Here is a 123,421-nt window from a genome sequence, read left to right as displayed (position 1 = left end):
GTAGGATGTAAGGATCGTGCTATGGTCTGGCACCGTGCCCGCTACGCTCACAAAGTTAGCGAGTCAGTGTCAAAAGTCCACGCGGTCCTTTCTCACCGATCCTGGTACCCCGAGAGGCACCTTAATCCGGCTTACCACGCTATTGACACCGGACTAAAGGGTGGTTTTCGAAGATAAACCGTAGATTATCTGACATATTCCTCTTAATCCCTACCAAAATCTCCACCCCAGGTAGTAGGCTTATAGTAGTAATCCTTGAAGTGGTACTAGAATTATTAACTAATATTATAAGAATAAAAAGATTAATACCTAGTTAAATAAAGAAAATATAAATATAAAAATAATTTATAAGAACTAGTTAAGAACCTTTAATATTCTTAGTAGCTTTTATAAGTATACTAAAGTTAAAACTTACTAAGTCTAAATTACCTTATATAGTACTTTAGTAAACTATACTAAAAGAACTATTAGACTATACCTCTTATATAACTACTAATAGTTTAAAAAAACCTTTAGAATTCTTAAGAAACTTTTCTAACACTTTCTAACTTTTTTTAAATACTATTTCTTTCTAAAAATAAAGCTACTTTAGCTAGGTAAGTAACTTATTTAACTTAGCCTAAGCTTTTTAAAAAGCCTTAGCTTTATTATATAATAATATAGCTCTCTCTTAAAACTATAACTCCTTAGCCTCCTCTTTATAATTAAGATAATTAGATCTTACTACTAAATAATTTACTAAAAAGATATTAGTAAAAAAACTAAAAAAAAAAAAATTTCTACTTATAAGTATAAATAGTATATATAAATATATTATAAAGAATACCTAGATAATAATAAGTTTTATAAATCTTAAAATTAAGTAAAATTAAATACTATATAGTATAAAATTAATAGTTTAAACATAGTATTATGTTAATACTTTTATTAGAAAATTAAATAATATAAAGTAAGTAATAAAAAAAACACCTTATAATTTGACTTTCTTTATATAACTTAATATAGTATTAGTATTATAAAAAATAAGAAAGTATAATTAATAACTTCTTAACCTAAGAGATATAATCTACTTATATAGGTCTTAAAGATAAAACCTTTTAGAGAGAAGACTTAATATTATAACCTATTAAGTTATAAGCTATTATTATAGTAGTAATACTACGTTAGTTAGATATATAACTATATTTCCTATTATAAGAATTTAAAAGTAAAAAAGAAAGGAAAAGAATCTACCCTAGGGGGCTAGTAGTCCTACTAGCTATAATATAGCTATTTATTCTATTTATAAGTTACTTAATAGTTCTTATAACTAGGGGTTCTTATTTCTTACCCTTTAGTAAGTCCTTTAGTACTATAAGGTTTACTAGCTACTAAGGTATAAGTATACTAACTACTAAGGCTTAAGGCCTTAGCTACTAAGGTGTAGTATATACTAGCTACTAAACTACACTATAACCTTATTTCTATCTATATATCCCCTATATAACCCCTCTAGCTATAATATTACCTCCCCTTTTAAAAGCTATATTATCTATAATATATATTTAGGCTTAAGTTCTTAAAGTATATAAAATTAAATAAGGTTTTAGTAGCTATAAGTTAACTTTTTTAATTTTTTATATAAATTCTTTTTTTAAGAAATATTTTTTTAGACTAAAACCTAGTAGAATAAGGTAAAGGCTTAAGAAGTGTTAGTAGGTCTATAAGAGGGAGAGGCTAATTAATATAGTAAGCTAGTACTATACTTATAGTAAATATATATAGTTACCTAAATACTACTTAGGCTTCTAATAGACTTTTTAATTAATATCTTTTTAGGTTCTTTAAGGCGTTATTATAAGACTATACTAGTAACTTAGTGTTTATAGCTATATTCTTAAGCTATAGGTATAAGTTCTAAAGTAGGCTGTTAGTATTAAGGTGTTTCTTATAAAACTCCTTTAATACTATTAGTAAATAGTAAAAGCTTTTAGCGTTATACTAAGTAAGGTCTTTATTATAACTAACTTAATTTATATAGTATTATAATTTTTTATAGTTAATTCTAGACTATAATAAGTATACTACTTTATATTTTAGTTTTTTATCTCTAGCTATAGTTAGTAGTAAGAGGTCTTAGTGCTAGCCTAAAAGTAGGTCTACTAAGGCCTTCTAAAGCTTACTAAAATAAAATACTAAGTAAGTATTAATACTCTTAGGGAGCTAAACCTACTAAGTACTACTTAAGCTTATACTAATTATAGGCTAAGGACCTAACTAAGGGTTCTAAAGCTTATTAAGGTTATCTTTTTTTTAGTAAGAAGTATTAATAAAAATATTATCTCTTACCTAAATATTATTTAGCTTTTAATATTTATTTATATATTATTATTAGTGTTTTTAAGTAGTTTCTATATTTTTTTAAGTAATCTTTTAGCACTTATAAATATATTTAGCTATCTTTTAGGCCTTAGTCTAGTTAAGTCCTCATTTAGTAGGCTCAGGAACTGATTTGTATGGACCTCTGCCATCGTTAATCTGCGCAAACAGTAAATCAGTCGGGACCACCCATGTATTCATTTTTTTCTCACTGTATCACGGCCAACTAGTTGGTCGGGCTGGGAGGATTCCCGGCTTCTGAGATCCCTAGGGCCTTTTGGATAGGTATATTCCTTAGCTTAAGCTAATCTTTTTATAAGTTCTTTAAGAGATACTTTCTTATAGCTTTTAGCTTCTTTAAGGATTGTTTATATAATAAGTAATAAGTAAGCTTTTTTTTTCTCTCTTTATAAGCTTAATCTTATAGTTATAGAGGTAATAAGGGGTAAGCTAGTTACTTATTATTTTACTAAAAATATTTTTATAAGTATAAAGTAAGATAAAAAGGTTAGTTTTAACTAAATTATATTTAGCCTAGTTACTAGCCTATAGGGGGTTATTGGCTAGCTTTTTTTTTAGGTAATTATTTAATCTAGCTTATAAAAGGAGATAAAACTAAGCTTAATATCTTATCTTTTTAGATTTATCTTAAAATATACTATATTAATAAATATAAAATAGTTATACTTTTATAGCGTTACTAACTATATAGACCTAGCCTTATAGTAAGGCTGTTTAGTAGTATATATAAGTAAAAAAGAACTATTAAGTGCCTTACTTATCTTATAAAGGTTCTTTTTTAAATCTTCTTTATAAGTATATTAAAGAATTTATTAAGCTTTTTACTTCTTTATTTTTTACTAGTATTACTAGTAGTTAACCTTAAAGACCTTTTATTAATATTTAGTATTAATTTAGTGCTAAATATTAATAGTCTTAAGGGTATATAAGTCCTTTATCTCTTTAATAATTATTAGAGAATAAGGCTATTATAAGGACTTAGCTAGCTAGACTAGCTACTTATAGTATACGTCTAGGTTTACTTTATAGTAAGTAAACTAAATATAACTAAGGATTAAATTATAGTAACTAGTATTAAGTTATAATAGTAAGGTTTATTAAATAACTTAATAGTTAATATATAGGTTTATAATCTAAGTATACTAAATATTATTTAATTATTTTTTATTAAACCTTATAGCTAGTATTAGTTTAAGTAGAGTTTAGTAAGAGGTATTATAGAATTTTTTTAGTAAGAGAATTACTTAGTTACTTATAAAGGTGTAGCTATTTACTTCTATATTAAGGAACGCTTAAAGTTAAATACTATATCTATTAAAAGCTATAGTTAACTTTATTTTTAGGGGGTTACCCCTAATAAGATTTTATAAATTAATTAAATATATAGATAACCTTAAATTATTTTTATACTAGTTCTTAGTAAGGAGTTAGAATTTACTAAAGAACTTAATTTTTTAGCTTCTTTTTATCTTTAGCCTTAGTAACGTCCTTTATATATTACTATAGGTTAATCTTATTAATAAAGGTCTTAGGCTTATAAAAGTAATTATAGGCTATATAGTTAGTAGCTTTATATTTAAAGTAAGTATTAAAATTATAAAAGTATTAGTATAAAGTAGTAAGGATTTTATCTTAGTTATTAGTTTATTTACTAGTAAGAGTAGACTTAGTAGTGTTTAAAGTACTAAGTAATACTAAGGTGTTAGTAGTATAACTAGTAGTAGACCTATAGGCCTTACTAAACTAGTTAGTAGTAGTAATAGCTAAAGGCTTTATAGTATAAGTAATCTTAATAGTATATTTAGTATACTACTAGAAATTAATCTAGATATCTATATACTATTAAATAAAGTTATTATAAAAAGTAATAAAAAGTTTATTATAAAAATATTACTTTTACTATAACTAAAAGAAACTAAAGACCTAAGTATATTTAGTAAATTTAGATTTTTTTTAGTAAATATTCTTAAAAGATATTATAAAGGTATTAAGTTTACTTTTAGCTTTATTTACTTTAGTAAGGCTAGTATATATAAATATAAGTTTTATAATAATATCTTTAGTAGTAGTAATAGTAAGGTTTACTTTACTAATTAGAAAAAACACTAAGTTTATAAAATCTTTACTAATATAGCTATAAATATACTTAAAGTAATAGTTCTAACTTTACTAAAAGTAATTCTTTAAGTAATAAGTAATATATAGTATCTAATAGTTAAACTTTAGATTTTTTTATCTTTACTATTTTTAATTTTAGTAAAAATAAAAATCTTTAGTAGTTTAGCTTTACTTTTATAATAGTAAGTATTTTTACTAACTAATAAGAAAATAAGAGAGTTTTTTTATAAGAACTAAGTTTTTAAGTAAGTAATTTATTATTTAAAGACCTTATTTATAAAGCTACTAGTCTTACTAAAGGTATTATAATTCTTAAGAACCTTAATTTAATTTATTAAAGTAAAATTAGTAGTATAGGCTTTATAAAGCTTTTACTTTAAGGCGTTAACTATATCTTTTTACTTTTTTTAAACTATAAATATATCTTATATATAAATATAAAGTTATTTAAAGTTATTAGTATAGTAGCTTATAATAAAGCTTAATTTAAGCTTTAGGTTTTACTATATATAATATAAGGTAAGTTAGTAATATACTTAACTATATAAATTAGCTAGATTTTTTTTATATAAGGCCTTAAATACTTCTTTAGTAAACTTTTTTTTTCTTATTACTAAATAAAGACTAGTTAGTAACTTAAATAAGTATAAGTAAGCTATTAATATAACGCTATAAGTATTAACTATAAGTAGTTTAGTTAGTATTAGTAAAAAATTATTTAAGGCTTAATTCTTAAAGGTAAAGTATAAAGTTAAATTCCTATAGGTCTTTAGCTTTATTATTTAAAAAGAAAGTACTTTATTAATTAGAGGTAAGGTTTTAAGTAGGGGTTATTATTTTAGTGTTAAATACTAAAGGGCTACCTTTACTAGTAGATTAGGCTATCTTAGTAATAAGGGGAAAGTGTAGAGGAGTTTAGAGGTAGCGTTAGCTAATATATAACTAAGCCTAAAATAAAATAATAAGGGGGAGAGGCTAGGCTAGGGTCTAGTAAGGAAAAAAAAAGTTTAAGATATTATACTTTTATCTCTAAAGAAAGTAAAAGTAACCTTTAAATAGCATTATAGTAGTAATACTATATTAGTTAAATATATAACTATATTTCTTATAATAAGAATTTAAAAGTAAAAAAAAAAAAAAAAATCTACCTTAAGGGGCTAATAGTCCTACTAGCTATTATATAGCTATTTATTTTATTTATAAGTTACCTAATAGTTCTTATAACTAGGGGTTCTTTTTCCCTACCTTTTAGTAGGTCCTTTAGTGCTATAGGGTTTACTAGCCACTAGGGTATAAGTGCACTAACTACTAAGGCTTAGGGCCTTAGCTACTAAGGCGTAGTACATACTAGCTACTAAACTACGCTATAACCCTATTCCTATCTATATACCCCCTATATAACCTCTCTAGCTATAACACTATATTACTTTACCTAATAAATAAATAATAAGTAGTAGTAGTATTTATATAAATAAGAAATAAGAAATAAATAAATAACTTCTTAAAATAAAAGAACTATAGTATAAGTTATATAACTATAAGTATAAAATAAGATAAAGAATAAGCACTTATTTATAAGTAAGATAAGTACTTAGTAAATACCTAAGTAAGTGCTTATTTTACCTTATAACTATTACTTAAGGAAACTATTTAGGAAATAGTTAGGACTTATATATAAGATAGACTTAGACACACTTAAAGATAGACTCTTATAGCTCTTTAGTAATTAACTTATAATATATTCTCTAAATACCTTTTAGTATCTAACCTTAGTAATTTAAATTAATAAGAAGCTATATAAGCTACCTTATAACCTTAACCTTAACTAATTACTAGGTAATTAATAAGATAATAAGAAAGATAAATACTTTTAACTAATTACTAACCTTCACCTACTATTAGTAGAAACCTTACTATCTAGAAACTAGCTAGAATATATATGTCTACCTGTTTTAGACTTATAGTTATATATGCTTACTATCTTTTAGACCTATAGTTATAAAGCGTAAATTAAATATATAGCACTTTAACTTATATAAGATATTAAATATTAAATTAGGTGGCCTAACTTCTAAGGCAGCTAGGGTTATAACCTCTAAGTAACCTAAAAAGCAGGCCCACTACTTAGTTATAACAGAATTAGCCTTAAGTATAAATATTACTAAAGTAACATACTAATATTAATAAACTTATAAGAAAGGTAGAAAGGTAGGAGGATGTAGGCTACTTGCTATAAATATATATTATTAAATCTTTATATTTTATCTTTATTATTAAGAAAATATTCCTAATACTTAAGTACTTTTAGACTTAGATCTAGTTTTTAAAAATATTTATTTTATAAGTTTATTGTAAATTCAGTGTAAACTTAGCCAGCCTGACTTTAGGGGTCTAAGCTATAGGCTCTTACTCTGTATACCCTTGCTTTGTAGAGTGCCTTACCTAATACTATAGGTAATGCACCTCCGGTGGTTCTCTTTTTTTATTTCCCCCCCTGCAGCGTTCCTCGTGCCCATCCCAACCCCAAGTCGCCCCGCCCACCTGCAGCTTAAGAGAGGGAAAAAAAAATTCCCAATCGCTCGCGTCCATTCTTCTGGCTTCCGTCTTGGCTGCCTCTACCCAACCTCGAGTTTCCCTTCAATTTCCACGGTTCAGTCGTACTTCACCGCTATGCCAGAGCTGTGCGATGGGCATCTCGATGAACTCTTGAAAGAAGCGGCAAGCCGCCTAGCGACTAAACAGTCGTCGCGGCCGAAGGATTGCAGCTTGATCGCCGTCGCGGCCTTGCCTGTCGATCCGACTACTGAATCAAAGGCACAGCCCAAAGCACAAGACCCAAGAAGCATTTCGCTTCGTGATCCTAGGCCAGCGGAGGAAAAAGTACGTTTGCGCTCATTCTTTTCTCCCCTCTCTGTCTCCTGATGAGAAGCAAATCCCTGCTTAATCTCCTTGATGTGATGACAGCGCCCGTATTGGGTTGCTGCACCACGCCAAAATGATCTTTTATTTTCATAGTTACTCTGACTGAGAACTCCTCACTTAGTTCTTTTCAATCCACACTGTGGTTGGAAACGCTCGCTAATAACAAGATATAGTCACACGGTGATGCTGGCCCTGGCTGGTTTGGGATTCCTAAGACGGACCCTAACGACCCCGACCTGAAGCGAGATCTGCAGATTCTTCACATGAGAGGAACTGCGATTGATCCCAAGCGGCACTACAAGAAGGAGTCGCTCAAGGCCAGGATACCGCGGTACGCCCATGTTGGACGTATCATTGAGGGCCCTACCGAATTCCATAGCGCTCGTTTGACGCGAAAGGAACGGAAACAGACGCTGGTAGATGAACTGTTGAGTGCCGAAAAGGCGTCGGGCAAGTTCAGATCCAAGTACGAGGACATCCAAGTGAAGAAGGCGAGCGGCAGAAAGGCACACTACAAAAAGTTGATAGAGCGACGCCGGCGCAACCGTCATTAGGCAACGATTAGACAATTCACTATTCTCTAATGCGCCGCATGGTTGCAGTGCCGCGTAATTTTAGTCATGTAGGTTTTCCTATGTGAAACCGTTGCTAGCCATAATATTGCGCCTACTTGCTGGGGAGAAAACCGGACAAGCTCGATCTTGCGGCCCACTTTTCATTTGTAGTTCTTCGGGAGAGAGAAGAAAAGGTAGAGAAGTAGAGCCAGACCTTCATGCGGAATGACAAACTTACTGCTTATACAGAGTGGAAAGGACATCGGTAGCTTCGGAAATGCAATGAATAGAGATGAAATCTGCGATATATACATAAATCTTATCTTTTGTGAATATACCCTTTTACTTGAATTATTTATGGAGACCTCTAGATTCTACGGACTTAGGTGCCATTCTCAACCTCTGTGCATGAATTGTTACTTCAACGGTAACGCCGCCCTGCCACCATTCGAGAACGATGCGCGTAACATTTTTACTACGACCGACGTCCGGCTTCCTTGCGCGGCCAGCGCCACGGGTATGTTGGTGTTTTTTTCTTTTCTTTTCTTTTCTTTCAGACAAGAAGTGGTGGGCAAGACGAATGGGTTCGCAAGCTAACCGTCCAATTTTATTCCTTGCAGGTCATTACCCAGAGACAGCCATGGATCCGTTGCCTCGCCACAGAGACGAAGCTGGCCACCCTGGATAGACATGGGGCCGTGTAAGGACCAAGCCCGATATTTTGCAGAAATCTCGCGCGTAGTGTGTATGTTTTTCTAACTATCGGAATTGCAGGGGACATGTTCTTGCCAAAAGCAAGGAAGGCGGTCCGCGATACCCTCGAAGTGTACAAGCCCTCTACCTCCAGCCACTCCGGCGCGAGGCTGAGTACGGTATTCCGTCGTGCGATCTTCAGCTACGCTCATACAGCTTGAGGAACCTCGAATTCTTCGCCGACTTTGCCCTCCGGGCAGCGTATTACTTGAAGCTCCCAGCCTTCGGTCCCGTGCCGCTGCCCCGAATCACCGAGCGATGGACAGTTCCCCGGAGTAGTTTCATCTTCAAGAAGTCACAGGAGAACTTCGAGCGTATCACGCTGCGTCGTCTCGTTCAGATCCGCGACGGGAACCCGGAGACGGTACAACTGTGGCTGGCATTTCTGCAGAAACACGCATATTATGGGATCGGCATGAAGGCCAATGTGTGGGATTTTGACAAATTGGGTATGTGCTATTTTGATTCGCGCATAGCTTGGTATCTGAACAAACCAGGCGCTGACATTGCATCTCGTAGGTGTTGGCAAGACAATGGACACCACGGATGAAGGCACGGCCAAAGCTATCGAAACCAAATGGGGCCACCTTGGTCAGAACCGGGACCTGAATACAGTTGAGAAGGTGGAAGAATTTCTAGCCAAGGTGAGGTTCGATGTCGACAGCGGCAAGCTGGCCGAAGGTGAGCGGCGGTTCGTCGAGAGGCAGTGGAAACAGGAGGAGGCCCTGAAGAGGAAGGCGGCGACAACGGTAGAGACGGCGTCTTCCTAAGGAATTGGAAGGATTCAGAGTGATGAATGCTTCCTCCGCGATTGTCGACCTATCGGGAGGGAGATGGAGCTGTAGAAAACGACATGAGATCGGTACTCAGTCAACCTTGTATTACGTATCTAGAATGGGCTTCATGCGCTCTATGTAAATCTTAGCAGAGGGAGAGGGCTACCCGAGTGGAAGGGCGATACAGAAGCAATGCCTATGTACCAGTGTTACCCGATTTCCGCTTGAGACCCTTTAGGCTGTGGCCTGTGAGACGGGGGGGGATATTTTCTGCGCCCCGCTATAGCAATACGTTGCAGTAAGTCAATTGTGCACTCGCTACTATTTTTTTTTTTTGGCCATTGGCAAGGTCGATCCATTTGCGTCGTCGACGACATCGGGTCATGCAGCCTCGTGGAGCTATAAAGAGCATCTTCCGAGCTTCATATAGTCTTCAGAGTTGACGGGATTTCTCTTAGACGGCATTGTCGCAATCAGGGTCAGATCCGTCACCGGCCACTAAAGGTAAGCACACTGGCAGAGCTTTTCTGGAGACATCAGCTCACCACATGGTCAGATCTTTGGCCCAGACAACACCGGTCTGTGACTACCACGGCGAGTGTCTTTCACCATGTGGCGGCACGCGAGACCGGTAGCTCGCCAACTCCGAACCTTGGATGGGCGGCGTGCCGCATCGACTGAAAAGCAAAAGGTCATTTTCTCGGGTATCCAGCCTACAGGAACACCGCATTTGGGCAACTATGCTGGCGCTATCCGGCAATGGGTGCAGCTCCAAAGCGAGCCGGCCGATTATTGCAGGCTTATCTATTCCGTCGTTGACCTGCATGCCATCACTGTGCCCCAACAAGCGAAGCAATTAAGCCAGTGGAAGAGGGAGACACTGGCTGCATTGTTGGCAACTGGTATCAATCCCGAACGCTCGACCTTGTTTTACCAATCTTCTGTATGATACGGCCCCAACCTTGCTATAGGCGGTATTTCTCTTTCATTGCACCCCCCAAGGAATCCTACGCATGCAATCAGAAGTCGCTTGATTGTTATTTCATCACTTTTATCTTGGTCGTTGAAAAGCTCCATGCTTACAACTCGACTGCAGGTTCCGTCACACTCAGAACTCATGTGGATCCTGAGCTGCACAGCCTCTATGGGTTACTTGTCTCGTATGACGCAGTGGAAGGTTAGTTCAGTTATCACATAGCGCTTGCCCACCTGTTCCCCCGCTAACTAAAGCTCCAAACTCTGCAGAGCAAGTTGTCGCTCTCTTCTGACGCCACCATTCTCGATGAAAGTGCCAAGGCTTCATTGAAGCTCGGCTTGTTTTCGTATCCGGTTTTACAGGCCGCAGATATCCTCGTTCATCGGTTTGTGACCCTTTATCCGACTATCAACACTTCCCTTTGTTTATATTCGAGTGCTGCGGTAGACATTAGTAGCTTGGTCTTCTGACGCTTTCCCCAGTGCTACACACGTTCCCGTGGGTGATGACCAGAGGCAACACCTTGAGTTTGCTCGCGAATGTGTAACAAACTTCAACCATCACTTCGGCCCGCACCTCGTACTACCAAAAACCATCACATGTTAGTCAGTCCTCCTATATTTTGCTGCCAAGAATCGATTGCCTGACCAGACGCAGCTACTGCCCGACGAGTTATGTCACTTCAGCAACCCAATCAGAAGATGTCCAAATCAGCCAATGATCCAAGGTCACGCATCCTCATAATTGACACGCCCGAGGAGATTCACAACAAAATCATGAGTGCGCGGACGGACTCTTCGAACTATGTTTCTTATGATCCGACCAACCGGCCAGGGGTATCGAATTTGGTGGAAATTCTATCCATCTTCGATAGCCAGGGAAGGACCCCATGCCAGCTTGCTGAAACCCTCTCTCAGACATCTCTTAAAGACCTCAAGCAGATCGTCTCTGCAGCTGTCGTCCAAGGGCTTGATGGAATTCGTGCGCGCTACTTCGATTTTTTGTCGGCGGACGAGGGGAAATATCTCGACGCCGTCGAGGCACAAGGGGCAAAAAGGGCCCGTCTTAGCGCAGAGGAAACTATGACCATTGTACGAGAAGCAACTGGGCTATAAAGGCCAATTCCTGCGGACTTTTCAGTGTTTTTTTACCGGTGTGTTCTGGAAGACGAATGTTAACACAGCTACTTCCTGGTATAGAATAACGGTGAAACATCATATAAGATAGATAGTGTAGAAAAGTATCCCATGCCAGTAGGACCCCCCCCCCCCCCCCCCCCCCCCCCTTTAAAAAAAAAAAAAAAAAAAAATAAACATTATCACTTAGCCGTTGCTCTTGAACCACGCCCCAGCCCACTCGCCCTGAAGTGGTTTTCCAGTCGCGTTTAGAGACTTATAGGGACGAATCCCAGTGCGCAGTAATGTTGGTAACACTACGGGTGCGAGACGGCGGAAAAAAAAAAAAACCCCCGACGTCGGCAAGTCATCGATGATGGTACATCATGGAACTTCCGTTGCATTGTGCGACGCTCCGAGCCTCAAGGTCCTTCTATAGACTTAAGCACACTTTTCCTAGACTCAAGCACCGGCCTCAGGAAGCATAAGCAAACTTAGACCCTCGTGCAGCAAGCCAGAAATCTCGTACGACCTGGTTGGTTCCTCTTGAACCCCTGAGGCTACATGCCAGAATCAGCATTGGCGTTACATGCTCTACATATGGCTGTCTCAACTCACTTGATAATCTTCCAGACAAAAAGAGCCTTCTCGTCATCAGATAGTTGTTGCCCGGGGAATGACGAATCATACAGAGCTTGCTCGAGCCATATACGAGCTTTGGCATGATGGTTAACCATCTTCTTTAGAGGCTCGCTGAGTCTATCTAACTCGCTCCTCGAGGCATTACCGCCAATATTTCGGACGATCGACCGAGCGAGTAATGGGCCAAGCTGAGTGATGGCATGATCTATCGTTTCTCGTACCCCTTGATCCGTGGGCTTCAGCGTCATGAATGTTGCCTGCGCACTGTATTAGCAAGTTAACAAGCACGCTACTCCGGGTCGAGTAACAGACCCAGAAATCAGCGGCTGCCGCTTTCGGTAGTGGTTCGCGCCCATCTAATACTCTCAACGCATACATGAAGAAGAACTCGGCGAGCGGAAGGTACTCGGAATGAAAGAGGACAGCGGGCTCCCGTGACGTTAAACGATTTGTGAATTCGATGCCATTCTGTGCGAGTTCTGTATCATTGTCCGGTTCTGGAAAGCCAAGTCAACTGAGTCAGCAGTGCAGCTAGGTGCAAAAAGAATGATCTTACCAGGTAGTTGCTGAAGTAGACCTATGACCCATCCAAGAAGCTTAGCCCTAGTTTCGTCGACTTCGCCTCGTTTTATGTTTCTCAGAGAGCTGAGGAGAGAGCAAGCTGTGCTCACGAATAAGCCGATTCGAGGTGTTTGAGACGTCTGTTGGATGAGATAGTCACAGACAAGTCGGGGAGGAAAGACAAATGGGCCAGCCTCATATTCGGAAAATCCTGTTCGGAAGATGTTGCAAATACTCTCAGCCACTTCGCCGCTCTGTGGGAATGAGCTTTGCAGCTGGGCAATCAGGGACAGAATCCCTGATTGTAACTGATCAAGCCTTGAATCATGGTTGATCGACGAGAAGTCTTTTTCTTTCTCCAGGTCGCATGGCACATCGCCCGGTACCTGGAAGCCTTTGCCGATGCTAATCAGACATCTCAACGCCTTCAAGGCTATGTGAAGAGGGAGCTCGGACGGTTCGGTCAACGTTGAGCAACGGTGAATGTCCAGAGAATCTGACGTTGCATCAGGCGGGAGCCTGGGCAAAGACAGTAACTGCACAGACTTGCGAGCATCATGCTGAACGAAGGAAAGGAGAGCCTCAAGGTGCTCAAATTTTGAGTTTCCGTCCTGGACAGCCTGTATGACAGCGGCAATAGCCCCCATGATTCTTTCACAGGCTAAGCAATCAAGCTGGCTCTGCGTGGCGATGGTCTGATACTGACTCAGAAATGCACTTACCTCGGATGCCAAAATAGTCCGAGATGAGAAACAAAGTCGTTGAATCGATCTTGCCGCAGGCCCAGCCAATACAGGGTCGGCTAGGACAGAAAAGAGCAAGTTAAGCGCGGATGGAAGGCTTTGCGTCTCGCGCTCAAAGTAGTCCGCATATTTTTCAATCAAAGATATGCACGTCTGACGTGTGCGGCCAGGTATCGAGTCACTCGATGTCTGTAATAGATTGAACAGAGGTGAAGAGAACAGAGCGCTGAGTGTCTCGTCGCACCTCGGATCGCCTGTCACACAATCGGCCAGGGATCCCAAGCAGAAGGCTGCAGCTTCAAGATTTGACCATGAATTGGATGATACCGACTGAAGAGTTAGGTTTCCGAATGTCGAAACTAATGATGGCCCCGTCACGGTGAATGTCGATTGGAGAAGGTCAGCAACGTCCTTTCTTGCATCGCCAAATCCTGCACGTTCGGCCGAGTCCCAGCTAGCAATAACACTCGGAGGTGGATAAGCGATCCGTTGCCAGACTGTCGATATAACCTCCAAGACGTGAGATGTAGCCGTTGGTACCCAGGTCTTGGACTCTTCGTCCTCTGAATAGATACTATCCGTCAATGTCTCCACATAGGTGGACCAAAACTCGAGAGCAGGGACGAATATCTTGTCGTCACTGACGGGGTATCCTCGAGCAGAGAGCAGACCACGCAGGTATCCAAGAAAGCGTGAGGACCGGCCATCGACACCATGGATGAGAGCCTCGACCTTGGAATCGCCAAGAGCAATCATGAGCTGCCCGAACTGAACAGAATCGAAGTCAAAGTCTCCCTCAACAAGGCGTTGATAGCGTTCGCGAGACCACTGAGTCTCGAAGAGAGAAAAGAGAGACTCGTAGTGGTCTTCCGTCAGAAACCCGGAGTAATTGGACAAGATATCTGAAAGCAGCTCCACGGCTGGTTCGTACAGTTCGTCCTCGGCCAAGGACGCGATGGTAGGTTGTATTAGTGCACGGAGAGAACCAATGAGCTCGTCGCTATGAGTCGACATTCTCTGAGAAAACCATATCCACGACTAAGTCAAGTGAACAAATGCTCCTGGTGAAAGATTCAATTGTTGCAAGGAGGCCTTACCTGCAAGCAAGTTATGGAGTCTTTCTGCGTGTCATAGCTTGTTGAATTCACAGGCACTTGACGTGAGAAACCATGAGACATCAATGCCAAAGCGTCTGGAACGTTGCGCGTAAGGGTCTCGTATAAGCCCATGCTGCAAGCTAGTCAGTAGGAACGAAGACTGTTAAGAGTATCGCATGTTTCAAGCACACGTACTGCTTTGCTGAGTTCATTTCTATCTTGGCTGCTTCGTCTACCAGTGACCCTGAGAACCACAGTGCGGCCTGGAGCTTTCGAGAATGAAGTGTTTCTAGAACAGAAGACATGTCAATGGATCCGTCGACCCTTTCCTGAGGTAAAGCACTCCCCTCTGACAGAGAACAGCAAAGATGGCGAATACAGAACTCCCACTGTGTAGGGAAGCACAGAAAAAAGGTGACCAAAGCCGAGGATAGCTTTCTGATGACCATGGCCCCAGAGCCGTCATCCAGCGATTTGACAAACCAGCCGACCAGATTCTGTCGAAGTTCTGAAGCATCGCCACTTGACAGAGATGAGCTGTGTTCAACGTCAGCCTATGGGAGGTGGACATACGACAGGAAAAGCCGCACCTCTCGGTATTCAACTTGACGATCAATGTGAGGGCACCAAAGAACTTAACCTTGTCATCTGCATGGCTCAGGAGATCTCGGGCAATCCACCAGCCGGATGGGGCTCTTTGCATGCGATGGAGTGTGTCTTGAATTCGGGCGATAGTCTCAGGCGGTGCCGGTTGATAAAGGGCCAAGACCAACTATACGCTGTCAGCCAGAGTGCCGGTAAGAGCCGTAGACGAGCTGAGTGACTTACGGCCTCAGCCTCTTGGATGGTCGATGGCAGTGGGTTATCCATCGTAGTAGATATATGTGCTCGTACTCAGCCTGCCAAGGCTGCTGGCATGATAAGCCTGTGGAAGATAAAACTACGCGGACGAAGGCCTGCTATCGTGAGGGCTCCTGGGCAGGTTCAAGCGAGCTTGAGCGTAGAAGGTGACCCTAAGTCAGGAAAATGCGATATGGAGAAGTAAGGCACACAGAAACTGGAGAACAGATACCAAAAGGAGAGAGGCCGGTCTGTTGGGAAACAGAACGAAAACAAGGAGCAGTAATTGCAACTTTGTCGTGCCTGACGGTTGCTTGGAGACTCAACCTGTCGTTTGTTGAAAATGATGAGTGACGGGAGGACCATAGGTGAAAATGCAGTTATGCAACAAAAGGATCGAGAGCATGGGGCTTGAGAGCTTGAGAGGGCACAGTTGCTTGCTGACGATGCATGGAGGCGAATGGAGATTCCAGAGAAGGAAGAGGGGCAATATTCTACCTAGGTACCTAGCTACAGTATACCTACCTAGGTACCCTATGTACCTACGTTTACCTGCACTACCTGTCAATGCCATGCGAAACAGTGGGTGCGGGGCCTGCAGGCACTGGATCCAATTGGGAAGGAGCAGTCGTTTGTCTTGATTTGCAGCAGATAGGTTGAGTCGAGCAGGTGCAAAGTGCCGGTTGCAATTGCTATGCTGCTGTCAAATGTGCAAAAGAAGTGGAGCTCCTGCCGGCTGTTACACATCTGTGAGAATTCAGGCCATATATACCATTTTTAACAGCTGCTTTTTTGGTACAGTGAGGTGTCGCAAGTCTGAGATCACTTTACGGAGTACAGTGCACCACATTAAATCCACTAACCTACTACCTTAATAATACCTAATAACTTACTACCCTAAGGAAAAAAACTAGTTATTTTTCTTATAAAATATATTTATAACTATTTATTATTCTACTTCATTTCTTAGATACTAAGTTTTAAAGTTATAGTATAATGGTACTAGGCTGAAGTTAAATACCTTGGTTAGGTAACTAACGTCTACCCCCCTACTGCAGAACTTCACTTTTGGTGAATATTCCCCCTCTATTATGATGTCAGTTATAAAGAGTAACATTATAGAGGTATTTTACTTACCCCTGTCACCCTGTAGATTAGAAGAAAGCCTTATCAAGATAGTTTTTGCTCTTAGGAAATACAGTACCATCTATTCTATATTTCTACTATAGTCTACTATAACTAAAGCTCTCTTTAAGACTATTACTTAACTTTTTTTTTACTCTTAAACTAAGCCTTTAAAACTATAAGTATATTAGTAAACTAATATTTAAAATACTTAAACAATTTATCTATATTCTTATACTTACTTTTAGACAAATAGGGCTTTAGCTACATAGTATAAGTTTATAGTGCTCAAGGTGTATACTGTGTGATTGATCTTAGACTCATGACCTGCCACTGTAAATTCAGCTGATATTCCCGCAGTTTCCCAGCCTTGGCAGAAGAGGTTTCACTTGTGAACTCTTGTCGAAAGAGACGTCTAGTTTGCTGTCAAGATACAAAAAGCGCACACTGAATGACTGGCTGACTGGTGTACATACCTAGATACGTTGGTCACGTTCCTACCTACCAACGTACCGAACTTCGAGTGGGCTGAGGTGAGGCCTTTTGCAGGCAGCTCCTTGTAGGTAGGTAGGTAGTGCACACTACAGAGTACCTCTGCAGGGTACCTGCGACAGCACGATGGCAGGAGCTACCCCACCAGCAGTCGCCCACATACCTAACTTGTTGTTCATCTTGTGTTCTGTCACTGCCCCGTTGCTGCCTGTTAGGTCACCCCCGCCAAAGGCAACTTAAGCCACCTGTGGTATTTAGTTGGCCTTTCCCATTGCAACGTGATCGCGCTCCGATTACCTTTCGCCGCCATCTCCTTCCGCCTCTCTCATGCTCTGGAGCAGTATTCGTCCTGCCTTCAGCATCGCCTGCCGGCCCGGTTTTGTATATCCAGCTACAAAAACCCCGTTATCATCAGCTCTGCCATTCGTCAGATTTCAGATTTTGTCACCCATTGGCTTAGGCCGTCGAGCAGTTCACCAAATCCCAGCCCTCGATATGGAGCGAATTGATACAACCGGCCGCCTCTCCAGGCTCAGAGAGTTAATGAAGGAGCGCAATGTTGACGTCTACGGTATGAACGCACCACATTCAATCTGAGGTGCGAGGATGCAGCACAGGTACTGATTCTTCGGGTCTCTCTTACACAGTCATCCCATCCGAAGACTCCCACGCCTCCGAATACATTGCTGGCTGTGATGCCCGGCGCGAATTTATTTCTGGCTTCAGTGGCTCCGCTGGATGCGCTGTCGTCACTCTGGACAAGGCAGCTCTGGCCACTGACGGCAGATACTTCAATCAGGCCTCCAAACAGCTCGACCAGAACTGGCTATTGCTGAAGCAGGGTTTACAGGACGTTCCTACCTGGCAAGAGTGGTCTGCCGAACAATCCGCCGGTGGCAAGGTAGTTGGTGTGGACCCTGAGCTCATCACGGGCTCAATTGCAAAGAAGCTCACGGAGAAGGTAAAACGATCTGGAGGGTCTGATCTGGTACCTCTGGACGAGAACTTGGTAGACCTTGTGTGGGCCGAAGCCCGCCCGGCTCGTCCCAAGAACCCCATCAAGGTGTTGCCGGAGAAATTCAGCGGCAAGGATGTCAAGACGAAGCTCAAGGAGCTGAGACAAGAGTTGGACAGGAAGAACTCACGGGCTTTTGTTGTCTCCATGCTAGACGAGATTGCCTGGCTTTTCAACCTTCGCGGCGATGATATCCCTTACAACCCCGTTTTCTTTTCGTATGCCATCATTACATCCGATTCAGCAACCTTGTACGTGGACGCCTCGAAGTTGGGTGAGGAAACACGCGCCTACCTCGCAGACAATGATGTCTGTGTGAAGCCTTACGATATCGTATTCGACTCCATCAACACTCTGCGGTCTTCTGACACATCGTGCCAGACGACTTCCGGGGTGTCTTCTAAGAGATTCATGATCTCAACCAAGGCTTCATGGGCCTTGAAGCGCTCCCTTGGCGGAGATAGCCAGGTTGATGAGGTTCGCAGTCCCATCGGAGACTCTAAGGCTGTCAAAAACAAGAGCGAAATGGCTGGCATGAGGGCTTGTCACATCCGAGACGGAGCTGCCTTGATCGAATACTTTGCCTGGCTGGAAGATCAGTTGGTTGCGAAAAAGGTAAAGTTGGACGAAGTCCAGGCGGCCGACAAGTTGGAGCAGCTTCGGTCGAAACAAAAGGACTATGTGGGGTTGTCCTTCGATACAATCTCTTCAACTGGTGCAAAGTAAGCAGACTTTCCATGGCCTAAATCCCTCATTTCTTTCGTCCCTTGGATACTTACACGGGTGCAACGGTTACTGACCTTTCCCAAGTGCTGCTGTGATTCATTATAAGCCTGAACGTGGGGCATGCTCGATTATTGATCCTACCGCCATCTATTTATGTGACTCCGGAGCTCAGTACCTCGATGGAACTACTGACACAACGAGAACGCTCCACTTTGGACAACCGACCGAGGCCGAGAAGCTGGCCTACACTCTGGTTCTCAAGGGTAACATCGCATTGGATACTGCCATTTTCCCAAAGGGTACGACAGGCTTCGCAATCGACTGTTTGGCTCGTCAGCATCTATGGGTAAGTGGCGATGCCCAAGGTTGATTCACTCAAATGGCTAACATGGCTTGCTTTGCAGAAAGAAGGTCTGGACTACCGGCACGGAACAGGCCACGGCGTTGGATCGTACCTCAACGTACACGAAGGCCCTATTGGCATCGGTACCCGCGTCCAATTCGCCGAAGTCGCCCTAGCGCCAGGCAATGTTCTGTCGATCGAGCCGGGCTTCTATGAGGATGGATCATACGGCATTCGGATCGAGAATGTTGCCATGGTGACTGAAGTCAAAACAAAGCATTCGTTTGGCGACAAGCCCTACCTAGGATTCGAGCACGTCACTATGGTCCCATACTGCCGAAACCTAATCGAACCCAATCTGTTAACGGCTGAAGAGAAGGCATGGCTTAATGCCCACCACGCAGATATTCTCCAGAAGACCAAAGGATACTTTCAGGATGATCCCCTGACTATGACGTGGCTAGCCCGGGAAACTCAGCCTTTATAGGAGAATAAGCTCAGAACCGGACGAAGGCGGCAAGAGTGAAGGTGGCAGCAAAAGATAAACGGAACACAACATTGTGAAATGGTCTTGTCAAAACGGCCTTATTCAGTCGTTCCTTAGCACCCAAAAGACGCGGTAAATCCAAGCCATGTCGGTGTGCGAGCTGCGAGTTAGAGGTCAGCATCTAATGCGACGTGCAATATCAACAGGGTGGGCTTCGAAGGAGGTAGCAAATACATAAAAAATAAACATGGCCAAGCCAGTGAGTAGGACCAGCGTGTGCGACAAAAAGCCTACCAGAAGGCCAGCGCTGAATCCTGCATCTCTGTTAGCAAAGCATCCTACGTCGGCTGGGCAATTGCGTGATGGTCAATATACCAGACAAGGTGCCGCTTGAGAGCTGCCTCATAGCATCGGGGCTCAAACCACCAAAGGAGCGACTCTGGGCGCGAGGTGTTGGTGACGCAGACGCGGTGAGATGTGAGTTGAAATAGTTGGAAGTTTGTCGGCAATGCAGCGAGTAAGCGACACAGATGCCACTTCCAACGGGCCACACCAAACGCCGGCCAACCAGACGAGCAGAGAGGAGCCCGCTCATGATGTCTAGGAGTCGATGTGATGTGATCGTCTTAAGAAATTCGAGTGAGTGATTTGCCACCCGAGCTCTGGAGTTGCTGTTCCTATACACAAGCAGAGGCGCCGACTGTGCACATAGGAGGCGGATTAATTTGAGGTTGATCCACGTTTGAACGATGCGTTGTGCAGAACGTGCCCGATATATCTTGTCCTGAGGGTGGATAGGTATTAATTAGTACAACCTGGGAGGTAGGTAGGTATATATGTGTACCTTGCGTCCCACTGCCCACTGACGTAAGGGGCACAGTTACTTACACAATCGAGCCCAACTTGAGCTGGGTACGTACATCACACAAGATGCAGCAGGTACAGAGGTGTTTAGAACAGGTACCCATTCAATGATATACACTATCCCCAAGTGAGCCATATAATTAGTGGATATCCAATATGCCATGTCTTGGAGCTCGACTGCCTTCCTGAAAGGAAACACTGCTGCTACCTACTACTTGATGCTACACTACAGGGTAACAATACGCATCCTTCCTTGGCGATATGGTAGCGAGGGTATACGGCGGGACATCCCATCCACGTATCCAGTTAGCTAGCATGCTCTATTTTTCATCGTACACAGGTCTTGTGAATATCTAGCCGTGTCATAGGCGCCTCTCCCAATTGAACTTGAACACAAAAAGGCAAAGAAATGGGGGAGGAATATTAAGAACAACAAACCCCAGACTCCCGACAAAACCACTGCCGCAAATGACTTGGGTATTCGTACAATAATAAAAGGAGAGGTGTTGGCAATCACGCGGATCGTCTTGCCGGGTTGTTATGCCATATCTAGTGACCTCAGCCTAGCCCACCCCAGACGCCCCGAATGCGCCTTGCGAGCTGAATATCTTTTTGCATTATGGTTACTCTCTTGGCATGGATAGCGCAGAGGTTGGTGTCTTCGAAGAGGTGTACTAAGAAGGCCTCCGCAGCTTCTTGGAGTGCCTGTATCGCTTGCGATTGCCATCGCATTGCTTCGCCTCGGGGTCTCACCGACTCGGCAATTTCGCGTACCTGTAAGCAAGTTGGTATGGTTGGTCAATTGGTCGATAAGAAGAGATATTACGGGTAACGTACAAGACGAGAGAATGGAAGTTGACGCAGCAGAAGCTGAGTGCCACTTTGATACTTTCGGATCTCCCTGAGAGCGACTGTACCAGGCTTGTAGCGTCGCTTTCCTCGGTTGGGAATAGGGTCACCGGCTATAAAGTAGTCAGAGGCCATGCCTTGGCAATTTGGAGTTGAGGGCACCAGAAGTCTTGCGTTGCACGTCGCTCTGACGGGATTTCCGATGCGAAGCGTCTGAATGTCTCTTTTTGGGGGCCATTATGCGAAGAAGAGAGGAAAAGAGAGCTTTCGGCGTCGTGACCTCTAGTCGCGATGGAAAGAGGCTTGCGCTGGCTTGAGGGCGGCGAAGGAGCGGAAATGCTATGCTGCGATAACGGGATGTAGGAGAAGCGGAAGAAAATAAGGAAGACGATGGCGGTAGAGACAGAATAGGATATTGCGATTGAGCTTCGTCTTTGCAACAACGCCGTATAGTCAGATGCCGACTTGAACGTTGGTTGCCGACAGTGTTGGTGACATGAGTGCAGTGTCAAACTGCATGCGCGAGGATGAAGGGGGCGTGTCTCAAAACGAATTGGCGATTTGCCAGCCCCGCGATTTTTCTGGTTACGACAGGGTTATGCGTAGCGGACGCGTTTTCGCGCGTCCTGCACACGAAATGTACTAATCTAGCAGACAGTGTCAGAAATGATGGGTCCATCAGAAGCACCGTGTGGCTGATGGAGTATGGCGGGTGTGCGCCAACGATGTCTCACTCCTGTATATGTACGTAACCTAGGTATGTACCGACCAAAAGCACGGTACCTTATCGATTGTGGTGACACGAGGGTGTTCCAACCGTCATCTGCAGATGGCACTTTCAAGCCGGCAGCGCAAGTCCATCGTACACTGGGGCCACCTCTCACCATACATACCTCATCCGACAACTCATTTTCCATCAGTCTGTTCTCGTCCGTCTTTTGGGAATTCCTACCAAAATCTGGCACCAGCAGCACGTTTACGCACCTTCACCGTCCGACTCCCATCCGTTGGCGTCATAATCCGCCGGCTGGCTGTCTTTCGAGCTACCCTGTCCAGAAGCCCACATCACGGACGTCTTGTCCCCATATCTCGCAATATCCATTTTTGCGTAGCAATACCTCTTCTGCACGCCGCGGACCTATTCTGCTTCTCCGTGTCACGATTGCTGGGTGATGAGCGCAACTGCCTCGCCTTCTGCTTTTTACCTCTGAACACCAGTCAGACCAACCCGCCGCACAGCATGGATCAGATGATGGGTGACGGGGGCCGGTTCCCCCTTGAGACGTGGTTTTGGGAAATGCCCATATGCACTCGATGGTGGACGACAGCCACCGTCCTCACCAGCGCACTCGTCCAGTGTCAAATGGTCACCCCCTTCCAGCTATTCTACAGCTTTCGTGCTGTCTTTGCAAAGTCACAAGTTCGTCCTTCACTTCGTACTCCAGGCCCCCCCGCTTCCCCTCTCCTACCAAACGACAGCCATTTTACAATCACCTCCGTTGGAAGAGAGATTGAGACTAATAATTCTTGATGTCTACTGTAGTACTGGCGTCTTCTGACCACCTTTCTGTACTTCGGCCCCTTTTCGCTCGACCTGTTGTTCCACGTATATTTTCTCCAACGCTATGCCCGTCTCCTCGAAGAGTCCTCCGGCCGCTCTCCAGCCCATTTCTCGTGGTTGCTTGTCTACTCTATGACGAGTCTTCTGCTCCTCTCGCCATTGGTATCGATGCCTTTTCTCGGCCATCCTCTGTCATCTACTCTTGTCTACATCTGGTCGCGACGCAACCCCGACACGAGACTGAGCTTTCTAGGCCTGCTAGTCTTCACCGCTCCTTACCTACCTTGGGTTCTCATGGCTTTCAGCCTTATTCTGCATGGCTCTATTCCTAAAGATGAGATTATGGGTGTTGTCATCGGGCACATCTGGTATTTCTTCTCCGACGTGTATCCACCCTTACACAATGGCTCACGTCCATTCGATCCCCCAACTTGGTGGAGACGGCTTTTCGAGCGGCGACCGACGGAGGAAACGACAGATGGGATTAACAACGATATTGTTGTCGCTGGTGGTCCAGAACTCGCGGCCGACGTCCGATGAGAGAGTCTTACCATTCGGGCCTTTTGAGGGGTATATGTACGCACGAAAACCGGTGGGGGAATCAACATTGGCATGGTTTCGGCGTTTAGGTCACCAATGTCGCGATTCTGTGGCTCTTTCATTTACATCAATATCATCTTCAACAAAGCGCTTAGCCTAGATGTGCCTTGAAACGTAGGTAGAATGGACTAGGAGTGTGTTGCACTTAACAGTTCCGATAGAATGTTGCTAAGCTCAATCTACTATGCACGCGCTCAATCGTCTTTGCAGAAATGTGTGCGTGGCTCACTTTTGCCCCTCCAAATGGTAGTCTCTCAAGGCTACTGCAAGCCTTTCTGATTCTAACAGGGGCTGGCTACCTATGTAGATACCTATACCAGCGGGCCATACCGCACTCTGAATAGTACTAAGATCTTTGGCGCCGCGATCGGCAGGTGTAAAGGGTAATCGGTGCGCAGCCGACACGGCTAAGCGCACGTGCTGATGAGCAAGCCGCTGAAGATTGGACGGCGCGACAGCCTGGGTATTTAGTATGACCGACCCCCACATAGAGCCAATTGCGTCATCTCAAAAACTATCCGACAGTAGCCCCTCAATCACACTTTCGATATTCTCATCAATTACGCATCAGGGCAAGAACAAGCATAGTTGCACCGTTTTATCAAACGAGTTTAACCCCGTGAAAAGGTTCAGCTGGCCGGTTGTCGCAATTTTTCTTTCCTTCGGGGGAGGGCGCTGCAACAACTGACGAATCACGCTCTTTCAGCCATATACCCTCTAGCGCTTGCAAAAGACAGCCACAATTCAATATGAAGGCCTATTGGTATGACAACCTCGATGTAAGTAACGATAAGAGAGGCTGATGGAACATCCGCTCGACCGTATTTTTCAGTCCCCGATGATACCTCCTTTGCTGACTTCTCGTGAAACAACAGGGCGACCAGCGCCTGGCTCACGACTCAGGCAAGGAAGTCACCGTCGACCAGTTGAAGAAACTTGGTGTCGTTTACCACCGAATCTCCGATATTAATGGCGTGAATCAACTTGCAGCTGAACGTGGGTACAGGAACAGGGATGAGATCATCGTTTCACCGGAGAAGATGGGCGACGTCTATGAGGAGAAGGTCAAGTCGTTCTTCCACGAGCACCTCCACGAGGACGAGGAGATTCGCTTTGTCCGCGATGGGAATGGTTACTTCGACGTAAGGAGCGTTGATGACGCATGGGTTCGCATCCGCGTTGAAAAGGCAAGTGTCGCCCATCAGAATCTGGCACAGGTGGTCTAACTATAGATAGGACGATCTGATTATCTTGCCCGCTGGCATTTACCACCGGTTCACCACCGATGAATCCAACGTGAGGCAGCACCTAGAAAGTCTTATTTCCAAGGTGTCCTGCTGACTGCAAACAGTACATTAAAGCCATGAGGCTCTTCAAAGACGAGCCCAAGTGGACCCCCTTAAACAGAACTACGGATTTGGATGTGAACCCGCACAGAAAGGAATACGTGCAGGAGTACCTCCAAGGCGAATTCTCTGCTTGATTAAGGCTACGCACGAGAGGCTTACTTGCAGGAGATGGAATGTAGTGGTCAAATGCTTGGAATTTCAATGCTCTACACCTATGTCACTGTTCATTTTCCCAGTCGTTCATGATGCACCTTATGTAACTGAGATGATTCTGGGGCACATATCGTGGGGGGAAAAAAAGGGAAACCCAAATTTGCTGTATATAAGAAGGTTACCAGAATTACTAATTAGTTTTGGTACTCACATCATGGCATTCAGTCAGATATATCGAGAGTACCATGCGGGTCGACCACGATGCGAATGTTATCAAGCATGTCCTATATAAGAGTCTGCAGCGAAACCCATGAGCCTCGACGCAGTTTCTATGTAACTACCAAGCATCCTGCTGGGACTGCTGCCATACAGTAGTACTTCTTCTCCGTCAAATTCCATTGCGCGTCGCCAACACCATAGCTGAGTTTTGGGGACTTAGTATGGACATCAATAGAAACAAGCTCAGTCCAACTCGCTTTACTCCTCTTCAAACAGTTCATGCTGATATGCTATTATCCGTATGCCGAGTGCTACCTAGGTAATACCCCGTTTTACGTGGGTTGTGGGTATACAACTAGTTACTGTATCCGTACTAGCGGCAAGCATGGAAAGGTACGGTACGTATACACGCTGCCAGCTGAGGGTTCATGGCACAGGTTATTTCAAACCCATACCGTTATTACTTGCGTCTTCGACAACCACAGAGCCACTTTATGGTACAACTTCAACAACCGCAAACATATGCCGTAACACGACGTCAATTTGTCATTAAGCCATTCGATCTTGTAGCTTCGCGCTTCACGCTGCCGACCTGCAACATGAGCGACTACATACAGTCTTTGGCAGCTTAACACAATCAGCTTCTCGTCTATTTCCCCAGAGGCGACGGTCCCTGTCCGTCTTGCTATTGCAGATAGTACCGGGAGCCACCCGGTCACCCAGACTTCCAACGCACATTCCGGTTCCTGTGCTTTCATCGGTTACTTTCGCGGGTTGCGCAGAAGCTGTCCGAAAGCACCACGCACATGAGGGCAGTTACCAGATATTCTAAACCGCTAGCCAGGCATTGTTACCCAGCCCCATGGATGTATCCAGTGAGCATAGCGCAGCTCAGTCTGCAACGGAAGGGGCCGGCAAAGTAAAGTTGCAGCTTCCGTCTAGCTGCGATCCGCCTCCAGTTGATGGTGAGAGAAAGCAGTTGGTGTGGGTGGTGAGTGATGAGGACAAAATCCTTTCACCTGCTATGAGGCACACACGTTGACTTCTTGTTGCAGGTTTTCGGTGGGACAGGCCACATGGGCAGGTCCCTTGTGAAGTCCGCCTTATCCAAGGGGGATCTTGTTACGTCCGTAGGGCGGGTCTTCGAGACGAACCCCGAAGATATGGCGGTGCATCAAGACAAGGACAGTTGCCTCGGACTACTATGTGACGTACGCTCAAGAGACTCAGTCGCGCGCGTGGTTGATCGGACATTGGAGCGATTTCAGCGCGTCGACGTCGTCGCCAACTGTTCTGGATACGGCGTCATAGGTGCGTGTGAGGACCAGGACGAGCACGAGATTCGGAACCAGTTCGAGACAAATTTCATGGGGACCCTGAATATCATCCAGGCCACTTTACCCTACTTTCGCCAGCAGAACGGCGGTCGCTACCTCATTTTCAGCTCGACGTCTGGGGCACTGGGTGTCCCCGGCCTCGGTCCGTATTGTGCCACTAAATACGCCGTCGAAGGACTGATAGAAGCCATGCTCTATGAAACGGACTCGTTCAACGTCAAGGCAACCCTCGTGGAGCCGGGATTTGTACGCAGGGATGAGCCCGATGCCCTAGCGACCCCGCTGCCCACCTGGGGCCACTTCCTTATTAAGCCGGCGAGCGAGGCATATGCACAAGCAACATCACCAGCATTACATGCCAAGAGAATGGTTCAGTGGCTCGGTGACCGGCAACCGACGAGTGCTGTGAAGTGTGCTGAGCTTGTCTGGCAACTGGCCCACTGTTCTTACCCTCCGCTGCGGTTGCTCTTGGGAAGCTATGCAATTGAGAGTATTCGCGACAGATTACGGTCCGTCACGGAAGAACTGGAGGACTGGAAGCATTTGAATTTCCCTGTTGGGCCTGACTTAGGCAGTGAGAGCGAAGCGAAGGATGGTAAGCAGGATCAAGACCAGAGCATTGCAGATTCGGGGCAAGATCTGCCTGGTCAAGTGACGCGAGAAGTGTAGATTTAAGCATCGTTGGATGGGACGATGTACACGTTTTACGGTACGTTAGTCGCGCCGTGTATGGACTCAATGGCACTCGATTGGTGGTATTGGATTCAATGACCGAGAATATTGCGTAACTGCATACATGCTAGATGTACCGGATATGCAATTGTTCGAGATGTCTTTTCGCCGCTTTGATACCTAATTTCTATTCAGAGCAATACAGGGTAGCCATACAAGCTGTTACCTTTAACACATACCGCGTAAGCCCCCTTGCATTGCATCCCTTCCGTGCGTGGCTGGACCGACTGGTCCATTGGAGCTTACGTGCCAAGATTTCTCCACCTGGCCTGTAAAATACCTGGAACAAGGCAAATCTGGCATGAAATTCCATGACCCTTGATAGGTGCACGCGTTTTCCCCTGCGTTCCTGTTCAGCGCTCGTGAACATACCTATACATCTCTCCTGTTTGATTCTGTACCCCCTTTACCTCAAGTTCTTTCCATTCACCCTCCGACTTTCCCAACACCAACTGATTCTGCCACCTCTGTTGTCATCAAACGTGCAAAGGGGAGCGGCCTGTCGAGGACATCAACGGAACCGACCTGCCCATCATCTCTCTTTCTTCGACAAGAGACCAACTGAACTCCTTCAATCGAGCCTGGCGCATTCGCATCCTCGTTCCCGAACCAGACCGATTTGAAGCCAACGTCACTAGAGCCGGCTTGCTTCCCCGCCGAGGTCCGGCACCATCAAGACAGCGATTGCGTGCCAATAATCAACATCATGTCAGACAAAAAGAATGAGGACTACGAGCTCAACAGCTCAGAGTCATTTGGTGAGAAGGATGGCTTCCTGTCTCGGCCTCCCCCAAGGACGAGGCCTGCGCTTGCTTCGCCAATCAGCAAGATCGACAATAGCCCTGGCATAGCCATTCTTGCCTACTGCTTCTCCTCCATCAGTATGACGGTCGTCAATAAGTACGTCGTCTCGGGCCAGTTCTGGAACTTGAACTTCTTGTACCTCGCTGTCCAGGTGCGTTCTCACCACGTCTATAGCCTGTCAGAAGCCCTCTTCTAATAACTGAGTCTTCGCAGTCTATCGTTTGTATTCTTACCATCGTCGTCTGCAAAAACCTTGGAATGATTACAAACCTGGCACCGTTCGATACTGATAAGGCGAAGAAATGTTGGTCATAAACATCACGCAACTTCTAGCATTCCCCGACGCTTACATCTTCTCGCAGGGTTTCCCATCGCGCTGCTCCTGGTTGGCATGATTTATACCGGCACCAAGGCGTTGCAGTTTCTCTCTGTGCCCGTTTACACCATTTTCAAGAACCTTACCATCATCGTTATCGCCTATGGCGAAGTTTTGTGGTTTGGCGGTAGCGTTAGCCCCCTTTCTCTGCTCTCTTTCGGCTTAATGGTTCTCAGCTCGGTCGTAGCTGCGTGGGCCGACGTGGCGCATGCGCTGGGGGGTAGCTCTCATACCGCCGAAGCTTCGGCTGCGGTTTCGACTTTGAACGCTGGATATGCTTGGATGGGCATGAACGTATGCTGCACAGCGGCGTATGTACTGGGCATGCGCAAAGTTATTAAGAAGATGAACTTCAAAGACTGGGACAGTGAGTGTCCATCGGCTTTCCGCCGCTGCGTCGTGGTTTGAAAACCGATTGCTGACAGAAGAATGATGCAGCCATGTTCTATAACAATCTTCTGACCATCCCCGTTCTTATCGTCTGCACCCTTCTGACGGAGGACTGGTCCTCAGCCAACGTACAAAAGAACTTCCCAGTCGAGACCCGTAACAGCCTCTTCGTCGGCATGGTCTACTCGGGCTTGTGCGCCATTTTCATCTCGTACTGTTCAGCATGGTGCATCCGCGTCACATCATCGACAACGTACTCGGTTGTTGGTGCGCTCAACAAGCTTCCTATCGCCATCAGTGGACTCGTTTTCTTTGACGCGCCGGTCACGTTTGGCAGCGTGTCAGCCATTATCATTGGATTCGTCAGTGGTATCGTATATGCATGGGCGAGGATTCGACAGACGGAGGCTTCCAAGATGTCTTTGCCGACAACGCAGCCTATGAGCGCGAGCGCGCAGAGCAACAGGGATGCCAATAAATAAGAAACTTAGTGTCAGGCCTCTTGGAAGAGACTCAAGACAAGAGGCTGATTGTGGCTTGTACAGCTGTGTGCGAGACCGTTGCGGCATAGCAAGCATGACGATGATGGCCGTTTTCTACCCGACCTTGGACCACAGCGCAGGGGCTGATTAAATACGGCTAATCAACCTGCGTGGCTGGTATTGTATGGCCAGCCTTTGTCTACATGGGCAAGATATAGACCAGTTCGTTGTACAGTAATGCAAACCCTAGTCTGGGGCATGCACAGGGAGAGGCACAAAAGGACATAGCATGAAACTTGGCGTTGAGATAGTGCACGGGGTCTCATTTGCGTGTTGTGCAATACAGGGTGACAGTGAGGGTGATCAATGTAGCTTTCTCCAATGCCACCACTTTGATGTACGTATATTGCAGCAGCTATGACGTAAGTTTGTCAGGAGAGGGATGGGGAACGATTGTTGAATTGAGATATGACTCCTTACATGGAGCTGTCCAAAACGATTCGATTCAACAAGAGAAAGCGGTGGGGTTGGTTGAGATGAGCTGCCTTTGCAGAACTCCCAAGTGCTCAGTTTCTTACACTAAAAAGTACGAGCGATAGGAGAAGAAACGCCGCAGTCGCAGCTAGCCAAGGAGAACCTTTTGTATTTCAATATTTCGTAATTTTGCGGTGTGTTTGCTTAACTGGAAGTACTGCGTTATGTTGACGTTTTCGGCGACGTAGATTTTTGTGGGATGGGAATCATGGCCCAACGAAGGCAAGCTGTTCTGTTTTTCTTTTCTTTTTCTTTTATATGCGTTCAGCCTTCGACAAGAGGTACTTTCAACGTACGGCAGCCTTGGGAAATCAAGCAAGATGGGTTGATACCCTACGTGGGTAGGTATGGAAAGGTGGCACGGCAGCCGAGGCAGGCATGTCACGCACCGCTGGGCAGGGCGGCGTGGGCGGATCAAATTTGGGTGGGGGCCCACCACTTGGAGCTCCCACCACGCGGTTGAAATTCCGCCCTGTCCCATCACCAACCATCGCCACGTGCATTGTCACACGCACAACTTTCCTCTGCCTGAGACTCTTTATTAGCACTCCTATTGTGGTCATCTGAGGTCAAGTCGAGCCACATGAAAGTCAGTCACCTCAAGCAAGACAAGAACAAGTCCATCCCACTGCTCACGGCGCAACTCAACGTTCCGAGTCTCCATTTCTCAGCCGTTTCCCTAGTTCTTCTTGTCTATCGCCGTTTTACAAGAGCTATGGCTTGAGCGAAACCAGAACCTTTCTTCTGTTATAGACCAGTCTCACGCTCTATTCTCTTCCAAGCAACTTCGCAGTAGTCGCGGTGGAAGTGGCAATTGACCAACATGTTGCCCTTCATCAACAAGCGTATGTAATGCTGCCCCTCGGGCAGAACTCTTGCTCGGGATTCTGTTGTCTGCTCCACTGCTCGCCGTACGCTATGCTAACTACTGTCTCTCAACTTCGTAGCTTTCGAGCTTCTCGCCTCACGCCTCGGCGCATCTTCCGACGAACGTCAGTCTTCCCTGCTGCGAGTCTAGTCACCGAGCAAGAGCCAAATTCAGCTCCACGGGCGACCCTATTGATAGCGCACCATCGCTGATTCTGTTATCCCTACAGTCAAGCTTATCTTCTCGTTCCTCATATCGTATCCTCTGGCTGGTCTACTAAAACGAGTTCCTGATGCCAGGCCCGACCAGAAGAACCTTTTTATTATATGGTATGTCCGTCGCTTTTGGCTACCTGCTTCGCTTCTAGCTTCTCATTGGCTAATACGCTACACCTTTCCATTAGTACATCCACATTCTATCTAGTTGGCCTCTTTGACCTCTGGGACGGTGTGCGGACCCTTGCCATCGCCTCTATTGGCGTCTACAGTATCGCCAAGTACCTTCGTACTAGTTCCTTCATGCCATGGATTGGCTTCGGTTTTCTCATGGGCCACATGTCCATCAACCATATCTCACGTCAGACTGCTAATAACCCGTCCTCGGTCGACATCACAGGGGCTCAAATGGTCCTTCTTATGAAACTTAGCGCGTTCTGTTGGAATGTGGCAGATGGCCAGCTCCCAGAGGACCAGCTATCTGACTACCAAAGGGAGAGGAGGCTGGTTGACCTTCCAGATATACTGGACTATGCCGGTTACGTTCTCTTCTTCCCCTCTCTTTTTGCTGGGCCTGCCTTCGACTACATCGACTATCGCAAGTGGATAGACACGACGATGTTCGACCTGCCTGCTCAGGTTGATCCCTCCAAAGCACCTCCCGTGAGGAAGAAGAGAAAGATACCTCGCAGTGGCACGCCCGCCACCCTGAAGGCTGCCAGTGGCTTGGGATGGATCGGCCTCTTTATGCTTCTTTCCAACTACTATCCAACTACCTATTTGACGAGTCCTTCATACATGGATCATGGTTTCCTTCACCGGGTATGGATTCTTCACATGTCTGGTTTCACGGCCCGGTTGAAGTACTACGGTGTCTGGTGCTTGACAGAGGGAGCCTGCATTCTTGCTGGTTTAGGCTACAATGGTGTGGATCCTGTCACCGGCAAGGTATCATGGAACAGGTTACAAAACATCAATCCCTGGGGCGTCGAGACGGCTCAGAATACCCGCGCCTATCTCGGCAACTGGAATATGAACACCAATAACTGGCTGAGGAACTACATTTATCTTAGGGTCACGCCGAGGGGAAAGAAGCCCGGTTTCCGTGCAAGCCTTGCTACATTCGGCACCAGTGCCTTGTGGCATGGTTTCTATCCTGGCTACTACCTGAGCTTCATCCTCGCTAGCTTCATCCAGACAGTAGCCAAAAGTAGGACAGCCTCCGCGGTGCCGTTGGATTGCATAATGGACTAACAAATATAACAGATTACCGCCGCTACTTCCGTCCCTTCTTCATCGATCCCAGCAGTGGTGCGCCCACCTCCAGTAAGATCTACTACGACATTCTTTCTTGGTTCGTTACTCAGTTGGGTATGTCGTTTGTCGTTGCTCCCTTCAACATTCTCGAGTTTTCCGGGTCGGTCCAGGTGTGGGCTCGCGTCTATTTCTACGTTATCGTGGGCACCGTACTGTCCATGGCCTTTTTTGCCTCGCCCGCGAAGCAGATGTTGAGGAAGCAGCTTGAGCAACGACAAGGCAAGGCTGGTGCCAAACTCACGCGCACACTCAGTCAAGACAGTCTCTCTGGCCGGGAACCCGTCTTGGGCGTAGCGGCGGATCCTCAGCGAGAGATCAACGAAGCCATGGAAGAAATCAAGGCTGGGGTGGAGGCCCGGCAGAAGAAGGCGGCCTAAAATGAGCACCGGCGGGTTGTCAGTGACATCGTCCGAATTCGAGCCAGGGAATCCGGCATGCCTCTTGTACAAGCAGCCGTTGCTTCCATTTCAAACAACGGTCTATGAGCCAACTGCATGCGATTGCTGCTGCAAATCGTTATAGAAGACATGGTATAAGTAGTGGCAGAAGTGTCCCTAGAGGGACGCGTCATTAGAGATTGAGGGCTATATGGTTCTAAAACTAAAGCATTAAGATATGTCTATTTCCCACAGATGATATGCATCGTCGAGATCCGTCATTCCGAACTCTACTAAACACCGAGTCCGGTAGGTTGACACCTGTGTAGGACCGGGAGGGTATCGTCAAGCAGGTCCCGGTAGCCTATCGAAAATGCAGAAAACCAAACAGAACTCTGCCACTTCATTGCCAAGTGTGAGCCAACTCGGCCTGATGTACAAATACAATAGTCGTGTACAGCACCCAGTACACATCGCAAGCGCCTTCCGTGCTCGCATCAGAGGGGGTTTACAAGGAAAAACAAAGGATGGCAACACATGGTCTATTGAGCGAGCCATGATGCTGGTATAAGGAGAATCGCGCTGTCGGCGATGAATGATAAAAGGTCGTATGTGCGTGCATGCGTCTATGTTAATGAAGGAAATTGTAGTCGTAGATTCGTTAGGGCCGTTGTCGGGCATTCATAGCCCATTCGTAATTTCGATATGTTGAAATGCCAGCGAAGATGTCGTTCCCCAGAGCTTTCAAAGATGCCAGAGGCCGTTGAGCTGCTACGCCATTTGGCCCCAACCCTGTTTGACGCCCACAACGACGAGGGCAGCGATAGCGCCAACGACCAGCAGCCCAACGACTGACATGTACCTATTCAGTGCGCGCCACCACCGGGCACTTTGGAAGAGCGTCTCGTCGATTGCCAGTACTCTTCGAGGAAGATTACGTCCGTCGTCCCGTAAGCTCGATCGGTCGTCGTGCTCTGCCATCTCGGCATGAGGGTCGGGGGGAAGCGGGAGGAAGGCAGCGATCATCCATGCTGTCTTGTGTTAGTTCGCGCTCACATAGACCCGAGAAACGAGGCCCACTTACCGAACGGCAGGATGAACCCGATGGCAAACAATGTGACTTGCATGTTTCGCTTGCCAAGAATGCTGCTCTCTGCAGACCATGCCATCGAGGGAGGTTCCCAAATACTGTAACGGCCAGCCCGTTGATCACGCCGCAAGTGAGGCGACCATATGCTCGACGTCTTCTTCCGCAATCCGGTGCGCACTTGGTGGTTCTGCAGCGGCGCCTGGCCGATCTCCAAGGACCCTACGTCGGATAGTGGGCGGGGATTGGCGGGGTCGACTTCCCTTGGTCGTCGCCGTTGGCTGTAGATGTTCATGGGGAGATGTTCGACGCTGGGCGAATGGCTCTGGAACGAGCTTGGCGGTCGGCTATCGTTGGGGTCCGACATCATTGAATCGCCAGAGTTAGCGAGAAATCTGCGTTCGCCACTTCCATAGTAAAACCTACGATGGGCAGTCGGGTCAGTAAAGGGTACAGACACTAGCTAATCGATGGTTTTCATTTTGTGAGACAGTAGTTACTTACTTGGCCCAGGTTGGGATGGACGTCGAGTTCAGGCTGTTAGCGCGAGAACTCCCCGAGGAGTGAAGATTTCGATCAGAAGATGAACTTGAAAGGAAACTAGAAAGACGGGTTCGCGACGGGCGTTGATGAAGTTGGTGCAATTCTGTCAAACCATCGCCGTGCTCGTCTTGATCGCTCACCATGCGAAGAGTATTTCCACGACTGTGTGTTGCTCGAGGGCGTTCAAGAGAGTCGGTGAAAGAACGTGAGTGTGACAGTGAGAGCTCTTCGTTGGCAGCGAGGGATGATGAAATACTGAGCATCTGCCGGCTATGACTGCTCAGGGGTATGCTGCCCCTTCTCCCAGACGCCGACCATGGAGAAACAGAACGGGAAGGAGGCTCGCTGCCTCCTTCACTCTCCGAGATAACGGTGGACAGTTGTGAGCTCCATTGATGCGGGTGAGCGTTCATGTGGGATGCAACAGGGACAACGCCAACAGCAGGAGCAGACACGCTTGTTGTCTCTGGCTGCCGTTCGGGCTGGCCGGTCAAGCCGCGAGATCGATAGAATGCTGCAGGGGACGCAAGGAAACTTTGAGCAGCTTCGAGGGTAAGGTTACCGGAAATTGATTTGGCCGACGCTGCGCGTCGCAAGGAATCTCTTGACTTCGATTTGTAGTAACCGAATCTTTCGTTATGTCTCTTCTTTTTCTTCTTGTTGGGTTTTAGTGGTGCCACCAAAAGACTTTCTTGCGAATATTCTGGCCGAACTCGGGAACGACGGCTGGAAGCTAGAGATGATGGCGCCGGAGACGATGCGCCATGCAAGACGTAATTCTGTTCGCTGTCTGCAGTCTTTGGAGGGCTTCTCTCGGCCGATGATGGCTCGGGGGGGGAGGATCGACCCAGGACTACGTAGTTGGAATGACTTGATAATGGCGGCTGAGAGGACTCGTCTCTCTCAGGCGAAGGGGGTGAGCTGGAACCGTACAACTGGTAATTTGTTGTCTCGGAAGTCGTCGACGGTGCATGAATCACGCTCTCGGTATCGGTCGCCGGGGGGGAATTAGAGGCGTAGAGTTTGTAATTTGTCTTTTCTGAAGACGTTGATGCAGCGGCTGATGACTGGAAAGAGGTCTTGGTCTGCAAATCGTGGGTGTCCGAGGATAGAGGGGGATTGATAGTAGGCGCTTCGGGGAGCGGCGCGAGGCGAGGGCCAAACAGGGACGACGGAGAGGACGCGACCGGTTCAGGTTCAGGGTAGAGGAGGGTTGGCTTTTGCTCCTGCTTGAGATCGGGGGTATTAGGAACCTTGCGAAGCCCGCCGACCATTCGATAATTCCAAGGAGACGACGAGGAGTCTGCTGCGGTGGTGATATGATCACCGGCTAATTGCGTGGTTGAGGATGCCGGGGTGAGAGTGGATGAGAAGCTTCGGTCCGGAATGGAAGTCACTGTCGAGCTGGGACGATTTTCACTGAAGGCGTCGGAAACACGCCCATGCGAAGTAGTGGTGGACAACGATAAGGTGGGGGCTTTGGAAGAAGAGCCGTGGTTTTCTTGGGTTCCGGCCCGTTGCCCCTGTGGCAGGAGGGAGAATGTCTTACCATCAGCGTTCAGGGCGATGAGATTGTGGCGACGGGACAAGGGGCGCTTCGCTGAGGGTGTGACAGACTCGTCGTCGTCACTGCGCTGGGAGGACCGGGATCGCGCATTAATGGTAGTAATATCAGTCTGATGAGGTGGAGTGGTAGGGACAGGGGTGGTGGGGGACGACTGTTCGCCGGGCAAGGAGTCGGATCGCAGTTTCGAGCCTGAAACACCACTCTCCTTGGCTGCAACCAACGGGAAGGTAGACGAAGCTGACGAAAAGACCGACGTTCGGTTGCTGGAGGAATAAGAGCGCCGATGAGAATAGCGATCACTCGTACGACTGGCGGAGCGGTCGTCAGCCCATGACGAGCTAGTGCGGTCGTGTCCTGATGGGTTGGGAGACAGTAGGACTGTCGTGGACGTCGGTGTGCGTGATGACGAGGCTGACGCGGTGGAGTCACGGCTTTTGTCGCTCGGGCGAGGGGGGCTGTAGGGAACGATGCGGATGGCAAGGGAGTTGGACTGTGATCCTGAACGCCCGTGAAGCGGCCTTCGTTGGGACCGGGAGGGGCTCCCGGACCCGGACCCGGACATGCTCAGCCGGACACGGGGAGGGTTTGATCGGAGTGGAGCGTCTGTTGAACTTTGGAGAAGGGGAATGGGCGAGTGGAGGCGGGCTGTCTGGTTCGGCGTAGGTTGTCTGGGCCATGGAGTGCTGGAGGTGCCCGGGGTAGACGGGTGTAAGCAAGGCCGGGACAATAGACGGGGGCCGAGCGCGAGGAAGAGCTGCCCGGCGTTGCCGGCTTGCCGGGACCTGCACGGCTACAGTGATAGAGGGTTAAGACGGCACTTGGGCGGCCTGTGCTTTAGCTGTCTTGATTCAAGTACAATGAAGAGCAAGAACTGTCTCGTTGAAGCTTTCTAAGAGCAAAGCTGGTGCGCAAGTGGAGGTAGGACGAAAGGGAATGAAGGGGCCGGAGGTAGAGGACTGCAGCTTGCGGCGAGGTGCAAGATAAGTTGGCCGGATTTAAGGTTGGGCTGGAAATGTCGACAAGCCGTCGGAAGCGTGGCGCCCCAAGATACTCAGTGTCGTCGACCAAGAGGATTCGATTGATTGAAACGTAGGCGATGAATAAGCATGAGGATGGCTTTTTTTCTTCATCAAAAACGTGGGCCAACTGGGCAACTGTGGCACGTCTGTCTTGTCGGAAGGGGGTTTCTCTCTTGGTGGTGAGTTTCTTTCTTGATTTTTTTTTTTCACTCCCTGAATTCTTTCTGGTTGAAGATCCGTGCCTATGTGTGGAGCGATAGCAGCCAAACTGTGAGAGCCAGCAGAGTGAGTGACTGAGAGGAGCTGAGCCGTGAGAGAGAGACTAAAACGATTAGATATCGACAACAATCATGAGGGAATGAAATGAGTTGGGCAAATGAATGCGAGGCCACGGTGGTGCCAAAAGAGGGTGGAAAGATTATTACAGGCGGAAGCACCTCGATATTGGAAAAAGCAGACGATAGATAGAAATAAAGAAAAAGAAAAAGGTCGCCGAGGACACGCCAAACTTGAGAGGCGGGAGGCACAAGCACAAGTCGAAGGTGGAAGGGAGAAGCAGAAGAAAAGGGAGGGGGAAGGGGAAAGGAGACGAGAGAAAAGGGCCAAAGCAGCACTTTTCCAGGTTTGCTCGCTCCCAATCTTCCCACCCAGCTATCTCACATCAAGGTACCTCGAGAGGTGGAGAGAGTGATGTGAGCCAGGCCCGCATTAGAAAGCACCGACGGGGGTGGGCGAGAGTGGAAGCGGACCAGGGCAGGAAGCGAAAAACGAGGCAGGGGATGGGTATGTGGTGTGGTAAAGAAGGAATGGGCAGTACTCTGCACAGAGTACAGGCACAGACAAATACAGAGACGGTGCGCAAGTCACATACCTTTCTTCGCCGTCCCGAGGCGACCTTACATGCGCAGACTAATGCTCTGCGAAGACGAGTATGTCCTGGCGTCAATGCCTCAACCTCCCAGTTTCGTCTTGCTTGCCCAATAGCCGGCCAGTCTCGGCGGCTCCTCTACCACCTGTCGCAAGACAACCGCCGTGCTGTCCTGAGAAAACGAACCGCCTGGGCTCATGCAGGTCCCGGATCCTGGCAGCGCGACAAGACCAGTTGCTCGCCGAAGTAGCTATGTATGGATCTATACTATACCTGGTGTGGACCGCTGCACTTTTTGGCTACACACTGGGCTACGCCAGGAAGCCACTGTCTTCTTCGCGACTGGTGCTGATTGGATAATGTAGCCTTGACTCCCTGTCCCCTTGATTCATTCTTCTCCTATCCGGTAGCTGCGCCAGCGGTTGGTGTGGTCGAATGAGCAGGCAGGGGCACTCAACACCGTTGGGTTGCGTTGCAGGCGACAAGGGCTCGCGAACCGGTGCGGGATACAAGTTCCAGGCACGCACCAAACGATGAACAGCCAGAACTGGACACAATACCGGGGGCGGTGCGGTGCGGCGGGGATTGCGGCTTTCCTTGGTGCTCCAGCAGCTGAACCTGATCTGATTCTGCAGCAGCCGGATTGTGTGGAAATGGGGCGAAGACCTACTACACCTGGAACTGATTGGGCGATATGGCAGGGTGATCAAATCAAGCTGCTGCCAGAAATGGATAGCAAGGATGAAGACAAGGGCTATCCGTTTCACTGAGTGAGTAGCCTTTGGAGAGGAGAAGGTCAACGCAGAATGGCAGTGACGATGGGGTCGAGGCCTTTTTGACACCCGGGTGTTGATTGGACTGGAATAGCTGCATCGCTTGCACTTTGGCTACCGACGTGGTTCAGAAGGCGAGTATCCGTAGGAAACAACAAAACAACCGGCAGCTCGCGTCCAAGTGTTCCCACCGCCGTGAGGGGTCTGATCTTAAGGGCCAGGCGGCGACCAAGGAGACCCACGGCCGCAGACGAAGACGAGGCCTGGACAACCTGGTCGTCAACGCTCGACGGCGCTACCAAGGAAGACGACTAGAAGGGTGACGGGCTGGCTGGGCTGAGGTGCGGCGCGGAAAGAAGGCCACCATCACCTATAGGACCGCGCATATCCGTACATAGGTAGTACATATACATATCCGTACTAATTAGCGGACAGGGCAAGGTAAGGCAAGGCAGGGCAGGGGTTATCGAGTGCGGTGAGCAGAGTAATAACACGATGCCTAAGGTAACAAGGTATAATCTTAGCGGCAGATGAATCCGATCATGGAGCATTTTGCTTGCGAACCCGGGAAAAGGGAACGGACCCCAGATCAGATCGAACTTGGCTTCCCAAGGGAGAGGAGAGAGGGAGAGATGCAAATGTGAGTGTTTTGGACGATTGCAATCTCGGGCATGGGCCAGAAACGGATGGCAGGAACGTCTCGAAACGTCTGCACGTTTAACGCGCCCCCGTCGCCTTCGATACTAACGTAGTGCGCACGGCAAATGAGGAGGAAGAGCCTCCAACAACTCCTGCTGCTACTACTACTACTACTACTACTGGCAGTGTGGGCAGTGAAGTCGGATACATCGACAGCATTGCGCTAAATACCTACTACGTGTGGCTGTGCATTTCCATTTCCATCTCCACCTCATCCCCGTCATTCTTGCCTCTCGGTGTTTTGCAAAGCCCTTGTCCTTGCTTACACGCCCGGTATCTTGGGTCCCCGATGATCATGACGGATTTGAACACAACAACAGAAAGAAAGTTTTGTTCATTACAACCGGCAGGCGGCTGGCCACAGGTAGTGGGACGGAGGCCCTGCGATGCTGTCATCCCATGTCCACGCACGTCGTGGCACCTCAGGGCAGGTAGGTCCCTTGGTTGATCTCGGTCGGCGAAGCAGGGTCACTAGATGCAGAACCAAGATGGCTATGTGGCCCGGGCGAGTTTGGCTCAACCACCCAATACTTGCATCATCTACAATCCATCTTGTAGTTGTGTACTCGGTAGAGATGCAACTCGGTGGTGACCTGACCGCTGCTGCTGCTGTAGCTGTAGAGACGGCGGATACAATATGGGTGTGAGCCCAGGGAAGACACCCACAGTGACAAGATGCACAAGTAGTTAGTGGGTATCCCATAGGTGGTTGCTCCTCCAAGGCCCTTGCGAAGGGTTCTCCTAAGAGGTTGGTGCAACCTAAACTAGGTACATACCTAACCTGGGTAGGTACCTACATCGCACCACCTACCTCAGGTAGGTTGATGGAAGATGGCCCGTAAACCCAGCTGACCAATCCCCCTCCTCCTGTCGTCCACGTACGTCTGGTCCCAGCAGCAGCAAAACTGCACTTGTCACCACCATTGTCAAGGCTTAAGCTGTGGCCTTCGAACCATGGGCAGTTCATTGAGAACGGCTATCTCCCTGTTGAGCAGGGTGTCTGAGTGGGTAGGTACCAGGCAGGTCCCCCGCTGTACCCGTAAAACGTTTCTCAAGTATACCCAAGGCCCACCAGATTCATCTAGTGGGGTGCGGAGTCTTGATTGACTGCAGCAGCATTTTGCATTTGCACTGCGAAGCTGCCCGGTACTTCCTAAACGCGCCACAAAAAGCCCCCCAACGGCTGGCTCGGACTCGACTCGACGGTGTCGCATCAGTTCTCGGTGCTCGGTGGCCCCTTGCCGTGATGATACACCCCAGATACAAAACGTCGGCCAGCTTCACGTTAGCCCCCAAGGGCCACGGCTCTAAGCCTTCGATAGGCCTCATGTCTGACCGCCATTGTTTATCGTCTCATTGCCAGGCGCGGGCTGGCCGGCAACCCCGAGTTGGTGGTGCAGTGTTACCGTATTCCAGGAACATTGGCTTGGCCGGAGAGGAGGCGGGAACTTGCTAGGCGGATGGAAACGCCATGGGGCATTGTCTGTCATCCCTCTATCCGTTGTTCTGGTTATGCAAGAGGAATTAATTTCAATGATGGATAGGAGAAAAGCAGGTTCCAGGGGGTGACTGACGGCGGACCGAGCATGGAGAAGGCCTTGATTTACGTTTTCTTGAATTGGTCATTCTGATTGGCAGACAAATCGAAAAGCCCAGGTCACGGACCAATGCCGATAGGTTGCGTATTCTACCACTTGTCCTTCTCTCCCTAGTCCAGCCGCCCAAGGATCATGCAGTTCGCGCCTTCGCTGTCCTTGCATGCAGAGGTAGGTAGTACTACCGCGTTGCAGCAATACCAACATACGGATACACTAAATGGAAAGGTGGGACATTACAGTCTGCAGGTTCTGACAACTCAGCAGCCAATTTCCCCTGAGGCGAAGGTATAAAACACAGGGGGTGTCTTCCCCTCGACGCGCTTCCCGTTTTCAGGGCTGTCGTCTTCAGACCGAAAGAGAGTCATGGTTAAAATAAAATAAAAGAGATGGAGGGAGGGGGGAAAATTGTAGGAGCAGCTGCTGTACACGGACCGTGGACCTACGTGCTTCGGACACAGGCAGGCAGGAGCGCCGGTCCTGTCAGCCCGGCACCTCCGTCGGGCAGTGAGGCGCAAACAGTCAGATTCTCAAAATGCCAGACTTCAGATGATACGGGTGTGGGTAAGTAGCCTTAAGAGCCGCCAATATAAGTAACTTGAGACATGCCCGGCTCTGCTCTTACACCAACAAATTGATGTCCACGGGGCGTTCCGCTTCCTACACGTGAGACCAGAGAGTGTATCTTGGTGATGGCGGTCATTAATTATGCTGCCCCTGTTCATCTTCAGCCAAGCCCAGCAGCTCGGGTAGGACAAGCGCCTGAGGCCATGTCTGCAGCACGGTTTGAGGATAGGCTCAGCTCATGGCAAGCTACTGGTTGAGGGTAAGTCTGCTCCTGGAGCGTCTATGCACGCGATAGGCCGCAGATGGTTTCGCTTCACTGAACGGTCCATCAAGTTGGGCCGCATACGTCTTGAGGACAAGTGTTTGTACAGGCTAAACATATTTGTGCGCTTGTTGGGCCGAACCGAGACACTCATCAATCTGCTGTTGGCGCTTCGCGCGCGGCAGCTTCGCGCTGGCTGGGAAAGAGGACTGCTGATTTGCATCGTCGGTAATACAGGGAGTGAGTGAGGATTGACGCTGATAACCGCCGTTGCTAGGCTACTGTAGGTATGTCCCTACAGGTTTCACCCATCCGAACCTGGCACAGATGCCGATACCCGATACCCCCCCCCCCCCAAGGGACGACGTATGATTATGTAAGTCGACAACCTCAGCAACTCTGACGGGGCCCGCAAGGAAAGTCAATGAATGAATGTGTCTTGGTACCTGGTGCCTGGTATGTGTGGGTGCTAAACTGCCTATGTACCCACCCGCCGTGCTTCACAGAGTGCGGCCAGCTGACCAGTATTTTTCTCATTCAAGAGGTTTCGTTCTTGATGTTCAAGTCAATTCTGGCCTCCCCGAAATAGCCGCAGCATACACACCTAGGCTGTTGTCTTGCACTCAAGCCACCAGAGTCTGCGCCTGTCAAGGGATCATTAACTTTCCCTTCAGCCGTTCACGGCGCGAACCCAGTTGCACATCGCCCGGATACTACCGACTTGACCCGGCCGCTTCCATGTCTACTGATAGCAAGTTCGGCTTTGGGCCCGGCGCCGGCTCTGCCGACATACAACCGGCGTCACTGCAGCCTCTGACGGCATGCGCAATGCTGGTATGTACAGAGTCCTCTCCGAATCTGTCCCAACCTTTCCTTGCCGGCCCGCTACACAGCCACTAACCCATGCTTTCAAGGTTGTCTATACTGCCATCTACGTGCTACCACTCTACATCTCACCCGCCAGCAGACCCTCACCGACGCTTTCTCGAGATGACCCTGCCGTCATCCGTACCCGCATCACTTCTGTCCTGTTCTCCACCGGGGTGTGCTCTGCCTTGACCTATGTTATCCTGGCTCGCCTACCTGACGGTGCTCTGCCCTTTGGTCCCCTTCATGCCATGGGATACTGGCCGCTGGGTATAGTTGAGTCTGCCGCATGCCTGGCTCTCACCGTAACCCTATTCGCTGCTCCCTTGTACGAGACTCTCCTCATTGACGGCGTCTGGGAAGACTGGCGGGCCTTCGATCCCCTGGTTCGCGTCTGGACTCAGTGGACGACGTGGCGTAATATCGTCATGGTATGTTGTAGTTCTTTCGTGCCACTCAGTTCGTCTTACCAGGAATCTAACCCGAACCTCCAAGGGGCCTCTGACCGAAGAGATGTTGTTCCGATCGGCTTCGGTGCCGTTACTCCTCTGCGCCCGCATGTCCCTGACCCAGACCATCTTCATGTCCCCCTTCATCTTTGGTCTCGCACATGTTCACCATTTCTACGAATTCCGCATCAACCACCCCAAGGTGCCTCTTGTAGCCGCCGTTGCCCGCTCTGTCATTCAATTTGGTTACACGTCGCTTTTTGGTGCGTATGCTACCTTTTTGTTCCTGCGGTCGGGGAGCTTGCTAGCCATCGTATTGGTACATGCTTTCTGCAACGCAATGGGCCTTCCTCGCTTTTGGGGAGCCGTTGAACCCTACTGGCACGCCCATGGACACTACACGCAAGCTGATAGTCGGAAATGGACATTTGTTTACTATGTATTTTTGCTTGCTGGTGCCTTTTTTTGGTGGAGGGGCCTGTTACCCCTGACTGAGAGCTCGGCGGCCCTGGTGTCGCAAGGTGCTTGAGGGGCGCCTTGTATATATAGTTACGGTAGATGGTATCCGAAGAGGTATGTTACATCCTCATGTCAACATCCATACCTGGTAACGAGCCTGGCATAGCAAAGTCATCCTCATTCCGCATCCTCCGGCGACGAAGAGAGTCATGTTCGCGGCCTGTGCGAGTCCCTGCTTCAGCCTCAACTTCTCTTCGGGCCTCTGCTCGGAGATCTTGGTTGATGTCCTTCCCCTTCGCTCTTCCCACTGACACATTGGTCTCGGCCAGGCCGTCTTCGGGCCCTCTGGTGTTCTTCTTGCGTGGCCAGAGATTTGGTAATGCAATCTCCTGGAACCGAGGCTCTACGCATCGCTCGTCGAACCAACGGTGAAGACGTGCCTCGATCAGCTGGGCGATCTTGGGGACATCTTGCAGCCTTGACCGACTGCCAAGCAGACTCCGGATTGATAGGTCGAGGCGGTAATCATCCATAAAACTGAAGGTCATCATGGTGGGGGTTGACTGTGAGGGATTGCTGGGGATGAAGGAGATGGACAGGGTGCCGCTAAATCTGACCACCGAGACGGAGAGAGCCACAGGCAACACCGCACTCAACTTCTTTGGATAGTTCAGGAGAAGCTTGGTCTCGAGAGCGAGAGTCAACATGTCGCTAAGGTCAACATCCATCCGTGCCTGTAGCTTCGTCCCCTCCCTCGTGGCTGCGCTGGCATCGAGTGTCCTGCCATTGCCTAGGCTCAGCCCATCTTCGTCAACGGGAATGATACGGCAGTTGCTGAAAATGGGGAAGTCTTCTCCCAGACTCAGTTCCGTTACGCGAATCTCGTCGACGAAATCGGGCCTTGAGCCTCCGTTGAGTGCCTTGGTCAGGGAGCTGAGGATGGCGTCGTCATGCTGTGCATCGCTCCGAAATTGTGCGATGGTCTGCGCGACGAGGACGTTAAACCAGTCCAGGCTTTCCGGCTGGTGGCCGTCGACGTTGTAGTAGGTTTTACTGAGAATGGACCCAATGGTCAGGTTGGGAGGGTTGCGGAGAACACTTGACTTCTTGCGATTGAGCGTCTGCTGGCCCTGCTTCGCGTTGACAGTCCGCAGGCTTAACAAAGAGCGCTTATGAGCTAAAGTTCTAGACCGGCGCTCCGTTGCTCTTAGAGAGGCTGTCACCTCGGGTGAGGGAGGATCGCCAAAGATGAAGAATTTGATGAAGGCGGCAAGGACCAGAACCACCGACAGCTGGCCCAGAATGAGGCCTTGTGTGAACGAGAGCCTAATCCAACGGATATTAGCACGTGACACTCCGTCAAGAAGAGGTGGCATATCTATGGATATACAACTCACGTCGGTTCTGCCTTTGCTGGGCAAGTGTCCGTGGACAGACTCTCCATGCTCTTCGTAGTTAAAGGCAGGCTGGTCAGCGACAAGAAGAATCGTTACTATCTTGATACAAAGCCATGAGGCAGACCAATGCAGATTTACAGGTTGAGCTTAGACGTTGAAGAAGGCCCCGGTCAAGCTGTCAAAGAAGAGCGCTGTTGAGATAACTGACCAGGTGGAAAACCAGAGAAAAGGTGCCCGTTTGGTCGGGTTAGCACTGTGAAGAAGCTAAACGTCACTACTGGGCGGAGATCCACCATCCCCCAGTGTTTCACTCGCGTCTTTGCCAGGCACCATTACTGGCACTGTACCCGACGTACCTGCCTTGCGGTACCAACCCAACGTGGGGCACGTCCAGGGAGCTCAGGCGAGCTGTCACGGCGAGCTACGTATCCCATCCAACGACAGCGAGGGATGCGCCGACAATTTCGTGGATAACAACAACCACGACCTTGCATCTTACCCATCGACCCGGCTTGCTCTACGACCGACACATCCGGGGCATCCAAAATTTGTGCATTCGCGTCTTCTTTCTTAAAAAGTGATCGGCAACACCCTCCTCCCAACGAATCTGGACACAGCTTAGGACCACCTGACCTTCCCCCCCGTGCCTACGGCTTAATTCATCGGACATTTGTTCTCTGCGCTGGGCGCCCGTCGGCCAGGATGGATGTGGCACAAGCAGTAGCCGGCTATGTCTCTCGCATGATATCTTCGGCCGATTCTTCATCCCAGTCGGCGAAGATGAAGGTCCTTTTGCTGGATCGCGAAACGGTGCCCATTGTGTCCACAGCCATCACTCAGTCAGCGTTGTTGAACCATGAGGTCTACCTCATCGATCGAATCGACAACGTGAACAGGGAGAAGATGCGCCATCTTCGTTGTCTTTGTCTTGTTCGGCCGTCCCCTGAATCGATCCAACTCCTAATCGATGAATTACGAGAACCCAAGTATGGCGAGTATCACTTGTACTTCACCAACGTGGTCAAGAAGTCTTCGCTCGAGAGGCTTGCCGAAGCCGACGACCACGAAGTCGTTAAGCTTGTCCAGGAGCACTTTGCAGACTTCATTGTCATCAACCCCGATCTATTTTCACTTGGTCTCGGCCTTCCCCATCAGCGTGTCTGGGCGAGCAGCCCAGACACTTGGAACTCCGACGCTCTTCAGAGAAGTGCCGACGGGCTCATTGCCGTACTTCTCGCTCTGAAAAAGAAGCCTTTGATAAGGTATGCCAAGAACAGCCCACTTACAAAAAAGCTGGCAACAGAGGTGCGATATCGCATCACACAAGAGGAACAGCTTTTCGACTTTAGAAAGGTGGACACGCCTCCTATTCTTCTCATTATCGACCGGCGTGAGGATCCTGCAACACCACTGCTTACCCAGTGGACCTATCAAGCCATGGTACATCATCTACTCGGCATCACCAACGGCCGGGTTGATCTTAGTGATGTGCCGGATATTCGTCCAGAGCTCAAAGAAATTGTCTTGTCCCAGGATCAGGACCCTTTCTTCAAGAAGAACATGTATCTCAACTTTGGCGACTTGGGCGGGAACATCAAGGACTACGTCGAGCAGTATCAGTCCAAGACTCAGAACAGCGCAAACATCGAGTCGATTTCGGATATGAAGCGCTTCATCGAGGAGTATCCCGAGTTCCGTAAGCTCTCCGGGAATGTTAGCAAACACGTCACTCTGGTGTCGGAGCTAAGCAGGCGCGTTGGGGCGGAAAACCTGCTTGAGGTGAGCGAGCTTGAGCAGAGCCTTGCGTGTAACGACAACCACGCAACCGATGTAAAGGTATGTATCGCCAAATACAGAAATGCCGGGCCTGCGCACGATGACTAACGCATGCGACTCTCCCATAGAACATCCAAAAGCTCATACAGTCTCCCAGGGTTACAAGTGATAGCAAGGTTGGCCTCGTTGCTCTCTATGCATTGAGATATGAGCGAAACCCCTCGAATGCACTTCCCATGCTTGTCGACCTCTTAGTGGCAGCTGGCGGCGTTTCGGTACGGCGAGCAGATCTTGTGTCGAAGCTGGTGACATATCGTTCCACGCTACAACAGTCTCAGACCCAAACAGGCATCACGGATATCTTTGAGGGAGCCGGCATTTTCGGAGGGGCTGGCAACCGATTTAAGGGACTCAAGGGCGTCGAGAATGTGTACACCCAGCACAGTCCTATGCTGGAGAGCACACTCCAGAACCTGATTCGTGGAAGGCTCAAGGAGCAACAGTATCCCTTTGTCGAGGGTGGAGGCACCACTCGGGACAAGCCTCAAGATATCATTGTTTTCATTGTCGGCGGCGCTACGTATGAGGAGGCCAAGACGGTTGCAACAATCAACGCAAGTACGCCTGGCGTGCGCCTAGTTCTTGGGGGTACAACGATCCACAACTCAGCAACGTTTCTAGAGGAAGTTGAAGACGCCGTATCATTGTGGCCTGAGACTCAGAAACCAGCGGCGCGGCGATAGAGTACTGGCCTTAACAATTTCAGTGCTAATTTGGACGAGGAGGATTTAGGTATAATAGGGCTATGTCCATGAAGACCTAATCCAAGCGTATTTTGCAACCCAATCCAGCAAAGCTGAATGTCTTGCAATGCGAAGGAACAGAACATTGGAAAGCACGGGGAGATTGAAGGAGGAAAAAAGTCATTTCTATCGATCAAGCACACACACACACACACACGAGACTCAGCAAAAAGTAAAACATACAACACCAGGTATTCGCTGGTCGTCACCGACCCAACTACTAATCCGGCCCTCACTGGCTTATCTATGGGAGAGCGGACGGGATCCCGAGTTCTCCAGTGGGTATGGTCGTATGTGTCAATTCGACAAGCAGCATAGTATATAAAGGATGATGCACAGCGTAGCCGTCCAGATTCAGAAACACCTTGGTAGTTAGCGCGGAAAATAGGAGCTTATTGGTCTCTAAAAGGGCCGCTGGCAGATATTGCCATTGAATGCCGCATAGGGGAATCGCTTTTATGGAACGTCTTAACATTTGCCTGTGTCACCACTCTCAAACCAAGCTATTGAGTCTAGCGTGAGCCTGATCCTTGATTTAGTCGGGTGTGGTTTGATTTAAGAATTCAAGCTAGCACACGTATTGGTCTTGAAGGGGGCTATCCGTACACCTCCCTCAAGAGATGAGATAAGATAGGTGTGCACTCAGGCCTGTGGTCGGTGGTCATAGGCGCCGTGCACCGACAATGTCACTGTGCTACACTGTGACACTAGGGGCGAAATCTTATCGGATTCGCAGGCCAACATTAGAACCCCTAGAAAGCGCATTTTTTACCTCAAGGTTCTTCTAGCACACCAGATATAGACCGCGCACCAAATTGAACGGATTGTTGGGTTTCCAACGGGGACGAACGATGCGATCTGTCTCCACGGCGTTGAAGCTGCGGCCGCGCAGTGCTGCTAGAAAGCTGCAGCATCTTCGTTCTCCACAGACCATCAGCAGGCGTGGGTTTGCAGCCGTTGCAGAAGGCGCCAGGTTTGCAGCCAAGCACCTAGGCCACCCGAAGAATTGCTGACGCTTAGCAAAGGACGTTCGATGTTGTCGTGGTAGGAGGTGGCCACGCGGGTGCGGAAGCATGCGCCGCCGCCGCCCGAGCTGGCGCGCGAACAGCTCTCGTTACCCCCAAAATAGAGAATCTCGGCACCTGCTCCTGCAACCCTTCTTTTGGAGGCGTTGGAAAGGGAATAATTCTTCGTGAGATTGACGCGCTCGATGGGCTGGCCGGCAGGGTCATAGACAAGGCCGGTGTACAGTTTAGGGTCCTGAACAGAGCCAAGGGTCCTGCGGTATGGGTACGAAGAAGCTCGCTTGCTCTCATGGTAGTGGGAACCGTATTGCTAACGCCATGGTTATGTGTAGGGCCCTCGAGCGCAAATCGACCGAAAACTCTACCAGAAACACATGAGGGAAGAGCTGGAGACATACCCCAACCTCTCAATCGTCCTCGGCAGCGTGTCCGACATCGTCACGAGCGCAAACCCAGACACCACGGGCTCTGCCCCAAGCAAGATCACGGGAGTCCGACTTGAGTCTGGCGAGGTACTCCCGACGAGCGCCGTAATCATAACAACCGGAACGTTCCTCAGCGCCGAGATCCACATTGGCATGAAGGCGTACCCTGCAGGGCGCATAGGGGAAGATGCGTCCTTCGGCCTGAGCAAATCACTGAAAGACGCCGGCTTCCGCCTCGGGAGACTGAAGACAGGAACTCCTCCACGTATCGCCAAAGACAGTATTGACTACACTCATCTCGAGAGGCAACCAGGTGACAACCCGCCGATGCCGTTCAGCTTCCTAAATGAGCGGGTCGCTGTCGAGGAGCAGATGTCATGTCATGTGAGCTACACCAACGAGAAGACGCACGCGATTGTGCGTGACAACCTGGAAAAGACCATCCACATCCGAGAAACTATTAAAGGCCCGAGATACTGCCCGTCGCTGGAAGCCAAAATCGTTCGGTTTTCCGACAAAGATAGGCATATTGTCTGGTTAGAGCCCGAGGGGTTCGATAGCGACCTCGTCTACCCTAACGGATTGTCCATGACTGTGCCACCCGAGGCGCAGGAGCAGATTCTGCGCTCCATTCCAGGGCTGGAAAACTGCGTGATGACACAAGTGGGCTACGGCGTCGAGTATGACTACATTGATCCCCGAAGCCTCAAGGCAACGCTCGAGACAAAGAACATTGCCGGTCTATTCCTAGCGGGCCAAATCAATGGAACCACCGGTTACGAAGAGGCTGCTGGGCAAGGGATTATCGCCGGCATTAACGCTGGCCGATCTGCGCTGGGTCTTGCCCCAGCCGCAGTTTCAAGAGCGGATGGTTATATCGGCATCATGATTGACGATCTCATTACAAAGGGTGTCACAGAACCGTACAGGATGTTTACAACCAGAAGCGAATACAGGCTGACGTCGCGAGCGGACAATGCAGACCTTAGGTTGACCGAGCAAGGACGGAAGTGGGGCGTCGTGTCGGACGAGCGATGGGCAGCCTTCAGTGACGAGAAACAGCAAATCAGCGACCTCATGGCGCTGCTATCGTCGACGAGCAAGAGCAGCCCAGAGTGGTTGAAGCAAGGATTCCAGGTGAAGGAGGATGCCACCCGACGTGACGCGACCGATATGCTCCGGCTGCGCAACATAACCATGGACCAAGTCGCGGCCGCGGTGCCCGGTGTTGAGGCCTTCCCCGAGCGCATCAGGTCTCGCGTGCACATCGAGGCCACGTATGCGCCCTTCATCAAGCGCCAGCTCGCCGAGCGTAAGGTCTTTGCCCGGGACGAAAGCCTGCGGCTGCCAGCCTGGATTGACTATGACAAGGTTCCTGGGTTGGCCATGGCCGAGAAGGCCGTTCTGAAGGCGACCATGCCCGAGACTCTGGCTCAGGCGAGGCGGCTAGAAGGCATCACGCCGTCCGGTTGTGTACGTTTGCTAGGCTATGTTCAACGTCAACAGCGGAGCACAGCGATGGCAAACATGTCCAAGTCATGGCGGACGAACAAAGAGGCCTCTGAAGGTAAGGGCATCTCTCCGGTTCCGTAGATGCCCCTCTTGAAGGGGTAAAATGAATGTAAACTAGCCCCAAAAGTAGTGGGCAGTCTGATGTTTGATAAAATATTTGGTGTGATGCCTGCTGTCCGAGTGTGGACCCCCGTTTTGTGATCATAATGTACACTACAATCTTTGTTGGTTCCCACCTCTCCGTAACACCCCTTTTGATGCGTACATGTTACAAAGTTTTCTTTCCGGGCCCAGTTGATAAAAAATGTTAAATGTTTTACATGCAAAAGGTCTTATTGTTCGTTTCCCTGGTATGTGACGTCCGGGGCTCTCTGCTGACTGGGGCAGCAAGTGCCTCAGTTAGTTGACAGGGTTGCAAAGCTTCCACGCTCAGCGGAGGCAGCTGATGAAGAAGCTGCGAGACTTCTCAAACCTTGCTGGGTGGCGTCAAGATCTTGACCGCGTCTTTAGTATAGATGTAGCTCGCGCCACTCCAGACTGTCGTGGTAGCCACAACGTACCTGCCACCAAAGTCAGCATTACCTCTTTTGCACCACTTTCATCCGCCGTTCAACTACATGGACGGAAGAAAGGGGAGCGAAGTTGAAGGGACAAATCCAACGTACTGCATGATGGTCAATGGTGTTGAGAGATCGTAGCTGAACACCGGGGCGGCGGTCGTCATGCCAATAAGGATGAGTTGAAGGAACGTATTATACTTGCTGATGGTCGTGGGACGGACCTCGGCCGAGGGTAGAGAAAAGTCCCAATATCGCGCAAAGGTCTTGGGAGGCGGTAAGGAGATCCAACGGTAGTAGATAGCAGACACGGCCAGGCCGACATCGCGGCCGAGGATGATGGTCGCGAGCCATACTGCCGAGGATAGCCCAGGTCAGCGAACACTCCTCCAACGACAGACAGACGGCCTAGAGACTCACCCGGAAGCGACCCCTGTACCGCCAGACACACCGTAAGGATGGTCATGAGTGTCTTATCGGCCATTGGGTCGATGATGGTGCCGACCACCGTCTGCTGCTTCCACCGCCGTGCGATCCAGCCGTCCAGTAGATCCGTCACGCCGGCGTACGCGAACAGGCCCAGTGCCCAAGCATGCTGGTCGTGGAGGATGAAATAGCCGACAAAGGGCGCAGCGACAAGGCGCGATAGTGTCAGTAGGTTCGGCAGGGTACGGATGTCTTCATGGAGATTCTTCGGTAGCGTTGGGAGCTTCGCCGCGATCTTGCTTGCCGTGCTGCGTTGAAGAAACGGTTAGTCTTTGTTGCACACGGTCGTCTTCTTCCCCCATTGCGCCACAGCAACAACAGCAACCACGACGTGATTAGACTTACCCGGACGGCTTGCCGCCAGGCTGGGACGCATAGCGGGCGGCACATCCCGGGGTTGGGCATAGCGGGCTGTTGATCGTATTGTTGCTGATAGGAAGAGACGCTTGCCTGGGCGACGGCCGGTGGTACGCTGATGACGACAACGCATGAAATAAACGATTGCCGCTGCCGGATAGTCGATCTAATTGCACCAATGCCCTTCGGCCACCAAGCCTGAGAATCAACATCTTCGTGTCGTTCGCAGAGCCCCGACTTGGACACTGGCACCAGCCTCGCTTCGAATCGATCCGCCTGAGTTGACGCTGACCTTCACTCACAAAAGCAGATCATGGGTGGGGCACGTAGGAGTTTGGCAAGCTTGGCCAGTCATTGGCCCCCTGTGTCACGTCATTCCGCGCGTCGTCATTCATCGTCCCCGAGGAAGCTCATCTTTTACTTGCATAGATATGCCTATTCGCATAACTGGCTCTCCGTCTTTCTTAAACTAGGTAGGTACAAAACGAAGAAAGCGTGCAACTGTCCCCAGCCAGTCAAGTCGACATAGCAAGACTGCATGCAGTAACGCCCCAAGGTTACACAAAACACACTAGAATAAAATCTTCATCGCGTGGCATACCCAACATGTATGGCTGCAAACTGTAATTGCTTTCCAGGTAAACTTTTTTAATGGCGCAACCTAGACCTTTTCCCCGGATCCAAAATACTCTGGGGCCGTATTGCCCCATTCTCGCGTGCCCGTTTCGTTCTTCCAAACAGCACAAGCTCATCGCAAACCGCAGCCTTGGCGCTGCGCTGTTTTTGGTTCTTTGCTCGACGCCCATTTTTCTTCTTCTTCCTGGCACTCAAGGATATGTAACCCCGCAACATTTCCACACTGTCGTTCAAGGGCGGTCCTCTGTTGGACCCATATCATAGTTGTATACTCCTTCCGACGTCCAACACCGACGGGCGTTAGACGGCTGCGGTGGCTGTAACTTTTTTTGTGCCTGGCGTTGCTCCTGTTCAAGTTCTACCCAATGAGTTGTTGTTGCTGCCTGGCCAAGCAGTATTTCCCTGGGAGATATATTGTCCCTGATCTTCCTCTAATTGTTCGAACGAATTCCAAGTCTCGCGAGTACCCAGTCCGTCAAATGGTTGTATCGATCGGTCACCACCCAACCCCGATTCCGAGTGAACATTTCGGGGAGAGGGTGAGGGGAAGGGCTCGTGAGGTGACAAGTCGTGAACACGTTGCTGCGAGTATAGCATCGAAGTCATGTAGTTGCCACCCATGCCGCGCGAGGGGTCTGTCGGGACGGCTGGCAAACTGCTGGCGAGGCTCATATCTGGGCCTGACGTAGCTTCGTAAGCTGCTGAGTGCCGCCTAGGATGATGCTGCGACTCGAGAGCCATGGTTCGGGATATGTCGGGGGTCAAGCCAGCACTAGTAGGATACCGACCGGCTCTGCTGATATTGTCATACCCGTAGCTTGGGTGCTGGGCCTGTGCATAGCCCACGTTACTCACAGATCCCGGAACACCGCTTAAATATGACGACATATAAGGCGGTTGTCCAAACTGGGGCCCGCCCATGCCGCCGCCCATGTGGTGCAACGAGGGCACCGACATGGCCCGTGATAAGCTTTGGTGATGATGGCCGTTGACCGGATAAGCGTGAGCGAAGAGGCCGTGGGCGCCACGGGAGTCGTCCATTTCGACCTCATCAATGGGAGCCCGGAAGTTCTGTGACATGATCAACTCCCCGCGAGGGATGATGGTGGAAAGCTGGTGGTCCTTGGAAGGAGTCATGAGCTTTCCTTCTGTGACGTCTTCCACGTTGTAGTAAGACACCAGGTGGTGCGGCACGCCTTGGTATGTAACGCTGATCGTCTTCTTCACGAGACCGTTCTCCTTGAAAGGATATGAGTCGACTAGAGAGCCGATGAGAGCGCGTTCGGCCTCCTTGTTGCCCTGCGAACCATCTCCCATGCCCATATTGGCGCCCGTTCCATTAACGCTTCCTGGACGCGTGACCTCGGGCTTTGTAACACCGGTGGGCTTCTTGTTGCGCTTCATGGCACGTTTTTTCTCGCCGGGAGGGAACGGTCTGTCGAGCTCGCGATAAATGAGGAAATTACCCAAGATTCGACTGGGACTCCAGGCAACACCGTCGGTCCAGCGCTTGATCCCGGACGAGTGTTCCTCGTAGATGAAAACATTGCCACTCTTGATAAGATCTTGGCGTTCGCGATCGTGAGGCCGTCTGGGGACGTGATGCAGGGCACTGCTCAAGCATGCCTCGAACAGAACCAGAGCATCCAAAGTGGAGGCAACATGGCCAAAGAAGGTTGGGTTTAGCGGAACGTTGGAGTTTGCCATTTTGGCCTCCGGTTGCGTTGAGTCTAATCGTGTAAGTTACTTTCACCAACGTTTGCGGAAATGATTGCAGAGTTGCGCCACTTACCGACCGAGTATGCTGTACAGGAGGAAGGTATATTCAATAGAGTACAAACCTGGAATATGGTGGATGTAATGCGTGGCCGGTCGACTTGGTTGCAGGGAACAGCTGTCAGCAACGCTGGTGATCGTTGTTGTTGGTGTTGATGCGCTAATGTTGTTGTTTGTTGGTGCGCGTTATGTACGTGATGATCTTCGCCAGAGCGCGAGGTTCCGACAAATGACTATGGGGGAGGAAGAGGATGAAAGAAGCGCGGAAGGGGGGGCTGGCCTTTCAACAGCGAGTGGCAGACCAAGAGGTGTCAAAGCTAAAGTTCAAGAGTGTTTCTCCAAAGGGGGAAGAGGGGAAGAAAATGGGAAGAGGACCTAATGGGTAGGGTAAGTACAGTTCGTGGGTGGAGCTCTGGATCACAGCAGTCGGACCTTGGTTCGGCCTGCACTTGTGGTCGTATCCAGGTTGCAGTACCACCTCCCCCCTGGCGCCTCTTTTCCTTCTTCTCTCTTTGCTAAACAACTGATCAACACCTGTGTGACTGTGGCCTGAAGACCACGGCCGAGTCTGGCGAGGGGACCTTGAGTGGCCAAGTGGGAAAGTGCTTCGAATTGACGACCGGATATATTTCCCCCCTTGTGATCTGTTGGCTGTACCAAGGATGGGGTAAAGCTTGCAGGTTGGATATGTATGAACAGCAGCACAGTGGTCCGCAAGGCAAGTGCCTATGTGAGAGGCTTGTGGCTTGCGTGGGCCAGGAACTGGAGGTTAATGGTGAGATCCAGTGTTTTAAGGTTTGTCGAGCGCAGCACGGGCGGTACGATGGGCGGGAGTCTTGTTAGCTGCGCGTGCTGGTATTCCCTCTCTGGCCCTGCTAAAGTACGGTGCGGTGTGGCTGCCGATGACCGTGTGGGTTTGACATGTACGTGTACGCAGATGAACAACGCTGGTCGAACCCGTTGCAAAGGAGGGAAGACGGTAAAGGTTGCGGGTGGCGGGCAAGAGCAAGTAGTAGAAGGAGGAGTGTATGAGGAAGGTTGGTAGTTGAAAGGTTGATGAATGCGGAGCGGGACCCTTAGAATTTAGAGGTCGGGAAGGAGGGATGCAAACAGAAGGAGGGCCTCGGAGGTTTTTGACTCTAGAACCAAACGGTTGGGCCTCGAACTCGTGTAGTTCCTACAAGCTTCAGGAACCGGGGATGCAAGAGGTTGATGTACGGGGACTGGATGTCGCGGGGGACTTATAAGATGTCGGTGCCCGACGGTAAAACTGGTAATTGCGCGCGAAGATCGGAACACTGGATGAAATATGTACTTTGCTGTGCAGCGCAGGTGCTGATGCGGTGCGACAAGGGGAGCTCGCCCAGGGCAGCCGGGTGGAGAATACAAGACGAGGTCGAGCGAAGAGGGCAGACGAGGCCTTGTCAACAGACAGGGCAGATCGGGCCCAAGGCTCAAGGCGGGATGCCGACGTAGGGCCAGGCCAGGCCAGGCAAGGTGCCGTGGTCGAGGGTAGCAGTAAGCTGTTTGAACCCGAGCAAGGGTAGCAGATGAAGCTCTACCATGTACGTCAGAGAGCCAAGCAAGACAGGGCGGACGGGGCAGAGGGAAGAGCGGCGGCGGCGGTGGTGGTGCGGTAGAAGGAGACGAGGACGAGGAGGGGATGGAGTATGAGAGCCCTGCAGCGACAGGCATTCAACAACAGTCGCTGCAATGTGATAATGGAGACGAGTGCATGTCCGTCTGTTCCTGGAGAAAGCAGAGCCGACGAACGTGGAGGTAGGGTGAGGCGGAGGAGACAGCGGCGGCGACGGCGGCGGCGGCGGCGATGGATCTGGGACTGGGGACTGGACGCAAAGACACACAACCCAAGGAGCAGACCGGCAAGCAGGATACCCGGGGGGGGGGGGGGGGGGTGCGTAATAGCTGAATAGAGATGGAGAGGAGTGTGATGGAGGGAGGAGGTGTGAGAGGAAAGAGAAGTGGGGTGGGTGAGGGAGGAAGTGGGTAGGAAGACCAGAGAGAAAGAAAAGTGCAGCGATGAGAAATGTGTGTGTGTGTTGGTGTGTGTGGGTGGGTGTGTGTGTGTGGTGGGTGGTGGGTGGTGGGTGGTTGGGGGGGGGGGGGGGAAGATGGGAGTGGAAACGCTCGGCGATCAGAGAACAGAAATGCCTCTCAGTACCTGCTGAAGTAGGTAGGTATGGTAGGGCATGTAGGCATGCATGTGAGCCAGAAGAGGAGATGGAGAAGCTAGTGGGCGGGCGAGACGGACGCAAGAGCAGACAGACAGAGAGCAAGAAAGAGGTGCAAGTATCCAATGACGGTCAGTAACATTACCAGTGCAAGCGCAGATGCAGGTATTTCTGAGAGGGCTTTGTCAAGTGAGCGAGAGGAGGAATTTGGACTTGGCTCAAACCGACTGGCGGACTGGCTAGGCCTACGAGCTGACAGGCAAGCAGCCTGGCACATGCACCTTGAAGGTATTTAAGCCTTATCCTGGGTCCGTTATACCTTAGTATCCTGCTCTGCTTTGCAAATGCGTTGCTGTTTACGCTCACCTTCTCAGTGCTGGACTGGCGGGCCGGCCTGGTCAGTAGCGCAGGTGCTTGGCACAGGTAGTTCGTACTTTTGTAAGTCGGCACTATGTTGCGCACGAGACTGACGGCCAAGTACCGAGTGTTAAGACACCGTGACTGATGCCCAAGCAAACGTACCAGGTGGTACGCCTTGGCGCGGCACTATCGCCAAGGGCAGGGTAGACAAGACAACCATCATGTAATGTAGTCCAATACTGCTGGCTGGCTGTCGTTGCTGCCGCCGCTGGTGGGATGGATTAGATGGACGGATGTTGGGAGTGAAGAAAAGAGGAGGGCAGATAGTCCAGCAAGGTTAAGCTCAGGCGCCTCAAGGTCTAAGAGAAAGAGGATAAGAGGCAGCACGCCAAGACAACGGAGATGCCAGCGATCGAATGGTAACACCATGATAGCTGATGCTTGATGCTTTGTTTATGGTTCTAGTTGGCCCAAGACAATTTGGAAGATTTCCAAAATCCTTCTCCCCTTCTCCCAGGGTTAGAATACCGGCCGCCGTCGGGTTGGTATTTGTGAGTGAACAATGGCGTAACCATCATGCTCATGTTTTGCCTATTGTTTCTGCCTCGTCTATAGCGGTGGTGGAATGGGTGTTCTACTTGAAAGGGGGTGGGGTGTGGGAGTGCAGTGATGTTGTCGGTGATGAAGTTGGTGGTGGTGTCTCGATGCGGAGTTGGATGTTGATGCTCTCTCTATACGGCGACTGCCGCCGCTACGGCTGCTCCAAAACAATGCAAGGCACAAACAAGGTAGGGAATGTTAGGGACCCCAAAGATCCAGTGTCTTGGTAAGGAGGAGCATGCTGTCTCGTCCGGGAGTAGAGCCAAGATGGAAATGAGGGGCCGGGTCCTAAGACGCCGATTCCCCAGTCTTTCTTCAACAGAATCCCAAAGTCAAAGCCTAGGAGACGGGGTTAATCGATGGAGGCTTACCTCGGGGTCGCATCCACCACAGCAGTCTACGTATTGTTGGACGTCTGCAGAGGCCAAGTCCAAAGGGGTAAGCAGGTCTGAGGTCCAATCTGATTCACCTTTGCAGCAAGGTAGAAAAGAAAGTACAGTGACTGCACCGCGATAATGAGGTAGAATCTGTTTATTGCAGCGGGGAGCTGGCCGACGTCAAGATGGGCCGGGGACCTGTTTCTGCGACGCCACAAGGAGACGTGAGCTGTGCCTTCGCTACCTTGAGTGGAATTTTGTTTCTTCGCCCAACGAACGTCCTTGCGAAGCAATGCGGTGCCGCCAAGCGACTGGGTGGTGAGCTGAGGCGATGGGGAAAAGGTCAGATGTACCTCGCGTCTCGAAAGGTGGTAGCGCCAAGATCGTGCTCGCTGAATCTCCAGGGGCCGGGAGGTACGGGCGAGATGGGTGTTCAGAAGGTACATAGTATAGTATGGGGTGGACAGGGGTGGGGAAGATGAAGGCATATCCGTACTTTGAGGCATGTTACTGAGATACGGTGATGGATGGGACAAGGTATTGGAGGGAGGGGGTAAGAATAGAATGGGACGATAGGATGGGGTAGGATAGGCGTTAAACGGGGAGAACGGGGAGAACGGGAAGGAGTAGGAGTATGAAGGAGAGCGGCGATGAAGTGAAGGAGGAGCACGGCCAAAGGTATCAGAATGAGGCAAGAAGCGTGCGTGATGAGACGGGTACGGATGCGGCAGTGCGAAGGAGTCGATGACGATGACGGTACCTGCTTGAACTGGCCGTTGCCGTTGAAGGATGAAAAGGTCGAAGCGAGCGAGAGAGGTAGGTAGAGAGGAGAGAGTACCACTTTGGCCTGCCCTAAGAGACACGTACCGTGGGCCGTGTGTGTCCATCTTATAGGTAGGTTCTCGACCTGTGACTGCCTCACAGCCTCACAGCCTCGGTACCTTGAGGTATAGAGAGAGAGAGGGGGGGGGGAGGGGGGGGGGGGGGGGGTAAGGAGGAAGGACAGCTTCCTCTAAAATTTGGTGATCAATCTACGCAAGTCAGAAACCAGGAACTCAAGGTACATACATCATACCCGCCACGCTTCGTTCCACTACTTTCCTCAAGAGACCGACCTTCTAGCCCCCGTCTCTCATAAAACGTCTCCATGTGTGTTCCCTCGCTGTCGCTTCACGTGTTTCGCTGAATGACAATCTACGACAACTGCTGCCAAAATGCCCACCCAAAGTAGTTGTACCACTTGCCTTGCCTGGCCTTATGCCGCAGACTGGATGGAGCACCAAGGTTAAGCCTGTCATGGGAAAGGCATGGTTGGGCAGCTAACAAAGTAGGAGAAGGGGAGCACACAGGCGGGAATGGAAGGAAAGGTAACGCAATGCAATGCAAGGAAAGTACAGCCCACGGACTCGATAGACTATGTATGGCGTAAGGGAACAAACAGCGGAGAGAAAAGAAGATAGCAGAAAGGGAGGGGGGGAGGCGACCGCAGAGAGAGTAAAAGCTTGCCCGGTCAAGGGCTGGCAAGAGTCAGGCAAGACAGACGACAAAAGGGAAGGGAAGGTGGCATGTCGATACCGATAGCTCCAGCGCCCCCTGCTGAAGAATCTGAGACAGGGAAACACGTCTCCGTCTAGGTGGTGACGGATATCTCCTTAGCCACATGTCCGTACGGAGAGGGGGAGCGTCAAGCGAGAGGTACGTATCTGCGGATGCTATTGGCACACAGGCCACCCAACATGTTGCGCAGAGACCAGCAGCGACGCATGGCCGTCGATATTGGCCGTCCGTCCGTCCGTCCGTCCGTCTATCAAGCCATCAGAATCCAGCGACTGCAACGCTCGTAACGCCCACGTTGGAAGACTAAAATCCCACATCTCGGGCCATCCATCCACGGGCCCTCTGTGGTCCAAGATCTCATGCCAGCTACGGCATTACATGGAGAGCTATAGCGAAATTGTGAGCCGCGTCAACCACACCCTCGCGGAAGATACACCCGACAAGAAGACAAGGGGAGGGCTTGTAACCGTGTACTATCAACGCGCGTGGTGAGGCATCGAGGAGTCTAAATACCGTGAAAGGCTGGCGAGAGATACGTCTCTCGATGGGAAGGGGACTTGTTCCGATTGCGAGTCGTTAGTTTGCCCGCCCCAAAGCTCGATGCCACCGGATATGTCAAGTACGCGTGTCAACGCACCTACCGCGGTAGTTTAGATGCTGAGGGCAGCCGTCAAAGGATGTGTTTTGCTCCGAATCCGAAGCGCGCCATGAGCCCGGCCGAGAAACAGCCATGGGAAACGCTAAGGCAGTTCGCAGGCATGCTACGCCAATGCAGTGCTGATCTGGTTTCGTCCGTTTCCCCCCCCTTTGGTGATGTTTGTCCCGACTGAACCGGCCTAACACTGGACGGAACGGGACTGAGCCCAAGGAGCTAGAATGGACCGAACCAATCCGCCGAGACAGTCCAGACCTACCCTTCATCAGTACCCACAGTACATAGGTAGTTCGTTGTGTCCGTGAGGGCGAGGGTGATACGTCCCATGGATTCAATGCTGCCACCAACATGTTCCCAGAACAATGGCGAGCGCGCCCAAGCATGGATAGACTCGCATGTCACGCCTTCTCTTGCCCAGTAGGTGCATCTCTCCTCTCATCGGTGGTCGAATATACTATTTCGGGTTGTATACGGATAGTCCACCCTGCTTTGTTGACGGTTCCCCCACCTTATTTCGGTTCTATCTCCACGACTACCACTGGCTGAGTGGAGCGTTGGTGCTGTACTCTCTTGCGTATCGCTCCAATGTTCGCGTGGGTTTCGAGCTGCGTCAGGGCACATTAGCTTCCTAGAATCACCTCTTCGTCTGAAGCTCCAAATTGATGCCGAAAGGAGTGTTTGTATTGGTGTTGAACACCGTCGGCAGAGTGCCGGAACCACTGGCGAACGTACATCCTGGCAAGTGATTGCAGACTACCTATATACATAGTAGATAGGTACGTAGAAGGGAGGTACGTAAGTAGGCAGTAGGTACCTTGGACGGCAGGTAGATAGAGACCGCAGTACGTACTATACGGCGTGTTTCTGTATGGCCCTGGGCCTGGGGGGGCCCGTCAGACCCGCTAGCCAAGACAATGTGAGGAAGTGCCATGGTCGGTGCTTGTGGCTCGTTTTCGCAGTGCCAGACACTATTAGCTTCGTGGTGTGTCAGAGCAGCAGGGAAGCGCAAACAATGCACGGAAAGGCCCTGCGTGCTAGAAAACAGCAAATCAAGAACAGCGGGGGCAGGGGAGGAGAAGGCAGTACAGGGGTGTTTCTGGCCGAAAACAGCCTTGGCTTTTCGGTTTTGCTCATTTAGAGCTCCGCGCGGGTATTGATTCGTGCCTGAGCAGGGCCCGGGCTCTCAATCCTGGCCAGGATCACTTGGTGGGGGATTGTGAAATAGTGGAATGGTTAAAGATCGATCCGACGGGGAGCATGGAAGGGAAAGGATACGACGCCAATGTTGCCAAAGCTCTACGCAGTAAGGACCAGGTCTTGAGCTCAAGCTTCACAAGCTAGGAGACCCCTTCCATTTCCTGTCCGGCCCTATTGTTCACATTTGAGGAAAATAAGTCAAGGTATCCGTAAGTATGTAGTCAAACATTAACTGGCTGATCCAGCAAGTGTGATCGGAGTGTCCGCATTGGGTAAGGTACGGATGACCTGTGTCCGCAATGGACCATGCCACCACAAGGCGGCTGGCACCCCACGTGTCATGTGTTATGCGAGTAAATGTCTTGACTGCAGTGTACCGAGAAAGCCACAGCGAAAGCCACACACAACTGGGAGATGGAGGGTACGTACCGTATGGGCGTAGAGACAATAAACTACTTGGTAGCCTCAGACAGCCATTCGAGGAACAATTGACGGGTCCAATAATTCCCTCCAATGTGACCAGCAACCGAATCCGCCGTCAGGTCTCTGATGGCCTGATTGGCAAAGGGGCTACCCATGCGGTTGTTTTTCTTTTTTCTTTTTCTTTTGTTTCTTTTCTCTCGGTAACTACGCAAAGGCCTGTCTGTGACTAACCGCCATTCTACCCATGGAGATGGAGAAGAAGGAGGCGGGAAGGAACAAGTGACCAGCAGAAAGACAGGGGGTTAGGAGGTGAGAGTGCACCACAAATGAAAAGAAGAAGAAAAAGGGACAAGTGCCACAAGCCTGTCAGTTTGGTCAAGGGACAGGACAGATCCGCATGTGCAGGAGACGCAAGCCGAGCCAGTAGGTTGCCGGTGAAATAGCAGGGGATCACAGGAACCCTTGCAATGGGCTGCCAACGCCGGGATCGCTAGCGGGGTGTGAGGCTCAGGCCCGGGGGGCCCCCGAAGGGTTGAAGAATGATCAACACATGGATGGGCATTAGGTGGCCGGCCGATGGGTGGCAGTGCGGTCAAATAATGGATGGAGTCGCCTGTTGTGGTTGAGTGGGTGGGAGGACAGAGATGTGTGTGTGGGAGAGAAAGGAACAAGTGCAGGTGGGGGAGGGAGGGTGTGTGTGTGTGTGTGTGTGTGTGTGTGTGTGTGTGTGTGTGTGTGTGTGTGTGGATGGGCATGTTGGGGGTGTGTTGAGTGAACGGAGTGACATGGTGGTCGCTCAACTCTCTTAGCTCTCTTTCTTGTCCATCCCTCATCGCCCGCGTGGGAGGGGGTCCATGTCCTTTTCCCGTGACAATGCAGCCCGATGTCCTCGCAATCCCACAGCTACGCGATATACCACCAAGACAATGCCATTTGCTGGCACGGCAGCAAATGAAGACATGGGTGGCACCAGTGCCTTCCCTTGGGGCGCGTGGAGAAATAATTAGGGAAGGTGGGGGCTTGCACCACTACGTACGATGTACAATGGTACGAGGCCCCCTACTACAGGACTTCACTTTTGGTGAATATTCACCCTCTATTACGATATCCGTTATGGGGGTTAACATCATAGGGGTAGTCAACAGCCCTGCCACCCTTTACTTACCTGTCGTCGTCCACCGAGGGTCTGTTTTCCCGAACCGAATCCTACGACGACAAACGCATCTCCGCCATATCGAGTGGTGCTAGTAGCAAAGAGCAGAGAACAAGAGACGAAAAAAAGGGAACAAGTATATTACAGAGGGAGGAGATGGAAAGGCGGAGGGAGACATGCGAATGCACAGCATACAGCTTATCTTGGCTCACCTACAGTCATTCACTGTTTATTCAACGTATTGTACCTCATGTGCCTGGCCCTTTCGCTTGCACCGGTGCCCTTTATGCATCGCAACGCCATCCCAATCTAGCCCTAGGCATACAGCTAACGCACCTGCGTTCTGGAAGGCCAGGTCCGGAATGTGAGTAGCCCGGTGAGCGCAACCAAAACCACTTCATCATCTCCAACCCTAGCAGAAGGATGTACATCGTACGTAGCATACCTAGTTGGTTCAAATGACGGTAAAGCCGCCCACAGCGCACGCACCACGCATCACACTGCCTTGACATAGTAACTCTCTCTCTCCCCCCCCCTTTTCCGTTAGGAGTCGGAGTGGGAGGGGGGTGTTAAGCTCTATGACACATCCAGCATCCCCCTTTCGCAGAGCTAACCTTATTGGTATCGTAGGGCGAGCCGAACATGCAGGTATGTGCCTGTTGACCGGTGAGGTCTCATAACATACGTCAATTGCACAGGCTAGATGGGAAACCGCCTTATTAGGTGAGACATGGACACTTAGGGACTTCTCTGTTGGTGAATATTCTCCCTCCATTGTGATGTAAGCTATGGGGGGTAACATCACAGGGGGCGATAACTTTCCCCTGCCACCCTGTACTTCGTATTGCCATGGTGAGAATGCCACACACATGCTGGGCATGATGCATCTCTTCACTGACGATGCAAGCGTGGCACTGCTGATGGGTTATCCCGCACTCATGGCAAGTGTCAATCCAGACTCCCGTCCTTACAAACTAATGGCACGCCGACCATTGAGCTGCATAATGTAAGCCATCTCGTCTACGTTGTTTGAACCACATAGGGTTTACCGAGGACGGACCGGGGCCCATTAGGAAAGGTACATGGTAGGTCGCTCGCCGTTCGACTTGGAAGTTAATTCTCACCCGGGGAACTGTGTGTGGGCAGGCGATCGAAGGTCATCCTGGTCCGAGTAATGCGTCCAAACACGGGCCTTGAGTTACGGCACGACAACTTACCGCGAGTATGGCCGAAAATTAATTGCATGTCAAAATACCTAGACTCATCCAATTGCTTCAGTCAAAGCTACAACTCGGGTGGCAGAAAACGTAAAGGCAGTTCGATGGGCATAGCATTTGGCGGACGACCCCGCCAGTGTGCTCCTCCACGTCCCGCCCAGTAGGTATCCGCCTAGACGTCGCCATTCATGACACTCGCCGTTTGCATCATGGCCGTATGCTGCTGGCCCAATATAGCCCAGTTTCGTTCTCGCGTTTTCCCATGTCCCAGGAGCCCCACACGCTATACCGTATGTGGTGCGCTAACCATTATAAAGGGGATCGTGGGGACCAACTACTCTCCAACATGCCACTTTTAGCAGCGTGGTGACGTGCGTACCTTGCAAGCGCCTGTGCGTTTTGTTACACCAGCGGGCACCTGGATGGCCATGTTGGAATCAAGGAAGGTCGAAGCCAACGCGCCAAGGCGATCAAAAAGCGCATTGTGGCGGCGAGTGCGTGTTGGTCGAGGTGATTGTAGGGTGCGCGTCCATGTTCTCGTAGCGCAAGCTGGCAAGCCAGACGTCGTTGGGTTGGTCATGGATGTAGCGAGGCGGAAGCAAACCCTATATCCGTACAGTCAGTCCTGTCTGCCTAGGACCATGTACGATGTACTTTACAAAGTCGAGAAGTGGAGCGTGGTTAGGCGACGGCTATGCAGCATCCATGTCAAGGCATCCTAGCCTATGCGCAGATTTCCGACGCCCCAAAGTGACGGGGCCCAAGGTTCACCCATACACATGTACATACGACTTAGTGGCTCCCACCACGCATCTACAAAGACTTCATCCTGAGTCCTGGTACGACAACCTTGGATACCTGGTCGCCCGTTGCCCGTTGTCGGAGCTGCCTCCGATGTGAGGGTGGCTTCGGCGGCGGCGGCGGCGGCGGCGGTGGTGTTGGTAATGGTAGTGGTGGGGGGATGATCATCTCGCATGCGCACGGATGAGTGGGACGGGCGCAAGGTGGCTAGCGTTGAAGGCAAATTTAGGTATTGGCTTACGAGCAGTAGCAGTAGCAGTGGCAGTAGCAGTAACAGTAGCAGTAGCTGCAACAGTACACTAAACGGGTATAGGACGTTCGAGGGCAGTCGGCGTTTGTCGGCAAGTGAGCTTTTGTGCCTCAATAACCCAATTCTGCTGGCTCAGCGGCCAGGTGGCTGTTAGCTAGCTAGCTACCTACCTACCTAGATATGCGGTAGATCGAGGCACTGAATGAATGCCTGGATACCTGGATTTATGCCTGGCGGCTTTGATTTTCTTCCTCAGGCACGCACATAAGGGAAACACCTCCCGTGTGTGCTTGGGGGCTCCGAGGTAAGCGGAAGCCAAGGCCTGAGGCCTTGGACCCCCAGGACTCGGGACTCGCTGGCATAAACGTCTGGCCGCGCATCGCTTCGCATCGCATTGCATCACGTAGCAGCCCGTTTGCTACCTACACTCCTGTGCTGTATCTCCCTCTTTCTCTTATTCACTGCTCGTGCGCGTGCGCGTGCCTGTCGGCATCCCGGATATCCGTGCATTGTACTGACAGGTGCCTACAATGCTGGTTGTATGTGTGTTCCTCGATGTCAAACTTGACAACAATAGGTAATACACCCCAGCTCTCAAGCTTTTTTCTCTTTCCTTTTTTTCTTTTCTCTTTCGCCAATTAAGGCACTGTCAAATTTGCCGCTCGGTCCTGCGGGCGCTCGGAGCCAGCCCCAAGCCATTGGTTCTGCAGCCGGACACGGAGATTGCCGGGGGAGGGGGCTGATTGGTTGAGGGTTGCGGCCGGAAGTAGGGTGCCTACCTACTACTACTCCGTCCATTCCTCATGAATCCATCCATCTCTTTTCCATTACATCCCATCTCCTCGCACGTGACAATTGGTTACGATTCAAGCTCATATTATCCCTAAAGCTCTCCAAAACCTCCATGTAGGTACGATGAATGCACTAGGGCTATGGACCCGGGATCGACACGCTCTTCACGTCGCATCCTTGGCCTGCCGGCTGGATGCATAAGACCCCACCCTACAACTCAGATCACCCCCAAAGTCAGATCACCCTTAGATAAGGTAGCAATAAGAGATAAGTATATTAAGTTAACAACTTCTTAATATACTAACTATAAGCTAGAAAGATAAAGAAACATATATACATATCTTCTAATAAGGCTCTTATATAATATTATTAGCTTTTTATATATTTTATAAGTAATTTATAGCTAAAGCTAGATATACTTTTATCTATAAGGAGTAAATAAGCTAAAATAAGTAAGTACTAATATATAATTAAGATAAGATTTTATTATTAGATATTAACTATAAAGAATACTATATATTAATCTTTATAACTTTTAGACTTATATCTCATTTTTTAAAAATCACTAAACTTAGAAATCTAGTGTAAATTTTATGTGATTTTAGTGTGAATTTAGGTGGTCTGACTTTGGGGGTGGTCCGAGTTATAGGGTGGGGTCTTAATCCTTAAACGCCGATTCCCACGGGCTCCTATCTGCCTTTCTGTTCTCTCTCCCTGCGGCCTCGATTCCATCGGACCAGGTAGACAGGTATTCCCAGCACCGTGGGTTTGACGCCGATGGAAAGGGGCCAGTCTCAATCCCCAAACAGCATGTGTGTGTAGGTATCTATGTATCGGCGCCGGAGCGTTAGCGGGAGCAAGAGTCATTTCAACACCCTGCTTCCATCGTTATAGCGCGAAGATCGGCTCTCTCATCTTAACATTCTCGTCAGCCATCCCTTAGCTTCGCTATCGCCCGAGAGGATAACCCGACCGTGTAGGTATTGAAGGGCAAAGAGTGTTGCAAGACACCTCACCGACAGCGTCGTCGTCGGTTTAGCGAGCGCAGGCCCAAAGACCCACAAGACTTGGCCGTCGGCGACTTCACGACAGCATCGATTGAGTCGAGTAAATCGCGTCCAATGACGGCAACACAGAGGCCATCCAAGGCCGCCAATCGCATCCGTTCCCGAATGACGGCACCGGCTGTCGGGAACATAGCTCCATGTCCGTCGTGCTTGACTCCAACAGGAGGAGGCCTTCTCCATCCACAGACTCCAAATCAATCACGTGGAGCCCCATTGTCATTCCTTCATCGCCCCGACCGACTGCAATTACCCCATTCAGGATCGGGTCTATCACCCCATTCTAAACTAGAATTTGGTGTCGTTAGCTGGCTATCTATCTCCCCATGTTCGGGCCCTTGAGCAGCTACGCAAAAGAAGCAGGAAGCAGGGTTCCCGGCAGGGCCACTGGGAAAATCCCCCTCGTTTATCAGTCGTGGGGTGGGCGGTGTGCCACCTTGTGTGCGAGTGGCCTGATTTTTGTCGTTATTCCTCGAGTGGTCTCGTAGCCCGCCGAGGTGAGGCCTTGGAAAGGGCCCGAGCAGACGCTGTCCGGCTTTATTTAGTTGCTCGCCCTGTCGTCCGTCCTCGGTTCGCCTCACGTGGTGAGACCCTTCGTCGAACAGACGCCTGGACATCGAAGATGATTGTGTGCCTGTGCTGCGACCTTGGGAGGGACCGCTTTGGCAACGCACCTTAGCCTCGACATCAAAGTAGAGCGAATCTGCCCATACTCCAGTTACAAATAGCAGCAAAAAGGCATGGCATGCATGGCGGGGGTTCGAATAAAAAGAAGATGGGCCACACCCGAGGTGGAGGCGGGGTTTCCGCATTCCGTGGGCCTCCGTGACCGCATGGTGTGTATCTGTATGTACTGTACTTCGTACTACCTAGCGAGATGATGTTACCATCATGTACACTAGATCGCATCAGCATTGAGCAAAGTGGTTCGGGCTACACTGTACCAGTTCCGGTTGTCTCCCTTTTCTTTTCTTTTTTTCTTTTTCTTCTTTATTTCTTTCTTCTTCCCCCTCCCCCCCCCCGTTTCTTCTCTCCCGCCGATGTGCCCACTTAACCTGATGAGTCGGGCCTCTGACCCATTCAACCAATCACCTGCCTGACTGTACGTGGATAGTTTGACTGGTAACGTCCACCATCACATGAAGGACGATGGCACTCACTTCTTTGCTCGAGGGAACGTTAACAGGCAAGAGGACAGGACAGGACAGGGGGTGGGTCGAGAGACAAGAGCCGGGGTTTTGGAGGACTGAGGCACAGCGAGGCCGAGAAGTTGAGACGATATGGCGGAGAGGTCGATGGCCGTTGACCAAAGTACTTCCCTTCTCATTCTCACGATGGTGCGGGTACTCAGTGGGGTGTGGATACTCCCATGAATGATCAACACGATACAAGACGGAAGGCAAAATAGTTTAAGCACAAGAGCGAAGAGACCCCATGCGCCGCGCGTGCCCCCCCCCTCTCCCCATCTCGTCCCATCCTGCTTGCCACACCTATGCTTCCTCCTTTCACCGGCCCTCATGTTGCCTCGTCTTGGCTGTGCGTGCAGCACTCTAAATCTGCGCCCGCTCGCTCGCCCGCAGCGCTCCTCTCCCGGCCTGTTCCCTGTCGACAGGCGTCCCATGGCCTCACTCAAGTGCCTCTCGTCCTCGACTTCGTCCCCGTTCCGGTCCCTGTCCTTGTCCCCGCCCCGGGACGACCTGTCCCTATGCGTCGCATTTTTCACCCGAGCAGAGAACTCTTGGCCAGGTCCTGTCACCATGACGGGGGCTTGTCAATGTTTCTGATGGTTCCTGCGGTGTAACCAACCCGAACGATTTGCGTACGACTCGCGCCAGCACGGCCGGCCCCTCATGAACTCGGGAAAAGAAACCATGATTTCGTCTCGCACCTCGTCGCTTGCCCCCCCCCCCCTCTCTTCACGATGCCCATGCCGATGCCGATGCCCGTAGGCCAAGGCAGCATACAGCGTACTGACATGGTAGCTGCAGTCCAGGCTCGAGCTAGATCCCACGTGAACCAAGCTCCTCTGAATCCCCCTCTCTCCCTCTCTCCGGCTTGAGCGCCAATTCAACCGACAAGATCGAGGCTCAGACCCCGACGGCGTACCTGAGGACTACTACTACTGCCGTAGGCCAGCTAGACTTTGCTAGACGTACAGAACGGAGCAGAGCCGCCAACTGATCCATCCGGTCTCGATCTCGATGACATGTTGTCGTGTTAAGCCTTACAAGTGTCACACATCTTACCTGGTTGACGGGAGGGTTAAGATGCCGTGCCACGTTGGCTGCAGCACGCCTGCAGCGCAGCTTGCATATAGGGTGCGCACTAAACATTTAGGTCCCGTGCAAGGCAAGAAACAATGACGCCGGACAGTAACTACCTAGCTGGTGGGGGCCGTGTAACAGACAAACAAACAGAGAGACAAACGGAGATAGTTGACAATTCGTTCTTTCCCCGGCCAGATCTAGGGCACAGCCGTGATCCCATTGGGTTCCCGTCAAGCGGCCCATACCCTCCCTGTGTTACCTAAGCAAGTCCAAGGTTCACAGAGATTCGTCTCGCGTCGAGGAGGGGGAGAGAGACAGGGAGCCACACGCACCCCCCTCTACTCCTCCCCGTGATGCGCCCCCGCCCCAGTACCCTCACTGACCGCCGGCCACTGATCATTGGAAAAGATTCCGTGTGACCCAGCGACGGCCCCGCATTATCACCTTCCACACCACGGGTACTTCTTTCTTTTTCTTCTTCTTCTTCTTCTTCCTGCAACCATCCATGTCTTATCCAAGTCTTCCCTAACATACGGTACTTGCGAATGCCTAGGTCATGGGTTGGTGTCCCGAGGGCCTGTCACGGTCCACTATCAGCCGCCCTGACCCCCGGCAAGAAGCGTCGTCGTCGCAGAGGTGCCGTGCGGTGCAATGCGGCTGTTGTTAACGCCCTAATCTCGCTTCGACTCGACCTCATGGCGATATCCGCACACCACAACGCTAGGTACATAGGCACTGCTGCGCGCATTCGGTTGTTTGGTCAGACTCGGGACTGTTTTTGAAGTGCAGACCCCACCTCGTCTACTTATTTTAGATAGCGTAGGCCATCATCATGCCCTCTCTCCCTCGGTCTTGCCTTCTTTCAATCTGTCCGTCTGTCTGTCCGCCTGTCGGCTTCCCTGCTTCCCTACCCACCCTCCTCTCTCGCAGTCCCCTGTGATGTTTCCTGATACCTCTTCTCTCCGTTCCCGGCGCCATACCAGTCTCGACTGCATCGTGACCTTGCTTCGTCTCGCCCGTTCTGGCAGTCTCGCAAGCACATCTTCACTTCAGCCCAGGGCCAAAGACGAGGCCACGCCGGGCCATACTGGATCAACTGGGGGTTCTTCAAGTCGCGACGGGGGCCTATGGCAATCAATCAATCAAGCAAGCATTTTTGTCCCAAGGAGGGGGATACCCCCGTCTCGTCGTATGCCTGGGCCTACCCACACGAGGCAGTCAATCGACCCTCCCCTGCCCGGCCTTCTTGGCCCCCCCGTCTCAATATCGACCGACACAATGGTCACCTGCACCACTCGCTATGTAAGCCGGCTCTTGACCCAAGCTCCCGCTCGCAAGCGACATGGACGGCCAGGCCGACAGTTAGACGAGGATACGACAGCCGCCGCGGACTCCGCGGCTTCTTAATCCTGCCACTGCCACTATAGCTGTGCGGTGAGGGCTGTGTTAGACTTGCCGCGGAGATCTTGGCCTGATACATGGAAAGAGTTTACGTCTGTTGTCACTTGGGTGGTATGACGGATCCTCGTCGCGCATCTTCCTCGGCCAACGGCTGCATTTGTCGTCTGTCATCAGTGTCAAATCAACCCCAGTCCTAAGATGCGTCTGTCGTGCGTTCCCCTTGCCCACACTCCTCTGGCCCCCCGAACTCCCGGATGCCGGTCGCTATCACAGCCGCCGGCGCCGAACGACTACCACGACCACCGCGCATCGCCTTTGTGGCCCCCCTTCCCCCAGCCTCGCCAACCCCTCTTCCTGGCCGTGAGCTCCGCCGACACCCTCGAGGCCTTCCTCTCGTTTCGGACCAGGAGATTTCAAGCTCGGGTTCGCCATGCTCGGCTTGCTCGTCAAGGCGACGTCGCGTGGTGCGAAAGGTTTATGTGGTGCGGGTGTGGCGGGGGAGCACAGCAAAATGGGAACATGTTACGCAAGTGAAGGACGACGACGACGACGTGTTATCTTGATGCCAAGTGCCAAGCCTTGATGCTCTTTCTGCTCTCATCGCCCAAAACACTTTTTCCGAGAGCTCACAGCTCTCCTCTCCTACGTTCACTCCCATATTGCGTAGCCACTTCGCCAAGAAACGGGTCTTGCTTTCAGATCGCTGCGTCTGGATGAATGATGGACCCATGCCCTTGCGGCTACTGATACCACTTTCGGCTTCACTTTCTTCGTCATCATCAGTCCGATCTGGGCTGGGTTCAATCGACTGTTTCCTCCCCTTCTCCCCCGCCGCGATACATGCATGGTAGTATACACTACATCTTGCCTCCCTACCCGCCAACCCGACGTTAATGTGCATTAGGTGTACCAAGACGGCTAGCGGCTATGCTTCATGCCACTCTGCACACTATGGTAGTAGGTATACTGCTCGGGCTCGGTGCTAGCTTCCATCCCTGATATGTTGCTTGCTTGGCCCTTTCCCTCACCCTAGGTCCGGCACTTTTGCGTCCGTCTGGCCCTTCATTATCTCTAGCATGACGCCGGCGCCGTCAGGACAAGACGCAAAGGAGAGGGAGGGGGGGGCCCAAATCATCAAACAAGGCGGTACTCAGCTAGCTAGCCCGCCTTAGGCTAGCACTGGAGAGCCACGACCTCCACTCGATGCCCCCTCCCACCGCTGTCGCTTGCAGGCACATGCAATACTAAACTATGTAAACTAGTTTACGAGGTATGCATTCTCGGTCTACCAAACCTTCTGGCCTTGGTCAATCATCATCATCATCGAACCTGCTGCACTGCTGCCATGTACTCAAAGGAGCAGCAACGATTCCGGATACTCTCTCAGTGATGAGCCCCCCTAGTCCTCACCCCTGACGTGTTCCTGGTGAACCGTTCCCCTGGGCCCGAAGCCAGCCCCATCGCTCATCCATTACCATCTGGCTAGCCGGTCAGTGTAGGTGTGTGTCTTGTGGGTTGTAGTCGAGTGGGGCAGCAAGGACGGAAGCATCCTTTTACAACAGAAGAAGACAAAAGAGACGGCAAGCTTGCCCCTGGCGTCGAATCCATGTGCGCCCGTTGGGCATGCACAGAAATTGCCTTGTAGTAGTTGGCGGGGTGCGTGTAATTAGACAGCCGACAAAGGTGCCCGAGGGTGCCCGTCTCCGCCCACTGTCCAACACCGTGTGTCGAAGTCTGGGAGTACGGAAACCTCGCCCAGGCCCCAAGGGGTCCGGTCCGCAGATCTGACCAGGGATATACTCCCACCAACCCGCGAGAAATGGCGCAGGCAGGTAATGAGTCTTGAGTTATTACATCTACTGGCTTCTTCATCTATTTTTTGCCCTGGTTCTAATTTCCTTGTATTGCCTAGTCTGCCTTATTCGCAAGGGGACTGCCCCAGAATGCAGTTGAAACTGGTTTTGGGCCCCGAACCCCCGGACCTGGTCGGTGGACGGGTATCTGTATTCGTACACTGCCATTCCCGCCGTGACCCATACTGGACTTTGCTCGGCCGCCGCCCTGCCCTGCACGTATGCCTCAAGCGGTAGGTTTATCCGCCAGCCAAGCAGAAATCTAGGTATACGTAGTTGTTCGTCAACCGCTCGCCTCAACTGGGCACGAGGGGAGGGAGGGGGCTGGGGGCTGGGTGCCGGCCCCATGTCACGCTGTTCGACATGCAGACAGAATTTGCCCGAGGCGGTTGCACCGGTGCAACTCCTTCACGTACCTAGACTCATTCTCAACTGCCTTTAGCATCCACAAGCGCGCGCCGGACGGCATTGCTGGTCAGCGGGATGAAGAGTCGGAGAACCCGGAACCACCTTGGAAGAACCCTGCTCCTGCTCCTGTTGTCTCCTTGAGGTTGCATGATCTCCTCTCCTCCCTCAAGTCGGCGCAACTCGACCCAATGCCCCCCCCCACCTTTCCCTCCCCATCTTGCTCGTGATCTCTAACCCAGCTGAACCAAACCCCCCCTCCCCCGGTCCAATCAACTACGTGCACAAGTTCCAGCGAAAAGGGCTGATCGACGTTACACCATCTCACCGAGCGGAATTGTCCGCCAAAACGTCTGGGAGGTCTCATCGCCATAATTCCGAACTGTGTAAGCAAAGGGAACGGTTCCAAAGGCGGCAGGGATCTGTTGCTTCTCTGCCATCCGACACATGCAGCCCGTGTAACTTGGGTGTACAGGTAATTAGCGTACACCGGCACCCCAAGGCCAGGGGGGGATCTGCGTACTTGCAGTAGATTCTGTAGATGGGAAAACAGGCAAAGAGAGGGAGCAGGATGCGGAGGGAGAAAATCGGAAAGGTGCTCATCTGGGCCCCTCGCTGCTGCCGATCAGAATCCCCCAGGCCTCCAAGCATATATCATGTGTATGCGCCTTGCCTCGTAACTCTTCCCTTTCCTCTTCCAGGTTGACAATAGAAGAAAGGGAAAAGATAGGTACAAGGGAAGAAAAGTCAAGAGTGGTAATGAAGCCCAACAGAGCAGGGGGGGGGGACGGTTAGCGCCTAGCCACTTGGGGAAAAATAGACACAGGAGAACAGCCGATGAAGACTAGAAGAAAAAAAAGATGTTACCCACGCCCGCACCCACACCCGCCGCCCACACCCAAAATCCAAGAAAAGAAAGTCTGGCAAAAAAAAAAAAAAAGTCACCATGGTACCAAGCCCGCGATCTCACAATCTGGAGTTCGCACTAGCGGCCCAACTTACCAGGACCCCGACTTTGCCAAGCTTTCCATGTGGGCTTGGGGTACTTTGCACTTTGTAGTGTAACTTCACTACACCACATCAAACAAACCCATCTCGCTCGCTCATCCGTCTCGTCAACGTCCGGCCGTCGAAGCCCTCGCTAACCCGTCCACGGTCGATACGCGTAGTCACTCGCTGTTCAGACACAATGTATGTGAACCCGCGCCCCGAAGCGTTATGAAATTCGCTACCGGCGACGGTGTTCCCCCTCCTCTTACTCGCTAGGCACGCGAGAGATGAGTATTGGCAGAAAATCCACCGCATCACTCTCGGCTCACGTTCCAAGCAAATGGCCAGGGCATGTAATAGCAGTAGCGTAGCACTCCGAAGGCCGTCCCATTTCCCATCCGGAATCCATTGGTAGGAATATGCCGTTTTGGTCGCCGACTGCTGTGGGGAATCGCGTGCGGCACGGACAGGGTCGCCCATCACCAACATCAATCACCATCGCCATCGCCGCCGCCAAGGAAATACCCTTTCGTTTTCGCCTTGCCTTGCTCATCCACATCGCATTCCCCGTTCCATTTGCCACTCCGCCCCCCCCCCCCCCCCCCGTCGCCGACTATACAGCGTGCTACCGTCTCACACAGTATCACTCTGATGGGCCCCTGGGCGACAGCAATCCCCTCCCCCCTTTTCTCCTATCCACCACTGATTTAGATCTGAACGTATTACACGGCTGCATCAATATAGGCCATCGTTTACCTACTCATACCCGGTCGACCGGATTTATCCGGCATGTGGGTCATCGCCCTGTTCTTCGGGATTTTGGAATACTCGAATGTGCGTCTAATTGTCCGCAGCCACGTCTTGTGGAGTATACACACAAGCTCACAATGTCCCCCCCCTGGTAACCTCAGAGTACTGTGCACGATGGCCTGTGCAAAGGTCTGTATATAATAGATACAGCTAGATAAGGATTTAGCTAATAGGCTTATATAGATTTATATTTCTAAAAAAAAAAAAATTTCTAAAGTATATATAGTAGAAACGTTTCTAAACTAATTAAGAACTAACTTATAAAAAAATATAAATAGGTTTAGGTAAAAATAAGAAACGTTTCTTAACTAATTAGGCACTAGAGTATAAAAAAATATAAATAGGTTTAGGTAAAAATAAGGGAAATATTTCTAAGTTAATTAGTAAAGTACGTACTAAGGGTTTATAATTAGCTACTAGGTCTTTAAGGTCTATTTATTTCCCTAACTAAGAAATTTTTTTCTCTTTTTTTTTCTTTTTTTTTCTTTATATAATAATTTATTTTATAATTACGCCCTTATCTTTATATTTATAATAATAACTTAGAAATATTTCTAAATTATTTTTTTATAATACCTTTTACCTTCTATAATATAAAGGCCTATAAGTAGTATACTAATAATAATAGCTACCTTAGTAGCCTTCCTTTTTATAAGACTAACACTATAAGTAATATAAAAACGTTTTTAAAATATTTCTAAGGCTAATAATCTCTAAGTAAGGTTATATTATTATTACTATAAGTAAAGTTTAGTGCTATGTTATTAATTCTACCTATAAGGTTAATAGCCTAAATAGTAAAAAAGTTATTAAGGAGACTTTTTACTATAATATAAGTTTATTTTAGAAATATTTCTTAATTAATCCTAATTTTTTTTAGAAATATAAATAGTCCTCCTTTAGCGCTATTAAGAAGTATCTAAAGGATACTTACTTTCTTAAGGTAGCTTTATTTATAGCTAGTAGCCTAAAGGCCTATAATAATTAGAATACTATTAGTAAGTAACTATAAAAATAATTATAAAACGTTTCTAAACTAATTAATTATCTTTTTTTATAAAGTACTATATTAATATATATAAGTTAGTATATAGTATTAACACTAAGCTTATAACCCCTTATAAGGTAAAAGTAGTTATTAAAGACCTAGCTTTATTACCCCTCCTAACTAATATCTATAGTAATATAAGTTAACCTAGAAATATTTTAAGAACGTTTTACTAATTAATATTATCTAGATTAACTATATTATAATAAAGCAGGACCTTAGTATAAAGGCTACTATATATTATAATACTTATATTTCTTAAAATAAGGTTAGTTATAGTAAGTTTACTTTTAAAAACGTTTCTAGAATATTACTAATTTATTTCTTATTATATAAATTACCCTCTTACTAAGGGTTATAATTCTACTTATAACGTTTAGTACTACTATTATTATCCTAACTATAACCTAAAGTATAATCTCTTTAGTATATATTAAAAACATTTCTAGATTATTTTACCTACTAATAATAAATAGAGATACCTTTTACCCCTACTAAGCTAGGATGTGCCTATAAGGTTACTTACACCTACGCCTATACCCCTAAGCTATAAAAGATAAAGAATCTAAAAACGTTTTTAAAATATTTCTTACCTAGATAAGTATTTAGTGTCCTAGAATTCTTAGAGGTTAGAGTTAATATAAGAGAAATAAGAAATATTCTAAAAACGTTTCTTAAATAATTAAGGAAAAATAAGCTAAAGAAGACATAACATTTAGAAAATATTACTTAATTAAATAAGGAACGTTACCTAATTAAATAAGAAACGTTTCTAATTTTTATTTTATCTTAATATTATATAACTTCTACTTTATAACTACTTAATTCTATATAATATTCCTTACGTTTTTAGTTATATATTAAGTAAAAAGAATATTATATAATAATTAATTAAATATTAGTTTTGCTTTATCTTTTAGTGCTTTAATAGACTATATATAGTAAACTTCTAAAAATATAAGTATAACCTTTTAGCTATATAATAGTAATTCCTTTTTATTATACACTCTAAATATATTCCTTATACTATTAAAGTACTATAATACACTAGCTTTTTACTAGTATATTAGTAAAGATACTAGTAGTTTATACTAGCCTTATCTCTTACTATTTAAGTATAATTAGGTATAGTTTTTTTTTATAAATAAAGACACTTTAATAGAAGTAGTAAGGACGTATTATTATTATAGCTAGTAAGCTATTTTATTACTTCTTAGATAATAATAAATAGACGTTATGTTTTATAGTAAGCTATAAAGGTATAATAAAAGATAAAAGCTAATATCTTATAGAGATATAAGTAGTCTTTACTAGGTGCTCTTAAGAAGTATATTAAAATAACTTATAGTTATAATACTACTCTCTCCTTTACTAGTAGTTTAAAAAGTTATAATAATAAGCATACTACTAGTAAGTTTTCTACTAATAGATTATAAGTAAGGTCTTATATATATAGATTTCTATATTAATATATATAAGCTAGTAATAAGAAATAATATTATATTAAAAACCCCTTAAAAAGTAAAGGCTATTTAGGCTAATAACTATTTTCTTAATATACTACGCCTTATAAATAGAGATATAAGTAGAAATATTTCTAAAATATATCTTAAGTAAATCCCTAACATACCTTAGCTAGATTTATAGTAGATAAGAACTACTTATAGTTTATAGTAAAATAAACGTTATAACACCTATAAGTTATAAAATAAAGTTAGCTAAAGTAAGTAGGATATATACTACTAGTAATTAGTAGCTAATACTAAGAAATTAGGCTATCTACCCCTTAATAAACATAATTTAGTATATACTATTTAGTAGTCTTATTACTATCTTAATCTTAATAATAGTAATAGAATCTTAGGTTTATTCTTTATATATATTAATTTAAACTTATAATCTAATACTAATAAAAAAAGAATTCCCTAGAAATCTAATAAGTCTACCTTATAGACAGTAAGTGTTAGCACAACAGGTAAGCTAGTCTCTTAGATAGAGAATTCTAGCTTAGGAGAATATAAGAGAGTATATCTCTTATATAAAGATATATCCTATAGAAGCAAGAATATAGGATAAAAGGGAGGTATAAATGCTTATACCTAGGGTAGGTAAATAGAGGATATAAGGATATATAGTTAAAAGAGAGTATAGTAGTTAGATTATTAATTATTTGCTTGCTTAGAGAGAGAAGGAAAGGAAACTAGAAACAGGAAGAATTCTAGCCCTTATATAGACCTATACAGCTTACTAGAATATTCCATACTTGCGTAAGCTGCTTATAAATTAACCCTTATTTACGTAACATAATAACCTTAAGTAAATAACCCTAACTTAAAATAATAACCTTATAGGAATAACAGAGGTAGAAGGTATGATCTAGAGAGATCTTAGACATTCTAGTACCTTCTCTAATCTTCGGTTGATTACGTAATCAGACATGCTTACGTAATCAATATATATATTAATCTACTAAGTAAGTAGATTATAAATATATATATCTTATATATATATAACCTCTATAATAGAGGAAATATAAGATAAAGAAGTATAAGAATACTTAGAGATATTCTTACTTCTAATACTCTCTCTTTTGCTCTATTATAGAGTAAAAGTGGTTAAGTGAGAAAGAGTTACCCTAGAGTTGCGTAGTAGCGTATAGGGTAAATATTAATAAGTATAATAACTTATTAATAAAAAATCCTAATAATAGTAGGAAAAATATACTATATATATAGGTATATTATATAGGCTTATTATTGTTAAATAGGCCTATAAGCTTAATAAATTCTTGAAATTTAACCCTAGGAAGGGGTTTTGTTAAGCTATCTGTAGGCATAGAAGAAGTAGGAATATATTCTACTTCTATATTGCCATTTTCGACTTCTTAATAAGTATAGTAGTAGTATAAGGCAGTATGCTTAGTCCTCTAATAATATTTAGGGTTATAGGCTAAGCTTAAGGCTGTATTATTATCTGTTTTAATATTTATAGGGGTTATATTATACCTTATTTTAGATAATAAGCCTTTTAGCCAGACTGCCTCCCTAATAGCTTCCTATAGGCTATTAAATTTAGCCTTAGTAGTAGATAGGGATATAGTTAACTGTTTTTTAGATTTCTAACTAATAGGACCCCCTAATAAGGTAAAGATATAACTAGAAGTAGATTTTCTAGTTTCTTTATAACTTACCTAGTTAGAATTAGTATATCTTACTAGATTAAGGGTATTATTAAAGTTATTAATATCTATATTACCTTAATAGGTAATATTATAATTAATAGTCTTTTTTAAATATTTTAAAATACCTTTTCCTTGCTTAAGTAGGAATTCTGTTAGGTTATAGAGGTAACAAGAGGTAAAGGATACGCTATAGGCTATATTAGGCCTAGTTATAAACATAGCGTATATAAAGGAACCTATAAGGCGTTAATATTCCTTTAATAGGTCCTTAGAAGGAGTATAACCTTCTAATTCGTTACCTAGAGGGCTACTTAATATACCTAGAGATATAAGTATATTATTTCCTTTTACTTCTAGTAGATTAAATCTTTCTAGAAGTTATTAGATATAATAGGCTTGAGAGATAGTTATAGATCTTCTAGATCTATCTCTTGTTATATAAAGCCCTAGAAATTTAGAAACTTCACCTAGGTCTTAAATCTCTATATATTTAGAGATTTTACCCTTTATATTTTCTATATACTTAATATCTTTATTAAGTATAAGAAAATCATTAACATAGGTAATAATATAACAAGGATTATTTTTATCCTAGTTATAATAGGTGGCTTTATTAGATTTTAAAGATATAAAACCTATATCTTTTAATATAGATTTAATCTTTAACTGCTACTGCCTAGGAGCTTATTTAAGGCTATATAAAGCCTTTAAAAGTAATAATATCTAATTCTTATTATTTTCCTAATTTATAGTATTTAAATTAGGGTATTTATTAAAGAAATTAGATAAAGGGATATTAGAAGGGTCTATATATACCTCTTCTTCTAAATCCCTATATAGAAAGGCTCTAATAATATTAATTTGTTAGATTTCCTAATCTAAGGCTGCTGCTATAGCTAATAGTACCCTATAAGTAGTAGGGTTACTACCTGCAGTAAAGGTTTGAAAGTAATCTAGCCTATATTTTTGCTAGAAACCTCTAATACATAATCGGGCCTTATATTTATTAATATTACCGTTAATATTAAATTTTTTCTTAAAGACCTATTTAGCAGTTAAAGGTACCCTAGAAGACTTATATGCTTTATTAGGTTCTACTGCTTTTAAAGTGCCTCTTTAGATAATAGTAGCTAATTCTTTATATATAGCTTCTAACCAGAGGTCTTTTTCAGGTCCTTCTAGAGCTTGTTTTAAAGTAGTAGGCTCTAGAGGTTTAATACTATAGTTATATTCTATAGTATTATTATAGGCCTTATATTTATCTTTTTCTTCTTTAGATATAGAAGGTATTCTAACTTCTATATTAGAAGAAGGAATAATATCTTTATTTATAGAAGTACTAGAAGAAATAGTAGTTTTTTCTCCCTCTCTTATAGTACTTTCTATAAATTTAATATATAAAGTCCTTGCTATAGAGGACCTATAAGGCCTAGAAGGGATATATATAGTATATATATTATTTCCTTCTATAGATAAATAAATACCCTCTTCTATATAGGTATTTAATTTATCTAACTAAATACGCCTTTCCTTAGGTCTATAAATTAAGACCTTAGAGCCTATTTTCTTTAATTTAGATAAATCTAGTTTATTATCCTTATTAGGATAAAAATAATCTAGAAAAGCCTCTATAGGGGTCTTTTCTAGTCTTCTTATAGCAGTATAATTTAATAACTTAGTAGTTTCTTTAAGAATAATATCCTATAGAAACTTAGGTAAGTTATTTGCTGCTATAATAGTCCTAGATTTATCTAGAATAGCTCTATTTGTTCTTTCTGCTATTCCGTTTTGCTCTAGCGTATAAGGAGTAGAGGGTTCTAAAATAATCCCTCTTTCTTTAATATAAGGTAATAATTCCCCTATATTAAATTCAGTGCCGTTATCTAGGCGTAGGCGTTTAGGATAATTATACCCCTGATTTTTATAATATTCTAGCTTATTTTTTAAGATATTAATTATATCTTCTTTAGTTTTAGAGAATTTAATATCTCTAAGGCTAGAATAATCATCTGTAAATAGAATAGCGTAGTTATTTCCATTAATAGATGTAGGGGTAATTTTAAGAGTATCTATACATACTCTTTCTAAGGGAAAAGTAGCTCTATTATAGTTAATTTTAGGCTGTTGCCTAGTTAACTTAGAGCTTATACAGTGAGGACAGTATAAATCCTCTTCCTTTAATTTTTCTAAAGGAATTCCCTTAGTTAACTTAGCTGTTTTAACTAAGTAGGGATAAGAAGAATGGCCTAATTTTTGATGCCATTCTTCTGTTATAGTAAATACCTCTTCTTTAGAGGTATTATCTTCTATATTAGAAGATATATTATCTTTAGTATTTTCTAGAGATAAAGAAGGGCCTTTTTCTTCTTCTATATCTATATTATATAGAAGATTATTTTTAGGAGGATAAGCAATATTTAAATAGAAACCTCTTCTTGCTATATTAATATTAGCAAAAGGTTCTCTATTGCTATCACAAAGATTCTAGTTAATAAGGAATTTACCTCCTTTATAGTGTAGAAGGCCTAAAAATATAGATATAGGAAATTCTAGTATATATAAGGTATTCTTTAACCTTATATAGTTAATTTCCTTTTTAAAGTAAATAAGAAGTAAAATAGTTCCTATTCCTTTAGGTTTAATAGGTCCTGCTCCTGTATTAACTATAGGAATATTTTCCTTAGTTAATAGGTCTAGGTAAAAGTCCTTATTGTTTAATATATAGACTATTAAACCTGTATCATATAACCATTTGTTTCTTTAATTTAAATAGTTATAATAGGCCTTATAAGTGTAATATTTGCCTTCTTAGTTATCCTCTTCTAGAGGCTAGTTAGCTTAATGGTTTATAGTAAAAGTTACCTTTTCTTTACCTTTAAAAGGCTGTAGGTTTAAATCTAGGTTGTTAACCTTTTCTTTAGGTCTTTTATACCCTTTATTTCCCTACTTATAAGGTTTCTTATCCTTATTAAAGGGATTCTTATAATCTTTAGTAGAATTATCCTTATTATTAGAAGGATTTCTACTATAATTATTAGACATAGGCGTATCGTTTTTACGCCGGTTTTTGTCTAATATATCGTTAATAAGGGCTTCTAGAGAAGGAGGCTCTTTAGTTCTTAAAGCACTTCTCTGTCTTTCTGCCTAGATAGGAAAATAGCCACTTAAAGCAGCTATAAAGACCGTTTTTTAGTCTATATCTTCTATTTTAGCCCCTACGTTATTTAATTTAGAGATATAACCTTTAAAAGAGCTAATAAACTCGTTTAAAGTATTATAATTCTCTAATTTAATAGCGTGAAATTCTAAGTATAACTGTTGCCTTAGAACAGGGCCTGTTCCCTCGTAAGAAGATTTTAGTATATTTAAAGTATCCTTTAGATCCTTTAAATTAAATACTAAAAATAAGGGATCTTTTTAAAGATTCTGCCTTATAATTAATAGGGCTTATGTTTTTTATTCTTTAGAGATATCCTTATATCTTATCTCTTCTTTAAAATAAGTATTAAGCTTTAATAGCTTAAAAAAGAGATAAATAGAAGTAATCTAGGAATTCTAATTCTTTATACCCTAGAGACGTTATTCTAGAGGCAGTAAACAGCCTGTAGTAGCCTTAATAATATCTGCTATTTTTTCTAGTATTTTACTAGATTTAAATAGGTATTCTTATAACCTATAGAGGTCTTACTTTTTCTGCCTCTTTATAAATATATATCTTTATATATATAAGATATATAGGCGGCTAGAGGATTTTATAGCTGCTATTAAGACTTATACTACCTCTTAGATAAAGGACCTTATGCTGCCTATAGTAGGACTTATACTGTCTTTATCTATAGTAGATATTTAATACTTCTCTTAGTTATAAGAGATACTAAGGGCTTACTCTTTCTACCTTAATATTCTTATAAAGAAAAGATAGTACAAGGGATCTACTTTATAGATAGATAAATAAATAGGCTACTTAAGAGTATATATAACTCTTATAGTAATAAAGATACCCTAGGTATATTACCTAGGCTTATAACCTGTTAGCATAACAGGTAAGCTAGTCTCTTAAATAGAGAATTCTAGCTTAGGAGAATATAAGAGAGTATATCTCTTATATAAAGATATATCCTATAGAAGCAAGAATATAGGATAAAAGGGAGGTATAAATGCTTATACCTAGGGTAGGTAAATAGAGGATATAAGGATATATAGTTAAAAGAGAGTATAGTAGTTAGATTATTAACTATTTGCTTGCTTAGAGAGAGAAGGAAAGGAAACTAGAAATAGGAAGAATTCTAGCCCTTATATAGACCTATACAGCTTACTAGAATATCCCATACTTGCGTAAGCTGCTTATAAATCAACCCTTATTTACGTAATATAATAACCTTAAGTAAATAACCCTAACTTAAAACAATAACCTTATAGGAATAACAGAGGTAGAAGGTATAATCTAGAGAGATCTTAGACATTCTAGTACCTTCTCTAATCTTCAGTTAATTACGTAATCAGACATGCTTACGTAATTAATATATATATTAATCTACTAAGTAAGTAGATTATAAATATATATATCTTATATATATATAACCTCTATAATAGAGGAAATATAAGATAAAGAAGTATAAGAATACTTAGAGATATTCTTACTTCTAATAGTAAGTAAATACAGCCTATTAGGCTATACTATAGAAAAAAACTCTTCTTCTTTTACTTTTATCTTAATCTTTATAGCTTTATTATTTCCTTCTTAAGTAGTAGCTTATCTTTTTATAGCTATATTTTCTCTCTCTATAGTGTAATTTTATCCTTTTTCTTCTTCCTCTTAATTTCTTTTTAACGTTCTTTATTCTAAAGCTATTACTCCTTATTCTAAAGCTACTACTCCTTAAAGTGTAATACACTTTAGTTAACTTATACTTATATTTTAGTTACTTATTATTAGAGACTTATCTAAAGATAAAAGGAGCTTTAACTTATATTTAAATACTAATTTTAAGAGCTTTATTTACTTCTCCTTCTTAATTACTATTATAAAACACCTAAAGATAATATAGAATTTTTTTTACTATATTACTTATTATCTTTAGTATTATAGAAGTTAAAGTCCTTAAAGTTACCTAGAGGGCTACTAAGTAAACTACTAATTAAAGATTTATAGGCCTTAGGCTAACTAAAAAAGTGTTTTATTTAATTACTTTAATACCCCCTCTTTTATATAGCTTACTTCTACTTTATAATTTTAATTAGTAGAAAATAAAAAGATATTAAATAAAGCTTACTTTACTATTATATTATTATATTAATACAGCCTAAAATTCTAGTGTCCTTATATATAGTTAGGATCTAAAGCTTATATATTATAAAATCTTATAAAACTAAATTCTAGTCTATATTATAGTATTTATAAAAGGTAAGACTACTAAACCTAAGCCCTATAATAATTAAATTATAGCACTTACTCCTCTATTACTTTAATAATTAAGAGAAAACGTCTACTCTAAAGGTATAAAATTATATAAAGGATTTTAATAGTATTTATATAGTTAGGTATTAAATTCTAGTCCTTAGTAGAAATATTTAAGATTACTTAATAAAATCCTATTATAATAATAAAACCTTTTTTATATTTTACTTAGTTACTATATTATAGCTATCTAGCTATATATATAGTAAGTAATAAGAAATAATCTATAAAGGTTTCTAAAACACCTTATATATAATTAAATTATAAAGCTTATTATAATCTCTAGGTAACTAATAGTATAATAGTAATATTAGAAGATTATAAGTAAAATCCTCTCCTTATAAATAAATTTTACCTAGAAAAGTCTTTACACTATATTAAAAATAAATATAGTAAAGTTAGATAGTGTTTTAGACTTATATTTCTTAGGTTTCTTATAGGTAGAACTTACCTTATAAGTATTATCTAAAGCCCTAGATTACACTAAGGCCTTAGTCTAGTGTTACCTTAAGAAGTCCCCTACTATAAATATACTTCTACTTAACCTTAACTATATATTTTTACTTAAGTATATTAAAAACTACATAAAATATATAGTAATATATATCTACTATTTCTAAATTAGTAAAGTATTAAGTAAGTAGGAGTACTAAAAGGTGTTAGGAATATTTCTTAATTAAATTATCTTTATATCCTTACCTTTTTTTAATATATAACTATACTACACTTAAATAATTTTATAATAGTATATACCCCTTATGTATTTATAGTTAGTATTAACTATAAATATCTTTATATTAGTAAATATTTATTACTTTATTTACTCTTTAAAGAAGTAAATAACTATATAGTTACTATATAATTAATAGGACTATTATATATACTTTTAATAAACTTATATTAGTATATATTAGATATTAAAATTTAAAGATACTCTTATATAAGTCTACTAGTTTTATTCTTTAGTCTACTATAATATAAGGGTAATTACTTATATTCCTTAGGGAAATAAAAGGATTTTTTACTTTTAAATAATATACTAAAGGTAGTTAGTGTTTATAAGACTTTAGTGTATATCTATAATTAAGTTTCCCCTATATTAAGAAATAAGCTTCTTAAGTTTAAGAGAGCGTAGAAATATATCTAGAAATATATTAATAAAAGTACTATAATATTTATTATAAATCCTTACTTAGGCTTATTCTTAGTTTATTAATATAGTAAATTACTTTTATAATTCTATTTAGAATAGATAGTAGTGTCTTTAAGGCTAATAGGGGGAGTAAGAGTACTAGCTATAGGAGGTAAATAAGATAAATAGCGTTATTTTAATATCTTTTAGAAGAAAAAACTTTATCTTAACCTTATACTCTATTTATTAAAGCTCTAGAGGTTCTCTATAGTATATCTAATCTATTATTTAATATTAGTAGATTCTTTTATAATAAAAATAAAAAGTACTATATTATATACCTACCTTTTTTACCTATTACTTATAAAGATAAAGCACTTTTACCCTCCTTTATCTACTAGCTTATAATTAGTGCCTTAAAGTCCTATATAGATATAGTCTATATAGCTTCTCTATTTAGTAAGGATAATAAGCTAGAAATAGTTAGTATAGTCTTTATATATATATAAGTTTATATAGTAAATAATCTATTATTAGATACTAATAATATACTAAGCTATATTAGTTTATTTCTTAATCTAAGAAATAATTCTTACCCTATAGTTTAATTTAATTAAGACAGGCTTATAGCTTTTAACCTAAGCTTTATATATATAACCTTCTTAAAATCTAGTATATATTATATATATTATACTACTTATTTCTTAGCTTTTATTAAAACTTAATTAGAAACGTTCTTAAAACCTTCCTACTTACGCTAAGATCTTTTTCTTTATTATAAATTCTTCTACTTTAGTTTATAAGGCTTCTATTTATATAGCTAAGTCTAATATAACACTAAAGTAATAGAAGTCTTATACTAAAGTATATAGGTATACTTTACTACTAGTGTAGTTATAAAAGTAATAAGTAATAAGTATATCTCTAAGAGCTATACTTATAGTTAGGAATTCTAACCTTATTACCTTTATATTATACTATATCTATAATAGTATTAGTAAATTATTTACTTTAGGAATAGTATACTATATAATTAACTATAGTGCCTTAATTTCTTTTAGTAATAGTAATTTTATTAGGATAATAAATACTATACTATCTTTTAATATATTTAGTATTTTAGGGATTACTATAAGAAAGTAAATATAATTAATAGTAAGAATATTTTTATTTACTTAAAATCTATTATTTACTAGACTTATATTTAATATAAGAATAGGCTTAATATCTTATAGTTATATTATCTATTAATTTTTCTTAGTTTTTTTTATATACTTTTAAATAGAAAATTATACTTTACCTAATAATAATAAGTTTCTTAAATAAGATCTATTTATAGTTATAAGCTTAGATAAATAAAAAACGTAATATTATTCTAAATAATATCTTAACTTTTAATTAAACTTTAGAACTTATCCTCTAGGATTTATAGCATTAGGAATAGTCTAATATCTTTTATATATATTATATTTCTTATATTTAGCCTTAGTAAACTTACTATTATACTAGTAGTATTAGTAAAAACGTTTTAAGAATATTCCTAAAACGTTTCTAATACTACTAAATTATTATAAATCTTTTTTAGTTTAGTTTAAGTTAATTAAGAGATATTCTAAAAACGTTTTTAGCGTTTTTACTATAAATCTCTTATTTAAATTATATTACTACTATTATCTAGTAGTATAAGTACCTTACTAGTATATAAAAAAATATTTAGCTAATAAGTAATTAGTCTAGAAATATTTCTATATAATATCTACCCTACCTATATATTTCTAGATTATTTTCTAATTAGTCTAGAAACGTTTCTACTATATATGCTCTAGAATTTTTTTTTTTTTTTAGAAATATAAATCTATATAAGCCTATTAGCTAAATCCTTATCTAGCCGTATCTATTATGTGCGGACCTTTGCACGGGCCATTGTGCATGGTACTCTGAGGTTACTGGGGGGGGGACACTGTGAGCTTGTCTGATCACTCCGTCTTGTGGGACATTACTGTTGTATTCGGCAAACACACACCCATCAGTCTGTCTAGGTACCAATGTCTCGTTTTTTCCCAGGCGGCTTGCAACCCGCCAACGGTCGCCAATACATGCCGTAATTCATCAGCATGCGTTCCAACGCCCGCCCACCTGGATCCCTTGTTCAAATCGGTCCAACATGCAAACCGCAGTCTGCTCATTGTAATGATGGCCTTGATTCCGCACACTAACATACCGCAGTACCAGAGAGCAGACTGGTCACTACCTTAGACAGTAGACAAGGTGATGGGGGGTGCTCAGACGAAACCCACAGCGACATGCATGCCCAGGCACGGCAACATTAGTGCCGCCATCGGAGGGCTAATCAGCCCGGCCGACCCGGGGCTTGCTCCAGGTTGAGACGACGCCATACCAGCCGTGAAGATCCATGTCCGTGCGTTCTCGTGTAGGTAGGTACACCTGCAATACACGACGCCGAGCTCTTCGCTCGCTCACCATGCTTCTTCTTGTTTACTACTGCAACGTCACGGCTGCTGCCATCGGTCATCACCTCTCTCGAAGGGGTGTCTCAGTTGAGTCGCACCCCCACCCCTGCTTCTCAGTCGGCCTTCATGAAGAACCATGGCCGGCTGGCTGCCGATTCATCTGACGTGTAGCGCCCTGCCGGTACCTTCATCGGGATGGGCATCGTTGTTCCAAACACCCCCTCAAGGCACCGCGGTTCGTCCTGGCCAAGTTGTTGATGTCGCTGTTTCTCCTCGCTGTCCGTCACTGTCACAGCTGGACCCCCTTCACCTTTCGACATCGGCGCCTGCCCCTGTGCATCTTGGTCGACTCCCGGCCGTGTCCCAGTGTCCGCAGAGCCCGGCAGGTTACCATCCACAGCGACTAAGACGCCGCACTCCCAGTTACGACAGGTGAGCTTGGGCGCTCCCGAATCCCGTTCCTTCACTAGCCGGCCCCTAAAATCCAATTTGAGTCAGCCTTATGCTAGATCCATGCTGTTTCATTTTGTTGCTCTCCGTCTCTTCAATCTCCTCCTAAGAACCCCCTCCTTGCCCTTCGCCTCGTCGCCGAATGCAGCGTTAGGGACTGTTGCCAACCCCGGGGTGTCCCGTATGACTTACCATGCGCTCTCGGATAGATTTGCACTACCCATATATGCCCAGGCTGCGCCGTCGCGCGCCTGGACAAAGATGGCTTTGGTGTGTAGAAGCAAGCCGCTTCGGACACTCTGGCAATCTCGGAGTAATTCTCGTGGGAAAGTGGACGATTTCCACCACTTCTCTTGGAAGCAGATGGTGCCGGCAGACTAGGGCATCATGTAAGATGAGCATACAGGGAAAAGGCAAGGGAATTTGGTCAGCAGGATCGACCGGTACCGCGGCGATCCCGGGCGGCACACAACTTACAGATCTACCGCCCCGGCTGCTGGAAACGGTATGTTCGGTCGGGAAGTAGATACGGAAATGGCGTTGCAATTGGAGCGGCTCATTGAAGACCGGTCTAGAACCGTCCAGGCCTGCTTTTGCGGCCTTGCTTCTGGCCGGTTTGGGTTTCCTGGCATCGTATTCCTTCATACCCGAATCCCCTACAAGAGGTCGCGGCACGTTAGCATGAGATTTTCTATCTTGTCAAATCACAGCAGGCTTGCTAAGAACCAGACATACCTTGGCAGGCATAGTAAATCGCTTTTAAAGAGGCATCGTTCAACGACCCCAGTGATGATGCCTAAGATGACAAATTGATTAGCAATGCCCCAGGTCACGCGGGCCGCCAAGACCTTGACAGTCTTCTTAGCCAAGATACCGCTTGCGTACCACGTAGTCAATATCCACGGCATCCTCAGTTGCTAGACCCAAGCTTCGGACAGTACTCCCTAGCCCACAGTAGCCTAAGGTCAACAGTCAGTAATGCTTCGACACGCCACGGCCGCCGTAGGCCTCGCATTCCGGCCAACCGCGGGTTGACTGGCCTGTGTGTTGCCAAGAGTCATTGGCATGGCTGCCTGCACTGAATATCGATGTCACCATCAGTCATGGTGTCATCTCAACTAGGATTGTACTGGCGCTGACTCACATAGAATGAACGAAACCGTAGCGGCTTGTCTCGGTAAAGTCGTAGCTGTCGAGACTTTTGACCAGCTTTTCGTCCAGTCCAAGAGCTCGTAAGAATCGCCGGAGCTCAGTTCCAAACAGCGTCTCGGCCGGGGGCGCAGCCTGCTGCGTGCTTTCGAGCTTGGGCAGATCGATCAGGAAAACCATCTGCTATGGATCAGCGGAATGGCCGAGGATCTGCCAGCTATTGGGGGAGGGGGCAAACGTTTTCTAAGACTCCGGTCTCGCCCCAATCATATGGAACCAGATTACCGGAAGGAATCACAATGCGGAGATAACTGTAAATCAATCAACAGCTGCCGGTAGCTTAAATAATGGAGACCAACGTACCCTTCATACTTCAGAATCTGCAGCTTCGAGTGCATGTATCCGCCGTACATTGGCGGAAAGCAAAATCGGACAAGGCCAGTCGGGGCGTTTGCGCGGATGGCAGCTTTCTGGAGTAGTGAATTGTAACATCAGTCATGGCTTCCAACTTAAGCCAATACAAGACCGATTGTAGCTTTTTTTGTATCGGAAGACATACCTCAGCCTCGTTGTTTGCATAAGCAACGAGCAGCAGCCTAGTTTGTCTGACGTCGACCTTGGAAAGTAGCCACTCCTCGTCCCACTGGAAAGATGAGAGTACGGCCAGCTGTAGCTTGTCCTTTTGAAGGATCTCCTCGATCTTGATGTCCTCACCGGTCCTAGGATATCCAAGAGCCCAAGTCCGCTTGAACGCGCCTTTTGGGAACGGTAGTTGAGGCACGTCTCTTGCTGCAGTTGCTGCTTCTAATGAACCGAAGGTGGCGCTGGAGGGCCGGTGCCCTTTGGGTGCTTCAGCTCGCTGTGTCTTTGGTCTTTGATGCTGATCATCAAGCTGAGCTTGAGTTGCTGAACGTTTCTTGAGTCTTGCAAGCCGCTCTTCCTCCATCCTCTTTCTATCGAGCACCAAGGATCCGAAGTTGGTAGCGGGGGCTGACTTTGGGGTCTGTTCTGAAGGTCTTTCGGTAGAGGAGGTCGTTGTCATACCCCCGATCTTTGGGTTTTCTTGTTCCTGCAAGGAAAGCGCAATGGCCAAGGCAAGATCGGGATCATCATCGGGACCTGGCGATGAAGAACGCGCTCGCTCGCGGTTTGAAGCCATGCTCATTATCGTGTGCCGGAGGCGAGTTCGTTACAGTGACAACTTCCTCTGCTTGGATGGTAGTTTGATCAAACCCACAATTGGCAATCACTCGGCTAGTCGTCTTTTATATGGCAATCAGACGTGATGGTGGATGTTGAGCATTGTGTGACGTCCACATGCAGGCGACGTGTAACGAGGCACTTCGGGTGGACCTGCCTGTCACGAAGTCATGTGCTTTCGCGTTGCATGTCTCCCCGATATACGCACATCCTTGCCGGTGCGGGTGTTTACAATCGGGTAAGTACATGTAGTTGAATATCAACCTGTTAACGAATAGCTTCTCCCTACATTGACTGGCTATTCTGAAATGATGACCTTCAAATGGAGCTTATATTCTCCCTAAAATCAATTAAGACGGCTTATTTTTCTGTTAAGTCATGGCGCGTCTCGCTTCTCAAAACGTGGTATTCGCACAAGAATTAACACAACCCTTTGAACTATGTATAGCTATTGGCAACAGTAAGGTTCTGAAATAATCATGTAACAACAAGTGCACAGCTTCATAAAGGACAACTACATTTTTCAGCTGTCGAGGCCCATCGAACCAATCGTTGGTCTGAGCTGTGTACGGATTCGGGATTTCCGAGGGACCTGTATCACAACTCAATAAACAGACTATGTTGCCAAAAGGAGACCCCCTAGACGATTGCTCCTAATCAGGAGACAAGAAACCTAGCGGGAGGAAAACCCTGAACAGATTACGTCTGCAAAAGTTTCTGTAGTCATACAGACCAACAGCGTTGTACAGCGTGGCTCCAGAATGAGATTGCTTCTATGCCCAAGGCCTGGAGCTGTTGTGTAAGACACATGGTAGCTTGCCGTCAAAATACCGCCAATTCCGTAGAGATTTTGTTCAAGCCCGAGAAGCTGTAGCCCTAAGTATCTTTTGACAAGCATGTAGAAGGCTCTCGGCAAACTAGTTTCCAGGTATGCTTACCGGATAATACCCGCGGGACATCACCCAAGAGGTCAAATTATCGGTAAATCATTAAACGGACCATGCCAGATCTGTGCCTCGTTCCTATTGATATCGAGACCGAGACATGGTTTGTTTTATTCCGAAAGACAATAGGTGATAATACAGTCTGCCCGCCCGCTAGGTTGTGATCTACAGCAGAGACCAAACAGACCGCTAGTATAGTTCGCCCCATCGTCGAACGGTTGTTCCAAGACTTACTCATGAAGCCCAGACATTGCGACCTTGGCAGCTTCTTACCATACTTACCATGATAACCTTTGATAATGTCGACAACTTCGGTAGGGAATGGTTTGTAGCGCCCCCCCCCAAAAGAAAAGGCATACTAATCGGTCTTAAACCAGAAAAGTCATCTGCAACGTCCTAGGGTGGGTACAATGACAGAGAATACCTCGAATGGCACCACGAGACAACTCTCGGAAAAAGAAACCCGCGCTGGACCTTGAAGCTAACCGCAAAACAAGCACATTGTATCTTCAAAGATGCACATATGGAGGCTCCAAGCCCATACACACCACGGCAAGACATACGGGCAGGACACCCGTCTCTTCCCCAAAATGTCCTTGAACAGCAGCAATCAACGGCATCAGCTTCTTGAGGTCTTGAGCAACGACAAATCAAGAAAATACAGACCTTCTTGCTTGCGGTATAGAGACCTCTGAACCTCTGACGAGAACAATGAGGATCAAAATCTGGAACGGATCAAGCGGCGCTGACTGGGTCGTGGACAGTAGCACCACCTCTGCACGATGCCGAGCGTATTGTTCCTGCATGAAAGCAGCACATCGGGTTCGCTGGTTCAGACTAAAGGCCCGTTCCGCGACCCTACAGCATGGTCTTGAAAGACTACTGTCGCCGCTGCCCGCCATTTGGAGACGCAGTATCGCAAGTTTAATATGGAGGGCTTCCTCAAGTGCCCGCTCTTGTCCCGACGACAAGATCTATGCTGAAAAAGAGGAACGAAGAGAAAACCCCAACCGTCATGAAAGTCTTTACAAGTACAGCAATCAGCATGGCAACAAATACAATATACCCAGGCTACATGGAAAAGGAATTTGGAATTGTCCTAACTGAAGAAAAACATCAATGTCGCTTTCGGGTATCAAGTTGAATTTCAGGTCAGCATGTAAAGCAACCGCCAGCCTGCCGCTGCCCGCAACCCCAAGACACCCAACAAGACAAAAAGAATAATCATCAGATAGTAACCGCATAGACTCCTGTTCCATGCCAGTTGGTCTCAAGTAGCCTTGACGTCCTCAAAAAAAAAAAAGGCCAAGAATGCTAAGGCACCGTGTGACGCCCGGTTTGATGAGTGTAATGCAACTGGCTTGTTAGTAGTCCGCCCACAACGACTGCCTATGAGTATAGAGGGCGATCTCCGGACTTGGCAGTTGCCAATGGAGATTCGAGTTTAAGAATACGTCGCAAATTGTCCTCCATTGCGCGTAGGTCGGCAGAGTGACCGCTTTGGGATTCGGGAGTGCTTCCCATAAAACCGTTATGAACATACTGAGCTGGAGGACCAGAAGCTGACGGCTGAGCAGAGGAAGCTGAGCCTTTAGCTCCGAACAGATACTTTTTCAGAGCCTCAGAACGGTCCTCAATCGGCGGGGGCTGCGAAGTTCTCGCGCCGTTTGGTGACTGGTTAGGGGCGCCGCGAGCAGCTCGAATGCGTTCCTGATACGGCGTGGAGAAGGCAGGGCCAAGAGGCTTGCCAGAATGTCCGTCGAGCTCTGCCACGGAGATACCACTGGACGAACGCTGAAGGGACATGCGATGCCCAGGATGAGTGTTGTAGGGCTTAGCAACAAATGGACTGTTGTAACCATCCTTTGGCGAGGGAGCGGCGGGGGATTCGGAACCGACAGGTTGCATTGACGACTGGAGAGAACTGGAACGCCGCGCCTTCTCCCTTTCAGCTCTATCAGCTCTGAAAATGGCGTCGAGAGGCGACTCCTGGGCCCTGGGTACAGTAGCGGGGTGCTGCGGTGTAGGGCGCTCGTGGTGGGCTGGCGGAGGGGATGGCTGTTGTTGAGCGTCTCGCTTCGGGCCCGGAGATTCAGGGATCGACTTTGAGTAGAAGCTGGGCATAGGCAGAGCCGACGGAGCAGGCGAGGCATGGAAAGTAGCGCCGGCAAAGGCAGCAGCGGCAGCAGCAGCAGCAGCAGTTGGCTTAGTGTTGACGGGAATGTTCTGCGGGGTCGAGCGACGGTTATGGCGAGTGACGTCGGGCGAGGCTACCGTATTGGGATTCTTGGCTCGGGGCTTATTACGTGAACGCTGCTTGGAGCCAGTCTGGTTACCGGTACCAGACTGCGGCTCAGGGGAGCCAGAGTATGACTTCTGAGGGGTATGGGGATTGCCGTGATGCTCGTAGGCGAGGTTTGAGACGTCGGCCACGTCGTTCTCGGAAGCGTACATCTTCTGGCCGGCAGCCTTGCCGCCACCACCCCGACCCTGTCGGCGACGAGTGGGCGTCGGCTTTGCTTGGTTTGTTGTCTCTTGCATTCTGAGTAAAAGTATTGCGCAATACAATGGGTTGCGGTGGGTTCGGGTAGTAGGAACCAGAGTCCGGGTTGGCGAAGAAACTGCCCCGGATATGTTCGCTTGTGATGAAAGGATAGCGTGGCGACAATAAAGATAGGGCAAAGTGTATAAGGCAGGTATCGGTCTGACTGTCTGTCTGTTGGTTTTTCGGCTGCAAGGCTCCGTGAGAGAGAGAGAGTGTGTGTCTAGTGACTGTTTCTATAGCGCTAGCCAAAGATAATGGGCTTTTCTTTCTTGTTTCCCGTGTTTTTATTGGGTTCAAGAGCCAGGGGGATGATCTGTTTGACGAGGTGGATTGGAAGAAAGGGAAAGCGAGATATAGAAGCCAGTGTTTGATGCAGGAAAAGCGCGTGAGTATTCTCTGCTCATGTTGCCGTGCGGACAGTAATGGGCTGAAGCGTCGAGTGAGGTGACAGCGAAGAGGACTGGGGCCAGGTGCGATAGCGTGCGGCGAAGGAGGGGAGAGGGGCTTAAGTAACCCGGGTGTTGGTGTGGGCTACGGGTGCTGGTTGGCCTCGTTCGGCAGCTGGCAGTCGATCGAGCTGCTGGGTACGGATAGTACATACGGTGCGCACCGTACGGATACAGACAGGCTGACAGATAGACGCCGCCATGGCATCTTACTTATCGCAGAGTCCTCAAGTTCTTGGCACCCCCGATAAGAACCCCCCCCCCCCACAGTGTTAAAATCAGGCCTCGTGGTGCCCAAGACACCCCCCCACTTAGGTTTCCTTCCCGCAGCGTTTGTTTAGCCCATGAGCCTTACCCCAAGCCACAGACAAGCGCACATTGCCTCACCATCCTTGCTTTCCGTCGTCCAAGTCGGCCCCGGCGTACGGTGTGCAAGTCACAGCCCTGGGCTTTAGGAGGGTGGTGAATGCGTCACTATCCTTGAGAGGCGAAGCCGCATGAAGTCAAGGAAATCCGGAAAACTTATGACGCCTGTTGCTCGGCTGGGTCGGGACGCTCAAAAGCTTGGAGGTCAAGCCTGACTTGACTTGGCTTCACACGTACGCGATGCCTGGATGTGGTTGGCCATTCATCTCCTCGGTAAAGATTGTTTGTATTAAAAAGAGTAGTTGAGTGTGCACGCAGATCACTGCTAATTATAACTGATTTGAAACTAGCAAGCTAAGAGGCGCACATATTCTGTCTATTAAACCAAATAAAATAAGAAGTCCAAGATTGGTCTTGTGAGCAACTTGAGACATTGAATGAAGGCACCCGCTCCTTGAGGGGCTGGCCCAGTCCGATATGATACTCTATACAGTGTGCGAGGGGCGCAACCTACCTAGTCATGGACCCTCCAAGCAAGCTGATTTAGGCTCTGCAGCACTGCGACTACAGTGACCTTTCGTCCGCACCGTCCGCTAGGTACCTAGGAAAGCGCATCAGGCAGCAGTAGCAGAGCATTCTCCGCGAACCCCTCCAGCAGGTCCACCCCGCCGTAGCTGTCGCCGGCACTTCCTTACGAAATCGGGCCGCCTTCGTCACCAGTAGCCTTGTCTTCTTTAACCTGTCTGCCCGCCGCCGCCATACCCAGACATCGCCAACACATACAATAAGTCAAACTGACCGACAGCGACGAGCCGCAAAAAGTACTGCGTTGGAGTTCACTGATTTTGTCTACTTCCTCTCGCATGAGCCGCTTCCATCTTCTCTGTAAGCGTGCCTGCCCGCTACCCGGAAGGCTACACGACGTCGCCCGCCACCCTTCTGACGTTGCAGATCAGTGCTGACTATCCACCCGTAACAGAAGGTGCGCATATCACGAATTGCCCAAACGTTAGCCTACCCCCTTCGGCAAAATTACTACGGACTCTCCGAATCGATTGCAACCCGTCGATGCCTCTATTCCCTCTGTCGGCACCGAGCCACTAAACAGAGTGCCCGCGCTGACCGCCTTAACTTAGTTCAAACCCAGCCGCGAATCTAGCTACCATCATGGCTGATGTCGACATGACCGACGCACCCGGCACCGCGATTGCCAAGAAAACTGCTGATGGAGAGACCAAGGTCGCTGAAGGCAAGAAGCGCTTCGAGGTCAAGAAGGTGAGAAGGTTGGCGTTAGCATGCCTTGCACAAGCTTACCAGGTCCAGTGGAACGCAGTTGCCCTTTGGGCGTGGGATATCGTTGTTGACAACTGCGCCATCTGCAGAAATCATATCATGGATCTCTGTGAGTTGATAACCCACGTGGCAGACCCCCCCCCTCTTTCTGTTTCGGCTTGCTAATCCTCCTTACAGGCATCGAGTGCCAGGCAAACCAGGCCTCCGCCACCAGCGAAGAGTGTACAGTCGCTTGGGGCATCTGTAACGTGAGCCCTTCCCCTAATCACCCTGTCGTATATTCTTACTGACCAAGTATGTAGCACGCATTCCATTTCCATTGCATCTCGCGTTGGCTCAAAGCTCGGCAAGTATGTCCGCTGGACAACCGCGACTGGGAGTTCCAGAAATACGGCCGCTGAAGCGGTGGTGAACCCGGACGGTACAGCAACCTACAGCAGCGCAACATCATACCACAATGGCTGCGGAGGATTATCATACAAACAGCGGTAACTTCTTCAAGGGGGAGTTCTGCACGCAGCTAGCACGAACGACTGGGGAGGGATTGGGCTCACAAGGACCCGCGGGCACAAGAGTAGATACAGAACCATAAACTGTTACCGAAACGACGGCAATCTCTTGACTTCCACTATCCTGATTTCTCTATTGTAGCCATGTTCTGCATCCCATGTACTGATCCAGTGCCAGTTCTTGAGCCTGGTTCCAACCACTTGACTGGGTGTTGCTTGTAGAAGGGCCAGGGGGGTACAACGAGGAGGAAAGTAAGAACGGTTCCGGCCAACCCTACGTAGACTGCGAGCTTGATATCTTGAAGCAAGTAACCGATGATGAAGGAGAGAACCTGAGGGAAACAGTGGATTAGTATGTAAAGCGTACGAACCGAGAATGTGTATGATTTTCGGGTACTTACTCCAGATGCCGAGAGGACGATGGTCGCAAGCAGGTCTGCCAGTTTCTGGCCTTCAAAATCCTATGATAAGGATTTGGTTAGCTCGCGTTCACGGTGACACCAATGATGCTATATTGTATTGAAACGTACAATCTGACCCTCCGCCAGATCGCGAACTTGCTCGAGGATTTGATCAGCCATTGCGGTTGCGACTGTGGTGGGTAATCAGATTGGTTCGGACAGTGGAATGGTCGATCTCGCGCGTCGTCTGTCAAGTGGTAAATCGGGAGGCCGCCAGTCGATGTGCCAATACACCGTGCAGATAGATCACTTGGGTCGCAGTTGCAGAGCGTCGGGCCGTAGATGTGTGTCCGAATTATACTCCTCTGTCGGTCTGAGGTGATCGAGTGTCACTGGCTAAGCACCTAGGTAGGTAGGGGCGAGAGCGGTGTTAGAAACAAGTATGCCATTTCAGAGGCCCTCAAAAGCACGGACGGTATCTATTGGGCCTAATTCGCCAGCCCATTCGGCAGGGGCCGCGCCTACATCATCTGTCACTGGCTGACCCAAACGAATGGGTGGGTTGTGGAGACAGGCGACAAAGGCCGTGTGAGCATACTGTCTGTAATCAGCAGGCACACCATGTGAACTTGCGGGAAAAAAAAAGTCTGGCTGGCCTGTGCCGGGCGGCTTCTCCCTGGTTCGGGATTTTTAGTGAGAACCGGGAAATCCTCTCCTCCATTCTATCGCCTGTTTCCCCGTCCCTCATCGCTTTTCTTTTACCACAAAAAAACTCAAAAAAAACTCAATACGCTCAGGACAAAACCGTCCCAACTGTTTATTCTACAAAGCCGACTTCTGCTCATTGCGTTGCACCAGGAAGGACGGCCTCATCCTCATCAGATTAGTCTGATTCTGCTTGGTTCTTGATTCCAGTACCTACACCAAGAAACAACGCAATCTGGTTCCGGACTACGACGAGTTCTCCTTGAAGGTCAAAGTCCACGACAACAACAGTTTGTCCCGATTGCCAGCCAGCCTTTCTCAACAACAATCCTCCCCGCGAGCAATATTGCCTGTTGACTCCTCAGTCTCTGTACCATCGAACCGATTCGCCTACCACGCATCCCGAACTGCTGTTGAGACCGCCTATTTGCATCCGGCTTTCAGTCAGGTCTTCCAGGTCGAAAGACCCAGCTTATATACCACTCAACTCACAACACCACCAAGTTGGCTTCACTCGCAACTGACGCTACCTACCCCACCTGTTCACTCCGAGGTCCTGGTTTCTGGGTCTACAGCGGAGTGCACAAGAAACCTCCGTAATCGGGCTTCTCGTTGTCGAACAAAGGACCATTGGAAACAAATCGGCAGCATCGTCGCGCGTCATCGCAGGCTTCTTAGCACACACGCCTCTCCTAGGAACAGGCACAACTTAAGCCACCCTGGAAGCTCTTCATCATTCAACGCACACCGCGCCGCGGCCGCGCGGAGTGCGATTTGACTACGGTCTATACTGAACCCGCATCAGTTATGGGTATCGCAGCCTGAGTCAAGAGTTGTGGAGGCTTTTGAAGAGAAACGAGTTGAGCCCTATACTCCGTCACCTCTCTTTCCCGTCAAAACGGTCTTATCGGACAGAGCACATCGGTCTCATCATCGGTTGTGGAATTAAGGAACATCAACAATAGTGTTCCGCCAGCAATTGCCAATATGTCTGATCACGAGGAGAACACTTCGGAAGGCGTCTTCAAGACGCCAATCCCCGAGCTAGACGACCACCGTCACCAAATTGCGGCTTGCCCCCATCCGGAGCGGCCCCGAAGAGGCACTTTCGACACGCTTTACGGAGCGCGACTGCTGGGACCGGAGTCGGTCTCTGGTGAGCAGTCACCGAGCATTCGTGTCCGCGACTTTGAGGAGGCGATAGTGGACGATGAAGGAGGCGATGTCTCCCCTAACGCACGCCGTGTGCGCCGCCCGACCGTCGAGACTATAACCGACCAAAGATCAGTCTCCCCGCCCAATTCAGTGAAGGCCTTCGCCGAAGCACGCCGCCGCGAGCGTGGTATGTCCATATCCGAGTCCAAGGCGGAGAGAAATGCCAGTGAGGAGGATCTTCACCGAACCGTCTCCATCAGCAGTCGGCGTAGCCTTCGTAGCCGCCCTTACACGGCAGACGATGGCGCTAGCCTGGCTACCAACCAGTCCGCGGCGGAGGACGTCTGCTTCCCACTTCAGGATCCTCGACGCAAGGATCAACTGTACATTGACTTCGACTACCTCGAGAACTTCATTCAATCCGATCGAGCTTCGCGGACCGCTAGTCGCCGTCACTCTGTACGGTCCTTCCCTGACCTTAGGCAACAACAAATGTCCGACGGCGGACCGCCTCAGCTGCAACTCAGCACTGTTGACGGTGATATCCTCAACATGCCCTCCGATTCCTCGGTGGGACAAGACGCATCAGAGAAGGAGAAGGAGGCCCCCGTGGAAGACGCTAAGCCGAAGCCTGCACCTACCCAGCAGCCCCTGGACCCCAACCGTTTTAGCTTCTTCTCTTCGGCTTGGGAGTCAACGATTCACGCAGCGGAACTTGGCGACCTGGTCCTTCCTGGCGAGGACCTTCGAGGTCTTTTTGCGTTACCTGCCGACGAATCTGATGGAGTTTGGTGGCTGAACGTTAACAGCCCTACGAAGGAGGAGGTCACAGCCATCTGCAAGGCGTTCGGCATTCATCCCTTGACCATTGAGGATATCACAACCCAGGAAGCACGAGAGAAGATCGAGCTGTTTCCGTCGTACTACTTTGCAAGCTTCCGGTCCTTCCATGCCGTTCAAGAAGACGATGGCTTAGAGTACGAACCCTATAACCTCTACGTCGTAGTTTTCCGCGAGGGTACTTTGAGCTTCAGTTTCGAACCCAATGCCCACGCGTCTCACGTGCGGAAGCGTATTGCTTTGCTCAAAGACTATGTTGCACTTAGCAGCGACTGGATCTGCTATGCCCTCATGTAAGTTGACAAGCTACAAAAAGCGTAAACTTGTTTGCTAACCCTATTTCTTCATAGTGACGATATTGTGGATTGCTTTGCCCCAGTCATCCGGGACATAGAGCTGGAGGCGGATGCCATCGAGGATGGTGTATTTGTGGCGCGCGAGGATGATTCCAACCAGTTCCTACGGTCCATTGGCCGCGTGCGCAAGAACACGATGGCTCTGATGCGTCTTTTGGGAGGCAAGGCTGACGTTCTCCGAGGATTCACTAAACGCTGCAACGAGAACTACAAGGTTACGCCTCGAATGGACATTGGTCTCTACCTTGGTGATATCCAGGACCACGTTGTCACCATGGTTACCAACCTCGGCCATTTCGAGAAAATCCTCTCCCGCTCCCACAGCAATTACCTTGCCCAGCTTTCCATCAACAGCATCTCGCAAGGCACGCATACCAACTTGGTGCTCAGCAAGATTACCTTCCTTGCGTCAATTCTTGTGCCACTCAACCTGGTCTGCGGTTTGTTTGGTATGAACGTTGCTGTTCCGTTTCAGAATTCGTCGTCTCTCGCTCCTTTCTTCACCATCCTCGGAGTTTTGATCGTCTTCAGTATCGTGAGCCTCTCATTGGCCCGCAAATACAAGTATATCTAGGCGTTATATCTTGGAGTGTCGGTGAAGGATCGGAATCTTACAGCTGCCTTGTTATGTGTAACAAGTATGTCCTGGGCAGTTGCGGCATGTGCAACCAGACAACAAGCGCATGTTGATAATGATAATCTAGATAGTAATAACATCAGTGCTTTCTTGGGCTCAGACTTTGGATTGATCAACCGCAACAGCCAAATGATACGAATTCTTTGGGGGATGGCCGGTGCAGTGCAACGCAGCAAAATTGGTGCATACAGTTTCATGAACCATGGCTATAGGATTATATGATACCGCAGGCCTGTCACTCAGCCTTTTTTATTGTCGGAATACATGTGTATTGTTCGTCAATCATCTTGCACGAAAGCAGCTCGCTATTCATATCATTGACGAGGATGGTCGAATATTGAGGCTCGAAGTGCCGTGCACGGTGCTCGGCCAATGGTAGGTCGTTAAGCAAGAGTGGAGACCTTGAAAAAGCTGGATAGCAGAGGTCAACTACATTACCCAAAGCCTTCCGGCGATATCCCTTACATGTCGCAAACAACAGCGCGCCTTCCTAACAAATAGTTGCTGTGCCATTAAAAAAACGCCAACAAGGGCATTCCACGGAGCCTCAGCAAAAGCACATTCAATTGGGTTCCACCAAAGAAAGAATATTCCATAGCCAGAGCCATGGACTCCTCAAGATCGGCCCTCGAAAACTCGGACCTCGAAAAGCTCAACGACAAAGATAAGCTTGAACTCCGCCAGTTCCTCGCCAACGAGCAACAGAGATCCCAGATTCAGTCACGTTAGTACAATTTCCTCTATATCATTCTTCAGAGAGGCAGAACAGGCGGGAGCCGGGTCTGCGAAACACGACTGGAGAAGGTGCAGCAGCTGCGTGAAGTTATGGATTGCTGGAGAGAACCGCCACTGACAAGAGATGCCAACATGATAGAAACCCATGCGCTTACCGAGATCTGCTGGAAGAAGTGCGTCACAGGCTCGATCCGGAACTCCAAACTGGACAAGGGCGAAGAGGGATGCCTGGCCAACTGTGTTGACAGATTCCTTGATGTCAACTTTCTGACAATGAAGCACCTCAACAACATGCGCTCTGGTTAGAAATTTTTTTCTTAAACCGGTAATAATATGGAACAAACTCTAGGGGAGGCTAGTAGACGGGATAACGAGCCACGATAAGAAAGTAGTTCGTGTACGAACGTCTTGTGTAAAGCACATGTACAACTATGATGTAAAGAATAGAGTGGTGCATTACAACATCACTGGCCAGACTTGCAATGACAACCAACGGCCATACCTAATCGGGTTCAATCTATGTCCTAGTCGCACGAACACTGGTCAACGCTAGGTATTCATCATTGAAAGCATTGTAAATTCCGCCGAAGTCATGCATTTATCGAGACAGAACACGGTTATGGTATCCCAGCCTGAGTACCGGGGGAATCGATTGGTGCCCAATGGAGATGCCACTCCTGGGGATTCTAATCAACAACCGTAAGACGCCCATGCCAATGCCTTTGTGCGGTCAATGAACCCGAATTGCTTTTGTTTTTACTCATTCTCCTTCCCAAATTCCCATCATCCCGCTAGACTAAACGCTTAAACGAGAGCAAGCTTGGTGGCGGCGATGTCAAGAGCATCGACGTCAGGGGTGAGGCGGGCGTAAGCCTTCTTGGAACCGTCGGGGCGGATCAGGGTGTTGATCTTCACGGTGTCGATGTCGTAGAGCTTCTTGAGGGCCTGCTTGATTTGCGCCTTGTTGGACTTGACGTCGACGATAAAGACGAGGGTGTTGTTCTCCTCGATCTTCTTCATGGCGGACTCGGTGTTGAGGGGGTGGACAATGACCTTGTGCTCGTCGAGGCGGGGCTCGTGGGGAACCGACTTGCGAGGGTACTTGGGCGCGCGCGAGACAACGAGGGTCTTGGGGCGGTGGAACGAGGTGGTGTAGCGGACCTTGTTCTTGTAGTGACCGTGGGCCTATGTGATGAAGATATCTTAGTATATGTCGCAAAATTCTCTTTCCTAACAAGGCACCGTTCCTTCCAGTCCGAAATCCCAAGACTCGCTCGTCGGACTGGTAGGAAGACGACACATCAGAGTTCTTCAGTGTTAACTTACACCCTTGAGGGCAGCCTTGGCAGCGTTGTTGGCCTGCTTGGTGCCCTTAGGCGCCTTGGAGGCACCGCCTAAAGTAGAGATAGTCGCATCAGCAATCGCTCTTTGTGTTTCAAAAGAACTCGCAAAATCTGCTGCAGCATGATGCTTCGGGAAAGGCCTCGTTGGCGGCGAGTCCCCCCGTTGCGGTCGACGAAACAGGAGATTTTTATCGAGTTGACCTCATAATGTATTTTTGTGTTTGATGGTGCACCGGAATCTGGCGATATCCTGGCGGGAGATTGTGGTGATCAAGTACCTTTCTTGGAGTCCTTGGGGGCCATTGTGTATGCTGGGAGGGGATGTTGGCTGGCTGGGCGGGTTAGCTGGCTGTCGCGGTTGTCAAGGTCTAAAGGGAAGGGAAAAGAAGAGATTCCCAAATTCTTTTTCTCACAGCCAGTTCGGTTCTGTGGGCTTAGGGCAGCGGTGGTTTTTTTTTTTTTCGCTCATCTGGTCCGTGCCTCCTTGATGTTTGTTTCCCTTGTCGAGTGAGGAAGGGGCGCTCGGCGCGGGACGGATCAATGTTTTGCCGTTCAACCGATCTCTCACCAATCGCATTCCAAGACTTACATCCGTTGATAGGTATCATAAAAATTAATTGCTAGCTGCGTATTCATGGTGACTACCTTGATGATGCATAGTTGATACAGAGCCGCAGCTGAACATCAAGCGGAGGCCTTGCCAAATTGGTTCATTCTGCTTATCAAAACCAACTTTCTTCCGAGAACCTGCCACGTTTACAGCCAAGACTCACAAAATATGGGCAGGAACAAGCCCGCCAGCAGGCTTCTCTCGAGTGGCCGCCCCCCTACCCTCAAAAAGGCAAAGTCAATATCTCGCAAAGAAACCAGGGCTCTCATCAACTCTCATCACACTTTACAGAAGAAACGTCAACAGGCTCTTGCACGCGGTGACGAGAAGGAAGCGGCAGCAATAGCCGCAGACATATCTGCCCTGGGTGGCCTCGAGGAGTACCAACGAGCCAGTCTTCAAGGGCAGAGGGTAGATCGGGGTGGGGACAGCTCCAGAATCCTTCTCGACTGGTTGCGATCAGCCAATCTACAGCCCTCGGTAACCATATCCAGCGGGAAGGATAAGGGCGGCGTCTATCGCCGGTTGCGAATGCTCGAGGTGGGCGCCCTCAGCACCCAGAACGCCTGCTCCAAGAGCGGTCTTTTCGAGATGGAGCTTATCGACCTCAACAGCCAACAAGCGGGAATTCTGCAGCAGGACTTCATGGAACGACCTCTTCCCAAGGATGATTCGGAGCGGTTTGACATCATCTCACTCAGTTTGGTGCTCAACTACGTCCCGGACCACTCCCAGCGCGGTCAGATGCTTCTCCGCACGCTCTCCTTTCTCCGCCAGCCAGAAGACGCTCCATCAGAGACTTCCTGCACCCTCTTCCCCTCATTATTTGTCGTCCTGCCCCGAAGCTGCATCGCCAATTCACGCTACTTCTCCCATGATAGGCTGGTTGAGCTGATGAATCTCTTGGGTTACGTCCAGCTCCAGGGCAAGGTCACGAACAAACTAGCCTATTCTTTTTGGCGTAGAGAAGCCGCTCCTTGTTCGCCGTTGCCAATAGTTGCCAAGAAAGAGCTCAACCCGGGGGTGAATCGAAACAATTTCACAATCACTCTCAATAACTCATAACCCTGCCTTCGCACGCCCCGATCTCAAAAGTCACGGTCACAGTGTTTGGAAGTCTACTAAACGGTTGCCGCGGTGGCCACCTATCTTCCGACCATATACGGGCGACTATGTATTCCATCTGACACAGTACAAGTATTCTACCCCTCCAAACAAAGGCGGGCTCCAATCGCCATACCCAGCTGCCTTTTTCGGGCATTGCTCGATGATCACACGCTGGGCATCAAAGGTGATGCGAGTTCCAAGCGTTTGCTTCTGCAGCGATCGGCAGGCGATCACTTGCGTTGACGTCTCCGAATGGACGCCTTGAGAGGATTACGTTTCAGCAAGTCAACGATGACCTACATTGCGGGACATTCTTCGCCAAGAAGTCAAGCAATATACAGTTGCTTATCGGCAAATGCATCTGGTTAATAGGTCCTTGCCTCTACCGGCTTCGTATCGCCGGACGGACGGTCGGTATTGTTTCTGACAGACTTGGACCAATCGGCCATCTGCCTGGTCTAGCCTGTGCGGCGGAAGCACCACGAACAAAAGTCTCTAGATGGGGCGTCGGATAGAGCGACTTAGCTCGCGATTGTGAGGACAAGATAACGCCATCAACCGCAGCTGAATAGCCTTCCTCATTTCAAAGAATCCCCCAGCTCCCACAATTCAGCTTTAGCTCGCCCCAATTCGAGCTCAGGATCGTCGTGTCTCGGCCGGGATTCTATCGGCGCGGCTACATTCATACACAATGTTGCCCGTCTAGGGCCCGGGCATGAGCGAGGAGCATCTAGAACAGTCGCTTTTGTATCTGGAGAGGGACAGCGAATGAACAAAAGGCGCGTGGATATGTGATTGACGGAGACGGGAAAGCTAAACGTGGTGTTCACCGGATGCAGACTGTATTCGAGGCAATCCCTGCCGGTTGTCCCGAAAGTGCTACAACTTCTAGCAGAAACGTTCCTGGCTGGGAACACTACAATCACTAGTCGCTTCCTCAATAGCTTAGCCCAAGACCCTCCAATTCGCCAAAGTCTCTAATGGGTTCTAATGTTGGGCTCATGTCCGCCGGAAGGGGTGCGTTGCCGGGGCGAACTACAGGTATGCTCTGCATTCCAGCCGCAATGGCAGCGGTGACTTCGTTGGGGTTGTCACTGAGAAACAGCCATTCCTCAGGCTTGATGTCCTCAAAGTTGGAAAGGATAGAGGCGTAGCTACTAGGCTGGGTCTTGAGGCCGGCATTGACGGTATCGAACCAGCCAGAGATGAGGGGCGTCAGGTCCGATGGCTGGGCGTCAGTGTAGCCAAAGAAGAGCTTCTGGGCGGGAACCGAGCCAGATGAGTAGATGACGAGGCGCAAGCCGGCGTCCTTCCAGGACAAGAGACGCTCAGCAACGTCCGGAAAGAGTGGCGCCTTGATATCGCCCGACCTGTAACCTTCCTTCCAGAGGTATCCCTGGAGGGCCTTGAGGTACGAGGCCTTGACGTCTCGGCTGACAAGGTCGCGGAAGTGCGCTTCAAAGGCGGATCGGTCAGACACGCAATCCTCTGGGAATGCATTCCGGTAAACAGCAAAGTCGGGGCTGTCCCATTGTTTGTCTAGGGTAGCTGGAAGAGCATCGACGGCGTAAGGGTACTGCGCGGAGGTTTTAGTACGGGATGACTCTTCAGCCGTGTGTAGTTACTCGGCTCGGAATGAACAAGCCACCTCCGTGCCATCTGGGAAAGCAGCAAAACATCGGGGGACCGCCGGATACCCGAAAGACCGGAGAGGGAAGAAGGGAAAGCACGAGCGGGACAACATACTAGAACATCTTTGACAAAAGATATGGGACACACAGTGCCCTCTGCAGTGCATCGAAGTCACAAATCAGCAGGTGTTGTCTTATCGAGCTTGCACCCACAATGACCCGAAGACATTGTCACCAATGACTATAGAGGTACATAATGCGGTGAGGCGAGGTGAGGTGAGACGAGACAAGAAGCTCACCGATGTCAAGCAATACGACCTTGATAGCGCCTAGGTTGGGTGCCATTGTGTATGAATTGTCTACAGGGGAAAACTTGGCTTGGTGCGTCGTTGGCAGCTGCGGCAGTGACTAAGGCAAGGGAGGTGTGGGGATCTGAAAAAACAAAAACAAAAAAAAACTTGAATTTTTTTTATTTTAAAAAAAACCCCCCCATCCAAAATTCTCGGCGAGACGGTGAGACTGAGACGCGACGCGAGATCGGATAATTAGGAGAGAGATTTGGGGGTGAATCCTTCAGCGACTTTCTGTTTCGTTGCCGTTATTCAAGCTTCCTGCAGCTGGTTGGAACAGGTTCGCTGGCGCCAGTTCATGCATGACAGGTTGAATGCACGGGAAATTGGAATAAGGCGGTCAAGCCAGGCCGGAATTCGAATAGGCCCGGACAGGAAAAGGGCGGTTGCAGTTTTGGCAGGTGGTCAAGTGCAGGTGAGAGTTTGGGTGACTGTGTGGTGTGTGTGTGAGAGCCTGAGAGGGAGACAGAGTTGGGCGCAGCTGTGTGAGTGTGTGAGTGGAGATGGCGAATGAGGTTCCAAAGGGCTACACCAAAACCTCAAACTCTTGGTCGCAGCCGTTGGACGAGACCCAATAGCAGCGCACCGTTAAGGCGACCATTCTCATGGCAACCTTGGAGGAACAGTACCGAAGCAGCGGTGAGGGAAAACGAGTTGGAAAAACATGTCACAGCACAGCGCCGTCGCCATGGGACGATTGGTCCGACCACTAGGAAGGCAAAAGGAAGAAACAAGGGGCAGCTTGAGTGTATACCTATTACCTACCTACCTAGGTCAAGTAAGGCGGACTAAACAAATTCAAGACCGGACGGACATGGCAGCCCGGCAGCCGGAAAGAGGGTACCGGCGGGGGCTGTCGAGAGCCCGTCGGCGGTCTGTCATTGTGACTCCCGTTGGGCTGTGAACTTGACAGAAGCGCAATGAAGCTCGTCGTCCCCGGTCCTCCTTCGGCCTCAACGGACGATAATAGGGCGCCCGGGCTCTTTTGACTCGAGTGGAGCATCGCCGGCCTCCCTTCCTCGAGGCGGGTATGAGCGCCCAGTCCTTGCATGAATGGATGCATGCAAAGCCATCGAAACAAGGCGACCCGAACAGCATGCATCGTGAAAAGCGGTATCGTGGCGGCCGGACAAGCCACATCAACACCAGCATGCCAGAAGCCAGAAACCAGAAACGTCCCGGACGTACAGTACCAGAGGCGGACACCTGCCGGGCTGAGGTGGCTGCTTTCAATGGGTCCCGCTGCGAATGGGCCGCCGGCACGGCAGCTGTGAGCCAATTGACAGGAACAGGTAGGTGCCGGATCGAGGGTCCCACTTCGCTCGCGTCTGCAGATTGGGCTGGGACGGCTGGGAATGAGTGGGGCTAATGCAACTTCTAGCCTCACAGTGTTCCTGCTTCCCGACCAGCCTCCTTCTCTCTTCCCATCTCTGTCGATAACGCAGCTTACCGCGACTTCTCTGCTCACATTGCAGGCCAACAACAAGCCGATAATAACGGCTTTGGTATGCAGCAAACTCGACGGAATGGGGTCTATAGGTTCCATCGTTTCGGCGTTGGAAAGGCGGCCGGCCACGAGCCTCTGAACCCCTTGTTTCTCGTTCCTATCTGCAACACGCACTTGGCCTGTGAATCACCTTCCCTCTCTTTCTCCGAATCTAGTCAAGCACATCAACTGACCAGAGCTAGCGATTCTACTGGCCCCACGCGCCATGCCCGCGTCCACTAGGTATCCGCTGTCTTGATTTAGTTGACTTGCTTGATCAGAGAGCTTTCAGGCTAGAAGATGCCCCACTCCACTGAGCAACGTGTCTCGTCGAGATGTGGTGCTGGTGGGTAGAAAACGGAGACACAGGTTGCAGCCATCCATCGCGGTACCTTGTGCGGTGGCAGCGGGTCTGGGGATAAGACTAGGGACGTGTGCTTGGCTGGGGAGGAGGAAGAGGGATCGAGGACGAGAGCGAACCAGTGGGTGTACGCGGACCGTATCGCCTTGCGGCGAACGGACCCGACTTGAAGCGAAAGTATCGTGTTGTTTTCCGTGAATGATGGGATGTATCCCGCTCGTTGATAGCTGGCGGCTTGTTGATTTGCGCGTTGCATCACAATATCCTACGGGAGCACGCCCTAGTGGTTGAGTTCGGTCCTTGACACACGGACCGCGGGAATCCATCACGGAGGGCGACATATGGCTGATCGCAAACTGTCGATTCCCTGTCAGATCCCCAAGACGGATTGCAAAGGTGAATAACGTTTTGGCAGCTTGTTATCAAGCAGGTATGTATCGTATCCACACATAAATGCAGCATAACGGGGACCGGCTCTGCCCCGATCTCGCCTCCGCAAAAACAAGGAAGGGAAGGGAGAGGGAGGCTGGCAACCGTTCTGATGGGCACATAAACGCTTGTTGCTACTCAACTTCCACCGAATCCCGATGAAGCTTTGGGAACACGCAGCTCGCTATAGACTTGTCTTGAAGCGGACAGCTATCGCACGGAATGGGGACCCTGGAGCTCGGACATTGAGGATATCCACCCCCAAGAAGCCGAGGAGATGATGAGATGCCAAAGAGTCATTCCATCATGCATGGCTGGCTGGCCTGCACTACGACGAGTCACCGCGTGCTTGTCTGCTCGACTCCTGGTCTTGTCCGGTGGATGCCCCGAAGCGCGCCGGGTGGAAACCTTGTCACCACGGCCGAGACTCCGTTGCCAACCCTCGCCGTCCCCCCTATGTTTCCACGTCTGACACACTCTGTGTCTCTCCGGATGCGGCAGGCATCGCCTTTCGTCAACGATTCTTCCGTTCGGGAAAAGAATGCCATTCTCACCCGCCACGAAAGCAAGACGCCTGGGTGATACGCACCGCGTCTTCTAAGGGGGCGGCGGAGGCAGTCCTCCTACATCCTTTTAGCCTAAGCGAAGCCCAACGTGCAGAAATGCAGCCGCATCGTAGGACGGACGGGGTCGTAAGTTTGAGACATGCTGGAACCATAAATTATTGGAGCTCGGCAGAGACCGACAAGGCGATCGGCTGTTGTTTTTGCTCCTTTCCCGGTTAGGACCGCTCACATCTGGCACTTCGCAAGCCTCAGCTGTGAGGTGATGGGTCGAGAGACGCCTGCGTACCTCAGTTGAGTTGGTGCATTCGAAGGTTCGTGGGTGTCTACTGTGTATGTGACCTCGACTGAGTCGCTCATTCAGCCAAGCCAAGCCACAAGAAGGGGTGGGGGGGAGAAGAAAACAAGGGACCATTACTGGTCACAAGATCAAAGCGTTGGGGACGGCTGGTCCAGAGGTGTGGAATAGGTGGTAGGAGCGACGCCGGCGAACGGGGCAGTTGGCCTTGCCCGTGTGATGCCTTTGCTCATTTCACTTCCCCGCATTGCAATTCGCCATAAGTTGAAGACAGGAAAAAGATGATGGCTCATCAGAAAGGAGGAGAGTCAAAGTTGGACGACCCCGCTGCCCACGTACTGTGTGTGTCCGATATCGTATCAGCCAGCCCGAGCGAGAGACACACATGGTGACGGCATCGAGATGATGAATTGTGGACACGACCTAGAACCTTCTCTTTGGGCAAGTAGTTTGGGTTCGTGGGGATGACGAAGAGCGTCAATGTCTGAAACATTCTCAATGGCGGTTGTGATCAGCCAAGCACCAGCGTCACAGGCGCTACATGCTGTGCGAGGAGCCGGCTCCGAGCCTCCTGAGAACCTACAATGTACTACGGCTGGGCAAGAAACCTCGAATGAGGTGGCCTAGAAGGGGTCAGATCAACATGCAATCATCGGACGAAGGTTTGACGTTGGAGGCCCCAGACTCGGACTGGGCCAGATTGGCGATACGACACGGCTCCAGGGGGCTGCGGTTCACGGTTGCAGCGATGTTGCAATCGAGGGCACACTGTACGTGCACACTGCTGTCTGTACTCCGTACATGCTGTATCCGTACATGACAGAACAGCAGCAGCAGCAGACGGTTTGGTGGGAAGCCAAGAAACCTAGGACGCAGGCCGGGATACTGGTACCTACCTAACACTACCTACCTACCTCATCAACGACGATGCAAGATAACGCTGGTTCCGGAGGTGGTCCCGCCACCCGTTATCAGCATTGGGGAGCATCTTATCTTTGGCGTTCCGAGGGATAGAGAGAATGGGACCCTGGATGTCATAGGCAGTTGGAAACAGGAGGGGATCCAGAGAGGAGGGCCCCCTCCAATTGGGGAAGGGGTTCCCATGGAAAAGCCCCCATTTTTTCGTCCGGTTCTGGGAAGTCCATTAATAGCGGCGGCAGCGAGGGCGGCGGCGGCGGCGGCGGCGCTTGGGGTCCTCCTGAGTTCCTGGAAAAACCTGGGGGAACTCGTGGCTGTCCGTGAGTGCTCTTTCCCTTTTGGCACGGTTGGGACACTCCAGGATGGAGACGGGACTGCAGGTCGAAAGGAGTGCAGGAAGGTGCGACCAGCGGCCAATGAGACGGAGGGCGGGTGAGTAGGTGAAACAGAAACTCGAGGAATTCAGTCGAGAGACTGCGTGAGGTAAACGGCTGCCGCTGGACTGCCCTGCGCTAATTGGCCTGCTGGAGAGGCACAGGTGCAAGTCGGTTATGTCAGATGGGGAAAAGACGACGGAAAACGGGTTCCTGGTTGCACCTCCATGTTGTCCAAGTGAACTTCCGCATTCTGGGTGTCGCGATGTGGGCTGCAGCTAGGGTCGGTACTCCGTACTGTCAATGAGAATTGGCCATCTGTCCTGTCCCATTCTACATACCCAGGTAGTTAACACCAGGCCCCTTTGGCAAGCCACTCAGTGCGGCTGCTGCTTTTGCTCAAGGTCACGCGGCTCGGGCAATGCAATCCATTTCAGGACCAGCAATAGTCAATGGCCACTTGAGCCCTCAACCTGTTCTGGAGTCCCTGAGCTGCGAGTCCCCAGGCCCCTGAGTTTCCAGGAACCCCTGGGAAGCGGGTTTCCGAATGACCAAATGACGATATTCTTCAGCCATGATCCAGGTCGCGATTTACGGAAATTCTCGACCTCAATATTGGGAGGGACGGACCCATCGGCATTGCCACTCTTTTTTTGGAAGCTAAACCATAACCGGCACCTCATTCACCCAGATCTGTTAGTGTAGTTCAGTAGACAAGGGTCGCTTATGTAACCTCCGAGCCAGTTGTGTCGACGAATGCCATAGGCGTGGCGTGCATTCCATAGCACCATGTAGCTATTCTATCCCACGGTGTTTTCCGAAATCAAGGTTCGACGGGCACAACCAAGTCAGATGGTCTCGACGAATCGAGAAAGACCCCTTTTCCTCTCTCCCCCCCCACACGGTGCCCCGTTTCTTACTACTGGCAGTTCATGTAATCATCCTCTTTGGCAGCAGCTTGAGCCATGCCGTCCCAATTCACACAGCTTGTACTCTCACAGCACGAACAAATGGATTTCTGGTGACGGGCACCGGCACTATGAACGTTAGTTCTGGGCCCATGGCCGCCTGGGCCGGTCGATCAGTCTCCGTCAATGGCCGCGCGCTTCCCGCTGCGCGCGCCCTGCCCTGTGCCTGCCCGGTGTATGCCGAATCGACCAAATCGGGGGGTCTCGACGAACAGCCAGAATGCTGAACTGACTGGCGACGACAGCAATAACGACGACGGGCGGCAGCCCCGTGGTGGCAGCATGGCAGCCTGCATGAATCCCCGGTACGCGGCCGCCAGGTACAAGCCATGACCGTTGCTGACGTGGAGGTACTTGAGGTCGACGTACCTATAGGGCGGTGTGGCAACTAGCCACGCAGCTGAGTGGGGTCGGACGGACCCCAAGGAATAGTTGCCCGTGGGCAGGTACGTAACCGGCAGTGCAGTGCACCCCACAGCAGGAGGGACGTTAAGCGCCCCGTCCGATGTACGGTGCATTCTTGGGGGGGGGGGGGGGGGGGGAACGGACACGGTACGAGTACGTGTCTGTTTGGGTCAACAATGCTTGGCCTCGTTCCTCGTACTTGGTGGCACTGCGACTCATCTTCTCCCCGGTGATGATGAACCTTCGGATTCCAAGTCACTTTTGCCTTGGTTTACTTCCGTCAGCGACAGTGGCAGCAGCAATTTTCACAATAACAATGACAAACATGAGTAATGCTCAATCACTCATAGAAACCGGCAGAGAGAAGGACATGCACTAGCAGCCTCAATCATCCACGCATAATAGTGTCGTTGATGTCTCGCTATGCCCAGCACCAGTTTCGCACTCGATGCAGAGTATGCCCAGATGGTCAGTTGAGTGTTCAACCCCAGACGGCCCCTTGCAGCCACTCACAATTATACCCAAGACTTCAGACTCACTCTTAATCACCAGCGAGCTTTGCAGCTGTTCCCCCCACCTTGATGTCTCCCCATTCGCCCATTCATGCACACCGCAGGGGTTCGCCCGCTGTCTCGAAAGCGTAGTTTCTCAAACCAAGTTTCCGAACCTCGTTCCTGTAGGTAGTTGCGCGGTCAATCCCCTTGGGTTTGCGAGGAACCTTGAATATCTTTGAAACTACGTGGCATTGTCTCCCTGAGCCCAGCGGGCCTGGAGTATTTCGCTATCGGCATTCGTCATAGCTACCATGCTGCACGAGTTTAATTGGTTTGTCGGCACCTCCTGCCATTCAGCAGGGCGACCAACGTTCTTCCCAGGTTGTTATTGTTGCAGCGCTCCCCCGTGTTGTTGATGTTTATGTTGATGGACATAGTTGCCGGTTATGACCCGTGTTTACTCACACACGCCGATCCATCCACTTGTACTCCGTACATGGCAACTAGGGTACATGGCTTTGACACGTTTCTCAAAATGTCGCTGATGGTGAAGATAGCGGGAACATCAACCGCCCAAGAAAATGATGTCGTTTTGCTTTTCACCCCCTTGGAGGCAGTGGAAGACACGGGTGACAGCTCCGTTTCCGATACCGTTTACGTTATCCCGGTCATCCGCCCCTCGCCGACTATCGGCAGCAATCGAGGCTCCGTCTGCGAATTGCTGGAGCGGCCACTGTGTCGCCTCATACCATCGCTTGCCATTTGAACAACTCGACAGAGTATGGATACGTATGGGTGAATGACGAGGTATGACTCTTGTTCGATCGCTGGCAGCTCCAAGCAAGTTATGGGACCGAGGACGAGATGGTTAAATTGGTCCTATGGACATGCCGCATGGAGCTACATATTACGCGAGAGAGAGGCCGTGCCGGGGCCGATAATCTACCGTGGGTTATGTACATAGCTTAGCTGCCAACCAGCTCTGGTGGCACCCGCTAGGTTTACCAAGGCACGCACCTTACTGAACGCCCGTCCACGGCTGAAGTATCTCTCCGAGGAAATACCAGGGCAGAGGTACATGGGGCAGCCATCTGTGCGTCAGCCAACACTGGGCAAAGCATTCCGTTATGTCACCGCTGACGGCACATTGTCACAGTGCGCCACTCTCAGTCGTCCGTCCGAAGTGTTCTGGGCCATGCTCTTCGCAGTCTGCTAGGTGGGAAGGTACCCATAAGTACGTACTGGAGCTAACGAAGCAAGCATGTACGCGATTAAGGGTACTTGGAAGGTTTCCAACTTGACAGAACGGTGCTCAACGGGACTACACTAAACGGAGGGGCCGCATACATAGTCGAGAAAACATGCCACACATGGACGATGAGTGGGGCATCTGGGCTGACTCTTCCTTTCAATCAGTCCGTCTTCTCTACCGGGCTGAGGTGCCGGTCGGTTTGTTGTTATCATAACCACGATAGGCCAATACAGTCTCTCTTACTGTACATATACATAGTAGGCATGGCTGGGTTGGGTTGCATTGCGTTTGTTGCCAGCCCAGCCCAAAAGAAAGCTCGGTCCCGTCGTGCAGGAATATAGACCATTCTAAAGCCTGGGAGGACTGTATTGGTTGGGTGGACGAGAGACAAGCAATCCTGCAGGCTTGGGGATGCTGCTGCTACTTCAAGTTGGTCAAGCGTGCGTCCCGGTGGTTCCACTCCCCCTTCCCATCATTCCACGTAGCGCGCCATGCTCCCCCCCCATTGCGGTACGTACTCTTTCTTTTGCCCACCGCCTCTCTCGGTCCCCCCTTCCTGCTTCCCGCTTGGCTGGAGGAGCCCCGCCGTTTTCCTACCGTCAGAATCCCCCCGTATCCCCTGTGTCACCGTAAAGGTACCTAGCACCCAACTTGAGAGGCAGGTACCCTCTCACACTTATCTCACTGCGTGTGAGAGCGAGATGAAGAGAGAGAGAGAGAGAGAGAGAGAGAGAATGTGTTGCAATACGCAATTCCAGGGTACGTACCTGCACTTGCGCTCTCGCCTTCCCATCCCGGTCCGCCTATCTCGCTCTCTCCCTCTGTCTCTGCCTGTCCCTCTCCCGGCCGCTCGCTCGCTCACTGCCCTTTCCCATTCCATCCCATCTTTGTCCAAGCCAACCCATCCTCGTCCATTCATCTCCATCTTCTTCTTTCGTTGTCCATCTGTACCTCACACACTCACTCACGCGTCCTTTTCCTCTCTCACACTCCCGCACTCACACCTCTCTTTCTGTCACCCTGCCTTCCCTGCATCAGCCTACCCACCCTTCTCCTTCATCCAACCTGCCATCCTCCTGCCATCCTCCTGCCTACATCCTGCCTGCACTTACCTACTTTACTCTAATACTCCCCCTTCATAATCCTCACCCTTTCTTCTTTTGCCTTCCCTACTCTACCGCACCTGATCCTCATCCTCGTCAACGGCCTCTCTTACTCTCCTTGCTTGCTAGCCACCATCCTCTCAATCCCGCCTCCACCTCTCTTCCCTTACTATCTTCTATACATCCCCCCTCCCTCTTCTCTCCGACCTTGTCCTTATCACACAATACTCGCACCGCCAATCCAACGCTTCCACTCACGAGTCATTCTGCAAGCAATCACGCAATTCCACCACCTCCGCCGAAGAGTTGACTACACTTCGAACCGTCAATCCCTCGACAGAGATAAAAGAGAGGAGAGGCCTCTTGGACTTCGACTCAACACCGAATCCACGAGCCTCGGCATTTGCTGTCATCGAATACCGACTAACATCCGTGTCCGTTGACTCACTTGTCCCCACCGCCTTGGTCACTCCACAAGGCCCCGTGTTCCTAATCAACGACAACTCCCGCTCTCATCCCAATAAGAGCTACGTCTTTCTCCCTTGCCTCGACTTGAACAACGCTGGTCAACCAACTCGTTTTTGCACACGCCCGTCAACGCTCGAATGCTGCTGTAGCCATTACTTTTTGCCGATCCCGGTAGTCAACTTGCTTGCAAGCCGTTGCAATCACACTTGGACGACGACCACCTTCGGCCATCAACCACCGCCTCAATCCGGCCTTCGTGCCATCCAGAGTTAGCACCCCGACAATCAACCACTGTCAGTAGGCGCCGCCGACTCGCATCCTCGCTCAAATCCTCAAGTCAGGAATCGTCTTCTTCGCTTCTTTTTCTTGACGAATACACGTTGAGCTTGCGCTATCCTTCCTTCGACCTCCGGGCGCCACTCTCTATCTAGTCTTCATCAACCTTGCTCTATTTCAATGTCCTCTTAACGATACTTCTTGTCTTTTTTTTCTACGGACCCCGACGTTCCAAAATCGAATACGACCAAGCAACCAACCAACAACAGACCTTCGCTTTCATATGTCCGACAACAGCAAAAAAATACCCTCGATGAGCCTCTGATACGTGAACGAATAGGAGTTAGATACTGTCTTGTTTCCTGTTAGATTTGTTCTTTCCAAACCTGTATATTCTCGGCAACAAACCCCGTCGCCACCTTCCCCGAACCTCAACACCGCGTAACGAAGCTATACCAAGTTTCCACACGCATCATCACAACTTTGCGAATCCTCCTTCCTGCCAGCAACTGACCGTCGACACCGGGAAAGAAAAACAGCTTGCTTCAAGGCTGCTTCATCACCGTCGTCAACTCGTTTCTCTGCTCGATACCCACCTGCTCTACAAGCTCGTTTTTCCAGTTTCGACATGGCATGCTTGAGAGACAACTTTCAGAATGGCGTGTTGCTCGATGGTCGTTACAAGACCATCTCTCCCCTCAACCATGGCTCCTTTGGCATGGTCTTCATGGCCAAGGACATGAAAACCAACGAGACCGTCGCCATCAAGTGCTTGACTAAGAAGGAAGCCGCTGATGACTTCGACTTTGACTTCGCCATCGATGAGAAGTCTGAGGAGCTTGCTCTACACAGCCGCCTCGGATCGCACCCCAACATTGTCAACCTTCTTCACACCTTTGAGACCGAGGCCCATCTCTACCTCGTTCTCGAGTTCTGTCCCCAGGGCGACCTGTATGAGGCCATCCGCAATGGCCATGGACCCCTCGAGACCGAGCATGTTCGTCGGTTTATGCTCCAGCTTGTTGATGCCGTCGATTACATCCACTCCAAGGGTATCTTCCACCGAGACATCAAACCTGAGAACATCTTTCTCACCAAGTCTGGTGACATGAAGCTGGGAGACTTTGGTCTTGCGACGACTGAGAACTGGACTTTGGAGAACACCGTCGGCAGCGACCGCTACATGTCCCCCGAGCAGTACGATTCGGCTGGAGCCGGCTACTCCCCTGCTCAGGCCGACATCTGGGCCATCGGCATCTGCCTCCTCAACATTCTCTTCTCACGAAACCCCTTCACCACCCCGACTGAGGCGGACCCGCTCTTCCTGGACTTCTCTAGGGACAAGCAGTCTCTGTTTGACGTCTTCCCTTCCATGTCACTGGACACCTACGAGGTTATTGCTCAGTGCATGAGCTTGGATCCCAAGAAGAGGTCTCTTGTTGGTGCTCGTGCTGCCCTTCAGCGTGTCGTTAGCTTCACCACCACTGAGGAGGAGGATGACGAGTTCTGTTGCGCCGATCGTCATGTCATGGCCAGTGCCAACCGGGAGCCTCTCCGCACACCCTCCATCCAGAGCCCCCAGGTCGACCATGGTGCTTTCCCTTGGGCCAAGGCGCTGCACACCACCCCTCCAAAGTCCATTCGCCAGCTCAGTGCTATCGCCGACGATGATAGCTACACTGAGGATTTGTTCTCCAAGTCGGGAGAGACCCCGGATTGGTTCAGCTCTGCTCAGACACCGTCCGTCTCTTCGACGCTCAACTCTAGCCTCGGGGCCTCCATGAAGTCGCTCCACATTGGTCTGCCCATGAAAGCGGTGCCTCGTCCCATCCCCAAGGTTTCGCCAATGGCCGGATCTCTTCCCATCAACATGAACAAGCCTCGCAGCAACCTGTCCTCTATGTCCTTGGTCTTTGGCCGTAAAGATGTCGTCTCCAAGAGCTGGAGTGACATGTGGGACGAGGATGAAGAGGAAGAGGAAGCGGAGCGCGAGAGGCAGATGCAGTCTTTGAAGGACCTAAACTCAAGGACTTGGAGCCACGACAGCAAGCTGGATGACCAGGATGGCTGTGACACGGTCGACGCTACCCCCCTTGCGACTACTCCTCAGCATTCTCTCCACGACGGCGCTAAGCTGATCCACAACGACATCGACAGCGACCACGCTTCTGATGGATTCTTCTTTCAACATTCGTCTCCACCGAAGCCCAAGCCAATGCTGACCACTCGTCAGTCGCCCCCCAAGCGGGACAACCTTGACAAGTGGTCTGCCTTGGGTCAGCGGCGTCGTGGGCTTACAGGCTCATCGGAGTTTCCTCGGCAACAACGAACAATTGGAATAGGATACAATTCTCATGCAGCGGGAGTTTGGGAATACACTGGACACTACAACAGTCACATCAGTCACAACAAATCACCTAAGGAAAAGGTGAAGGATTGCCCCTGGAATAAGGGCAGAGATTGGAACTACTGGCGCAGGGAGAAGCGCAATGATCTCGCAGATGTCGAGTGGGTTGGTGGCTGGCAGGAAGCGCATTCCTAGCCGAGTCACCTCTTGTGGTTGGGTTCTCACCAGCAGGGCGTCGCCGCGTTTCCTCCGCAGGTCCTCGTCGTGACTGATTACAGTAGCGGCTTGGTTCATATGGGCAAGACATGACACCTGGTTGGATGATGGAACTCAACTCGCTTTCTGTGTATTAGATATCTCCAGATTAATAAACAATACCAGAGGTTACCCACTCAAATCAACTACCTACGCCTGAGGGTCCTCATTCACCAGTGACCAGTCTATTCACCCAAAGTACAGGCAAGCGACTCCAAGCTCTGCCTGGCCTTCCTTCTCGCCCCAAATCTTCATGTTGATACTACGTCATGCTACCTCTCACTTGACTTAACTCGTGCGATAGCCAAAAGCTCGTAACAGCGACTGACCCTAGCTCAAGACTAGTACTGTGCAATCTCGGTACTGCCAATGGGTCGGACAGTGCTGCGCGTCATACTCAGTTTAGGCGTCCCTTTCGACGTCCTTTTGATGACCTGTCAAGTATTGCCTGCTCTGTCGAAACCATGCGCCGCCGGCCACCACAAAACGTTTACTCGATGAGGGGTGGATATGTCACAAGCACGTCTCCTCTTAATTTGCATCCGATGTTCCGGGAAAGGACTATAGGGTGAGAGTCGGTTCGCGCAGCAGAGCGATGGGGCGGGGCACTGAAAACCGACGTGGCTTATGTGTTATGAACTGCCTTCCCCTAGCTATGAAATGGCGCGTGCCTCTCTGTCCCATGCGCCTTCACGGCCGCTGAATACCTGCTGCTGGCATCGAGGTCAGCGGCGGTATAGACGTCTGGGGACATGGTGCAATGCATCACTGTGCCAGGCGAAAGGGGGTGCCGACGGCACTTGTGTATAGGTCGTCGCACATGTGGAGCATGGCTATCGGGTCTTTTAGAGGAACCCCGGATCAGCTGCGGACATCAAACCTTGGCCGCTCGGGGTAGCGGGGAAGTAATACGGTTGCCGGCTCTGCTGTGTCACCAGCCCCTGCCAGCCAATGTCGTACATCAAGAGCACTCGCTTTGGAAGGATGTTTCGCGGAGGGATTGAAGTGTCGAGCCATGTGATACCGAGCATGCTCACCGAACGCGTCACAAACAGCTATGACTGCGCCTGTGATATAACCAATCCCTAGTACCAATGATACCAGGGCGCAAGGCAGCCACGGCTTCTTCATGACCGGGACTGCTGCGCGGGAAGAGTTACGGAGGGAGGATATCAACATGGTATTGCAGATAAATATGTTGCAAAGACTGCGAGGTCGCGTGTATGTAGTAAACGACACGGTCAAGCATCTATACATTGCCGTGAGAGACAGAAAGACAGACCGTTGATAGATAGACACCAGTAGCTATGGACAGAGACATCGCAAGAAAGATACAGGAGAGCCACCAATATATCACACAGGTATTCAAGCCAGATGCCACCGGCGCCGTGCAATGAGCCGAGTTGAGCAATTTTCCAGTACGCCAATTATGCCACGACGAACACAAGTACCAAAAAAGCCATTGTCGACAGGTCCGGCTTACTCTGCGCCAATGAGGCTTTTAGGCAGGAAGGCCCAGACTGTGCCTACAACAGACAGGATCGTCGAGATAGTCATTAAGACATAGCAAAGGAGCCTCTCCTGGGAACTGATCTCCTTGCTGAAGAGCTTCACGTAAAACGCAAGAGGCAAACTGTGAAGGAGAGGTTAGCTGGCTCGTCCAAAGGGTCCAGGTTGAATGGGGCTTCACTTACAGCACGCAAATGGTGAAGCATAGTGCACTGCCCATAAACGCCATGATGCTGTCGAATGCCGGGAACAGGATGGAGATGATGAGGAAGACAAATACGGTCACAACCCTGATGGCGACCTTCATGATGCCCCTGAAGGTGGCAGAGCGGCCAACCATGGCTGAGCTGTCGGCAACGGCCTGCTGGTGAATGCCGGTCAACACCTCCAGGGTCGCAACAATCGGCCGGGCGTTGAGCGGGATCTTGGTCAGAGGAATGATGGCGATAAAGACACACAACAGGAAGTTGAGCGCGCGCGGGTAACCGCTCGTCCGAAGGATGTTGGCCGTGATCTCGTCCAAGACGTTGTCGCCATACATGAGGAGGCCCACAACCGCCGTGAAGGCGTCGAGGAGATACTGCATCGCAGTCAGTATTTGGTGCAATGAGGTAGCATTGCTGCATGTCAACTCACCACCGACGTGAAGACCGTCTTAACGGCCCGAGGATACTTGTGAGGATGGCGCATGTCCCTGTAGATCTGAACGAACCGTCAGTATAGGCCTATACATACATACATACATATATATATATATATATACAACATCAGCCCGTCGTCGCGGGGGGTCAGTGAATACTCACGTTGGGGAATACACTATGGCCACCCCAAGGGCTCATGAGCAGGCCGAAGCTTAACGGTAATGTGCCCCAGTTTGCCGGGAACAAGTACGTCGTGGCCGGCTCGATAAGGGAGCCAGGTGTTGTTGGCTTGATCAGACCATCGATCACCAAAATTGCCACAACTAACCCGGTACGTCAGCCAGGACCCTTTCAACAGGAACACGAGAGGAAACAGAACTCACTGCTAAAGCAACACACAATGCCAATGACGCTGGTGAAACTCAACAGTCGGAGGGGGAGGAAGTTGAGGGGAACCATGATCACGGAGCAAATTAGCTTCCAGGTGTTGACGCTCAAGAAACCCGGGAAGAGCAGGGTTAGAGAGTCGGCGAAGAGGACAATGAGAGCAACGCAAGCGGCAAGAAGCTCGAGGGTGAAGAGAATGCTGGTGGCGATACGCGCGTTGCGACCATACGAGATGTAGGCCAGGTCGGAGAAGGTAATCAAGCTTGGGTCAAGATCCATGCACTTGGCCAGAAGCCTGGCCGTGTAGGCAGTCACGGCTGCGGAACCGGCCAGGATGACCATGCCGCAGATCCAACCGGCATACTTGATTCCCATGGGCAAACTCAAAAGACCGACACCGATGAGAACGCTGCGTTACAAGTCAGCACTTAATTGCCTTTGGTGAGATTTGCAGGGATGGGGCGCGACTGACTTGATCGAGTTGAAGATGGTTTGGGGAAGCGTGGACTGTCCCTCCACAGTCAAGATGATCTTCCCGTCCTGCTCAACCTCCTTTACAAGAATGGGCATGTTCTCTCCGTCTGGAACGTTGCCCCCTGCCTCTTGCTGCTGACGCCACAGCTCTCCAGCCTGCGCCATCGATGGCGAGTCAACGTCCTCTATCGTGCCATACGTCCTGTACGAACTGTAGCTGCCAACCAGCGGCGGTGTTGCTAGATGGGGCGGAACTGCGAATATGGATTGCGAAGGCCGGCGGCCGCTGCCAAAGCTTGAGCCGTAGATGGCGCCCGACATTTCCGCCTCGACGGCTTTGCGCTCTCTGTCGCGGAAGTCATTCTGGACCGAGCCACCGTCCGCAACTGAACTGGAAGAGCCATTATGGTGTGAGGTGCCAGGACCCGTCTCCGGCGTGGCTTCGAGGTGCTGTCTGAGAAGCGAGGTTCTCGGGTGCGAACCTGACTCGACGTGGCTTCGGGAGTAGTCGAGGGCCTCGTTCGATCCCGAGGCAATGGGGACCTGGTCGGGTGCGAAAACGAAGGATGGCCGTTGAGGGATAACCTCGGCGAAGCCTGCAGCACGCGCCCAACTGCGAGTGAAAGAGCGAATGCTGTTGACGCCGCCAATACTTGTGATGCCGGCCAGGTGTCGTGTTACTGAAGACCTAAAGGAGGGGTATGTATGGGTTAGTGGGGGAGAATCGCATAGCAGCAACGACGAAAGCGACAAGCGAAGTCATGAGGGTACTGCCAAGTTTTTTTTTTTTTTTTTTCAAAGACCAACCTTCTGCGAAGCCCACGAGAATTGCCGCCGTAACCTCCCTCGTCGTCCTCCCCCAAGAGCGACTGGTCCTCGGCGACGGCATCGGAGTCGATGCTCACGGAGCGCTGGGGGGATGCGCCCCGTTCGTACTCGTCCCAAGTGGACGGGTTTCTCGAGGCCATGAGGGGAGCAGGTCGTGGGGTATGAGATCTTGGCGGTAGAAATTCGAAGAAACAGATGCCAGGTGGAGGGTGCAATGGCAAAGAGGAGCGACAATAAAGAAGGGGGGAAGGAGGTAGGTTTCGAGGTGGTCGCGCGACTGGCTTTTCCCCCCTTGTGCGCGTGGGCGTTCGGACTTGTATATACCTGGTATCAGTCGGGTGGTACAGGCTACATGCGGCGCCCAAAAAGCCGTGTATAGGTAGGTCGCAAATCTACCCTTTTGCACCCCTAACAGAAACAGTCCAAGTGGGGATGTCGCGGGAGATGAGTTGGTGCTAGTGCAGTGGATTTTGGGAAGTCCAGGTTGTCGCAAGTAGCCTCTGGCGAGGTTCCAACTGGGTTATTTTTTCCTCCTGCTCCACGTCGGGGTGGGGATGAAGGACGGAAGGAACAGAGATAACAGCAGTTGAGGTTACGTCGCAGTGTGAGGAGAGAGAGCAAGAAGAAGAAGAAGAAGAAGAAGAAGAAGAAGAAGAAGAAGAAGAAGAAGAAGAAGAAGAGGAGCTAGATAATCAACTCCATCGACCTCCGTCGATTGTTAGTTGCTGGTTAGAGGCGCCCGTGGAACCGAGGCGGAAGGGAAGATGGGAGAAAAAGGTGGAAAGACGATGTAGGGCCGGAAGGGAGGGGGGTGATGAAGAGGAGGAGGAGAAGCAGTGTAGATGCTCGAAAGCCAAGGCAACTTTCCGCTCGGACAGGAAACCACCCCAGTCAATCCGATACCAACCAATGCTTCTTCCAGTTTTCCGATAGACCATATGAGAGGAAGCCAGAGATCGGAGC

The 123,421-nt window shown here is 48.5% G+C and overlaps 34 protein-coding genes and 1 non-coding gene across 35 annotated transcripts; 19 read left to right on the top strand and 16 right to left on the bottom strand.

Moving 5' to 3' along the window:
• Positions 1 to 7,167: 7,167 nt before the first annotated feature.
• Positions 7,168 to 7,973, top strand: GLRG_03826 (uncharacterized protein; the record flags this gene model as incomplete). The annotated part of the gene is made up of 2 exons (XM_008094511.1): positions 7,168 to 7,377; positions 7,593 to 7,973. The coding sequence occupies 2 exons, from the start codon at positions 7,168 to 7,170 to the stop codon at positions 7,971 to 7,973; spliced, it is 591 nt and encodes a 196-aa protein (XP_008092702.1).
• Positions 7,974 to 8,430: 457 nt separating this feature from the next.
• Positions 8,431 to 9,496, top strand: GLRG_03825 (ribosomal protein S10p/S20e; the record flags this gene model as incomplete). The annotated part of the gene is made up of 4 exons (XM_008094510.1): positions 8,431 to 8,490; positions 8,594 to 8,673; positions 8,748 to 9,175; positions 9,246 to 9,496. 4 exons carry the CDS (start codon positions 8,431 to 8,433, stop codon positions 9,494 to 9,496), a joined length of 819 nt encoding a protein of 272 aa, XP_008092701.1.
• A 616-nt stretch (positions 9,497 to 10,112) lies between these two features.
• GLRG_03824 (tryptophanyl-tRNA synthetase) lies at positions 10,113 to 11,593 on the top strand (the record flags this gene model as incomplete). The annotated part of the gene is made up of 5 exons (XM_008094509.1): positions 10,113 to 10,445; positions 10,599 to 10,679; positions 10,748 to 10,863; positions 10,961 to 11,079; positions 11,136 to 11,593. 5 exons carry the CDS (start codon positions 10,113 to 10,115, stop codon positions 11,591 to 11,593), a joined length of 1,107 nt encoding a protein of 368 aa, XP_008092700.1.
• Positions 11,594 to 12,068: 475 nt separating this feature from the next.
• On the bottom strand, positions 12,069 to 15,506 carry GLRG_03823 (uncharacterized protein; the record flags this gene model as incomplete). Its single annotated transcript, XM_008094508.1, has 8 exons — positions 12,069 to 12,153; positions 12,212 to 12,492; positions 12,548 to 12,732; positions 12,792 to 14,577; positions 14,637 to 14,769; positions 14,832 to 15,173; positions 15,227 to 15,408; positions 15,465 to 15,506. 8 exons carry the CDS (start codon positions 15,504 to 15,506, stop codon positions 12,069 to 12,071), a joined length of 3,036 nt encoding a protein of 1,011 aa, XP_008092699.1.
• A 2,082-nt stretch (positions 15,507 to 17,588) lies between these two features.
• GLRG_03822 (metallopeptidase family M24) lies at positions 17,589 to 19,664 on the top strand (the record flags this gene model as incomplete). Its single annotated transcript, XM_008094507.1, has 4 exons — positions 17,589 to 17,664; positions 17,741 to 18,830; positions 18,919 to 19,180; positions 19,239 to 19,664. 4 exons carry the CDS (start codon positions 17,589 to 17,591, stop codon positions 19,662 to 19,664), a joined length of 1,854 nt encoding a protein of 617 aa, XP_008092698.1.
• Positions 19,665 to 19,674: 10 nt separating this feature from the next.
• On the bottom strand, positions 19,675 to 20,259 carry GLRG_03821 (FUN14 family protein; the record flags this gene model as incomplete). Its single annotated transcript, XM_008094506.1, has 3 exons — positions 19,675 to 19,824; positions 19,899 to 19,978; positions 20,040 to 20,259. 3 exons carry the CDS (start codon positions 20,257 to 20,259, stop codon positions 19,675 to 19,677), a joined length of 450 nt encoding a protein of 149 aa, XP_008092697.1.
• An 827-nt stretch (positions 20,260 to 21,086) lies between these two features.
• GLRG_03820 (histone H3) lies at positions 21,087 to 21,512 on the bottom strand (the record flags this gene model as incomplete). The annotated part of the gene is made up of 2 exons (XM_008094505.1): positions 21,087 to 21,302; positions 21,366 to 21,512. 2 exons carry the CDS (start codon positions 21,510 to 21,512, stop codon positions 21,087 to 21,089), a joined length of 363 nt encoding a protein of 120 aa, XP_008092696.1.
• A 1,105-nt stretch (positions 21,513 to 22,617) lies between these two features.
• Positions 22,618 to 23,478, top strand: GLRG_03819 (Der1-like family protein; the record flags this gene model as incomplete). The annotated part of the gene is made up of 2 exons (XM_008094504.1): positions 22,618 to 22,797; positions 22,921 to 23,478. The coding sequence occupies 2 exons, from the start codon at positions 22,618 to 22,620 to the stop codon at positions 23,476 to 23,478; spliced, it is 738 nt and encodes a 245-aa protein (XP_008092695.1).
• Positions 23,479 to 24,287: 809 nt separating this feature from the next.
• GLRG_03818 (ARD/ARD' family protein) lies at positions 24,288 to 25,021 on the top strand (the record flags this gene model as incomplete). Its single annotated transcript, XM_008094503.1, has 4 exons — positions 24,288 to 24,317; positions 24,414 to 24,725; positions 24,775 to 24,834; positions 24,890 to 25,021. The coding sequence occupies 4 exons, from the start codon at positions 24,288 to 24,290 to the stop codon at positions 25,019 to 25,021; spliced, it is 534 nt and encodes a 177-aa protein (XP_008092694.1).
• Positions 25,022 to 26,335: 1,314 nt separating this feature from the next.
• Positions 26,336 to 27,265, top strand: GLRG_03817 (short chain dehydrogenase; the record flags this gene model as incomplete). The annotated part of the gene is made up of 1 exon (XM_008094502.1): positions 26,336 to 27,265. One exon carries the CDS (start codon positions 26,336 to 26,338, stop codon positions 27,263 to 27,265), a length of 930 nt encoding a protein of 309 aa, XP_008092693.1.
• A 769-nt stretch (positions 27,266 to 28,034) lies between these two features.
• Positions 28,035 to 29,380, top strand: GLRG_03816 (UDP-galactose transporter; the record flags this gene model as incomplete). The annotated part of the gene is made up of 4 exons (XM_008094501.1): positions 28,035 to 28,283; positions 28,346 to 28,436; positions 28,495 to 28,875; positions 28,947 to 29,380. 4 exons carry the CDS (start codon positions 28,035 to 28,037, stop codon positions 29,378 to 29,380), a joined length of 1,155 nt encoding a protein of 384 aa, XP_008092692.1.
• A 1,357-nt stretch (positions 29,381 to 30,737) lies between these two features.
• On the top strand, positions 30,738 to 32,691 carry GLRG_03815 (MBOAT family protein; the record flags this gene model as incomplete). The annotated part of the gene is made up of 5 exons (XM_008094500.1): positions 30,738 to 30,759; positions 30,862 to 30,906; positions 31,012 to 31,111; positions 31,186 to 32,207; positions 32,264 to 32,691. The coding sequence occupies 5 exons, from the start codon at positions 30,738 to 30,740 to the stop codon at positions 32,689 to 32,691; spliced, it is 1,617 nt and encodes a 538-aa protein (XP_008092691.1).
• A 771-nt stretch (positions 32,692 to 33,462) lies between these two features.
• On the bottom strand, positions 33,463 to 36,450 carry GLRG_03814 (uncharacterized protein; the record flags this gene model as incomplete). The annotated part of the gene is made up of 3 exons (XM_008094499.1): positions 33,463 to 33,722; positions 33,776 to 34,200; positions 34,283 to 36,450. 3 exons carry the CDS (start codon positions 36,448 to 36,450, stop codon positions 33,463 to 33,465), a joined length of 2,853 nt encoding a protein of 950 aa, XP_008092690.1.
• A 1,858-nt stretch (positions 36,451 to 38,308) lies between these two features.
• GLRG_03813 (uncharacterized protein) lies at positions 38,309 to 38,545 on the top strand (the record flags this gene model as incomplete). Its single annotated transcript, XM_008094498.1, has 1 exon — positions 38,309 to 38,545. The coding sequence occupies one exon, from the start codon at positions 38,309 to 38,311 to the stop codon at positions 38,543 to 38,545; it is 237 nt and encodes a 78-aa protein (XP_008092689.1).
• A 3,864-nt stretch (positions 38,546 to 42,409) lies between these two features.
• On the top strand, positions 42,410 to 43,516 carry GLRG_03812 (CAAX amino terminal protease; the record flags this gene model as incomplete). Its single annotated transcript, XM_008094497.1, has 3 exons — positions 42,410 to 42,505; positions 42,586 to 42,969; positions 43,034 to 43,516. The coding sequence occupies 3 exons, from the start codon at positions 42,410 to 42,412 to the stop codon at positions 43,514 to 43,516; spliced, it is 963 nt and encodes a 320-aa protein (XP_008092688.1).
• Positions 43,517 to 43,565: 49 nt separating this feature from the next.
• Positions 43,566 to 44,890, bottom strand: GLRG_03811 (uncharacterized protein; the record flags this gene model as incomplete). Its single annotated transcript, XM_008094496.1, has 2 exons — positions 43,566 to 44,772; positions 44,844 to 44,890. The coding sequence occupies 2 exons, from the start codon at positions 44,888 to 44,890 to the stop codon at positions 43,566 to 43,568; spliced, it is 1,254 nt and encodes a 417-aa protein (XP_008092687.1).
• Positions 44,891 to 45,545: 655 nt separating this feature from the next.
• GLRG_03810 (Sec1 family protein) lies at positions 45,546 to 47,362 on the top strand (the record flags this gene model as incomplete). The annotated part of the gene is made up of 2 exons (XM_008094495.1): positions 45,546 to 46,679; positions 46,748 to 47,362. The coding sequence occupies 2 exons, from the start codon at positions 45,546 to 45,548 to the stop codon at positions 47,360 to 47,362; spliced, it is 1,749 nt and encodes a 582-aa protein (XP_008092686.1).
• A 236-nt stretch (positions 47,363 to 47,598) lies between these two features.
• GLRG_12512 lies at positions 47,599 to 47,714 on the bottom strand. The gene has a single exon (XR_001139445.1). It is a non-coding gene; the product is annotated as a 5S ribosomal RNA (ribosomal RNA).
• A 559-nt stretch (positions 47,715 to 48,273) lies between these two features.
• GLRG_03809 (glucose inhibited division protein A) lies at positions 48,274 to 50,465 on the top strand (the record flags this gene model as incomplete). Its single annotated transcript, XM_008094494.1, has 3 exons — positions 48,274 to 48,395; positions 48,448 to 48,712; positions 48,780 to 50,465. 3 exons carry the CDS (start codon positions 48,274 to 48,276, stop codon positions 50,463 to 50,465), a joined length of 2,073 nt encoding a protein of 690 aa, XP_008092685.1.
• A 385-nt stretch (positions 50,466 to 50,850) lies between these two features.
• GLRG_03808 (CDP-alcohol phosphatidyltransferase) lies at positions 50,851 to 51,996 on the bottom strand (the record flags this gene model as incomplete). Its single annotated transcript, XM_008094493.1, has 4 exons — positions 50,851 to 50,944; positions 51,050 to 51,296; positions 51,362 to 51,675; positions 51,773 to 51,996. The coding sequence occupies 4 exons, from the start codon at positions 51,994 to 51,996 to the stop codon at positions 50,851 to 50,853; spliced, it is 879 nt and encodes a 292-aa protein (XP_008092684.1).
• A 775-nt stretch (positions 51,997 to 52,771) lies between these two features.
• On the bottom strand, positions 52,772 to 54,127 carry GLRG_03807 (Gti1/Pac2 family protein; the record flags this gene model as incomplete). The annotated part of the gene is made up of 1 exon (XM_008094492.1): positions 52,772 to 54,127. The coding sequence occupies one exon, from the start codon at positions 54,125 to 54,127 to the stop codon at positions 52,772 to 52,774; it is 1,356 nt and encodes a 451-aa protein (XP_008092683.1).
• A 9,972-nt stretch (positions 54,128 to 64,099) lies between these two features.
• Positions 64,100 to 64,357, bottom strand: GLRG_03806 (uncharacterized protein; the record flags this gene model as incomplete). Its single annotated transcript, XM_008094491.1, has 2 exons — positions 64,100 to 64,210; positions 64,307 to 64,357. The coding sequence occupies 2 exons, from the start codon at positions 64,355 to 64,357 to the stop codon at positions 64,100 to 64,102; spliced, it is 162 nt and encodes a 53-aa protein (XP_008092682.1).
• Positions 64,358 to 64,503: 146 nt separating this feature from the next.
• GLRG_03805 (uncharacterized protein) lies at positions 64,504 to 64,903 on the bottom strand (the record flags this gene model as incomplete). Its single annotated transcript, XM_008094490.1, has 2 exons — positions 64,504 to 64,532; positions 64,717 to 64,903. 2 exons carry the CDS (start codon positions 64,901 to 64,903, stop codon positions 64,504 to 64,506), a joined length of 216 nt encoding a protein of 71 aa, XP_008092681.1.
• A 23,060-nt stretch (positions 64,904 to 87,963) lies between these two features.
• GLRG_03804 (ubiquitin interaction domain-containing protein) lies at positions 87,964 to 90,614 on the bottom strand (the record flags this gene model as incomplete). The annotated part of the gene is made up of 10 exons (XM_008094489.1): positions 87,964 to 88,327; positions 88,493 to 88,677; positions 88,778 to 88,956; positions 89,036 to 89,096; positions 89,186 to 89,259; positions 89,326 to 89,378; positions 89,445 to 89,629; positions 89,688 to 89,760; positions 89,813 to 89,919; positions 90,009 to 90,614. The coding sequence occupies 10 exons, from the start codon at positions 90,612 to 90,614 to the stop codon at positions 87,964 to 87,966; spliced, it is 1,887 nt and encodes a 628-aa protein (XP_008092680.1).
• A 2,368-nt stretch (positions 90,615 to 92,982) lies between these two features.
• Positions 92,983 to 94,134, bottom strand: GLRG_03803 (uncharacterized protein; the record flags this gene model as incomplete). The annotated part of the gene is made up of 1 exon (XM_008094488.1): positions 92,983 to 94,134. The coding sequence occupies one exon, from the start codon at positions 94,132 to 94,134 to the stop codon at positions 92,983 to 92,985; it is 1,152 nt and encodes a 383-aa protein (XP_008092679.1).
• A 1,983-nt stretch (positions 94,135 to 96,117) lies between these two features.
• Positions 96,118 to 96,644, top strand: GLRG_03802 (RING-box protein 1; the record flags this gene model as incomplete). Its single annotated transcript, XM_008094487.1, has 4 exons — positions 96,118 to 96,225; positions 96,274 to 96,352; positions 96,421 to 96,491; positions 96,546 to 96,644. The coding sequence occupies 4 exons, from the start codon at positions 96,118 to 96,120 to the stop codon at positions 96,642 to 96,644; spliced, it is 357 nt and encodes a 118-aa protein (XP_008092678.1).
• Positions 96,645 to 96,871: 227 nt separating this feature from the next.
• On the bottom strand, positions 96,872 to 97,333 carry GLRG_03801 (microsomal signal peptidase 12 kDa subunit; the record flags this gene model as incomplete). Its single annotated transcript, XM_008094486.1, has 3 exons — positions 96,872 to 97,084; positions 97,154 to 97,213; positions 97,283 to 97,333. The coding sequence occupies 3 exons, from the start codon at positions 97,331 to 97,333 to the stop codon at positions 96,872 to 96,874; spliced, it is 324 nt and encodes a 107-aa protein (XP_008092677.1).
• A 1,512-nt stretch (positions 97,334 to 98,845) lies between these two features.
• On the top strand, positions 98,846 to 100,783 carry GLRG_03800 (CorA-like Mg2+ transporter; the record flags this gene model as incomplete). Its single annotated transcript, XM_008094485.1, has 2 exons — positions 98,846 to 100,146; positions 100,204 to 100,783. The coding sequence occupies 2 exons, from the start codon at positions 98,846 to 98,848 to the stop codon at positions 100,781 to 100,783; spliced, it is 1,881 nt and encodes a 626-aa protein (XP_008092676.1).
• A 669-nt stretch (positions 100,784 to 101,452) lies between these two features.
• On the top strand, positions 101,453 to 101,887 carry GLRG_03799 (Tim10/DDP family zinc finger; the record flags this gene model as incomplete). The annotated part of the gene is made up of 2 exons (XM_008094484.1): positions 101,453 to 101,570; positions 101,721 to 101,887. The coding sequence occupies 2 exons, from the start codon at positions 101,453 to 101,455 to the stop codon at positions 101,885 to 101,887; spliced, it is 285 nt and encodes a 94-aa protein (XP_008092675.1).
• Positions 101,888 to 102,385: 498 nt separating this feature from the next.
• Positions 102,386 to 103,227, bottom strand: GLRG_03798 (ribosomal protein L23; the record flags this gene model as incomplete). The annotated part of the gene is made up of 3 exons (XM_008094483.1): positions 102,386 to 102,766; positions 102,908 to 102,975; positions 103,203 to 103,227. The coding sequence occupies 3 exons, from the start codon at positions 103,225 to 103,227 to the stop codon at positions 102,386 to 102,388; spliced, it is 474 nt and encodes a 157-aa protein (XP_008092674.1).
• Positions 103,228 to 103,702: 475 nt separating this feature from the next.
• On the top strand, positions 103,703 to 104,599 carry GLRG_03797 (nucleolus protein; the record flags this gene model as incomplete). Its single annotated transcript, XM_008094482.1, has 1 exon — positions 103,703 to 104,599. The coding sequence occupies one exon, from the start codon at positions 103,703 to 103,705 to the stop codon at positions 104,597 to 104,599; it is 897 nt and encodes a 298-aa protein (XP_008092673.1).
• Positions 104,600 to 105,578: 979 nt separating this feature from the next.
• Positions 105,579 to 106,617, bottom strand: GLRG_03796 (2,3-diketo-5-methylthio-1-phosphopentane phosphatase; the record flags this gene model as incomplete). Its single annotated transcript, XM_008094481.1, has 3 exons — positions 105,579 to 106,217; positions 106,388 to 106,428; positions 106,572 to 106,617. The coding sequence occupies 3 exons, from the start codon at positions 106,615 to 106,617 to the stop codon at positions 105,579 to 105,581; spliced, it is 726 nt and encodes a 241-aa protein (XP_008092672.1).
• An 8,908-nt stretch (positions 106,618 to 115,525) lies between these two features.
• GLRG_03795 (uncharacterized protein) lies at positions 115,526 to 116,014 on the top strand (the record flags this gene model as incomplete). The annotated part of the gene is made up of 1 exon (XM_008094480.1): positions 115,526 to 116,014. A coding segment is annotated over one exon (489 nt), but the record flags the coding sequence as incomplete, so codon positions are not given.
• A 631-nt stretch (positions 116,015 to 116,645) lies between these two features.
• On the top strand, positions 116,646 to 118,559 carry GLRG_03794 (uncharacterized protein; the record flags this gene model as incomplete). The annotated part of the gene is made up of 1 exon (XM_008094479.1): positions 116,646 to 118,559. One exon carries the CDS (start codon positions 116,646 to 116,648, stop codon positions 118,557 to 118,559), a length of 1,914 nt encoding a protein of 637 aa, XP_008092670.1.
• A 1,539-nt stretch (positions 118,560 to 120,098) lies between these two features.
• GLRG_03793 (transmembrane amino acid transporter) lies at positions 120,099 to 122,598 on the bottom strand (the record flags this gene model as incomplete). The annotated part of the gene is made up of 7 exons (XM_008094478.1): positions 120,099 to 120,252; positions 120,314 to 120,708; positions 120,765 to 120,830; positions 120,932 to 121,092; positions 121,153 to 121,565; positions 121,629 to 122,318; positions 122,438 to 122,598. The coding sequence occupies 7 exons, from the start codon at positions 122,596 to 122,598 to the stop codon at positions 120,099 to 120,101; spliced, it is 2,040 nt and encodes a 679-aa protein (XP_008092669.1).
• Between the last annotated feature and the right edge of the window lie 823 nt (positions 122,599 to 123,421).

This window comes from Colletotrichum graminicola (assembly GCF_000149035.1).
Source record: "Colletotrichum graminicola M1.001 genomic scaffold supercont1.11, whole genome shotgun sequence".
In the NCBI taxonomy this organism is placed as follows: Eukaryota; Fungi; Ascomycota; class Sordariomycetes; order Glomerellales; family Glomerellaceae; genus Colletotrichum; species Colletotrichum graminicola.
This window is presented reverse-complemented; position numbering and strand designations above follow the sequence as displayed.